Here is a 143122-nt window from a genome sequence, read left to right on the forward strand (position 1 = left end):
CGTAATTGCAAACTGGGTTTATTTATTTATAGAAAATGGAATGCCTCGTAAAAGAAACATTTTTCTTTTAATGAGGGGGGGAGAGGAGGGCAGGTTTGCATGTGCGCGCGGGGTGGGGTGGGGGGTCACATACAGAGAAATACACGTTACCCAAAAACCCGAATGGCTTTTGTTTCTTTCACATATCGAGCTATAGCAGTCAGTGGTACACTGGGTCACAGTCAGTGGTACACTGGGTGGGGGGGGGGAGTAGCAGTAGTGTGTGTGTGTTCCCCCCATCTGTTGCCATTTGTACAGTTAAAAAAAAACAACAACAACGCTGAAACATTCAATAGCGGCGGCTGAAGCGAGGGTCGCCAGGCCTGCTTCCTCTGTCTTGTCCCGAAAAGCCTTCTGCTTGCGACTCCCCGCTGGGTGATGCCTGGCCTGGCGGGCCGCTTGGCAAGAATCCTCCCCGCCTAAGGAAAGGGATCACAAACCAAAATAAAACAAAACAAAAAAGGGTTTGCATATTGCCTTGCGTCTCAGTTTGCCAGGACTCAAATCTGCAGCGGGGTCCTGAAGCTTTGGGGGTTGTGTGGCAAGGGGTCCATTTGAGCACCGGGTGCAGCAAAAGAGGCAAGGAAAACTCTTGCCCTCGTGAGCAAGGCTGGGTCAAACACTTAACAGCGTTAAGATGAATCTTCTGGATCAAGCCAATGGCCCATCTAGTCCAGCCTCCTGTTCTCGGAGGCTGACCAGATGCCCGTGGGAAACCCGCAAACAGGAATCGAGCCCTCTCTTCCCTGCTGCAGTTTCCCGCACATGGAAATCGGGTTTTTGACCTGCGCTTGTGCACAATATTTTTCTTTTCTTTAAAAAAAGGTGTGATAAGCCAAGGCGAATGTGAAATAGTTAAAACTGAACTTTTGAAAGAAAGAAAGAAAGAAAGAAAGAAAGAAAGAAAGAAAGAAAGAAAGAAAGAAAGAAACACACACACACACTGTGGAACTCGAAAGGAGCAACAGCAGCAATGGGGCTGTGGGGTTGTTTGGCCTTGCTGGAGGAGGAGGAGGAGGAGGAGGTTATGCAACAAGAATTGTCAACGAGATAATGCTCAGCCAGAACAGGAAATTAAATAGCAGTGGCATCTCTAGTGCCACCGGACCTCACAGGATGTGTGCGCAAGGCAGCAATTAGGTAAAGAAATGCAAAAAAAAAATAGTTCCTCTATTAGTGGAGCCGGGAGGTAGATTTGGAAAGAGTTGTTCTGAGGTCGGGGCGGGGAGGGGGGAGAGCAGTTGCATGCAACACAGAACAAGAAAAAAGACAAATGTGGTTGCTTTATTACTTATTTTAATGTTTTAAATTGTTTTTTTTTTAAAACTTGTTTTAACCAATCATTTTATTGATTTTTTTAAATAAAAAAAACTGATTTGAGGGTTTTTGTTTTACAATCAAGCTGTGTGTAAGTCTCTTGAGTCCCTGTCAGGGAAAAAGGCAGGGTATATATAAATATATAACAGTAATAACAACAACAACAACAACAATAATATTAGTTTTATGAAGTAAGTAATTCTGAAGGCAAGGCTGAAAGAGGCTTCTTACCCAGACATTCCGCCTCGATGAAAGATGTGGCCACGCCTCCCTCTGCCCCCACCTGGGAAAAAAAACCCCAAGAGGAAGTATAAGGGCAGAGCGCACTAAATACATCTGAGATGCTCTCAGCCTAGTTCATCATGTTTTTCTCCCTAGAACTACAGCAAAAAGGCACGAAAAAGGGGGGGGAGAGCTTTGGAAGCAGAGTGATTGTGAGCCTGCAAGGCTAAAGAGTCCTGGTGGTAGCCCTATCGAGTAGGGCAGTAAATGTTTCGATTTTACGGAGCAGGAACTGAGGCAGAGACAGCAGCTTGGCAAATTTCACAGGATTCCAAGTAACAACAAACATGCCCTGCTGCTCAGTGCCTCCCAACCTTTTGAAGCTCATGTGCCCCTTTAGCCAACATAAAAATCCCACGTCCCCCTTAAGCTCCTCTTAAGTATTTTATTTCGGTTTTCGAATGGATTGTAATTTTGTGACTTTTTATTTTTTATTACTTCTGCAGTACATGTTTTTGGAAACACTCTCCCCAATCTTCAGATATCCTCCCTGGTGGGAGAAACACTGCTCTAACGGATTTCTCTCTTCCACCCCTCCCTTGTCTATCTAACAGTACCCACCACGGGGCCTACTGAAGGACACAACCAACTTGGGTCCACTGATTTCTACGCGGCTACTTCTCAGTAGAGCTTAGCATCAGCATCCTGGGGGTGGGTGGGGGGAGGGAGGGGAGAACCCAGCAGCTAAACAGTAAGAGAGTTACCTCGCCACCGGTCATGATCCCGCCCCATCGCACCCCCATTGTTGCTCTGCCAGGAGCGATCTTCGAATTTTCTACCATGATCCCCCCAGTCACGCCCATCTCTGAAAAAAAAGAAGTGCGAGGTTTATTTTATTTTAAAGACAGCGTTTTTTTATCTTCCTGCAGAAGAAAATGCTTGAATCCCTTCAAAACACACACAAATATTTTGAATTCTCAACTTTGATAGTATTTTTTATTATTATTATTATTATTATTATTATTATTATTATTATTTATACCCCACCCATCTGGCTGGGTTTCCCCAGCCTCTCTGGACAGCTTCCAAAAGAATGTTAAAATACAGTAATCTATTAAACATTAAAAGCTGTATTTCCTGAAAGTTTCTCTCTCTCTCTCTGGGCCATGATAGAAAAATGGAAGCCTCTATGCTTGGGGTGCTTTTTTTTGGAAGTACTATAGCTGGCAGCAGTTGGAAACGGAATGGAGGGACTAGGCAGACCCTCACTCCATCAAGACAGAGGTGACTGGAGTCTGGTCTGTGGGTCCTCCTAGGCTGCCCACAAAAGGTCTCTCTGAGTATCCCATCCAAAATGAGAGGCCCTTTTGCAATTCCTGCTCAGTTCCTGTTTGCACTGGCTCGGACTCTCCTATATCAAACACACACATTGAAACATGCCCACATCTCACTGCATGCCAGGATTGGGTGCCCCTTCTCCCATCTGTTCCGAACAATGGAGAGAAGAAAACAGCTTCTCTATGTGAATTAGCTAGTGGCCGATGCAGGGGCCTCCATGCCCCCATTTAACAGGACAGCTGATGGGGCAAGGGCAGCGATTATTTCCCCCCCAGCCAGAACTCAGTTCTAGAGTAGTGGTTCCCAACCTTTTTTTGGTCATGCCTCACCTAAGCCTCTCTAAAATCCTGATGCACGCCCCCCCCCCCCCGAGTGACATATAATTCTTGTCGTTCAAAAAGTGAACTATTCATGTGGAGGAAACCCAAAAGGCCATTAACTGTTAATAACTGATTCTCAAATTGCCCCCCATAAAAATCTAAATTGCCTCCATGGGACGTATGCCCCACATTGGGAATCACGGGTCTAGACCCTTCCAAATCTGCAATTCTATGACTATTCTTCCCCACTGAAAACACACTCCTTTCTTCAACTGTGAGCCTCTTGGGAGACAGAACTATTAAGAAAAAAGTTAAGCTGCTCCATATATGCAAGAACACCAAGACTGAAGCACTGGTGTGGTGGCTGCTCCACCACCACCTGAGTACACTCACCGGGAATGTGGGGTTATCCCCCGTCCCTCGCTCAAGCGCCTGTCAGACCCATAGCTGCTCCAGCCATCCCGTGAGTGGCGATCTGGTCCCCCATGGCGGTCGTCTGTGTGATGCTGCAGGAGCAGAGACAGGAAATGATGTCATGCACTTGAAAAAAGCAAGCAGCATTTAGTCCTAAGTGGTTTTGCACTACCAGGCCCACAACCAGAGCATCTCACCTGTCCGTCTCGGTCTCCCATTATTCCTCGTGACCCTTCTCTCCTGGAAAGAACAATATAATCGACATCAGGCTCTTGCGCTAAACTGTTACCTGATATGCACAAAGGTTAAAGGAGCACCGGCAACCTGTTTCTCTTGGATAGAGGAAGAAATTCATGCTACGCTCGCTGAACTGCAACGTTTGCTTAAGGAGGGAATCCATATTTATCCTAGGGTGCAGAAACTGTAGCCCCCCCCTAAAAAAGCTGACTTGAACTCCTTTCAGCCCCAAAAGTCATGGTCAGGGATTATAAGAATTGTAGCCTAGCAACACCTGAAGAGTCCTCCTCCCAGATTTATATACTGCTTTTTAAATCCAACGCTGATTCCCAAAGCAGCTTACTGTTACAATACACAGAAAGCTGCAAGGAGGTGTGTAGATTCTGCAGCAGGTGGTGAAAAGGCTCTCCCCTCCAGGAGTTACATGTAGACTCGAGGGCTGACTGATATGGCATCTCAGTGTAGGTTTGTTAGAGCCACGCAGTCTGCAAAGTAGCAGGCCCCCACCCCCCTTCCCCACAGAGGGCATTTTGCTAGTGAACACTGGCTCATTTTGGAGGTGCCCAAATAAACCCCACACCTTTTAACTAGGATGCCCTAGGTAGGAATGACACTGTATTCTTCACCTCTCCCCCACCCCAGACAATCCTTCCCAGAAATTCCTGCCTGGGTAAGACACAATTCAGAAAACGAGCTGTGTAACCTGCTTAGGGAATTTTGGTTGCAGAAGGCAATAATATAAATTATTATAAATAAGCACCTCCCCCCCCAAGCAGGAGGCAAAGCTCATCACTCTGCTGGCTCACCTGTCCAGGGAATGGTCTTGGTACCGCCCACGATCCCTGTGATCAAAGTCATGGAACCGGTCCTGGCGACTGAAATCCGAGCGATGGCGGTCATCCAACGCCATTCGCTTTGCCTCTGGCCAATATGGATCGTCTCTCCTGCAGGGGGGAAGGAAGGAGGTAGAGGAAGAGGTCAAGACAAGGAGATTTCTAGCCACTCTGTTTTCTTGATATATCAACATGACAAAAGAAGATTGAAGGAAATAAAGACATCCCATGGACAATAAAATGGCTTTGATAAAGAACAGGGTTAGGGTATGTTTAGCCTGGAGTATATCACTCAAAAAGCTTAATTCACTTAACTGAATGCTTTAATTTGGGGACACCTAATGTGGCCCCCCTTAAGATGCTGTCTCAACTTCCATTAACCCCACCCAGCATGGCTGACATGCAGGGATGATGGGAGATGTAGTCCAACAGCACCTGGAGGTCACTGCACACTGGCTACTCCCTGCTTTAATCTAAATTAAGCCCCCAAGTATTCACCTCCCAACCCTTTGTTATTTGTTTAATCAGGCTATGCAATGGTTGTTACAATTTGATGATAGAAGACCCTGCCGTGGCAAAGAGACAGCTTCGCAGGGAAAAAAAGGTTTCCCTCGATGTCAGACCTTTGTTGGCATGAGATAGCAAAGATGAACCGATAGTCTGATCAGTTATAAGACTGTTTCCTAGGTTTCCCATTGGAGCAGTGCAAACTGCGTGGAATGTCCTGACTCGCTAGGATAGATGAAGAGACCGATACAGCTCTTCAAACCCCTGCAGACCCCTAGTATATGCATTGATAAGAAAGCCTACTTACGGTGTTTTGTTTTTTAAAAAAGCAACTCTAAAAAGAGCATGAAAGGATATAGCTTGCCGTGCTAAAGGCACCACGCTGAATCCAACTCTAAATGTTGTTGGGACGCCTCGACCCCCCCAGAAACTCCAGGTGGAGAGTCCTGGAGCCATGGATCCGGCGGGTCCCCCCAGGGGCGCCTCCCTTGCTCTCCGGTGAGCCCTAGTAAGGGCAGCCGTGACGGGAGAGGTTGAAGGCGTGGGGGCTGTGGATTTACCGCTAGCCTCGCAGCGGGAAGTAGCGGCGCCGGCAGGGGAGAGCGTCTAATTCTTTCGAGATCTGGCTAATTTGGGTTTTGTAAGTACTGACTTTGATAAAAGAACAAAAAAAGAAAATTGAGTTAAATCTGGAAGTTTTGGGAACTCTAAAAACAGAAGTCGGTTCCCTGAACGCAATTTTATAGACTTTGTAACAAGGAAATTTCTGAAGCTTTTAAGATACTATTGCCCTCTCTTTGAGATAACATTTGGACTGCATAAGCTTTACTGACTTTATGGACCGTGAGGATGCCTAAAAGGAAATGGACTAAGGACTTTAAAATAAAAGTTTTGGAACTTTTGTGTAAGTTAACAGAAGGAGTTAACCAGCTAAATCAGCTAACGGGGACAGTGGTTGCTGCGGACTTAGCTGTGCAGGAAAATGGATTTAAAACTTTTTGTGAAAGCTATGAGGACAAATACAATGAAGAGAAAATCCAAGGAAAAAAACGGTGGACTCAACCCGTCGGGGAAAGTTAGAAAAATCAGGAGGCTAAAAACAACAAGAAGAAAAAATGGGAAAACTGCAGGAAATAAGAGTGTTCGGCGGAAGACGGTACAGACTTCGGTTGTTGTAAAACTTTCAAGGACATATGAGATAAGAATGGAGTACAAGCCAGTTTCCCAGGACTGTGGAATTTTGGGATTTGAAAGGGTGGGGGTGGGTTGAAAAACTATGATTTTTATGGAAGTTCTCTCTTGATACTATGGTTAGACATATGGTTTGGTAATGGACAATGGTTAACGGTTTTAAAATGAATGGGGAGAGAAAGGGGGGGAAGTGCCTAATGTAAAATTAATCTTAATTATGTTGTTGCAATAGATTGGGGATTAGACAATGAAAGCTTAGAAATACAGTGAGTGCGGAGGATAATTAAAAATGAGGAATTAAATTTGTAAGTTGGAAAAATATTTGATAAGAAATACTGAAAATGTAAGGAGGAGAGGAAATAGTATGGGGATTAATTGGCAATAACTGTAAATTAGGTTTTATTTGGGAGTCAACGGGGGGGAATCGGGGAAGTCCTCGAGTATTAAGATGGTAGGTGTAATGTAAGTGATTAAATTGGCAAAGTATTATTGTTTACCCCAGTGAGAGGGGGGTTTATTTGGCATGCTCCTCTTGGTGAGAGAAAGGGGGCGTTAGAAAAATTTAATCATGTTACAAGAAATGGCTGCATTGGAAGGGAGCCTTGGCATGGAACTGAAGGGGATGATTGAAGAACAGGATGGAATGGTCTGGCGACTCTGGAAAAATGAAACGTCCTTCGGGGGTGGCAGACCCAGGACGAGGAGAATTGTTATATCTAACTCTCGAGGTGAGAGCCCGGGAGCGTCGGTGAAAAAATTGTGTCTACAAATAAAAGAGGAATGGTATGGTGAACCGGAGAAGCTGGAAGAAGAGGATTTGCGTACCCTGAAGCTCTATGCAAGGACTGTTTTGGTTTTTGTCTGGATCTGTGGACTTGTAAGGAAAAATGACACTTCGAGGAGCGGCTCTGGAGTAAGACGACTAAAGAAAATGGACAGAAGGGGGATAGGGTGAACTGTATTAACGGTAAAAAGAAAAAATGATAAACTATGGTAACCTGAAACCGGCGTGTCAAGATTTTAAGTTTTTGGACTAAGAAAAGAGATATTTAAATTTTTGTTATTAACAGCAGTTATAGAGAAAGAGGATATTTGCTGTGATTTATATTGAGAATAATGTATTAAGAACTAGAATTGTGTGTGGAATTAATATGAAGTCATAATATGATTAAATTTTTGTTAAGTTAGTTTTGTTAAATTTTTGCATGTTATAAAACAAGATTAGGTGTTAATTTTTTATATGATGTTATTAAAGTAATATTTGGTATTAGAAACGAAGGTGAAAGGCAGGGGAAGTCTGTGCCAAGATTCAATCAAGATCTTTTTTTGATGATATAAGAATAATAATTATTGGTGTATATGTATTTGTCTATTTTCAGTTAGGTGTTGGGTTAATGTGGGTGTTTTGTTTGTTGTAAAAATCAATAAATTCTTATTAAAAAAAAAGAAAAATTTAATCATGTGTTGTTATTTGGTTATAATCCGAAAAATTCTAATAAATATTATTTAAAAAAACAACAACTAAATGTTGTTGGGACTATGACAAGTTCCCCCACACCTCCCACTACAACCACAGGGATTTCCTGAAGTCCGCTGATGGGGGGAGAGACGAGTTTTACCTCCCGTCCAAGTCATACGGCCTCCTCAGGGCCACCCGCCTCTCCTGCTCGTAGCGCAGCTGGTCGTGCTGCCGGCGCAGCTCCTCCCTCTCGCGCTGGATGCGCTCCTGCTCCCGCCTCCTCTCGTGCTCAATGTGCATCCGCTCTCTTTCCAGGCGTTCCCTCTCCATCCGCTCCCTCTCCAGGCGCGAACGCTCAAACTCCAGCTTCTCCCGGGTGATCTCCAGCCTCTCGCGCTCCTCCTGCTCCCAGATGGAGTGCAAGCGCTGCTTCTGCCGGTCACGGCTCCTGGTTTAAAAGGAGGCAGGTGAAATTTTATGAAGGCCCCCCCCCCCACAGATGGAGGTCTTAGCACCCGTGTAAAGGTTTAAGGCCAAGAGGGGAAGTCTGTCGGAAGCGGGGCAGCTTCTGAGGGTGTGTCTTGTTTCCTCTCCTCTCTCCACAGGTAAAAACACCTTGGCTCACCAGCCCTTTGGCTCTTACCCTGTGGTTTGCAGCCTTCAAGCAGAGACCATCAGCCCAGTGAAGGCTGGGGGTTCTAGCAAAGGTGGAATCAGCAGAATGCTGACATTGGCAGGGTGAGGAGTTGGAAACGCAGGGGCCTAAGGCTGCTATTTATTTTGCATCACTCCTGTTAGCACTGAGCAGCCAGTTGACTGGGACTATCTAGAGCAGGGGCCGGCAAACTTTTTCAGCAGGGGGCTGGTCCATTGTCCCTCAAACCTTGTGGGGGGGGGGCGGAGTATATTTTTTTAAAAAAATGAACGAGTTCCTATGCCCCACAAATAACCCAGAGATGCATTTTAAATAAAAGCACACATTCTACTCATGTAAAAACACCAGGGAGGCCCCACAAATAACCCAGAGACGCATTTTAAATAAAAGCACACATTCTACTAAGAGCTCAGGCTTGAAAAGATACTCAGTCCACAGGCAGCATGGGATCACCTCCGTGGAACAGAAGCTCCCAGCATCGTGGGAACGAAGGTAACATTGGGGACATCAAGGCCAGAAGGCAAGGGTGTTGTTATTTATTGTATTACTGTGTTTGACAAAAGGTGGGTTTGATTTGTTTTACATCTGAATATAGTATAAGTTTGGTTAACAAAGCAATATTCTGATATTTTGATTACAGTATTCTGCTATTTTGTATTGGCGGAGCTGCTTTCTTTCTGCTGTTAGCTGCTTTGGGCTTCCTTTGGGAACAAAACAGCTGTACCTTTAAATGGATGCTTATTCAACTGCTCCATCTGTTTGTTCTTCTGTACTGCTGTGGTTTCAGCTGAACAGCTACATTATTTTGATGGAAGAAGAACAACCCACTTCGATTTATTTTTAACCACATATATATAGAAAAGGGGGGGGGGGGAGAGAAGAGTTCCTATGTGTCTTGTAGCAAACTGTTCCAAAATGAAAAAAAAAAAATAATAAAAAAAATCCTCCCAGTAGCACCTTAGAGACCAACTAAGTTTGTTCTTGGTATGAGCTTTCGTGTGCATGCACACTTCTTCAGATACACTGAAACAGAAGTCACCAGAGCCTTATATATAGTGAGAGAGTGGGGAGGGGTATTACTCAGTGGTGGGAGATGGGGGATTGGCTGATAGGTGTGGAAAACCTGTTGACGACTGTTAACGACTGCAATTGGTCTTACAGGAAAAGGCAATGGCTAAAGATAGCTTTGTCATGTATAATGAGATAAGAATCCAATGTCTTTGTTCAGACCAGGTCTCTCCATGGTTTTAAGTATGGTAATGAGTTGCAATTCAGCAACTTCTCTTTCCAGTCTATTTCTGAAATTCCTTTGTAGTAAGACAGCTACTTTGAGATCTTGTATAGAATGTCCTGGGAGATTGAAGTGTTCTCCTACTGGTAATACCAAACATCTTTCATTCTCTCTAGCCCCCACTGAAGATGATTTCCTACTACCTGTATGTTCATTTCACATGAAAGAGAACTCACATGAGTTTTGAGTCTTTATGGTCCGAGGAAGACATATTTTCTTAACCGAGAGCTTAACTGTACACCACCACAACAAAAAGCAGGCGTTGGACAAACAGCAGAAGTGATTTGAGCCCCTTTCCATCTTCAGGCAGAAGCAGCAACAAAAAATTTGCACAAACCAAGCTTGCACAAAGTTCTTAACATCAGACCAAATGATTTGCTTATTTCTCGATGCACAGATTATGTGATTCAATAGGCAGAGCACATAAAGGATCTATTTTCAAACCTGCTGGGATTGTGGCTTCCCAAGTTTCAGAAAATGAGAGGCTTTGACTATAACAAGAGTCTAATCGTTGACAGTCCAAGGAGAAGGGGTGTGTCTTCAATATCTGCCTAAATCTGTAAAGGTAAAGAGACTTACCATGCTGTTTCCTTCTTTCCAGCAAGTGGGAGTGCAGGTAGTAAAAGGATTAAATTCTGCTTCCATCAAAAAGCAGAGCCAGCAACTTTTACATCCCAAACCAGGAGTGAAACTTCTGTTTCAGGATGTGGAGGTGGGTGCAGGACTTTACAAAAGTCCTCACAAAACCATTAACAATTAAAGGACTCCCAGGTGACCCTTAAAAAAAAGGTGTTGTATGTGGCAAAAACAAAACCCCTCCACACTCACATGAACGCCTACATACCGTGTTTCTCATAAAATAAGACGTGCCTATAAAATAAGCCATGGCAGGATTTTGTATTGACTGAGCTGAACGATGGGTCTGCAAACAGAACTGCCACCACGAAATCAGCACAAACCCTTGTCAAACTAAAGATGGGCAGGGGGCATAGGAGCCAACACCTAGGAGCCGAGGTCCCTCCACCCCCTCAATAAAATATTTGAGGCTGAAGTTCATGGGCATTGCCATTCAATGGTGTGTGTTTGTTGCGTCTTGTGATCAATTGTGCAGGGCGGGATTAACCCCCCCCCCCAATATTTTATTCAAGTTGACACCTGGTGGGGGAAGAGAAAATAATGTTTCAAGCCGCTTCTTCAGAGCATCGTTTATTATTTAATTTATATGCCGCTTGATATATTTAAAACGTGGTGTGCAAAGAACTGAAGCTACAACAGACCACTTAAAAGTATTACAAAAATACAATTACATATAAAAATGTCACATTAATACAAAGTTACTAATATAGATAAGAATCCGAAGAACCACCAGGTTTTTCAAGCTCCAGAAGGAAGTCTTTTGTCTTCATGTCGAACTGCATGAAAGATTGTTGCCAGTGAGTGACCGAGTTACCTCTTCTTTCTTCCTGCTTGGTAAGTTCTCAAAGGCTGCAATCCTAGACTCACTTACTTGGGATTGATTTCAACAGTACTGTACTTTTGAGTAGACATGATTAGAATTGCACTGTAACAGTTCAGGGGTGGCGTTCCAAGGGTTTCCGAGCTGGGGTGGGGAAAATCTTTAAACTAAAATTGAGTTTCAGCTGGGGAATTAGTGGACAGCCGAAACATAAATAAAGGAGACCCTTCTCGCCAAGAAATGATTTATTATGTGTGTGGAAGTCCTCCTTGCTTCCTCAGGGCACTCTGGAATCGAACCAAATCGTGAGCCTGGTGCATGAGGTTTGCAGGCTTTGGACACAGTTGAGGGGGATTTTGAGACAGAAAGAGCCCTTTTGACGCAGTTCTAGACATTGGGGTCTGTAGATGGAGAAGAGCTGTTGCAAACCATGAACCTGAGACGCTGTAGACATGGGAGTGTAACCTTGGTGGTGCCTCTGGCTGAATATGATCTGATGAGAACCCGGAAGCTGATTTATACCAGGCCAGTCTATTTGCCCATCTGGTCCATTATCTGACAGTGGCTCTGCAAAGTCCCATCACCAAGCCTTTAATGAATTCTGCACTGTTCATTCTTCTTGTCCCCAGGATCCAGAGATTAACATGCAGCTTCTGGAGCACCAGCAAAGATGACATACCTTGACTTTGTGGAGGAGCAAACAGGCAAGGCTGCAGCACCTAGGATGCCTCCAAGGGAGCATCTTGCTCTGAGCTGAGCCCTTTTGGACTCTGCCTCCAGTCTACTCCCTTTCGGAGTACAGTCATACCTCAGGTTGAGCTCACTGTGGGTTGCGCGTTTTCAGGTTACGGACGCGCCAAACCCGGAAGTACTGGAACGGGTTACATTCGGGTTTCGGTACTTGCGCATGCGCAGAAGCGCTAATTCGCGCTTAAGCGCCAAACCACATAACGCGCGTGCGTAGACATAGTGCTGCGGGTTGCGAACGTGCCTCCCGCATGGATCATGTTCGCAACCCGAGGTTCCACTGTACTCAAAACGGCCAATTCTTTGCCTTTGGGCACTTCTCCTGCATTTCATTGCTCCCTGTCCTACCAGACTTGCAATGTTATCATGGGAGGCACTGCTTCTCCAGCCCAGGGAAGGCACCTGGTGAGGGATCTTGGCTCTGCTTCTTCAGGTCTTGCTCCTGAAGAGAGACAGTGTGGTGTAGTGGTTAAGAGCGGTAGTCTCGTAATCTGGTGAACCGGGTTCGCTTCCCCGCTCCTCCACATGCAGCTGCTGGGTGACCTTGGGCTAGTCACACTTCTCTGAAGTCTCTCAGCCTTACTCACCTCACAGAGTGTTTGTTGTGGGGGAGGAAGGGAAAGGAGAATGTAAGCCACTTTGAGACTCCTTCGGGTAGTGAATTAGCGGGATATCAAATCCAAACTCTTCTTCTCCTCAATCAGTGGGCCTGGCAGCTTCAGGTTTAGTAGTGCCCAGGCTATGAGCCAGAAACCTGGCCTGGCTCTTTTGCTAGTACAGGTGTCTCTCCAGTTACACGCGTTCGACTTGCGTGCAACTGTGTGCACATGCAGCGTTGGAAAATAATACATAGTGAAAAACAAATCCCATGAGCTTTTACGCTGACCTTTGAGACCTGTGGACAGTTGGGAGTTTGAGAAAGGGGGTTTGGAAGGAACAACTGTGGTGGAGTTTCGTGTTTTTTTGTTTTTGGATTTCCAGAGGTTTATAGGGTGCTTACAGGATTTTCAGACAGTGTTCTCCATTACACAAGTTTTCACGTATATACGCAGCACCCAAGAAGGTCATTTGCAGTACTGTAGTTTCCGACTCTGTGTCCTTGTCACTGCTGAATTCTGGAGTCATTTGCCCCTTACAACTGGAGGGAATGGTGCTGGAACTGTGCATTTGGAATTCCGGCTTCCCCAAGCCAACACGGATCAATTCCCTTTTCCTGGATTCTCGAGCGATATTTTAGAAACAAGGCACCTGGCTATCTTCTGGGAAATACTCTGGGGGGAATCGCTAGGACTGGGTGTCCCAAGAGTCAGGAGGGCCTCAGACATCTTGAGGAGAGGTGGGACCTGCATCTAAGACGCTGGTTGTTCTTAGTTCCAGAAAACTCTCTCCCTGAGCAATCTGTCACAGGGCTGCCATGGTGACACACTGCTGTCCTTTCTCCAGGCCTGTGGCCAAAAGGATCCAGATTTGGCAGAAAAGTGTCGGAATTCCCAAGGTTTATTCCTTTTCTCTGCTGTGAAGAGAGCTAGATGATCGTGAGCAGAACAGCAGAGATCATCAGGCTGTTGCTAGGTAGGAATGGATCTGTTGTCCGTGCCAACCAAGAGGCTCCGCCAGCATCAAGAGAAGTCTTTCTTTACCTATGCAGGAGCGAGACAGGAAACACACGCACAGGTTGCGGTCCAGGCTAGAGCTCAAGGGCAGAACCACCTTGTTCTACATTTGAAGGCAGAGTGGACACGATGTCAAGTATGTGAAGTTAACCGTTTTATTCCATGCTCTGAAGGTGGTGAGGAAACATCTACTGCTACGGAGGCCGCCTCTGGCTTTCTAGGCTCCTGCCACAGGCACCACCAGAGCCAAGGTTTAAAAATAAGATGCAGGCTACTTCAGACCTGGAGTAGGAAGAGTTAGGTGTTAACAGATGAGCCATTAGGGGTGAGGCTCAAGCAAGCAGAGGGCCTCTAGGAGAGCCAGTGTGGTGTAGTGGTTAAGAGCGGTGGACTCGTAATCTGGGGAACCGGGTACACGTCCCCGCTCCTCCACATGCAGCTGCTGGGTGACCTTGGGCTAGTCACACTTCTCTGAAGTCTCTCAGCCCCACTCACCTCACAGAGTGTTTGTTGTGGGGGAGGAAGGGAAAGGAGAATGTTAGCCGCTTGGAGACTCCTTCGGGTAGTGATAAAGCGGGATATCAAATCCAAACTCATCTTCTCTTCTTCAAATCTGTCTCCACGAGTAGCACTGCTTGCCTGCCTGCCCCGACTGCCAATCTAGCAGGCCAAAAAAAAGTGATGGATTGTGGCTGTGTGGTTCTGCAGGCAGAGTAGTTTGGGGTCTTGTCCCCTAGGTCCATCCATAGTAGTTCACCAGCAAAACTAGCTGCTGAACTGGGGTGTGTGCACGCCCTATTTGTTCACTATGTTAGCCTGTGAGGTGCTGACCCAAGTACAGAACTATATATCACACGCTTACCATTTCGGGGGAAATGAAGGATGAAGGGAAGGGTGGTGGTGGAGAAAATATGTTTGAGAAGCAAATTTTGTTTTGCCAAAACAGGATCTTACCGGTGTGGCTCTTCGCTCTGCCGTTTCTGGTCTCTGCCTTTGCTGAAGGGCCTCTCTCTGCTTTTTTCTCTACTCTCCGATTTGCGATCCTGGCTCTTGACACTCTAAATGAAAACACCCAAATTGTAAAAAAAAAAAAAAAGTTAACAGAAAAGTATGATTTTAGGGGAATTTCACTCTGGGGGGGAAAACAAACCCCAGTATGTTCCTTCAATTCGCAAACTGCCCAACCGAATCAGATATATGATGCCTTTACAGCTGCAAGAGAAGCTCTTCCCTGATCTGAATTCCTGATATCCATTTTTGAGAAAACCGGTAGCTGTGGCCCAAATCTGTTCTTGCTGAATTTCAGAATGCCGGTGAGATCATCAATTTCCTAAATGTCTAATTTACGGAAACATTTCCCAGCATTATAAGCACCCAAGTAGTCCTCTACTACGTGAGGTAGTGGGTACTGAGCAATACACAAAAAAGATTTAAAATTACTGCACAACCTTCACAAATGTGCCCTGTGCCGTCCTTTCTGTTTGTGGGCTTAATGAATGCGGGCCCAGTTGCTATGAGAAAATTATATACTCTTTAACAGTCTGAATCGGCTTCCAACAAGGGATCTTAGAGCACAAGGCAACTCAAATTGACCAAATCTGGTTCCAATTTACTTAAAGGGGCATAATTTAAAAAATAAGTGATTATTTCATGTTTCTATACAGAACACATTTCCAAAATCCAGGCCAAATATGACTTGCTATCTCTTCAACTATAAACAAAATATCCGTAACTTAAACAATTTTAAAAATTCCATTAAAACACAATAATACAGCTTCCCGTCCTGCAGCTGAGCAGTTTAAGGCAGTCCTCGCGCCTTCTGGCTAAGGTGTTGAGGAAGAAGCAACTGACACCCATTGCAGACATTGTGATATACCAGCATATCACAATATTTAGCTCCTGATGTTGTTGAAAAAAAGATATTGCCCAGCCCTAGGTTGGGTTAGATGCATCCCATTCTATTCTCTATCCAATGGGAGGGACAGCACTCTCCTGCGAAGAGCCACCTCCATCTTTATAGTACCTGGAAACGATATCTGGTGAAAGATCGCACTGCGGCCCCTGCAAGCTCAGCTAAGGGAGCATTAGTAGAAAAGGCCGCAGAGGTAGAGACAGCCTTGGTAGAACATGCTGTGATTTTAGGCAGCGCTGGTAAGCTAATGATAGCTTGTTTTTTTATATTGTAATTTTATGTTGTGAGCCACCCTGAGACCTACGGGTATAGGGCAGCATACAAATTTAATAAATAATTATTTACACGTTAGTCATAGAGCAGAAATTAACAGACACAACTAGCTCAAGTCCGTTAATCCAATGAGTCTATTCTGAGTAGAACTTAAGATACTACCGTAATTCTTTCAACCTGTCTCTTAAGGTTCTGCAAGGTAGTTGCAGGAGGCAACTGATAACTGGATGCCTTTCTCCCACTGGACAAAAAATTTAAACGACTGAAGCGAGGGAGTAAATGAAGGTGATTTCTAACAAGATTTGGGTGGCTTTCAATAAAGCAAGGAGAAAACCCAATCTAAACTTCTGCCCTTTCTATTGCCTGAGATTTACTAGGATGTACGTACTTCTAATCAGCTGAAGCTTAAAACTTTTTGAGCCAAGTTGAATGTTTCATTAAACCTTTATATAGTTACACATATCAAGAGAAATGCCCTGGTTCCACTTACCCTCTCTTTAGACCTAGTTGTCGTCTTCACACTGATAACTGGTTCGCCTTTGGATTTATCCATTATCACAGTCCTTTCTGTACCCTTGCTTCCTACATAAAAACAGGGGTGGGAATTAAGATACTCAACACGAAATCTGGTTTTGATGTTCCAACCCTGACAATAGCCAGCCATTTACATTCTTCCCCCTCCCCCAATGCGGCAGCATAGTAGATTTGCCTGATTTTGGTGTCTTGGACTGATCCACCGAACCTGATCTTGACTCCTCTTTCCCCTTCTCATCTTTTTCTTCTGCTTTTGCAGCATCTTCTTTCGGGTCAGCCTTCTCGCTCTTCTTCACACTGGCAGACCTGCAAAACCAGCGAGTTCAAAACGCAGGAAGGAAACGCAGGGCAACAATGCAATCCCTCTCCTGGCTGTGGCAATGCCTATGGCATACCTGTGAACACCTTTTAAATAACCCAGGGTGACTGTATCAGCAACAAAAAATACACAAACAGGACAATTTCAACGGTCAATTTTGAAGACAGAAAAACGACACCAAATCCTTGGGGTGTCTGCTGTTTGGGGGAGGGGTAGGAGCAGTAGGGGACGATGATCAAGGGAGGTTTGCAGGAAAGAAGACTAAGAGGGAAGGAAACCCAACAGGGCAATGAGGCTCAATTTGACACACGAGTCTGAGTCAGACTAATCTCTGGCCTGTGGGCCCAATTATGCTCCCCATTTGGCCAAGCCATGCCCACCTGCTGTCTCATATGCTGTCAGGTGTGCAAAGATGGAGCTGGGCCAAAAAGGTGTGTGTGTGTGTGCGCGCGTTTGTATGGCACTTTGAAGTCCCATGTCTCCAGCAAACCCAAACTATTAGCTTTTCACCAGAGCCTGCACAGAGCTGTAAACTGTGCTTTGAAGCCTTGACTGATTGTTGGGGCTTTGAAATGCCATGCATTACATGGAGTGAAAATGGGTCTCTTGAATTAGTTGATTGACAAGCGGCTAGTCCTGCCCACCTGCTAAACTTGGGCCATGTGTGTATGTGTAGGAAATATATACAGAGGCCGCACCCCTGTTTTTTGCTGTTCCTATCCAGAGTCTCCCAAAGAAACCTCAGGCTAAGTCTACAGATTCTTGAAATGGCAGTGTAGATTTCATCAATAAGATACACCCATGTATGAAGTTTCTTCTGGAAAGGCAAAAATTCAGAATATAAGGAAATATTGTATGTATAAATGGTCTTTCTTGATGGACAGAGCAAGCGCCAAGCTGTCTCTCTTCTTCCCAACGCAGTAAATATTTGGAGGAGAGGAGTCTGATGTGCCTTCCAAATGGCACAAGTCTTGGGAGGACTGTAAATGCAGTCCTTTCACACCAGGTACGTAGCTCCTGCACCTGCACTTTTAGGCAGGTTTTCCAGTTCTGCTTCCTCACACAGGAAGTTGTGTGTAACAGAAAAGATACTTAGGGGGGAAACAGTTTACACAGTAAAAAATAATAATAATATATGTTTTTAAAATAAAAGAAAAACAAGTCTAAAGCATATTACCTATCACTGGCTGAAGCTTCATTCTTCACCTCACTATCCTTTTTCTCCAAAAGCTTCTTTGTAGCAGGTTCATTTTTTGCCTGAAATTAAGTTTATTTGTTAGAAAAAGAAGTAACATTTGGGAAAACATCCCTTAGGTTATTTTTTTTGTTTTAAGCATGCAGGGAGAGAGAGAAAACCACCACTTACTCTTTCAACAGATATTATTTTCCCATGTAATTCTGTTTTGTGGCAACTGGAAATGCATTTTGTCACTTCTTCAGCTGTGGACATTGTCACAAAACCGTAACACCGGGCTCCTGGACTCCGAGCATTAGTCACCACTTTGGCACCAACCACCTTGAAGAAAGAAAGGACATATATTTAAAATAAACTTAGCCACAGCTTGAGTTTAGATTGTTAATTTGGGGTTCTCATCTGCTGTACGCCATAATCATCACAATTATAACAAACAAAGGCTTGACATATCTCGCTTTGCATGTCATGAGTCTATCTCATATATTAGTTTCACCTTTTAAGTGGAATTACTGAAAGAAATGAACCTGTCCACGATATTCTAATTTTTTTGAGTTTCACCTGTAGTAGCCAGAATCCCCTATGGTGCTGAATGAAGAGCTAGCACTAAAACCTCTGGGAAAGGGGTCTGGACTAGATAAATTTCGGGACACACGATACACCTCCGTTAAGTTTGTTTCTGATTAAGAAAACAATTATAGGCCACTGGCCACACGTTGGCTACCTGTGGCTAACCACCTTGGGACAAAAACTGTACTGTCAGAATCATCTAATAAAATTTATATTCATTGCTGGGCCTGTTCATATTGCGATGCTTCATGAAATGTAGTCTCTATTACTGCCGTTTCCTTTATACAGTACTTTTATCACGAATTCAATAAATAAAAACATCTTTTAAAAGTAGCCAGAAACTCCAAATGTCAGAAAACAAAAACAGGAAAATGGAAGAGAAATGTATTAAGAAGAGGAGTTTGGATTTGATACCCCGTTTTATCACTACCCAAAGGAGTCTCAAAGAGGCTAACATTCCCCTTTCCCTTCCTCCCCCATAACAAACACTCTGTGAGGTGAGTGGGGCTGAGAGACTTCAAAGAAGTGTGACTAGCCCAAAGTCACTCAGCAGCTGCATGTTGAGGAGCGGAGACGCGAACCCGGTTCACCAGATTATGAGTCTACCGCACTTAACCACTACACCACACTGGGGAAAGCACATAGCTGGTGGGAGCCCTGAACAAGGCCACTCTCGTTAAGGGTTAAGGATATTCTGCACCATTTTATTACAGGCCCTACTTGTCTCTCCACCACAAGGCTTCAACAATAATCAATGCAGCCTTACTTTTCCATATTTGCTGAAGAGGTTCTTCAAGTCTGTTGCTCGGGTGGTGGAAGCGAGGCCGCTCACCCAGAAGTTCCGACCAGTTGTGGTAGCACTGCGGCCTACGTGGAAACGGGAAGTGTTTATAGCATATACAGCATGACAAGGCAGCCCACCCCACCTCTGGAAGGGGAAATGCAACCCTAAGAAATCTAACCTGGAGAAAATGCACGTTAAGACCCCCAACATCATAAGTACATCCCCGCTTGTCAGATACTCACTGCAAACACTTGACAGCCTCATTTATACTCGCTAGTGGGTTTCTGGACATTTACAAAATGTGCCTGGGATTGCCGACACTCAAGCTATGTATGCCAACATTCGTTCACAGCAACGTGCAAACTCTTTGTTTGGTGGGAAGTACCACTAGGCCAATTCCACGTCCAGTTTCTCACTTTGTTATTGCTGGGGCCCACTGTTTTTGCAGGATTCCAAGCCACCTCACAGGAGCCTCTAGTTTCTTTTTGGATGGCTACAGCAGTGGGGGAAATCGCAGGTGGGGGGGAGTAGAGCTGCTAAGAGGAATTCTGGAGGAAGCCTAGAGTATAATTTCAAAAGCTTGGAGTCTCTGGATCTCTCTCTCTCTCACACTCTCACACACACCACACACTCAGCGTCCAAATCAGGCTCTTCCCCATGAGAGGCATAGCTACATTGTCACTCCAACTGGTGTAGCACTCTGGAGTCCAGCTGTCTCTTGATGCTCAACATGAGGAAGAAGTGGCTCGATTGATGTGGCCAAAAGTCATTTTGTACTTCGCCCCTAGAATGAGTTCCCAGATGAGTTCATTTCTTTCTTTCTAAAAGTTTTCATTTAAAGGATTTTCTTGTGTTTCAATTGTACACGTGTTGCCTCCATTTCAGAGTTTTCTCTACAGGTCAGTTACATTTGATGCGAGATGTTAATGTTGTATATAGTATAAGGTCGGGGGAGAAGAAAGGTGGGGGGGGGAGAGAAGTGGGAGGTGTGGTGGTAAACTTGTCTTCTTTTCCTTAGTGTATGTGTGAAGTTTTTTTGTCAGAGTCACTTGGGTTTCATTGGCAGTGAGAGAGGTCGTGGGGGGGGGAGGCTGGGATTGACTTCAGTTGACTGCAACTGAAAGGGAAGGGGTTGTTAAGTCAAGTTATCCATATCAATTCACATGCTTTTGGTGGATTTTTGTTGTTGGGCTGTGTGCATAATAAAGGAGACCCGCACCGGGTCAAAGGCATCTTCTTATCTGTCCCCGTGTCAGTTTCCGTCTGTTGGTTAGCTTTCCTAGTAAGGCTGTTTCCCATACGATTTGGTACCAGTGGTCCATGTTCACTCCTGACAGTTCTCTCCAGTGTCTGGCTATGATGCTCCTGGCTGCTGAGAGTAGGTGGGTTATAAGCTCTTTTATAGTGTGTGAGAGTTATTGTCTTGGAAAATATTCAACAGGGCCTGCAGATGTCACGAACTGAGTTGGGGCTTTTTGCATTCAAAGCAGGTGCTCTGTCACTGATCTTTGGCCCTTAACCTTCCTCTTTCAAGACAGGGAAAACAGCACCTAACTCTGTGAGTTATGGCCAGGGGCTCTGGGAATGGCTCCTTCTAGTCGAATGAATGAATGAATATACTTTATTCGGTCATAGACCAGCATAAAACAAGATATTTGCATTTATAAAAACAATGTAAAAAATATATGTTTAAATGGGTACTCATTACATGATGAGGGCATATTCAACATATCCAGCCCGACTTAAACCATGTCCTTAAAATCATTGATTAAACATAGATATAACTAATAAAATTTAGACTCGGGTTATCGGTTCTATGAGATAGGCTACTAAAATATAGATCCAACAATATTTTAGGCCACTATTTAAAGTTGATTTACATCACAGACCATCTTTCGACGTATATGTATCAAGGCTGCACAGAATCTGGCGACAGCGTAAGTGATTTCTGGGCTTTCATCCTGTAATAGCAATGAGATATTATGTTGTTCTGAAAGCCCAGGAGACTTATCTAAAATGGGTTGGATAAACCTTGCTCGGACGTCCGTATAATACTTGCAGTAGAAGAAGACATGTTCTAATGTTTTCTGCTGCCCCGCACCACAAGGGCATTTCCTTTCTTCATGGGGTATCTTCTCATAACGGCCTTCTTGCATTGCTGAAGGTAATGCCCGACATCGGGCCAAAGTGAATGCCCTTCGCTGCTTTGGAATTTCAAGATTAGCTACATATGGCATTTGGGTGGTCAAATATCGTCTATTTTCACTAATCAGAAATCTTGGGGAGCTGGCCAAGTCAGCTTGTCTTTGAGTGTCTACCACTTGCTGTTTAATAGGCTCCTTCTAGTCATATTAGTATTACGGGAAGGCAGCCAGGTAAATTAAGTTATTTCAGAGTGCAACAGTAGCTAGGACACGATGCATTTGGTCCCAAGGTTGCATTTCAGTTTCATGATGGCCTTTGGCGGCTGAAAATAAGTAATTATCTGTTACTGGGCGACCGGAAGAAGCTTGCGTCATCTTTCATTGCTGTTATAGTCATACTCAAGAGTGGATTCACAGAATTTTTGTAGCATTGGAAGGGACACAAAGGATAATCCAAGTCCAATGCAGGAATCACAGCTAAAGAATCCCTGTCAGATGGCCATCCAATCTCTGCTGGAAAACATCCAATAAAGGGGAGTTCTGTTCCACTGTCATGCAGCTATTAATGTTAGAAAGGTCTTCCCGATGTTTAGGGTCACAATCTTTTTCTTTCATACGAATCCATTGGTCCCAGTCCTATCGTCTGGAGCAGAAAACAAGCTTGCTCCATCTTCCGAGCGACAGCCCTCCAGATACCTGAAGATGGCTATTCTATCAACTCTCTATTTTTTCCCAGGCTAAACATATCCAGCTCCTTCAACTGTTCCTCATTAGGCTTGGTTTCCAGAACCTTGATCATTCTGGTAATCCTCCTCTGCAAACATCCCAGCTTGCCAATTTTCTATGTAAGGGGCTCCCAAAACTGGACACAGGACTCCAGGTGGGAGTCTAGCCAAGGCATATGACACTAGATTTCTGTTGATGCAGCCCAGAATTGCATTAACTTTTTTTTTTTTTGCTATTGCATGACTCACGTTAAGCATGTCAAGAAAGACGAAACCATGTCCGTTATTCTAGATCGATCAATCAAATAGCATCAAAGGAAGGCTGAGTTCTGCTTATGCACAGACACAAATATTTAAAAACATATACCTTTCTCCTCTTTGGAACCTGGCTTTTCATCTTTGATCTCCTCAGAACTAAAGGATAAAGAAGGAGAAAAAGAAAAGAAAAACTAATGAGGAAGGAAATTAAGGCAAATTTATAATATATTTATATATAGTACACTAGAACTCAATACCTACCAGAATTAGTTGTGAAAAAGAAAATAAGAAAAGCCAACAATGAAAAACATCTTGCTAAGATAGGTACAGGAAGTAAACCTTAAAAGACAAAACATCTTACAGACAATTAAAGGCAAAGATTTAAGAAAACAACCTCTGAAGGTTGTAAAAAAGAAATCAAACCTTTCTGGGGGGTTTTTTAATTGTTCATGGGGAAGGGAGAAAACAAAACCTAAAAGATGGCTTTTATAATAAGGTAACAGAATTTCAGTACGCTTGCAGGCCAATATGAAGAAAAACAGTGACCCTGATCTCTTACAGACCAACGAGATTTTTTTAAAAAAAGAAAAAGAGAGCATCTGGTCTAAAACGGAGAAAAAACAAACCTCGTGTTCTGATCACCACCCTCTTGGGCAGAGGACTCTTCCTCACAAATAGCCTTGGCTTCCATCTTCTCGGCATCTTGGCTAACCACCTGGAAACCTGCATCCTTCTCCGCAGTTTCCTCACTACTGGCTTCCAGAGTTTGGGCTGCATTGCTACTCTCAACACTTCCTTCTCCTTCTCCATCTCCTTCTCCTCCACCACACCTGCTCTCTACCGCTAAAGAGTCAGAGTCCAGGTTAGCTTCCTCTACTGTCTCTTCACTCGGCTCCCCTTTCGCTACCACTAAGTGCTTCGCTTCATCCTCCTCGCTCTTGGCCGCAGCCTGGCCTGACTGGCTGTCCGTATCTAAAAGCTCTTCGTCCGACTGAGCGACGGCAGTGGCAAGTGTGTCTTCCTCTTCCTGGGCTTCCTGTTTGACCGGCAACGAGATATTCTCTTCTTGTGCCTGCTCTGCTTCAGAAGCTTCTTCTTTAAGGGTCTCAGATTTACAAGTGTCACCCAAAATGTCGAGCATTTTCTCATTTTCTATGGATTTAACAGGAATAGAATGGCACAAGGTTTAATCACCAGGGAAACACAGCAAAGACAAATGCGGAACGGGCATGGCTGCCAGACTTAACACTGAGAGAACGGCTAAGGCTACACAGAGATTGGAAAACCCCTTGGGTATACCACATTCAAATGCCTAACGCTAACTAGACATGGTTTATTATAGCAAGATCATAAGTTACGAAGAAGAAAATGACCCTATTACTTTAATGAAAACCTTCTTGCTCGTTCTTGACAAGTCTTCAAGAGGTTTTGTTCTTCCCAAATTCCAAGAGGCTTAAATAGAAATGAATCAAAGAACACAAAATTCCATTTCAAATTCTGAATTGCTTTCTCTCTTTTTGTTTAAGGCAGGGCGGTCCAACATGTCAAATGGAACATCTTCTGATGGTGTGAACATGTGAGAGTCCAAGAAAGTAAACAGTATTATGGAATTTCCATGTAGAACCTCTTTGTCTTCCTTCTTCTGTTACGCCGTAACTCACTTAAAAACACTGTATTTCCCCTATGGTAACTTTTAAACTGCCTTCACTATTCTCCCTGATCAAACAATCATATATTACAATCTGTGCTAGAGGTAGAAATCTTTTGCTTTCATACGCGATGCTAACATTTCTTCTAGCGCATTTGTGAAGCTAAATAGAGATTATTACTATTTTTCTTTTTAAAAAAAGAACATTTCAGGTCTAGAGGAAGCAACTGCAAAACGACAGGTGTTACTTCTCAGAGCTAGCAATAAGGGTTACCGTAGGTTTAAAATCTTTATGAACTTTGGAATGACGTGGACTGTTCACTACTCAGCAATGTAAGATGTCTAGTTAGTTAAAAGTCCTGGGCCTTTTCTCCACCTCGTTTTAAAAATCAGCTAGAGGAAATTAATCGAAAGGTACCTGGCTCTGAATGTTGCTCTCCCAAGTCCTGAAAGAAGAAAAGGGTGTGTGTTAAATGGTGCAAAAAAAACAAAAACAAAAGCAGGCCTGAAGTAGTTCATACAGTAAGCCCGCAACCTATGGACATTTAACTTGTGCACACTCAGTATTATGCACTTGGCAAAAATATATATATTAAAATAAAGAGGATGAGGGAAAAAAGACTTCAGCAATCCCACCTGCCATTGCACCTAATGTGTTTTCACTACAAAAAATTTTCGCTTCAGGGCCAATCCCCAGAATGTTACCCCCGTATAAGTTGAGGGCTTCCTGTGCTGCATCAAAGCGCAATCGTATGCATTAATATGTACAGTGTTGTACCATAGAGACGGTTGAATCCAAGCAAGGCAATGACCTATTGCAGGGAAGTTGTAGCCCTCCAGGTGTTGTTGGACTTCCAACTACATTCATACCTTGGATCCTTAACACCTTGGTACTCGGACATTTTGGCAACCAAACGCCGCAAACCTGGAAGGGGGTGTTCCGGTTTGCGAACGTTCTTTGGAATTGAACGTCCGGCGGGGCTTGAAGCCGCGCTTTGGTTTCTGAACGTTTTGGAAGTCGAATGGTACGACTGTACCAACAGCCCCAGGCAGCAGAGGAATGATGGCTGAAAAGGACAAATCTTGGGGTCTGCTACTTAAAGCGTTTCCCAACTTCACTGGAGTCTAGCCCCGCGGATCTTCGGTCACAAAACAAGAGACTTCAGCCAAGCAAAGCAGCAGCCAAGCAGGCCTGATCATTTATTTGTTGCAACAAAGGTACAAGCCCAGCACAAAGGTTACATGAGTCTTTGAAGGTTTCCCCAGTTTCCCGCATTAATTTTTTCAGTGTCATAAAAACAGCCACAAAGTTAGACACCTCACTTTACAGAGTATAAACAGGACTGGCCCCAGGCCCAAGAAGCTTCCAACCTAAATTTTAGCTCTAGAAAAATAACAGAGGGAGGAGAGGGAGAGGCAAATAAAGGTAGAATGTGTAATTATTTCAGGCTTAGTCACACTAGGAGTTGGAAACTAGAGTGTGTGTCAAAGATTGTGGATAGGATTTAGACCCATAACTATTGTCCCCATACAGGAAGCAAATTCAATACAGTAATGTATTTCAGCCGTGAAATAAATTTATAATTTCCAAAGAGCCTAAGATCTCTGCAAAGCTGCTTATAATTGCTCAGAATCATAGAATTACAGCATAGAGTTGGAAGGGACCCGAGGGTCATTTAGTCCAACCCCCTGCAACGCAGGAATCCCAACTAAAGGATCCGTGGCAGATGGCCACCCAAGCTCTGCTTAAAAACCTCCAAGGAAGGAGAAGCCCCCATCTCTTCTGGGAGTCCGTTCCACTGTCTAACAGCTCTTACTGTCACAAAGTTCTGATATTTAGTCGGAACAACCCTTTAGATATTTGAAAATGGCTATCATATCTCAGTCTCCTCTTAAGGCTAAATATACCCAACTCCCTGAACTGTTCTGTTCCTCATCTTGGTCACCCTCCTCTGCACACGTTCTAGCTTGTCGATATCCTTAAATTGTGGTGCCCAGAACTGGACACAGGATTCTAGGTGTGGGCTGACGAAAGTAGAATGAAGCAGGACTATTACAGTCATACCTTGGGTTGCACTCGCGCCAAACCCGGAAGTACTGGAACGGGTTACTTCCGGGTTTCAGTGCTCACGCATGTGCAGAAGCGGTGCGGGTTGCGAACGTGCCTCCCGCACAGATCGCGTTCGCAACCCAAGCGTCCACTGTACTTAAAAGCTGTGTGGATGTTTCTAGGCCTTATGGATATGAATATACTATAACTTACACGAACTGTGTGGGGAAACTTCTGTTAAAAATCTCTGAATAAGATTTCCAGTAGTTAAGCAGCAATGGCTCTGAGTTCCTACTACATTTTTGCTCCTCTCTACAATTATCATAGACAGGAAAAAATAAAAGTATGTGATCTTTGCCGTGGCAAGTAAAATTATCCTTCTTGGCCATCAGCTTCCAGCTTTAAACAGGATAGAAAATAAAAACTCAATAAAAAATATAGAGGGCTCAATCCAACTAGGTTCTATTCAGCATAGATTCAAGTTAAGGTAAAGGGACCCCTGATCATTAGGTCCAGTCGTGTCTGACTCTGGGGTTGCAGCGCTCATCTCACATTAATGGCTGAGGGAGCCGGCATACAGCTTCCGGGTCATGTGGCCAGTATGACTAAGCCGCTTCTGTCAACCCAGAGCAGCGCACGGAAATGCCGTTTACCTTCCCGCCGGAGCAGTACCTATTTATCTACTTGCACTGCGTGCTTTCGAACTGCTAGGTGGGCAGGAGCAGGGACCGAGCAATGGGAGCTCACCCCGTCGCGCGGATTCGAACCGCCGACCTTCTGATCGGCAAGCCATAGGCTCTGTGGTTTAACCCACAGCGCCACCTGTGTCCCTAGATTCAAGTTAAGTCACATCCATTAATATTATTTGGCCAACTCCAACATGGCTTACACGAGATAACAAGTTTCTCTCAAATAATAATTTGGCTAATAGTAAATAATGTTGAATATAGGCAATGACCGCTTTATGCATGTCTGATGCACAATTGTGCAGTGCCGAAATGCTTTATGTGGGCCTCGCCAGTGCGTGGGGGTTCAGAATGTAACCCCCACGTAAAATGAGGATGGCTTGTATATTTTAGCTCTGCAGATAATCTCTAACCTGAATTGGTACCTCTGCCAGATTAATGGGGATAAGATACTTTTCTATATCAAGAAAAAGCCAATCTGATAGCTTTTAAAATATGAATGTTTACAATTTTACCTGTTAGGCACAAGCAATTTTCACCTTGTGAAAATAGTCTGCTCTAGTTTATCTAGTCACTATCAGTCACAAACATTTCATTATTGTTTGTTGGGTGAAGATAGGGAAGCAGAAAGCAACAATGAAGAAAGAAGCAAAGACCAACTTGCCAAGTTTGAAAGTTCCTATACCCTCATAGCTATTATCACAAATGGTCACAGCTGCTAGTCATGTGCCTTAATTTCAACAGGTCTATTCTGAATTGACAAATGTTGGATACAACACATTGCCATGATTTAAATCAGCCCCAGCTGTTTATGCACTGAGGTTACCATTCACACTAGGAAATGAGGAGCTCAGAAACCTTTTGATTTGGCTTGCATGGAAGCTAAATATTAGGTGAAGCCGACATCAAAACACAGCCTCTATTACAACAACTACAGCAAAGCAAGTTGCTAGCTCAGGGCTCCAGAATACGATCAAGCCGACAGGTATTGATCAAGAGACAGGTACGTTACCTTCACTGCAGTTAAGCCAGGTGAAGTAGCGTCAAGCAGATCATCAAGTTCTTCACCATTCTCCTAAGAGAAGAAAAAAAGGTACTCCTTACAGGCTAAAAATGCTTAGAACCACCAGCCCTTGAAGCGATGGTATAAGAAGTCACAAAAAGAGTTAACTGTTACCAGCCAGCCTTCCCTACTGTACCAAACCACAAAATGTTTGCAAACATTCCAATTTCTGAAGTGAATGTGTGGGTAACACAATGCTGCTACATAAGGACACAAAGTGAGGAAGAGAGACTACCTGTGATGGTTAAGAGGGCTGTAGGTGCTGTTTGAACAAACAAACAAACAAAAACACAAAACACTCCAAGGTAAGAATAGTGATTAGACTTGCGTGTGCAGGGCTGAATTTTCCACACACTTCACCAGCACAAATCTTGGGTTTGCACCACAAGAGGAGATGACACCAACCAATTACTGACCTCACTTTCCATTAGCTGTTCAGGAAGTTCTTTCATTTCCGCATCAATGTTATCTTTGTCAGAGTCGAGAAGGTTCTCAGAGCTATAATCATCTCCACCATCAACAGCACTGGTGTTATCTATTTCGGCTTCGTCTAAAATGCTAATATCCATCACATCCATGTCCTGGATGTTATCTGAACTTGCTTCAATATCCTCCTGTAAAGGGGGTGGGGGGTAAATAAAAAAGGAAACTGCAATGCCTGTAGCTTGAAAACAGAGCTTGTAAGGAAGGCTAAGTCACTTTTCTCCTTCCCCTTACCTGTCCATCTCTCGAGTTTTCCTCCAACCCGTTATCATCTCCACCTTCTTCCTCTGGCTTACGCCCTAAAAACCAGCAAACAGATTGGAGGCTCATCAGGTGGCATGCTTTACTTCCAACTCCTTTTAGGCCCCACTTGAAAAAACAACAACTGTACATGAAAGCAAAGTTGGAAGGTTTAAAAGCAGGGGTGGGCCCTTTAGAGATTGGATATGAAACCCAATGCAGCTCAATTTTGCCTTTATGATCCTACCAAATTTCAAACTGCAATGAGGTGAGAAGCTTGCCTACAGTTTCAGTTCTGGGAGGGGGGAAGTCTGCAAGTGATACCAAAAAGAAAGAAAGAAAATTTCACCCAAGTTATGTTTTCTTTGTTTCATATGTCAGGTATCTATCGTACATAATTTTTATTTAACTATTTATAGCACTGTTCGAGCAGACTTTACAAAACAACTTACATGAAATTGGTACCAACTCTGTCACTTGCTTGTAAGGAGAGTCAGTTTGTGCGATGAAATAGATTTCTGGTTCCCAGGACATTGCCTAGAGAACGGAGTAGCCCCCAAGAATATATATTTGGGAGTAGCACCCATGGTTTAAATCACAGAACAAAGGCTTTGAAATTCTCAGGCAAAATGATTGTGTAAAAGAAGACATGCTGGCCCATAAGAAAAATTCCAAAACCCACATTAGGACAAAACCTTTGTTAGACTAACGATATAGCATTTTATTCCTTACGCTTGCCAGTCACTGTATCTTACACAGGGCAACCCAAAGCGACTTACAACCAAAGTAACAATAACTCACACAGATACATTAAAAGCAATAGGAAAAAGAAATACATTAAAAACATCACATCCACTTCTAAAAGGTCACAGATACAGTGGTGCCCCGCTAGACGAATGCCTCGCTAGACGAAAAACTCGCTCGACGAACGGCATTTGTCTAGCGGAACCTGCCCCGCAAGACGAAAAAGTCAATGGGGCTGCTTCGCAAGACGAAAAATTTTCGTCTTTTTTTTCCGTTTAGCGGAGCGCGGCTGTCATTGCCGCTTCGCTAGACGAAAAAACCGCTAGACGAAAAAATTCGTAGAACGAATTATTTTCGTCTAGCGGGGCACCACTGTATGTAAAGGCCAAAGGCCTGCTTACAAAGTAAAAATTTTGCGTGGTGCCTAAATATATAATGAATAAATATATACATAATGATGGTGCCAGGGTTGTCTAGCTCCAACTCCCTGGGCTCCTCCTGCTCCTCCTCAGGAGCCAACCATCCCCCTCCATGACACCTTCATGGGATTCACAACAGCCAGCTTCCCTGGCCATTGACCATGCAGACTTAATGGGGCTGATGGGAGTTGGGGCACCAGTTACATCTGGAGGACCACAGGTCATGCCTCCCTGCTTTAGCTACAGATCAAAAGCCTCCCCCCCTCCCTAAAAGTAGCATCACATATTTTAAAACCCATTGCAGGCAACAAGTGCTGTCAGGACTGGAAAGAAAATGGAGCTGCTAAAGAACAAGGGGGAAGGAATCAGCATGATCAGGTTAACTGCAAGAAATGAAAAACGGGGGGGGGGGGGGTTGTTTTGTTTTTTAAGAACCAAAAGGGATTGAGAAAATCCCCATCCTAGCCCACTGAGTTTTGCGCATGCTCAATAGCCACTGTCATTTGGAGAGGAAAACTATAGTGTGGGGTGCAGGGAATGCACTGCTTGAGCTCCATCATATTTTGGAAGGCATGAATTACACCGTGAGCAGAATTCCCACTGGAGTGAAGACACATGCTCTGCTTATCATTACAAATTGTCTAATGTTTTCCAGGCACTGTGCAAAGTTATATATATATATATATATATATATATATATATATATATATATATATATATACACACACACACACACACACAGTGGTACCTCAGGTTACATACGCTTCAGGTTACATACGCTTCAAGTTACAGACTCCGCTAACCCAGAAACAATGCTTCAGGTTAAGAACTTTGCTTCAGGATAAGAACAGAAATCGTGCTCTAGTGACGCAGCGGCAGCGGGTGGTCCCATTAGCTAAAGTGGTGCTTCAGGTTAAGAACAGTTTCAGGTTAGGAACGAATTAAGTACGTAACCAGAGGTACCACTGTATACATATTTTTATTTATATATTTTATATATACATACACACATACATACACACACATGAAAGGCCCTGCCCTCAAGTCTTACAATCTAATAGACAGCGCATAAACGGAGAAGGATATGAGGTGAGGGAAGTGGAAGACATTTAAATCTAGGTGCCCAAACTTATACGCAAATAACTAACTAAATAAAATATTTGTATAACTGACCCAGAAAATCCAAACTAGCATGAAATCTGCACACGCTAACGAGCTGATCTAGAAAGAGAACAGCTGTTCACAAGATAAAGAAGCAAACTCAATCTGCAAGATGGCCAAGAGTGCAAGCACATCCATGCCATTCCATACCTTTCACTGTTCTTTTAGGAGTTCTCTTGCCAGGGCTCTCTGCCACCACAGCAATTTCATCAGGATTTCCCCCTTCTTCCTCAATGGCCTGTTAGGAAGAAAAGATTGTGTGCATTTCAGAAACAGCAAATGTCTTATTTTATATTACTTGCACATTTTGCAGGATTCACTGCAAGGAAGCTTTGCTTTGCAACGCCAAGTCTGCCCTGCATTCAAGAATGGTAGTATTCATTCTGTCTTCATGATGTACACCTTTCACTGCATCCCTAAATTTCACCACTCTTACCCAGGACAATTAACCACTTCCTACTCCCACAGCACCTTCTGTATTTTCCATTTTAACATGCATTTTTTCTTCCTCCTCCCATCATCTGGCCTTCCTTCCTCACAGACCATTCCTACTTGCCACCCCACTTCTCCCACTCCCTATTTCTCTCTTCTTGCCCCTGCCACAAACACATCCCCCCCTGTCTTCTTCCCTTTGAAACCACCCCTTAATCCCCTCCTCCCCCCCAAAAAAATCTTTTTTCTTCCTCCCTCTCTCCCTCTCCCCCCTGGAGCAACCCTAATCCCCCTTTCATTTCAGTTATTTCAGTATCATCCAATCCCAACTTCAGGCGCCTTCTTCCCATAGCAAATCCCCTCTTCATTACTTTCTCTTTCCTTGTAATTCCACAAACTTTATGATCTCATTCTCTCATCATCCACCCCCACAGCAACCCCATTTACCTCTGGGTCATCTAATATGTCTTTTAAAAGGAGCCTTCTCCACCCCAGTCAGTCCCATCACCAGCACCTTGCTCCCTTTAATTCTACCCAGTTCCATCCCAATTCCTTATCATCTCATTGATTTCACCATCACCCAACCTACTTCTCTCCCTGAACCCCCCCCCATTTCCCCTTTCTATCTTTTCATTCGACCATCAATCCCCTCCCCAGTTCTCTCCCATCCTTCTCATGACTGTATTGGGGGTATTGTTTTTGTTTGTTACTGTGGTGTGAACTTTTGTGTTTTTATACTGTAAGCTGCCTTGTAATCCTCAGCATAGGATCAGCATCACCTGTTCCCATCTGTAGGAGCCCCCGCCCAACAACTGACAAACCCCAACACCACCTCTTTCTCCCTCCTTTTAATTCCACCCCTCAATCCCATCTTCTCCCCCTGCAGAAACCAAAATTCTTTCTTATTCAATTTATTTCACTGTTACTCAATCCTTAACCCCACCTCCTTTCCTTTTATTCCACTCAATCCCTGCTGCCCTGAAAGAACCCCAATCAAGTATTTACTTCTGAATCATCCAATCACATATTTAGGAGTCTACTTCCCGCCCCGCCCCCGCTTGCAGGAAACCAAAGCCCAACATAACTTTCCTTCCCAAACCAACCCCATAACTCTCCCTCTTTTTATTCCACCTCTTGTTCCCACCATCCCACCCAAAACCCCAAATACTTCCTCATCTCATTTGCCATAATCCAATCCCACATTTAGGACCCCCCTCAAAAGTCCATCATCACCTTCATTCTACTTTAAGATTCCATTCCTGAATCCTATCCTGCCCCCTGCAGCAACCCCAAACCTGCCTTATTTACTTTAGGGTCATCTGGTTTTCTATAAAAAGTAGACTCCCTCCTGCACCCCCCAAAAAATCCCAACATCGTCGTCTCCTCCTTCCTCACCAAAATCCAAAACCTGTCATCATTATTATCATCGCCCCCTTCCCAGCAACTCCATCTCATTTACGTAACCATCATTTAATGCTGCATCAGGTTTAGAAACCTCCTTCTCCCCACACCCGGCTAGTAAATCTCATAATTTCCCCCACTTAATTCCACCCTCAACCCCCCTCTCAATGACCCTCAATCCATCATCTTATTTACTTCAGGGGTCACTATGGATGTGAAGGTCCAGAATAACAACAACACAGTATGAATATCATTAAATTTTTACTCCTCCCCAAGGAGCTCAGGGTGGCAAGCAAAATATATCATTAAAAAACATAAGCAAATAGGTGGGGGAGGGGGATAAACAGTCCCCCCCCATATCATTTGCTTAAGGGGCCCTGGTGATGTGAGCACCTGGAAAAACAATAATATTAAGTGTTTACAATTAATATTTACACCCCGCCAGGGAGCCCAGAGCGGCACATAAGGTACGTAACTGAAAAATAAAAACAAAGCAAATATCGGAGAGGGGGACACCCACAACCTCTCATTTGTTTAAGGGGAACTAGTGATTTTGGCACCTGGAAAAACCAATAATACAGTGTTAGTGTATATATTTAACATTTACAGGGAGGTTTTTTTAATGTCTGGGGTTTTTTCTGTGTTTTGGTATTTCGTTGGAAGTGGCCTGGAGTGGCTGGGGCAACCCATATCAGATGGGCGGCATATAATATTAATATTATGATTTATGGAGCCCAAGGCATCAAAAGATATACGGTTTTTTAAACTTAAAAACAAAAAACATAATTAACCCCACCCCCACAAAAAAACGTCTCTACGGACCCGAAGCAATGATGATGATGTGTGGGTGTAAAAACAAAAAAAAATGGGGGGGGGGTTGCTCTCCCAACCCCAATCACCTTATTTACTTCAGGGTCAAGGAAAACAAGTTCACATCTGTAGCCTTTCCCCCAAGGCGGAAAAAAACAACAGCTGCGCCATTAGAAAAACAAGAAGAATCACAGGGCGGGGAAAGAAAAAGGGAAAAATAAAATGAACCCCCCCCCCCACACACACCATTTTCCCCAGAAGCAAATGTGGGTGGTGGTGGTGGGGAGACACTGTAAAATGGGGGAGAAAGACAATGGATCCGTTTATTTAATTAAATTATTTAATTTTTTTTGTATTCATTGAATTTATATGCGGGTGGTGGTGGTGGGAGACACACAGGAAAATGGGGGGAGGGGGAGCAGCAAGAAACTGGATTTCCCCCCCCTCCCATGTTTCCGTTTATATTTTATTTATTTACTGAATTTATATACCGCCCTATATTCCTGAAGGTCTCGTCGGGGGCTTCCTCCCTCCCTCCCCGTTTTTCAGAAGCAAATGGGGGGGGCGGGTGGACACGCCGGGAAACCGCGGGGGTGGTGGTGGTTTGTGTCCCCCCCTTTCCCCTCAATGTTTTTTCGTCCCCCCCCCCAACCCGGCCTTCAAACCACCCTTTCAAACGAGGTGTTTATAAGGAGAGAAAAAAAGCCCCCCCCCCCCCGCCTCACAACTCACGCTGCGGAGGCGCTCGAGGAGGACGCTCTTATTGCCGCCGGTGTCCAAATTGCGGCGCTTCAGCTCGGCCCGCAGGTCGATCACCCGCAGGTCGCTCACACGACGCGTCGACCCGGGCGATGCTGCCCCCGCCGCTTTGGCCCCGCTGAGGGGGCACGAAGGAAGGAGGAGCGCCGCCGCCGCCGCGTCGTCTTCCCCCGCGGCCGAGGTGTCGCTCCCCTCAGCGGCTGCAGCTGCCATGGAGCCTTGAAGCTGTTTTTGCCGCCGCCGCCGCTTTTCCCCTCCTGAAAAAAAGCGAGCGCCGCGGGGTGGGAGATGCTGCCGCCGCCGCCGCGTCCCGTCAGACAAAATGGCGGGAAGGCCCGACGACGACACCGTAACAGGGGAGGGCGAGTGCGCACGCGCGGAGGACGCGCACGGACGTCGGTGGGGGGGGGAGCAGACGCCTGCGCTCGCTATAGAGCAGCGTGGGGTAAGGAGGTGGGCGGGGGGAAACACACCATAGATTCCGGCGGAAGGGAATCTGCTAGAGCGGCTGCTTCCGGTTTGTATGCCGCCGTAATCTGGTAGTCTCGGGGAGGTTCTGGACTGCAACTCCCATCAGCCCCCCCTGCGGCCATTGGCTTTGGGGCTGATGGGAGTTGTAGTCCAGAAGAAAACTAAGGCGGCGAGGGCACTAATGCGTGGTTTGTACAACTTAATTGATGGATTCCGTTTATATCCCACTTTTTTTTTTCTTCCAAGGAGGTCAAGGTGGAGCACCTGGTCCTACCTTCCCGTGCTCAACAAGGTGCACGGCTCTGAGCTGGCCCTTCAATGGGTTTATCAGTTGCATTCTTGGCATCCATCTTTGGGGGGGGGGGGTGAAGTCAAACCGTTGGAGAGTTACAGCGCCTGCTCGGAACGGGACGGGGGGGTGGGTACCTAAACGAAGTCTCCTCCCGAGGAAACCCACGAGGAGCGGAGCAATGCCCTCGAGGGAACCCTTCTGGACAGGGAACCCCTTCCCCCCGTCACAATGTCACATAAGCACCACACACGACCCCGAAGGAAACCCCCCCCCAAACCCCACGAATAAAGACTCTATTTTTCTCTATATTACATACACGGCACCGTCACTGGTAGTATTCTCTGAATGAACAGTTATATTTGCATGGAGGCGCGTCCTGGGCAATCAACGCAATGCAATTCCTCTGCAGGCAAACTCAGCTCCCCACTGCGAGAAAAATGGACTGGGTCTATCGAAACCTTGTTAACTCAATCAGGACTAGATACATTGTATCTATTTTGGCCCAGGTCATTTCCGAATAGAGCTGTCTAACGAAAAAAACAACAACCCTGTAATGTTTAAAAATTCATAGAAATTCAATGCTTTCACAGATTCTCTTCAATCCACCGCCATTTTACTTAACTGGCCAAGGATTTGGAAGCTACTTGGTCCCGGCCATAATCCCCCAAGCGGAAGGTCACGTACACACAGGAAGAGACCCCAGGGGACAATCGCTGGCCAAACTGCTTCCCTCCCGAGCCACCCAGGTGATAAGACTATGCAAACAGGGCTCTATTGTTCTCTCCCGATGAACACTCAGGAAGTCCCACTCGATGCTTATCTTACATTTGCATCTCACCACGAGGCATGACTTCTATGCCAGTGTTTTTCAACCTTTTTTGGGCAAAGGCACACTTGTTTCATGAAAAAAATCACGAGGCACACCACCATTAGAAAATGTTAAAAAAATTAACTCTGTGCCTATATTGACTATATATAAAGTAATTCTCTTGAATTTTTCAATTTTTCCCACGGCACACCAGGCAACATCTCGCGGCACACTAGTGTGCCGCGGAACAGTGGTTGAAAAACACTGTTCTATGCTAATCTTATACAACCCTCCCCTTTTCTGTCGTTTTGATGATGTAGCAATGATGCAGTGAAGGGTGGGAAGTCTAAAAAGTCCTTGTCACCCCTTCTTCGGGGTTCAATCAAAGCCATTTTGCTCCGGAATCCAGATGGTGGCTGGTCTCCTTCCTTTATTGTTGTTCAGTCGTTCAGTCGTGTCCGACTCTTCATGACCCCATGGACCAGAGCACGCCAGGCACGCCTATCCTTCACTGCCTCCCACAGTTTGGCCAAACTCATGTTAGTAGCTTCAAGAACACTGTCCAACCATCTCATCCTCTGTCGTCCCCTTCTCCTTGTGCCCTCCATCTTTCCCAACATCAGGGTCTTTTCCAGGGAGTCTTCTCTTCTCATGAGGTGGCCAAAGTACTGGAGCCTCAACTTCAGGATCTGTCCCTCTAGTGAGCACTCAGGGCTGATTTCTTTGAGAATGGATAGGTTTGATCTTCTTGCAGTCCATGGGACTCTCAAGAGTCTCCTCCAGTGCCATAATTCAAAAGCATCAATTCTTCGGCGATCAGCCTTCTTGATGGTCCAGCTCTCACTTCCGTACATTACTACTGGGAAAACCATAGCTTTAACTATACGGACCTTTGTCGGCAAGGTGATGTCTTTGCTTTTTAAGATGCTGTCTAGGTTTGTCATTGCTTTTCTCCCAAGAAGCAGGCGTCTTCTAATTTCGTGACTGCTGTCACCATCTGCAGTGATCATGGAACCCAAGAAAGTGAAATCTCTCACTGCCTCCATTTCTTCCCCTTCTGTTTCCCAGGAGGTGAATTCTATTTGCCTTCCTTTATTAGTCCGCAGGAACCCGCAGGCTCTGCCTGACGAGCCAGGTGGCTCGCACCTGGATTCTCCATAACAGTATGCAGGGCTGAGAGGCAGTGACTGGCCCCTAAGGTCACGTGGTGGTTCTCAACTTTCCTTAAACTTAGGTGGGGTGATTTTTGTTGTTTTTGTTAAATAGATAAAAAATACACGTAGGTGTTAAGGCGCATTGATCTTTTATTGCTAATTATTTGCAAAGGGTTCTAACCACTTTGAGCATTTCTTGTAAATGGCTTATAAACAATTAATTTTGCGACATAAATTGCTCTCTTAACTAAAAATTGCTTGCTAGGATGAACCACTGTGTCAACAGAACTTTCCACAATATATTTATTATACATTTAATGGCATTGCAACCAAGCAGAGCCTCAGAAATGAATGGACAGAACTAACATATGTAGGTCCTTTAACATAGGTCCTTTGAATTCAGTGCTCTGAGTGCAGTTGGATACAACTCTGTAAATTAATAATCAAATAAATGGATAAGGTTACCTTAGCTTAGATCCATCAGATTCATTGGGTCTGCCCATAATAACAGTTGCATACAATCTTTATGATTTTTTATTTCTGGATTCAGTAGAATGTTACATAGTATTTATTATTTATGTACTGATATTTTTAATTTTGGCTTGTATGCGACTAATAAATTTAATAACAGACCTACTGATTCCATTGGACTTGGCTAACTTCACAATCCTAGCAATGTCTACTCAGAAGTCAGTCCTTTTGAACTCAGTGGGGCTTACTCCTTAGTAAATGGGGCTAGGATTACAGCCTTACTTCTGTGTAGACATAGGGTTGGTCTGGGACACAGTCTCCTTTTCGTTTTTCCCCAGTCTCCTTTTCGTTTTGAGCATTGTCTAGGGTGGCCCCAAGACATTTTGGCACCCGAGGTGAGCCACAAAATGGTGCCATCTCCCACCCACTGCATCAGGGAAGAATGGGTGAGTGGAGGGTGGGAGGAGATCAGCAGCACATGCTATTTGTCCAAAGGCCGCAGTAGAAAAAGTTGCCTCCAAGGAGCACAACTGGTGCAGCCATTGCAGCAGTAGCACATAATATGCATTCTTTATAGGCCAGAATCAGCTGCCCTTCTATATCGTGTTGCCTAAGGCAGCCACCTCACCTTGCCTCATGGGTGGGCCGGCCCTAGTCATGTCTTCTAGAGTGTACACCTCAGAGCAGGAATTGTATTGCAAATGTTCATTGTAAACTCCTTGCAGCATCTCTTTTGGCAGGAGTAAAACACCTCCAAACAAATAGCTGATTACATTTATTATAGGTAGGTAGCCGTGTTGGTGTGCCATAGTCAAAACAAAATACAAAATAAATAAAAAATCCTTCCAGTAGCACCTTAGAGACCTTCAATCAGTTTATTTCACCTTTAAGCTCATAGCAAGACAAGACAAAAAATGCAGGAACAGCAATTACACTCACACAATTAAATTTAAAAGGGAATCGGCGACAATAAAATTAGTGGCAATAAAAGACTTAACAAATATACAAAATAATGTGCATGTTACTTCCAAGCAATTACCTTAGAGACCAACTAAGTTTGTTCTTGGTATCTGAAGAAGTGTGCATGCACACGAAAGCTCATACCAAGAACAAACTTTGTTCGTCTCTAAGGTGCTACTGGAAGGAATTTGGTTTATTTTTTATTTTGTCATAAAATTATATATCAATGGAAAGATAATTTAATGAAGAATGTAATACTGTAACTTTTATGAAGGATTATTTATTACAGCAGCAGTCATAAAGAAGAAACATGAAACACACAGAAAAAATGAGATATACAGGTTAAATTGCTGTGTTGGCACTATGTGATAAGTAAGTGGGTTTGGGGTTGCAGTTTGGGCACTCAATCTCTAAAAGGTTCGCCATCACTGGTCTAACCCCACCACAAGTATTTATCAGAAGAGTTCAGGCTAATTACATTTATTATATTACTTATTGTATTATTACATCTGGTTATGACATTAATACAGTATCTCACTTTTCCTATCAAGGTCGGGGAGGTCCTCTCTCCCTCCTTTAATTTATTACCACCACAGTAATGTAAGGGTAGGTTTGGTTGAGGGACTGTGCCCAAGTCAAGGTCATTCATGGAGCTTCATGGGATTTGAACCTTGGTTTGCCAGATCCTAAACTAACCCAGGGGTGGGGAGCCATTTTCAGCATGAGGACAGCATTCCCTCCTGAGGGGGCCACATGCCCATGTTGGGCGGGGCTGGAGGCGACAGTAGGCGGAGCAACAGGTGTTAATTTAACTTTCCTACAATAGGCTCGTTTCCACACCTTCCCTCTATATCCTCCATCCAGGTAAGCAACTCAAGAATGATTTTCGGAGTTTAAGAGCTTTTTAAAATTTTATTGCGAAGCAACCTGAAATCTTTTGAAGAGTGGTATGTGCATTTAATATTTAAAATAAGGTTAAATGATTGCAGCTAAGCAAAATACAAAAACCCAACACTGAAGAGAGGGCACTTTATTTATTTTGCGTTTTCATTTTGTATTTTTTATGTTGTGAACCAGGGCCAGTGAGGGATTTGGCCTGGGGAAGAGCCCCGAGGGCCACATAGACCCTAAGGACCGCATTTAATTCCCCATTTTTTGTGATAGCCAAGCCATATTACGAATGTAGTTTTCCTTGCATAAGTCTTGTAATGTGCAAAATAAACCACTGGTTTATCTGCTGGGGAAACGCCCTTTCAGGAGATTGACATGTGCTATTAACATTATAATCCCATAATGTTTTATATATATATATATAGCATATTTGGTTGTGGTTGTTGAACTGAGGCTGAGAGAAAAGTGATTTGCCCAACATGGGGCTTTTCCAGGACAAAATGCTACTGAGAATTCTGTCCCTTAATAATTCACACCCTTCACTTTTCTTATTACGCATGCGCGCAAAGCAGCAAGTTTCCTTCCTGCCTAGGGGTCGCTCAAGAAATGGCGCATGCGCCAGAGCGGATCGTGCACTCTGAGCATGCGTCTCAGCGGGCCCCGCCTGCTCTGCGCCTGCGCGTAGATCTGCGGCCGCCATTTTGTGCGTAGCGAGAGGAGGCGCGCGCCGCGCAAACTGCCACTTTAAAATTTTTATTTTGTTCCTGTATATTAAATATATTTTTTTTAAAAGAAAAGCAGCTTTTGTAAAAAAAAAAAAAGAGCCGAGGAGGCAATTTCCTTTCGATGGCGGCGGAGAACCTGGCCGGCGAAGCGGCGGTTCCCCTCAGCGGCGGCGGCGGCGGCGAGTCGGATGGCTCCTTCGGGGCGACGCGTCGGCTGAGCGACCTGCGGGTGATCGACTTGCGGGCCGAGCTGAAGCGGCGCAGCTTGGACAGCAGCGGCATCAAGAGCGTCCTCCTCGAGCGGCTCAGGAAGGTGAAGAAGCGTCGGGGGGGGGGGATTAAAAACGGGCCGGCGTGCAAGAGGTTAAATGCTTACTGCGCGTGCGCTTTCGGTGGCCTTTGCCCCTCCCCCTCCCTCTTGCGGATTTGTAGACTCAGAGTAGTTAGACGTTCTTTGGGAATGCGGTATTCCGAGTCCGCTTAGGTATCGATCGCTTGTTGTCTGTAAAAAATCGAGTGTTGGCACTAGGTGCCCCTGCCCCGAAGAGGCTGCAGTCTCCTGGTATCCGAAGCGCTGTCAAGTGGAAGATGACGACGACAACCACAATTAATAATTATAGTAATTTTATTATTTATACCCCGGCCATCTGGCTGGGTTTCCCCAGCCACTCTGGGCGGCTTACAACACATAAAAAGTTGTAAAATATTAGCAAGCTTTATAATAGCTATGATTACTATCCTGCTGCTGCTGTTCCTTCTTCAAAGTGGGAGGACCCGGACAGATGGGTTCAAACGAAAAGAAAGGAGGTTCTCTATTAATTTAATAAAATCTCACATGCTGCTTGGTCGCAAACAAACAAAACAACAACTTCAAAGCTGCTTCCAAAGAGGTAGAAGCATAAAAAACGGGAAAAATTCACAGCCATGCTTACACAAGTGTACAAAAAGTGAAAATACTGAGTCATATCAAAATGACCTCAACTAAACTAAACGTTTAGGAGGAACTTCCTGGCGATAAGAGCAGTTTGACAGTGGGACAAGGGGACCTTGAAAGATGGTGGGCTTTCTTGGAGGTTTTTGTCAGGGGTTCTTGAGCTGTGCTTCCTGCCTTCCAGGGGTGTTGCACTAGATCAGTGTTTTTCAACCACTGTTCCGGAAAAATTGAAAAATTACTTTATAGGCACAGAGTTAATTTTTTTTAACATTTTCTAATGGTGGTGTGCCTCCTGATTTTTTTCATGAAACAAGTGTGCCTTTGCCCAAAAAAGGTTGAAAAACACTGCACTAGATGAGTCTTTGGGGCCCTTTCCAACTCTTGAGTCTATGAATCTAAAGCTAAAATCTAAAAGAGAGTGTGTTTGGGGGTGTGTGTTTGTGGGTGAGGGGGGTGGAGACATGATTCTAGCTACATGCACTTTGGTCTAGTTAAAACAGAGACCAGAAAAGAAGTTCACAAATCCACAGTTGGACAATTGAGGCCCAGAAAAATCCTACGTGGTGGCAACAAAAGCAGGGCCTTTTTCCGTTTTGGCTTGTCATTGTAAGAACTGTGGGCTGTGCTCTCCACATCGTATCCATACCGTATCCTTGATTGCACCTGCCAGCTCTGCCCATGTTTCAAGCTTTATTTCTGCAGCCTTTGTGGTCTATGTAGGTTTTGAAACAGGACATAGTTATGGGTCACAACGGCAGCAGTATTGTGATGCGAACCTATGGTAAAAAAAGACAAATCCCTCCCTGCATGGTTTCACTAAAGCTCATGAAATGTTATATTTAATAGTGTGTGTGTTGTAGCAACGTATATATACATACATATTTGTGTGTATTTATACATATATAGAAGGAAAAGTGATAAAAACAGGAGTCAACGGGCAATGAAATGCAGAAAGTGTAGTATGTAGAGCTTAGTGCATATTTTCTGTACATTTATGTGTGTGTATAATGCAGAGGTACTGCCTGATAAGTGACAGTTCACACAACAGCAGTAATTTGTGACAGCTAATAATGATGATGATAATATTAGTAATTTTTTTATTTATACTCCGCCCATCTGGCTGGGTTTCCCCAGCTACTCTGGGTGGCTCCCAACAGAGGACTAAAAACAGAATAAAACTTCAAACATTAAATACTTCCCCAAACAAGGCTGCCTTCAGATGTCTTCTAAAAGTTGGATAGTTGTTTATTTTCTTGACATCTGACAGGAGGGCGTTCCACAGGGCAGGCGCCACTACCGAGAAGGCCCTCTGCTAGTTCCCTGTAATCTCACTTCTCGCAGGGAGGGATCTGCCAGAAGGCCATTGGAGCTGGACCTCAATGTCTGGGCTGAGCGATGGGGGTGGAGAGGCTCCTTCAGGTATACAGTCGTACCTCTAGATGCGAACGGGATCCGTTCCGGAGCCCCGTTTGCATCCTGAGCTGTCCGCAACCCGCAGCGCCGCTTCTGCGCATGCACGGGTCACGATTTGGCACGCATGTGCGTGATGTAACACGAGGTACGTCTGTACTGGGCCGAGGCCATTTAGGGTTTTAAAGGTCAGCACTTTGAATTGTGCTCGGAAATGTGCTGGGAGCCAATGTAGTTTTTCAGGAACGGTGTTATATGGACTCAGTGGCCACTCCCAGTCACCAGTCTGGTTGCCACATTCTGGATTAGTTGCAGTTTCCGGGTCACCTTCAAAGGTAGCCCCATGTAGAGCGCATTGCGGTAAACTAAGCAGGAGATAACTAGAGCATGCACCACTCTGGCGAGACAGTTCACAGGCAGGTAGGGTCTCAGCCTGGGTACTTGCACACATGCCATAGGTTCATCACCACTGGGTTAGACAGTAGACTCAAATCTGATGATTTCCATCCATAAGGAGAGCCAGTGTGTGTAGCGGTTAGAGTGTTGGACTAGGACCTGGGAGGCCAGGGTCAAAATCCCCGCTCAGCCATGAAGCTCACTGGGTGATTTTGGGCGAGTCACTGCCTCTTAGCCTAACCTGCCTTACAGGTCTGTTGTGGGGATTAAATTAAGGGGAGAACTATGTGTGCCACTTTGAGCTCACTGGAGGGAAGATGGAACATGAGTGCAATAAATAAATTAAAATCAATGAGAACATAGTTTGTCAACTGAGAATAATGCATCTGATGTCACTCACGGACTCTAGTCAACAAAAGCTGTGGTTAAAGTTAAGGTGCTGCCAAGGGTTGTTTGTTGGTGTGCTTCGGTTTCTCTCCCTGGGATAGAAGACCCCTAGATCCTTTTCACATGTACTATTGGCAAACCAAGTGTCCCCCACCTTATATTTGTGCACTTGGTTTTTCCTGCCTAAGTGTGTTTGTCCCTATTGAAATTCATTTTGTTAGTTTGGGCCCAGTACCCCAATCTATTAAGGTAATCTTGAATCTCTATCTTCAGTGCCATTAGCTACCCCTCCCAGTTTGGTGTCTTCTGCAGATTTGGTAAGCATTCCATCAATTCCTCCAAGGAAGCAGAGACCATGGTCCATGAACCTGCGCAGTCAGTGGTTTATTTCCAGTATATTCCTCTCTCTTCTAAGGGCCATGACGTTTAACAGGAAGCAGTGATGAAAAACCCTTCTCTGTAAGGGAAGCGGAATATGTTCTGCAGCAATTAAGAAATCTTGAGCTGGTAGAGGTGTAGTTACAAAGCCATGTTCAAAGAATCATCAAGGCTGGCAGGCTTCATAGAAGATCCTGTCCCGGAACCCTGATGCTGGAAAGGGAACTGGATCTCCTGGAGCTGGGAGGAGAGCTGTGACATTCTGAGCGAACCTGCTGCCATCCGATCATTCCCGTTTCAAAATCTTGCAGCATAGTTATTTTGTCCTGAGAAGGGCCGTGGGATTGTCCTGAAGAGTTGAGTTGTAAATGTTTAACCCTATGTTCTTTTAACAGGCTGTTGAGGAGGAGGGGGGAGACCCTGAAGAGATTGCAGTGGTGACAGAAATAACCACAAAGAAGGTGCCCAAGAGGAGCAGCAAAGGTATGCCGGGGAATAGGGAAGGAATCCTGCTTGCATGTGAATGGTTAACTTGCCTATAGCTGTGCCTCCCCCAAAATGCTGAGAAACAGCATTTGCTTAAGACAGTGTGTCTGGGCAAATCACAGAGTTGTGCTCAAGAATTCCTTTATCAAGCACTCTGTCACCCTCCCCTTCCCCTTTAGTCTGAAGCAGTATTGAAATATGTTTACTGCTTCATTTGCTGTATGTATTCAATTTATGACCTGCTTAATCTATACCTTCTAGGCAACTTACACCAAAACAAATAAAAATGCCATTTAGATATCGCCCTTTAGCCCAAAAGGCTGCTGATTTGAAGCAGACTGTTCATCATCCACCAGTGGGTCAGGACCCGCTGCTGTGTTGCGGCCTGATCTAGGTTGGGTGGCAGCAGTAGCACACTTTTCCATACATACGGCAAAGCATTTTAGCAACGGATCTCCAAATGGATGTCTGGGTTGTAGTGAAAAATGGCAAAGGGTACTCTGGTAGACATTGCATTGACCCATCTTGACAACATTGTGGGCCTTATTTATTTGTGAAATTTATACCCCACCTTTCCTCCAAGGAGCTCGAGATGGCATACATACTTTCCTAAATTTTTATAATCAAAACAAGCCTGGCTGAGAGTGAGTGATTGGCTGAAGGCTACCCGGTTTGCTTCGTTGCTGATTGGGAATTTAACCCCTGGTCTCCAAGGTCCCTATTCCAGCATTTACCTTTACCTAGTCCAGCGTTCTTTAATCATTACACTGCACTGGTTTTCTGCTTAGATCCAGAGTTTTTAGTGAGGACTAGGCCTTAGTTTTTGAATTATGGTGCTGGAGGAGACTCTTGAGAGTCCCATGGACTGCAAAAAAACTTCTCCTTCCTTAAAGAAATCTGCCCCGAGTGCTCACTGGAAGGACAGATCCTGAAGTTGAGGCTCCAGTACTTTGGCCACCTCATGAGAAGAGAAGACTCCCTGGAAAAGACCCTGATGTTGGGAAAGATGGAGGGCACAAGGAGAAGGGGACGACAGAGGATGAGATGGTTGGACAGTGTTCTCGAAGCGACTAGCATGAGTTTGGCCAAACTGCGAGAGGCAGTGAAAGATAGGTGTGCCTGGCGTGCTCTGGTCCATGGGGTCACGAAGAGGCGGACATGACTGAACGACTGAAGAAGAACAACAACAACAACAACAACAGGCCTTAGTTGTCCCTGATTCTATTTACTTTTTTCATTCGCATTGCAGAATGGGCCCTGAATAAAGATTATGTATGTATGTATGTATGTACATATGTATGTATGTGTTTTAATAACCCTTATCTTATTAGGGCGTAGACCAGAGGAAGAGGGCGCTGAAGACAATGGGCTTGAGGATGATTCTGGAGACGGGCAGGTACAACTAGCCTTGCAGCTGCACAGTAACAGTTCTGCTTTGGAGTCCTGATGGCAATTATATATATGGCCTTTTTCTCTTTTCGCAGGAGGATATTGAAGCAAGTTTGGATAACTTGCAGGATATTGACATGATGGATATTAATTTGTTAGATGAAGCTGAAATAGATAACGGCAGTGGTGTAGATGACTGTGCTGACAGTAGACTTGGCTCCTCCTCTCAGTCTGATAGTAAAGAAAATGCTGGTGCAGAAAGGAGAGAACTTCCAGAGCAGCTTTCAGGATGTCCTGTAGGTAACACGGAGGCCCTTCCACACATGTCAGACATTAAAGAAGAATCAAGAGAAATACCAGTAGCCATGGTATGCATCTCTTTTAAAAAAACATACATGCCGTCTGAATAATCGCCACAATTTCCATTTATTTTATTAAAGTGGAAATAATTTGGTTGGTTTTTTTTAAAATAAAAAAATTCCATTTGATTCTTGCCCCCCCCCTTGTGTTTGTCCAAAGCCATTGCAATTTTTACTGAAACCTGTAAGCTTTAAATGCATGCATCATAAACGTTGCAGTAGAAAGATTCCAGAAATAGTTTTTATTATTTTTTAAAAATGGTTAATTCCCCCCCCCCTTTTTCTTTTCACATGCATTTCCATTTGCTCATCTTCCTGTGTGTCTGGTGGCCTTTGCCGAATGCAGCCCAGCTCAAGTTTTGCTCGAAGCATAATGGTTCTGAGCAAGCCGCTTGTTGTCTTTAGAATCAGGACACTTGAATCTATGAAGAATTGATAGCCAGCTTAGCTCCTCTATACTTGTCGTTAACAAAAGGAATCAGGGGTTGTATCCTATGTCTGTTCTACTCCAGAGTAGATCCGGTGAAATGAATGCACATGGCCAGCTTAAATCTTGTTCGTTTTTTTGGGGTCTCCTGTTTGCTGAACTTAATTGGATGCAACCCCAGAAGCCCAACCTGTCATTCTGTTTAAGCTAGCTTGGGATCTAACCATTGTTAGAAACTGAGATATGAAAGCTAGGAGCTAAATGGCACCTTAAACCTAGGTTATGGGCGCAACAATGGAATGTCTAGGCACACTTTTTAATAACAAGAATAGAAAGCTGACAATGAATGAACTGCAGCTAAAATATTACATTCATTTTTCACATGGTCTAGTGCTTCCCCTGCCCACCCCCCTAATATTCTTAAGAGGGTCTCTTCTCCAGTCTTCAGAGAGTAGCTGGAAGTGGGGAGGCAGAAAAAGGTCCTCCTATCCTTCTTCTACTCTGCAGTTTTAATCTGAAATCTTAGGTGCAGTACTGCACCCAGAGCTCAGAAACTGCTCACGCTAATGAAATTCCCTGTTGCAAAATGCGCCTAGAAAAATGAGATTTTCAAACACTGGATCTAGTGCCAGGCCCGCCAACTTCAAAAGGAATTTGTGAGCTGATTCCAAAGCCAGGTGTTTAGAATTGGGGTGCCAGGGATGATTTCATGTGTAAATGGATTTGGGAGACGTGGACTTGAATGCTACCTCTGCAAGTGCTTACCTGTGCAAAGTAAACGTGCTAGAGAATCATTACTTTAGGGTGTATGTGTGTGCATGAAATATGTGATCCACAGTTAAGTTGTGGCAAAATGTGTGCACCTGCCCACACTCTGGAGCACTGGTTTTAAAACGAAAAGGCTTATTAGGGCTTACTCTTGCACTTCAGAGTCCAGCATGACCGCCTGGAGGCCAAGCTGAGCTTCTCTTCCCTCACCAGCCTCACCCTGGGTAGAATAGCATTGTCTCGTGTCCCTTGCTGTTTGGGTTAGCATTGCTAGTGGTTTAGACAAAACCTACCTGGGGTACATTTACGTCCTGCTTCTTTAATGCAACACCGTATAGTTTTAATGGTTTTTTTGTGGGTGGAGAGACCAGTGGTTTGCTTTCGTGCTAAGCAACATCCTCTGTGTACATAACAGGTGACTTAGAGAGGAGGTGAGAGGGAGGAATCTGAAGGCATGGTGTGCCCTGGAATATGGGAACCGAGTAAGCTGCCTCATACTGAGTCAGTCCTTTGACCCATCTAGCTCAGTATTGCCTGTACTAACTGGCAGCTGCTCCCTAGTGTTTCCTTGCTCGACTTGGAGATGCCTGGGATTGAACCTGGAACGCTCTACTGCTCAGCTATGGCCCTTCCCCATTAACCCCATTAAAACCATTAACCATTGCAGCAACATCACTCTCAAAGAATTTGCTGCCATTTTTCATCGTTTTTTTTTTAATTCCCCCAGTTTCGTTTACCACTGTTTTTAAAGAGGTAGAAAATATTATTTAACTACCAGCTGGTTTTTGGGGGGATGAGGTGGCAACTAAAGGGCAGCTGGAGGGGGTCTCCAATTCATTCTTGGTTTTCATTGAAGAAACTGTGGTGTTTCAGGAAATTTGACGCTGTTCTTCACTACTTATAGGTGGAAGGAGAAGAGTCCAGAAACACCCTCGATCTGGTTTCCTCTGATTTTACAGATGAGAAGGTAACTTTTTTCTTTCCTCTCTCTGTGTGACTAGATCGATAGATGTAGAATAGATATGTGGAAAGAAAGAGCCATACTTTCTGGTGGCGGCAAATAGGGTGGGATTCATTCAGCTAAAGAACCGTGGTTCATTGGGCTAAAAACAATAGCGGTAGCTCTTTGCCTTTGCTCCTCAGCTATCACTGTGGCGTTGAGATTATGGGCTGTACCCAAAGATTGCACGACTCAGAGTAGGCTCCTTGAAGCTGATGGGCAGGACTAACTTGGGTTACATTAACTTAGATGAATCTACATAGTTTCAGACAACCCAGAGATGGGACAAAGCATACAAATGGTTCGCGCTAGCTGCCGAGTCACCGTTGGGGAAGGTGTTATGCTGTTGTGGCAGCTTTTGCGTCGCGTTGACTTTTCATCTTGCCGTACAATGGAGTTTTGTAACTTTTGCTTGTTTCCACCCTTCCCCTGTTTATTATTTTAATAGGAGCTTGAAGAATTTCCCTTGGAATCAGGTACTGATACTTCAAAACAAAACAAAACAAAACAAAACAAAAACACCTTGCTCTCCCTGGCCCTTAACCTTCCACATAAGTTTTGCACACAAATTCCTTTAGTTACTCTTTTTAGGTTTTATTCCACTAGTATCTGTGGTTCACTTATTTGTAACTGGTGCACAATCCAGATCACACACACACACAAAAAGAGGGAGAAAAAGCCACAGAGATTGGAAATCTGGTCATATCACCAGATCTGCAACAGCATCCTATTATTAATATGGCCCAAGACCAGTCTTTCAAGAGAGCGGTTTGATTTTAAATCCCTTAATTGGGGAGCACACTGAGCCTAATGAGCAATTCCTGTGTGCAGAGCAGATCTTGTGATATTACCCAGTGCCTTGGTTCTGTAACTTTGGCTAGAGAAGTATACAGTAAAGGTAGGGACCCAAATCGCAAAGTGGATACTTGGAAGGACGAAAGATGGGTCGTTCATGGAAATTCCCATCACTCTTGCTTTTCTGGACTATGAATGTCTTCTCATTCCCACCTGAAGTTGTTCTTGGTGTTCACGTATGGACTGGTCTCCTTGAAAGAATTTCAGTAGAATAAATAAATAAAATCCGGAAGCTGAACTGTCTGAAAGAGAATCTGTGCAGTCTGTATAAGCATCATGGACTTTCGAAGCTCATTTCCGGGGAGAGAAAAAAAATGTGGAAAAAGGGAAAGCAGCACAACTGCGTGAAGACAAGTGAGGAGCAAGCTGGGAACGCTGCACATAAAGGTTTTTCTTCCTTCTCTCTTTTCAGGCGTTGCTCTGATAGCCATGTAAGACTAAAGTTAGCGTTAGGCATTTGAATGTGGTATACCCAAGGGGTTTTCCAATCTCTGTGTAGCCTTAGCCGTTCTCTCAGTGTTAAGTCTGGCAGCCATGCCCGTTCCGCATTTGTCTTTGCTGTGTTTCCCTGGTGATTAAACCTTGTGCCATTCTATTCCTGTTAAATCCATAGAAAATGAGAAAATGCTCGACATTTTGGGTGACACTTGTAAATCTGAGCCCCTTAAAGAAGAAGCTTCTGAAGCAGAGCAGGCACAGGAAGAGAATATCTCGTTGCCGGTCAAACAGGAAGCCCAGGAAGAGGAAGACGCACTTGCCACTGCCGTCGCTCAGTCGGACGAAGAGCTTTTAGATACGGACGGCCAGGCTGCAGCCAAGAGCGAGGAGGATGAAGCGAAGCACTTAGTGGTAGCGAAAGGGGAGCCGAGTGAAGAGACAGTAGAGGAAGCTAACCTGGACTCTGACTCTTTAGCAGTAGAGAGCAGGTGTGGTGGTGGAGGAGAAGGAGGAGAAGGAAGTGGTGAGAGTAGCAATGCAGCCCAAACTCTGGAAGCCAGTAGTGAGGAAACTGCGGAGAAGGACGCAGGTTTCCAGGTGGTTAGCCAAGATGCCGAGAAGATGGAAGACAAGGCTAATTGTGAGGAAGAGTCCTCTGCCCAAGAGGGTGGTGATCAGAACACGAGGTTTGTTTTTTCTCCGTTTTAGACCAGATGCTCTCTTTTTTTCTTCCCCGTTGGTCGTTTATGAATGCAAATGCGCTGTGAATTCCTCCAAAGGGACCCTGTTGCAAGGGCCTTAACCAGATGATAGCTTGTTCCAAATAAAAATCTTTTCCTTTTTTTTTTTTAAGTTGTCCTTGCGTACCTCTTTAGTAGAATGTGGTTCGCTACGTCCCCCCCTCCCCAGCCCATTTCTCATTAAGCATTTATTTTATTTCTGAGTTTTGCAAGTTGTGCTCTTGACCTTTGTCCACTATTTAAGCGGTAGCTCTGTTTCATCGCCTCTGACCCTCCTTGTTGAGTTCTTAAAGATACCCCTTAAAAGGGGTTAATTCCTTTCACATTATTTTTCTGGTAGGTATCTGATCCTAGCAGACACAGCCTTGCGTGCTCTTTTTTCTCACGGCCTCATTCTTGTTGAGTAAAGTTCTTTGTTTCCCCCCCTGTCTTTAGCTCTAATAAGGATGCAGAGGCTAAAAGCATTTCAAAGGATGAGAAAGGTAAGCTGTAACAATGATTCTTTGCTGTCGTCGTTCATAGTTATCCTCAAATCCTACTTGCAGGTAGCGACCAGAATCCAACTAAGCTCTGAATAGACTTGTTGAAATGAACGGATCTAAATGAGTAATGCCCATTAATTTCAGCAGGTCTGCTTCCAAGTGTGACCAAGTGGCATACCAAGTTTCTCTGAAAGAGTAATTTGGTTACTATTAAATGGTCTTGAATGTAATTTCTAACTTGAACAGGCGCTTCTACCAAATGGGTGGAAGATAATGGGACATTCCCCTGCTATATAAAGCTCACATATATACAGTAAAACAAAAGAGAGAAGAAGATTGTTTCTAAAATATAAATGCCTGCAAAGGTCTCCAATCCTTTTTGCATGTAGTGGGTAGTATCACTAAGCTATACATTGAAAGTTAGCCATATCCATGGGTCTTCTACGCCAGTGTTTTTCAACCTTTTTGGGCAAAGGCACACTTGTTTCATGAAAAAAATCATGAGGCACACCACCATTAGAAAATGTTAAAAAATTTAACTCTGTGCCTATATTGACTATATATAACGTAATTCTCTTGAATAGGAATCAAATAAACACAAAGAAAGTATTTTATAATTCTTGGACTTAAGAGCAGGGGTCCCCAAACTAAGACCCGGGGGCCGGATGTGGCCCAATCACCTTCTAAATGCTGCCCGCGGATGGTCCAGGAATCAGCGTGTTTTTACAGAATTGGAACCTGTCCTTTTATTTAAAATGCATCTCTGGGTTATTTGTGGGGCATAGGAATTTGTTCATATTTTTTTCAAAATATAGTCCAGCCCCAAGTAAGGTCTGAGGGACTCTAGTCTTGTACCTGACTGACTTTTTTGTGACAAAGACATGAGTGGAGAAGCTCCTGAGACATCCTGACATGATATAATTAACTGCCATGCCACACTTGAGAGCCCAGCCAATGTGGTGTTTCCCTTTTTTGTGATGATCTTGTGTACAATTCACGGCAGTGGTTGTCCACATACCTGTGCAATATCGTATATTCACAATTCACACCCATGTCAATCTCGCAATTCCTAAACTGCCACCTGTACACCATCTGCTTGCCTTGTGAATGGGCGTTATTTATCCAGCAGTAGGTGAACACGCTGAATCAGTTTATTACTTCTCTTACACATGCACCTATGTGCCAATGTTAACAGTTCAATAAAGACTAAGAAAAATCGACACAAAAACAAAAACCGAGCAAAAATACAATAGCAGCCAAAGATATCCGCACCCACAGGACCCAGCGCCACCTCCGCTGGAGGTGGGCGAATTCCCAGTGAACTCTACCATTCGAGCTGCGGCTCCAGGCCTTGGAGCCTGGTGTCCCTCTGACACTCTCTGTCCTGGGAGTGGCGGGGGGGCACGCCAAGTGGGAAACAGGGAAGTGCTGTTAGGGAAGCAATGGGGCCTCGCTTTGGCGCTGGGCTGCCTTTTCAGGGCGGGTCAGAAACGCAAACCAGCCGGCGAGAAGCGCCCCTCATTCCGCCCCAGGCCAAGCCCTTCCCGAAGGGAAGCCCCGCTAAGGCGGCCTCAGAAAGCGAGCCTGCTCCTTCCTCCTGCAGACTTGGGGACGACGGGGCTCCCTTCAGAAAACCGCCGCCGCCGCTCCAGCCTCCCTCTTGCCGCCTTCAAAGCTCTTCCCTCTTTTGATCACCAGAGCTGCCTCGTGCCCGCTACTTACCCGCCACGTCCCCTCAGGGCGCCAGCCGAGCAGCGCAGCCGAGCGAGGCGGTTGGGGGGGGAGGCAGCGGCTGCAGCGTGACCAACCCGCCCTCCTCACGCACGCGCACGCCACCAAGCGCCATCACCAGACACGCCTTCGCGCGCGTTGGTCCATTTCCCAGTCACTTGAAGGAAGGCAACAACAACGGCCGGGACATTTTTCCCACGGCACACCAGGCAACATCTCGCGGCACACTAGTGTGCCGCGGAACAGTGGTTGAAAAACACTGTTCTACGCATATGACATGAAATTAAGAGATTCCTTCCAGTAGCACCTTGGAGACCAGCTAGGTTTGTTCTTGGTATGAGCTTTCGTGTGCATGCACACTTCTTCAGATACATTTCGTGCATGCACACGAAAGCTCATACTGGAAGGGGTTAATTAGCTAACCTGTACATATTTAAGTATAAAAGAACTTTTTAAGCTTTGCCTTATGAAACCCCTCTGTAAAGCTGTGAACTTTGATCTGCATTGTACTTCTTTCTGGCAAGCTATGACTAAGAGTCTGGAGATAACACAGAGAGTAACTGTCCTTGCACAGAGAGGAACTGATTCAGAGATAGGATGGCCTCGCTAGAGTGTGCATGAACCAACTCAGGGCTAAATGTCCTTTTGCCTTATATGTACAACAGGAAATGTACAACAGGAAATGTTCCTTATATGGACAAGAGGAAGATTTCTGGGGTGGGAAGAGAGCCAAAGAACTGTCTATAAGAACTGTCTGAAAATTGACTAGTTTTGTACTTGCTTGGATGTCTGAACACCGCAGTACCTCTGCATGTAGAAAATAAATCTTTCTCTCTCTGAAGCCAGCAGCCTCAGGTGTCTTTTCTGCTCCCATGTTTTCTCACCGGGCGCAACCATGGGAACCCGTAGGGGCAAATAAGGCTCCAATACCAAGAACAAACTTAGTTGGTCTCTAAGGTGCTACTGGAAGGAATTTTTTATTTTGTTTTGTTTTGACTATGGCAGACCAACACGGCTACCTACCTGTAACTGAAATTAAGGGGTGTGGGTGGCTGGCTGGGTGTCATATTTGCCCAAACCAGCAGTGTGATTTAAGGCCCTGATATGAGCTTGATTTGGGCCCCAAGAAAAAAAAAGAGATTTTGAGAAAAGTGACCTCTGTGAACTTGATGAAAAACAATGGCATCCCCCCCCCCCGCCCAAAGATAAGGCATCTTTGGCATTGTCCTTAGTCATTCCTGTGATGCTTCATTATGCTCTGCATCTTTCTAGCCCTTCTTGTCTACTCCATAAATCTTCAGGTGATGCTTGTCCAATATTCTTAACTATAGTTGCTTCTGCCCAAACAAGCACTTTTAACATTTTCAGCCTCTGTGGAGAGAAACACATTAAAAACACCACACGGGTTTGAAAAAAAATAGGTTTTGGACTACAACTCCCATCAGCTGCATGGCCATATATTGGGGCTGATGGAAGTCATAGTTCAAGCACATCTGGGAAGGCTGCTGTGGGGTGATTTCCCCTTCTCTTCCTGCTTGATATAGCATTGCTGAAGTTAGATCAGAATCCCTCATGAGCTCTCAAATGGGCCAGAACCAAAGAAACCTTCCAAGTCTGTCTGCTTTTGCGATGCTGTCTTCCTTTCTTTTTGGATGAAGACATTTACCTTCTCCTCTCCCCCCTTCCAACTTAGGTCGGGCTGGTGGTAGTTCTGGCAGAAATCTGTGGGTTAGTGGTCTTTCCTCTTCCACCAGAGCTACAGATCTGAAGAACCTATTTAGCAAATATGGAAAGGTAAGCGTTTTCCAGAAACAAACAAGGCGGAAAGTATTAAGCTTGTCAGTCTTTTATTCAAGTTGTCCTTTTATACATGCCAGGGTGAGTGTCTTTTGTCCTCCCTCCCTTCCACTGCCGCTACCCTTCTTGGATTTAACCCATGGGTAGGCAAACTAAGGCCCGGGGGCCAGATCCAGCCCAATCACCTTCTAAATCCGGCCTGCAGATGGTCCGGGAATCAGCATGTTTTTCCATGAGTAGAATGTGTCCTTTTATTTAAAATGCATCTCTGGGTTATTTGTGGGGCCTGCTTGGTGTTTTTACATGAGTAGAATGTGTGCTTTTATTTAAAATGCATCTCTGGGTTATTTGTGGGGCATAGGAATTCATTCTCCCCCCCCCCCCAAAAAAAAATACAGTCCGGCCCCCCCACAAGCTATGAGGGCCAGTGGACCGGCCCCTTGCTGAAAAAGTTTGCTAACCCCTGATTTAACCCATATCACTAAAAACCAACCCAAATAAATAGCTCTGGAACATGAACAGGCTGGGTTTCCTTTAGGCTGGAAGCTGCAACTAGTTTTGAAGAAACCATTTTAAGCTGAAAACACTCATTTGCTTTGTAATGCGTTTTCATTCACCTTGCCTCTGCAAATGATCTATCTGTCAAGTGTACGTCAGCAGGAAACAAACACTGGCGCCAGTGAAGTTAACTCCTTATTCCAAGAAACCAAAACGGCACAGGCCTATCAGTGTATTATTCGTGCATCAATTATATTGATGATCACATTGGCTACATTACATTGATTTCCTGCAAAGGGGTGGGGCGAGACTTGCACTACACCCCTCCAGCACACCTGCACTCATTCATTCAAATGTAAATGTGAAGAAAATTGTAATTTGTCTCTTAATGACATCTGACTTAATCATGAAACTTTTTGCCAGAAATATTTGGTGCCGAATGGCACCCCAAACTATTTCTGCAGTACATTGTCTTCAGTGTTCAATCCAGTAATCATACAGTGGAACCTCAGTTCTTGAATGGACAATTCAGAACCCGAATGCCGAAAACCCAGAAGTAATTCCTTCTGTTTTTGAACGTGCCTCAGAAGTCAAACTGCTTCTGAGGCACGTTTCTCCATTTTTTCAATGGATTTTGCCGGCCGCCCTTTGATCTTCGGTTTTTGAACGTTTCAGTAGTCGAATGGTCTTCTGGAATGAATTACGTTCGAAAAACAAGGTTCCACTGTATGAGACATGTAGGAACCAACCCCCAAAACAGGGAGCACTGTTGACAGGCAAAAAAGGAGGGGGGGGGGGAAATTGGGAAACTCCAGGTGCTTGAAATTATGGTTTATTCCAGGCCCCAGCCCTATGGTAAGTTTAAGAGGAGTTAATCCAGTTGCTGACAGCCGGCAGAAACTTGCTTCTACTATTGCAGTATAGTGGTACCTCAGGTTACAAACACCTTGGGTTACAAACACTTCGGGTTACAAACTCTGCTAACCCGGAGGTAGTACCTCGGGTTAAGAACTTTACCTCAGGATGAGAACAGAAAGCGTGCGGTGGCGGCAGCCGGAGGCCCCATTAGCTAAAGTGGTACCTCAGGTTAAGAACGATTTCAGGTTAAGAACGGACCTCCTGAACGAATTAAGTTCGTAACCAGAGGTACCAGTGGTACTCGAACGGCTTGGCTCCCGAACACCGCAAACCTGGAAGTGAGTGTTCCGGGTTTGTGAACATTTTTCGGAAGCTGAATGTCCGACGCGGCTTCCCTTCGAGTGCGGGAAGCTCCTACAGCCAATCGGAAGCCGCGACTTGGTTTTCGAACCGTTTCGGGAGGTAGAATGGACTTCTGGAACGGGGTCCCCCCCTTTTCTTGGTAATTTCGCTTCCTCTGTTTCCTGCTTGGCAGGGGGTTGGACTGGATGGCCCTTGTGGTCTCTTCCAACTCCTATGATTCTATGATTCTATGACATTGCTGTGCCCCAGAGTTCCCAAGGTTCCTTTGCTCCCTGTCTCCCTGGCAGGTGGTGGGGGCAAAAGTGGTAACGAATGCCCGCAGTCCCGGTGCTCGCTGTTATGGCTTTGTCACCATGTCTTCATCCGAGGAAGCGACTAAATGCATCAACCATCTGCATCGAACAGAACTGCATGGGAAAATGATTTCCGTTGAAAAAGTGAGTTTTTTTGCTACCCACGAGAAATGTGACCGAAGCAGTCCACTCCTTCGTGGTAAACTTTACCCTGAAACATATGCAGAATGCTTGTTATTCACAAATTCAGTTATCTGAACATAAAGAATTATGCCCAAACCTCACAATTCCGATATCAGAACAGCCAGGGTTTCCCCACTTCCTTACTTGTTTGTGCTTTGTTAGTCACTGGCAGCTATTTTGGGGCAGAAATCATTTAGGGAGAGACGGAGACTGGACAAATCAGGGAGCAAGAGAGATCAGGCAGATCATTTTTCCTTTGTTTCTCGTCTGTTTGCTGCAGCCATTTCAGGAAGGAACCATGGAGGGAGGGGAAAGAAATTTTGCAAATCACAGATTAGAAATGTTCCCATAGAGAATAATGGAAATCACCAGCTCATTATGCGAATGCTTACCTTGTGAATGATTTTCTGGGAAAGCGGGAACCACCTTCGGCTTCAGGTGTGGGTGGGGACAAGCATTTGAAAACGTCTCCCTCCCCTATTTTGCAAGTGGTTCATCCCAGGAACAGCATCTTATTGTGTGATCCTACTGACTCGTGTACACGCATGCCCCCGGCCCTAAGCAAAATCCTCAATGTCATTTCCAGGCCAAAAATGAACCTGCCGGGAAAAAAGCATCATCAGACAAGAAAGAAACAGAAGCCAAGAAGGAGAAGGACAGGCGTCACTCAACAGACTCCAAATCGGAAAAGTAAAACGGGAGTTTTAATAATCCCCTGTGTGTCGGGCTTTGAAGCGGTTTCGTGACAAAAGCATGGATGAGCAGAGCAAATGGAGGCAGAAACGCTTCTGAATGCCAGTTGCTGGAAACCGCAGGAGGGGAGAGGGTTCTTTTGTTTGGGTCTGGCTAGCAGACTTCCCACAGGCATTTCGTTTGGCCACTCTGAGAATATGCGACTGGACTAGATGGGCCAGTGGCCTGATCCGGCAGGCTGTCCTTACAGATGAAACTCAAAAAATTAGAATATCGTGGAAAGGTTAATTTCTCCAGTAATTCAACTTAAAAGGTGAAACTAATATATGAGATGGACTCATGACATGCAAGGCGAGATATGTCAAGCCTTTATTTGCTATAATTGTGATGATTATGGCGTACAGCTGATGAGAACCCCAAATTAACAATTTCAACTTTGGGGTTTTCATCAGCTGTATGCCGTAATCATCACAATTATAACAAACAAAGGCTTGACATATCTCGCATTGCATGTCATGAGTCCATCTCATATATTAAACTCCAGTAGCTAATGAAAACAATTGCTTACATAAATGGACTTTCCCACGATATTCTAATTTTTCGAGTTTCACCTGTGTGTTCTCACACTCTGCATTATGTTTTTCCTACCTCCTTGCAAAGGGCTGCTGCTGGCCCAGCCCATCCACTGGGGAAAGCAGTTTGGCATTCCGCGGCCTGCTTGGGACACTGGGACTTCAGTCATGTTCGGAGTAGAACCCCATGAAATTAATAGCCATGGAGACGTGACTGCTGCTTCCAAGGGTGCTTCTGCACAAGGCTTCTTTAGGTGATGAGCAGGGATCAGATCCTGCTGCCTAGGCTGCACGATCCTGTTCCCTACCGAGACTAGGGCAAGCAGCCAGTGCAGAATTAAAACAGGGTCTTCCTGCCCATCTGGTGATGTCACTTGTGGCTTTGGGGAAATGGCCATGATTGGTTTGCGGTCCAGAGATTCTTCATCTCTGGACTGCAAACTTGCTTGATCTGGCTGCTACTGCTGGAAGCATTGGGCCAAGCTCAGCTCTAGTACTGAGAGAATGAAGGTTACTGCCACTCTTAAGCCAGAAATGTGGACCGCCTGTGTGTGTGTTCTCTCTCTCTCTCTCTGCTGCCCTCCAGTTTTGGGGGCAGTGGAGCTGTTCTGGGAGGAGTTGAAGGAAAAGAGGTCAGGGCTCTTGGTCGATGCAGCTGTGTTTTGTGCACACAGAGAAGCACATTGCCTCCTCCTTTTCCAGCCCAGGGTTCTGGATGTGTGCATGCAATGGTCAAGAATGGGAATCTCATCGCGCTAGAATCCTCAAACTGGCTTCTGTAGCTTTGACTTCTTACGAAGGAAATTCTCTGCTGTCCTTCAGAATCAGTTTCTAGGTCTGCTTATAAATAAAATGAAAAAGGAAAGGAAACAGAAAATACAATAAAACCAGCAAATAAAGGAAGCTTTTTAAATTTTATTTTAAAGGTGCTCAATTCTTGTTTTTTTTTTTTTTTTTTAAAAAAAGCTTTTTGCAGACCACAATTTGTTAACATTGATGGGATGTTCTGATCTGCGAGGACATCTTAGCTGCGCCTTTAGAATCCCATAGCTTTACAGCAAAGGTGTGTGTGTGTATTTTAAATTTTTGTGTGTTTACTATAATCTACTTGTAGGTCTCCTAGCCTTAAGAAAGAAGAAAAACTGGAGAAAAAGGATGACGCCAAAAAGTCAGACGAGAAAGGGGTGGGAGACGGGAAAGAGGGGACCGAAACGGAGGAGCAAAAAAAGGGATCCTCTGACCGTTCTCGATCGATTAAATCAGGTAACAAAAGCTGTGTGGGGTGGGGTGGCTTTTTTAGTGTGATTTATGGCCCTGCTGAGAGCTTGATTCATACATGTGAGGGGCGTGTGAGTGGGTTGGACATTTGTATCCGATATAGAAGGCCTCTGAATAATGTCACGCTACCCTTAGGAAAGGCGTGGGTGGGATTGTGTTGGCAGAGAGGCTCCCACTAACCAGTCTGAATCTTTTCGTCAAGGGGAAGCTGTTGTAGGAGGCTCAATCCTGGCAACTGAACAAAAACTCTCGGAAAAGGCTTGCTTAAAACCAGTCATTCCCAAATTGCTGTGCGCAGTGAGAGCTGCTGCTGTGCTGTGGGGAATAAATTAAAAGAATTTAAAAGCTCCCTCGAGCCCAAAACGACCCCAGGCAAGGCTGCTGGCTGCTTCTCTGCGTGATCTGCAACTCTGGTCTTGCCTGCTTCCATATGGCCTAAGTTGGGGTAGTGGGTGCTGATAACTCATGTGACTGCACTTGGTGTGGTGGGATCATTCAGTTGCTCCTGGTGCAGCAGAACGACCTGCCTCTGGAGGAGGCTGCCTTTCGTTCCTCTACCATGATGGGTTACTCGGGACACAGCAGTGACTCAGATAAATATACAGAACATAGACTCATTTGATGAAGACACACTTTTCAAGAAAAGCATTGAAGCATGCCTTCAGTCTTCATTCAGAGGGGGAAATGCACCTTTGCTTTGGAAAACGCTAGGCTTGTGTTCATTTGTGTGTCTCAGGGGGGTACCTTGGAAGTACATTTTGACCTATTCAGAGCAATTGCTTTTGTTTCCAGCCTCTATGATGTATCCTGTTTCATATGGATATGTCGTTCCCTTTGTTCAATTTGCTTTTGTGATGGCTTCCTCACTAGACACAAATAAACCTGTCTGATCTATCAAGGATAAGAACACGAAGGCATCTCTTAGCCTCTAATTTTACCTTGTTTGAGTTCTCTCTCCATCCCCCCCAGCCCCATTCTTCGGCAAACAGGAGCATTGGTAGTCTTTTGTCTTGTTAAGTGTCAAATAGTTAAAGCAAGGGATGGGGACCAGTGGCCCTCTATGTCAGGGTTCAGCAAACTTTTTCAGCAGGGGACTGGTCCACTGTCCCTCACACCGTGTGGGGGGGCCAGACTATATTTTGAAGGGGGGGGGGAAGAACTCCTATGCCCCACAAATAACCCAGATATGCATTTTAAAAAAAGGACACATTCTACTCATGTAAAAACATGCTGATTCCTGGATCGTCAGTGGGCCAGATTTAGAAGGCGATTGGGCTGGATCTGGCCCCGGGCCTTAGTTAGCCTACCCATGCTCTATGTGCTAGGGCAGGGATAGGCAACCTAAGGCCCGTGGGCCGGATCCGGCCCAATCACCTTCTCAATCCGTCCCGCGGATGGTCTGGGAATCTGTATGTTTTTACATGAGTAGAATGTGTCCTTTAAAAAAAAAATGCATCTCTGGGTTACTTGTGGGGCATAGGAATTCATTCATTTTTTTCTTCAAAATATAGTCCGGCCCACCAAATGGTCTGAGGGATGGTGGACCAGCCCACGGCTGAAAAAAGTTGCTGACCCCTGTGCTAGGGGAAGGGCTGCAGCTGAGTGGCAGAGCATCTGCTTTGCATAAAGAACTTCTCAGTTTCAGTTCCCTGATTCTCCAAGTAAGGCTTTGAAAGACACTCTCCCCCCCCCCACGCCTGAAACCCTGGAGAGCTGCTGAAAGTCAGTGTAGGCAGTATTGAGCTAGATGGCTCAATAGTCTGACTCAGTATATTACAAGCGTGACTCTTGACGTGTGCCGTTTTCAGCACCAGAAGGGGGTGGGACGGGGCAGGGCTGGCTTACGCATGTCCTGAAGTTCACGCTGCCTTAGAACGCAGCCCCTTTGTAAATGGGGAGTTGCCTGCCTATAAAGAGCGATGTCTAGTCTGATTTTTGCACTTGTTCCAGAGATCTGAAGTGCCTAACCCCATTGTTGCCTTGCAGAAAGCCGAGGAAGAGAGCGAACAGTAGTCATGGACAAGTCCAAAGGAGAGCCAGTTATTAGTGTGAAAACCGCAACCACATCAAAAGAGAGAGTAAGCCTTTGGTTTTAGCCTTTGGTGTCTTGAAAGTAAGACGGTGCAAAGGAAGGAAGGCCAGGGGAGGGGGGCCACACCCTTCTCTTTTGTAGTTCTAATAAATCGTCACGCCCAGCCATTCCTGGATGTGCAGAGAAGTCCTGTCGCCCTTTGTGTAATTGGAATAGTGTCATGGGAGTCGGAACGGTTTCAACTGAGCCTGTGCGGGCAGCGAGAGGAGGACCCAGAGATTTAAAAGTTTCAGGAGGCATCATTCTGCTTCTAAAGCAAGAGTGTGTGCAGCCTGTGGCCCTCGGCCTAATTTCACACGGGTGTCGGAAAGAGGAAAAGGTGGTGCCAGAAATAAAATTCTGTCTTCCCACTTTTGGCTGTGCTGCTGCCCTCCTGCCAGTGTACAGCCCTGACACGTTGCCCCGAGGAAATGTGGTCATTGACATACAAAACAGTACCTGGCCTGTGCTCTAAAGATCCTCGACTTACTTGAGCACCCCTGTTTTTCACATCTATGGTGTGCTATCCAATAGGGCTGGGCTTATGTTCTCAAATGTGATCTGTCTAGAAGTGCCCCTTGAGCCAGGGATGTGGGCCCTTCCTAACAAGATTACCCCAGCGCTGTGTTGGGAGGTGGAGGCGAAGGGGGTGGTGGCGGTAATCTCTCTCCTTGTCCTCCCGGCAGGAAAATGGACATCTCCCCGTTCTTTTGTGTCAGTCTTTCTAATCCTTGCCTTTCGCCCCACCCCACTTCCCGACTCCAGAGCACAAAAAGCCACGACCGCAAGTCGGAGAGCAAAGAGAAGCAGGACATTCTGTCTTTTGACAAAATCAAAGAGCAGCGCGAACGAGAGCGGCAGAGGCAACGGGAGAGAGAAATCCGAGAGTCCGAGAGGCGGAGGTAGGTTGGCATCGACACAGTTTCTGACCCGTGGACCTAAGGCGACCCTCCCTGCTTCTCTCTTTGGTTCACCCCCCTTCTCTTTTCATTGGCTGCACCCTGCGCCACCCCTGAGCGCTTTTACCTGACTGAAATGCATCCTGAAATTCTTATTCCTCTTCCTTGCCGGGACGGAGAGGTGCTGAGGTTTTGGCGGCGTGGAAACCTCTGGGTTTTGTGGGTGGGTGGAATGTGTCTTACAGTCCTAGTTGTTGCCACACCCACTTCTGGCGCCCAGGCCACGCCCACAACATCAGCCTGTGCCCCCCCCCCAGAAGCTTTCCCAAGAGGGAGGGTAGCTTTCGGCCTGAAAAGGGTGTCCCTGCTTCTGAGATAAACACCAGCAGGCATTTCCAGCCATCTTCAGCCTTAAAACAGGGACCTCTCATCTTCATTTGTTTTAAGTGCAAGTGTGCTTGCATCTCCAGACCTTTTATTTACATGCTGTCCACCAGCAAAGTCTTCTGGGTGGTAAGCCTTGGAATGGTGACACACCTTTAACAGGGTGTAGTAGTAGTAGTAGTAGTAGTAGTAATAATAATAATAATAATAATAATAATAATAATATACCGTACCGCCATATACCCGCAGGTCTCAGGGTGGTTCACAGAAAATATCACAATATATAAAATCAAAATAATAGCCCAATAACACCCGCCACTAAAAGAGCATAGGATGTCACTCAGATCAACCAAAGGCCTGGTTAAAAAGGAACGTTTTTGCCTGGTGCCTAAAGGTGTATAATGAACAAGATAACTTCCCCGAGGAGAGCATTCCACAGATGGGGAGCCACTGCAGAGAATGCCCCGTTCTCGTGTTGCCACCTTCCGGACCTTTTAAAGGCAGTGATAAAGGCAGCTATCGCTTGATAGCTGTGTGCTGATGCTTGATTCAAGTCTCTGGCTGGAGGAAGAAAGGAACTGATAGGCTTTCTACACTAATGGAGTGGAATCCAATACGGGCTAACTCTCATTTGTTTCACCCTTGTTTCTATGCATGGCACGAGCACCCCAGAGGGTTCGTTTTCTCTCTCCCCCCCCTCTCTCCCTCCCTCCCAGCTTTGAAATATTTCTGCCTTGGCGCAGCAGCCAGAGATCATTATCCAGTGATGACTTTGTGCTCCGTTGACATTATCTATTATGCAGTTGTCACTTGCCTCGGCATCTGTGCTATCTGCTTCAGTTTAATGGGGATTGTTCAGCTTCCAAGTGAAGCCTCCTGCATATTCCCCCCCCCCCACCTCTCCCATTGTTCCAAGTGGATATTTTAAAGGGCTCTTTATTATGTAAGAACCTGACACATTTTCCCTCTTAGACGGGTGCTCATAGGCTGGCTGGTGAAACTCTTTCTTCCTTTCCCGTTCCACTGATTAAACGTTGCCCGAGTACCTTTTTGTCTTTTCTGACACGTAATTATTATATTTCTCCTCTCTAGGAGCCACTTTTCTCCCCCCACCCCAACGCTCATATATTCACTTCTCTATAGGTCTCTGTCACTTCCCTTCCCTTCCCTGCTCCCTCCATTTTATTTTTTCCTCAATCAGTCTTGCAAGTTTCTAGAGGTGTGGAGGATCCTAGGTTTCCCCTTTTGCTTCTTCAGGGGCAAGGGCTTTTCCTGCTTTCCACATTCGAGGAATCCTCACTGTGGCAGCTCATATGCCGAAGGGTCTGCCTCGAATCTCCAATGTGCCAGTAGCCCTTTTTGGTGGGCAACCAGTTCAACAGTACAGGGAAGGGGAGGCAGCCAAACCTTTTGAGGCTTCCCACTCAGCCGCTGGACCCCCGTTTGTGCCTTAAAACAGGAATGGGGCTGTTTCAGAACCTACTTGATGCTTTTGTGACAACCCCAAGCCAGGAATAGAAGAGTAGCTCTGTCTGTGTGTTTGTGTAAAGGTAAAGGGAGCCCTGACCATTAGGTCCAGTCGCAGACGACTCTGGGGTTGCGGCGGTCATCTCGCTTTATTGGCTGAGGGAGCCAGCATACAGCTTCTGGGTCATGTGGCCAGCATGACTAAGCCGCTTCTGGAGAACCAGAGCAGCGCATGGAAACGCCGTTTTCCTTCCCGCCAGAGTGGTACCTATTTATCTACTTGCACTTTGACATGCTTTCGAACTGCTTTAAAGAGAGGTGTCTGTATTACTAACTGCACCCCATGTGCTGGGATGGAGGGGAAAGCACAACTCCACAGGCTGAGCATTTTAACCCAAAGCTTTCATCACTAGCCGACAGAACTGTTCAAAGATCTATCCAGGGGCAGTACTCATGCTTTGCACGTGTGAGGAACTTTCTGTTGCTTAAACTAGTCGAAAACCCTTCCTAATCTACTGCAAACATCCTAGCCATCTACGCAGCCTCCATGTCCTAGGACACAGCCAGCACACTCAGGTGACTTCATGCTGCTGGGGCTGGGGATGCAGAGTTCAGTAGCAGCCAAGCACACTGCCCTTACCGATCCTCTTGCTGAGGAAACTGGTCCGCCTCTGCAAGGATCCCTGGGGGTTACCCTATAACAGGCAGTTCTTACCCTTAAAAAAGCTGGGCGGCGGTGGCTGGGGGCTTATGCAGTATGGTTGAGAGGACACCATACATTATATGCTGTTCTATAAACTGTCGGAAACACTTAGGCATAAATATTTAGGGAAATCCATAGTAGTGGTTGCTACCCTAAGAATATGGATAAGATTAAATACCTTGTCTAGTTTGGGCAGGTCTGCGACATATAATGCAGCTAAGGTCAAGAGGGTGGCAGCACGAGATCTGGCCTTCTCTGTAGTGGCTCCCCGTCTGCGGAATTCTCTCCCCAGGGAAGTTCGCTTGGTGCCTTCATTAATACATTTTAGTCGCCAGGCAAAAACGTTCCTTTTTAACCTGGCCTTTGGTTGATCTGATTTACACCCTATGCCCTTTAAAAATGTGGTTTTTTGTGGGAGGAGGCTATTGGGTTGTTGTTTTTATTTTTATTATGTATTTTGTGATTTTATATCTTGATTTTATTCTGTGAACCACCCTGAGACCCCCGCGTATTGGGAGGTAAAGTGGTACCTCGGGTTAAGAACTTAATTCGTTCTGGAGGTCCGTTCTTAACCTGCAACTGTTCTTAACCTGAAGCACCACTTTATCTAACGGGGCCTCCCGCCGCCACCCGATTTCTGTTCTCATCCTGAAGCAAAGTTCTTAACCCGAGGTACTATTTCTGGGTTAGCGGAATCTGTAACCTGAAGCGTCTGTAACCTGAAGCATCTGTAACCTGAGGTACCACTGTATATGAATTTAATTAACAACAATAACAATAACAACAGTGGATTTGTAATCTGGGGAACCGGGTTTGCTTCCCCGCTCCTCCACATGCATCTGCTGGGTGACCTTGGGCTAGTCACGCTTCTTTGAAGTCTCTCAGCCCCACTCACCTCACAGAGTGTTGTTGTGGGGGAGGACGGGGAAGGAGATTGTTAGCCGCTTTGAGACTCCTTTGGGTAGTGATAAAGTGGGATATCAAATCCAAACTCCTTCTTCTTCTTCTTCTTCTTCTTCATTAATTAATTCTCAATGAAGACTGCTGCGCAACTTGCCTAAAGCCATGTAGCCTCCCTCGAGATCGAAGATTCTGTTGTTTTTTTACCTATGATTTATTCATTGTAGAGGTCCAGGTCTTTAACTTTGCGTCTGATTCTTGGGTGTACAGTGGTACCTCCGGTTGCGAACGGAATCTGTTCCGGAGGTCCAGCCGCATTCTGAGGAATTCGCAACTGGAAGACCGCTTCTGCACATGAGCGCGGCACAATTTAGCGCTTCTACGCATGCGCACAGAGCGTAGAGCGCTTCTGCGCATGCGTGCATGACGGAACCCAGAAAAATACTTGCAGTTTTGCTGCGTTTGCACCAGAGGGATACGTAAATGGAGGTACGACCGTACAGTTCATGTTTCTGCTTGAGCGCAACCTGTATTCTAACAACCGAACAGGGAGCGGGAACGCCGGGAGCGGGAGCAGCACATCCACGCCGTCCGGGAGCGAGACGAGAGGCAGAAGCTGCAATGGGAGCGGGAGCGGCTGCAGTTCCAGCGGCACCGTCTGGAGCGGGAGCGGATGGAGCGGGAGAGGCTGGAGCGGGAGCGGATGCACATCGAGCACGAGAGGAGGCGGGAGCAGGAGCGCATCCAGCGCGAGAGGGAGGAGCTGCGCCGCCAGCATGAGCAGCTGCGCTACGAGCAGGAGCGCCGCTCGGCTTTGAGGCGGCCGTACGACGCGGACGGGAGGTGAGGCGGCCGAGCTGCGCCTCGGGGAAATGTAGAGTTCGTGCTCCTTTCAAGCTTGAAAGGCCGCTTCCCTGCAGCAAATGGCGAATGCCCCGCTTTTTACCCAAATGCAGCAAAACGTGTCAATCATTTGAGTTGTCCCCTTAAATTGAGGCTTGGGGTTCCCTCCTGGTCATATGGGGGGCAGGGAGGGGGGCTGTTTGTGGTTGGGAAGCCCTGCAAGTACGGAGCCAGAATAGAAATCAATGACCCAATAAATAAAGATGTAAGGCTGAACTCCAAGCAGACTTGCTAAGATGTATAAGACTGAATCAGGTAAGTACTGGAGATGCAATGAGGGTATGTGGTGGACCGGTAAAAGGGAATTGGGAAATAATTTATAATGAATTGAAAAAAATGTTTAAAAGCACTTTCCAAAAAAAACAAAAACACAAAAAACAACAACACCCAGAGTCCTTTTCGTTGGGGATAATTCAGATGGAATTGCCCAGGTGTCAAAAAAGGTTATTTCTGTATGCAACAACTGCGGCCCATGTTCTGTTAGCCAAAAAAAGGAAAACGAGCAAAGTCCCAACCAAAGAAGATTGGCAACTTAAACTGTTGGAATATGTGCAGCTGGCGAACCTAACATATAGAATAAGAGAACAAGAAGAACATTTGTTTAAAGAAGATTGGAAAATGTTTATTGAATATATGGGGAATAATTGTGCACACTTGAAAACGTGGGCAGCATTAAGATAAATTCAACAGTGTAAATAAGTTTCGATGGAAGTAACAATGGAATACTGAATGGTTTAGTTTATATAAAATATGCAGGGAAATTTATGCTATGCAAAATGAACCATGGAAAGATAAGGGAAGTCATTGATATTTTAAGGATGTCCAAATGAATATTCTAAATTGCAAAACAGAAAATTTAATATAAATTATATTTTAAAAAATAAAAATAAAGACGTAAGACTGAAGCCAAGCCTCACGGCTGGTGCTAGTCTTGCTGCTCTCCAAGGGAGTCAGCCTGACTTAAGTAAAGCTCAGAGAACTCTTTGCCAGGCTGATTTTTATCGTACCTGACCCCTGCCACGTTCCTCCCAGGGAGATTGGCAGCAGAAAGAAAGTGCTGGGAAAGCCATTGCTAGTATAAAACTATTATCAGTTTGTGCTGGAGATGTGCCCAGTTGCTTACAGACACCTATGCACCCATCCTCTGTTTTAGGAGGAGAAGATTAAAAAACGCTCCAGGACTTGCATTTTACTGGATTTTTACTTTAAAAAATAAAAAATAAAAAAAATCTTATGTTAGCAGAGGTATCTTGTGTGATGGATTATGTCTTGAAAAGTGGGGTATTTTTTTATCCAGTTTTGGAATGATAAGGTGCAGGATGCAATTCATCCACATGTTGTATTAGAAACAGTGTGATGATAATATTTTTTTTATTTGCTTTTCTTGTTTTCTGCCGCTTTGTGTCTCTTAATAGGGTTCTGTTTCATATGGATTTTTTTTTAAAAAAATATCTAAATATTCTTAAATTCTACGCCACCCTTTAATTTCAGGTTTGCAGGATTGCTGAGTAGAAAATAAAATAAAATAAAAGTAATTTTAAAAAAATACCAGGGGGAAAAAGAGCACCAGTAAAAGCAGCCTAAAAAAAAAACAACAACAACCCAGAGCTGCCATTTCAAGAACTATGGGAGAAGCAGAAAGTCTTTTCCTGGTGCTGGAATGGTAACGACCATGGGCAGGCCAGCTTTTCTGGATGGGGGTGACGGAGCCAAAGAGTTGCTGAATCTGTTTCCCTTTGCAGGCGGGACGACTCTTATTGGCCTGAAGCAAAGCGGGTGGCCCTGGATGACGGGTACCACTCTGACTTCAGCCGACCAGATCGCTTCCATGGCTTTGACCACCGAGACCGCAGCCGCTACCAGGACCATTCGGTGGACAGGTAGCGAAGTCTTCCCTCCCCTGTCTTGCATTGTCAGAAACCCAAGGCCACGCCCCTGAGGGACCTGTCAGGTCGGGCTGGTGGCTCATCCAGACCAGCTCCCTGTTCTCACAGTGGCCGACCAGATGCCTATGTAATAATAATAATGATAATGATAATAATAATAATAATTTATACCCTGCCCATCTGGCTGGGTTTCCCCAGCCACTCTGGGCGGTTCCCAACAGGATATTGAAAACACGATAAAACATCAAACATTAAAAACTTCCCTAAACAGGACTGCCTTCAGGTGTCTTCTAAAAGTCAAAACAAAATAAAATTAAAAATTCCTTCCAGTAGCACCTTAGAGACCAACTAAGTTTGTTCTTGGTATGAGCTTTCGTGTGCATGCATACTTCTTCAGATACACGCAAAAGCAAGAACAAACTTAGTTGGTCTCTAAGGTGCTACTGGAAGGAATTTTTTTATTTTATTTTGTTTCGACTATGGCAGACCAACACGGCTACCTGCCTGTTTCTAAAAGTCAGATAGTGGTTCATTTCCTTGACATCTGGTGGGAGGGCGTTCCACAGGGCAGGCGCCACCACCGAGAAGGCCCTCTGCCTGGTTCCCTGTAACCTCGCTTCTTGCAGGCAAGGAAGCTTGTGGGAACCTGCAAGCAAGGCCTGGGCACAAGAGCGCCCTCTCCTCCTGTGGCTTCCAGCGTATTCAGAAGCGTTTACTGCCTCTGGCCATGGGAATAATTGCACTGTTCAGCGTGGTTCAAATGGGGAATGGAAACTTTTTGCGCTCTTATTCCACGCTCATAGGCAGCTCTTTAAGGAAGTGAGCATAGTTTAGTTGACAGAGCAGGAACTCCCCAGTTCCAGCCCCGGCAACTGCATGTAGGAGTGGGAGAGAGACCCTTGTCTGAAACCCTGGAGAGGCAGTGCCAGTCAGGGAAGACAGTGCTGAACTGGATGGGCTAAAGGTCTCTCTGTTTAAGGCCCTTTCCTGTCTTCCCATTTAAGCCAACCCTTCATTCAGAACTAGAGTCCTAGGCCCAATCCCTAGCATCAGCAGGTGATGGGAAAGTCCACTCTCGGCTCAAAATCCTGGAGAGCTGTTGCCAGTCAGAGCAAGCAGTACTGAGCCAGGCGGATGAAGTGTCTGACTTGGATAAAGAGGCTTCCTCTCCTCCTAGGCCACTTTGGGTTTTGGCCGTTTCACAGTTTTAGCTGTTTCACCCAAAAACGTAAAGGGCGAAGGTGACGTTTTGGCGTTTGAAGACAAATGTACCGTACTGGTATACTGACCTCGGAACCCAAAACGGTTCAGCGCCTTGCTTCGTCACCATGCACATAGCAGATAGCAGACCAGTTAAGAGTTGCCAAGTTGGTCTCTCCTGGCCATGACCTGTCAGAAGTTGAGAAGATGCCGGTGGTTATTGTAATTTCCTATTGATTAATCCCCAAGTAACAAGATGCACAGCAGCAGAATTTAGTAATACAGTGGTGCCTCGCAAGACGAAATTAATTTGTTCCGCAAGACTTTTCGTCTTGCGGAAATTTCGTCTTGCGAGGCACCGTTTCCCATAGGAACGCATTAAAATTTAATTAATGCGTTCCTATGGGGGGAAAACTCCGGGGGCCCCTCCCGACCAGCACCGGAGCCGCGCGGCGCCGTGTTTTAAGGCTGCAGCGAGCGAACAGCACGGCTCCGGTGCCAGCTTACAGTGGTACCTCGCCAGACGAATTCGTCTTGCGAAAAACAGCCATAGACGAATTTGTCTCGCAAGGCATTTGTCTTGCGGGGTACCACTGTATAGGGAACTGTCCTAGACTGAGTCAGACCATGGTCTATGCAGCTCAGTACTGTCTGCACTGAGTGGCAGCAGCTCTCCAGAGTTTCCCAGCCCACCTTGGGAATCGAACCAGGGCAACTGCATGCAAAGCAGTGGCTCTACCACTGGACTGCAGCCTGTCCCCTGCTTGTTTCCAAAGCTTACCCACCTATGTGTGTTAACACAGATTTTTTCTCTCTCTCTCTCTCTCTCTCTCTCTCTCTCTCTCTCTCTCTCTCTCTCTCTCTCCCCCCCCCCCCCGACCAGGAGAGAAAGTTCAAGAACTGTGCCAGATCGGGATGGACAGGTATGCCCATGCGAAGCAGTATTGTTGTCAAAAATGCTTTGACGTCCGAAAAGCTCGCACAATGGTTTATGGTCTTACGGTATGGGTTGGGAATTCGCAGGCTGTGAGCAGTAGGCTGAGGCAGTGCCACCAAGCAATTTAATTCAGGCAAAGGCTGCAGCAAGCGGGAGACACATAGCCACAGAAAGAGCTAACTGCCGCATCTCTGCATGATTCCTGCTCTGGCACTGCCTCACTCCATGCAACAGGGGTGTGTGTAATTCTCACACATTTGAGCATCGTTTCTGGGGTGGGATCCTTGGAAAGCAGATAACCCTTACAGAGTCTGAGAATGAATCCCGTCAGGAATTCACGTGAAGCGTAACTCCAGCCTCCACATTCTTGTTGACAGCCTCGGCTGTCGGAGATTTGGGGATCCTGGTCAAGAAAGGCGATTTGGATTCTTGGAAAGAAAAACAGATTACAAGTAAAACGAAGGGACTACCTGCTGCTATGTGAGAGCTTTTGCGTGTCTTGCTGCGTAGGGACAGATTAAGAAGAACTGTTCTCGAGTCATTTTGTCCAGGCACGGTCGCTTCCTGTTGGCTGCAACACATGCAAAATACCTGGAAAATCAGACTCAAAACATCAGCCCGATATCCATAAGAGAAGGCACTAACATTTTACTTGTGTCTCTTCAGCAATTCCCACTGCTGAAGAGGCAAGCCTTTTTAAACAAGAACCAAAAACGGCCCACACCTGAATAATGTAATGGTCTGTTCTCTTGGCAGTAGAGTGAACTGTTCGTAGCAGAGAGAGAGAGAGAGAGAGAGCGCAAACCTCTGGCTTCATGTGTTCTTGAAGAACAACATTTATTTTAAATATCGTATTTTCCGGCGTATAAGACGACTGGGCGTATAAGACGACTCCCAACTTTTCCAGTTAAAATATAGAGTTTGAGATATACTCGACCACAGATTCTCCACCCGGCGTAAAAGACGACTCACGACTTTTGAGAAGATTTTCCTGGATTAAAAAGTAGTCTTATACGCCAGAATATACAGTAACTTTCCCCTCTGTTTTTCCAGCTAAAAAAATTGCTGAGGCCAGTTTGCAGCCACAATATGAAAAAGCAGCAATAATTAAAAGCAGTAAGAACACGACATTACAAATAAGCTGGAAGTGTAGCAGGCCAGACAAGAGTGGCAGATGGTTTGTCTCAATTTGCACATGAGAAGCATAGCCAGGTTGACTATTGCTCACACCTTGCATGAGCCAGGGTCTAAGATCCCTTTATCCAGATCGCTGCCACAAAATTCTCGTTGGCTGCTTCAGCACCACGGACTCCCTTTTCATGTCCTCCTCCGTTGCTTGATTACTGTAGCGCCATCTCGGGTTTGCGGAAGAGCCGTCACGGGCAAGGCAGAGAAAGGAGGATTAAAGCTGAAAGGCCAATAGGGAAAGCTCCTGGGTGCTGTAGGAAGGTCCACTGCAGCCTTCCCAATACGTACAAGAAAACCCTTCTGGTGCATCTCTGTCCTTGTAGTCAGGTGTAATGCCTTGCGCTGGGAACCTTTACTCCAACTGTGTGGGCTTGCCTTTTCAGCACTATGACGTGCGGCATGGAGGTCCTGACCGCCACTCGCGGGACAGCTGGGGAAGTTACGGGTCGGAGAGGAGGCTCAGCAAAGGGCGAGGGCTGCCTCCGCCATCATCCCGGTGAGTGTCCGTAAAGCAGAGCTGTCGCACTCCGGTGCCGTGTTAGAAACTCGGATGTAGAAGCCGGGTGCCAGTTGGCGCCTTAAGCCTAGGTTGCAGTCACCACAACAGAACGTCTGTTCGCCAGGGGATTGGACTGGGGGTCCCTTCCAATGCTACACTTCTGCGATTCTATTGCCTCAGCTGCGTTGCTTGCTGTTACAACAATTCACTGGTCCCAGGAGGAGAAACGCACACAATGGAAATGATATTAACTGTGGACTAAACAGTGCTTTGTGAGTTCTGTTTTGGGTGCCCGTGGAAAGGCTGCAGCACAGTCTAATATATCTTATCTTTACTCTCCCTTTCACTTAATTTTTCTTGATGCAATGATGGAGGTCTGTGTGTGAGTCAGCCAGGCTTGACGGAGCTGTCAGTCGCCAACCCGCTGCCCAGAAATCTCCACGTAGTTGGGGCTGCAGTTGGACGCCCGCACTAGTAGTAAAATGCGCTTGGCACCTGGGGGATTTTGAACACTCTGCTAGTGTGCTGGGAAGTGGTGTGTGAATTCCCGTGTGCTTGGGCAGCACAGAACATGCAGTCTTGGTTTTCTAGCCCTCAGTAAGCCAGAAAATCCAAGCAGTGTTTGGATGGTAGAGAGCTGGGGTCTAATGGCACAGGAGTTCTATTCCTAGCCAGCAGCAGTTTTGACAAGTCATTGGAGGAAGGCACACTGGCTCCCCTTTTATTTTATCCCCAGTGCCTGCTACCCAGAGGTAGACCTCTGAATGTGGAGGCCATATTTTGCCACCTTGTTTAAAATTGGATTTCACTAAACCGTATTAAATCTTAAGACTGGCCTCTGCCCACTCCCTAAGATCACTAGTGGAGGTCTTCTTACGTTCTGTCGTAAGGGAGCTGGACTTCCTCTGTGAGGTCACCCCCCCCCCCCGAGGTGACCTAAGTACACTGTCGAGACAAGTCATATTTACGAGGAAACGTCACTAGCTTCCTTCCATGCTTGCTAATGGCATTCTTCTCTCTCTTGGGTGGGCGGCTCCCTCATCCAGAGATGGGCGCGACTGGGGAGACCACAGCCGCAAACTTGAAGGGCACCAAGAGCGTTCCTGGCAGGGCAGCGTGCAGGAAGGGACCATCGGCCAGGAGCATGAAAGGTGGCAAGGTAAAAAAAAGATGAAAACAAACTTTGCAGGGCGCTCCCCTCTCTACCTTCGAAATGTTTTGTTTCCAGTAAGCACAGTTCAGTGGTGCATTTCAGAAGCAAGGGGCAAGGGTGGCACAGTCGGGGGAGCGAAGTGTTCCCCACTTGCTGAGGTTCAGCATGTCCGATTCAGGCCTGTAATTGAAAAAAAGTTAATTGTAACAAGCCCCATTTGTAGGCGCGCCGCTAATGGCTCCCAAGAGCCTAGGGCTGGAGTTGGGTGGTGACGTGTGTGGAGCAAAAACTTAAAACACGCTGCAGAGTTCCCAAAAAATAGACCAGAGGCAGTTGTACTTCATCCAGCAGAGTTTTACTACTACTGAAGGCAAATGAGCATAATGCTCACAAATCCAATACATTCAGGATTGGCACAGTCCATAAGAAACTCAGTTGCAGCAGACTTATCTTAAACTTAACTTACAGCTTATAATAAGACTAAACCTTAACACTATATACAGAACAGAACACCGCACCAGAACAAAGAGACAGAAAGAGGAAATGAGAAACCCAGGCTCCTCATGCCCTGACTATTATAGTCAGCATGACCTTGACAGAAAGGATGACAGAGCCAGTTTAAACCAGCTGTACTCTGCTTCCCAGAAGGAATAACCCAGACAAGAACTTCCTGCCTGTTTCTTTCGCATAGAAAGAAACCACCTAGAACACTCCTGAAATAAGCAGAATAGGAAATATCTCTACACATCAGATCAGTACTTTCTGTACTAAGAAATGCAAACTGACAGTTGGATGACCTCCTTTCTGAATGCATGGAGGAGGCCCCAGGTTTAAAGGTCAGACAGCTGGCGATGACAGACTCCCTGAGAGAGACCCTGGAGGGAGAGCTGCTGGCCATCAGAGTCAGGCCATGCTAGGCTAAATGGACAAATAAGATGCACCTGAACATAAGATGCACCTAGTTTTTAGAGGAGGAAAGGGGAAAAGCCCTGTTTTTTTGAGGATCAGCTGAAAGTGGTGCCGCTTTTTTTGCAAAGAGGAAAAGCCCCGTTTTTATGGGGTCCAACTCACAGTTCTGCAGCTTCTAGTCCTATAGCCATTTCTACAGTTTCCAGACAGATAATCTAATCAGCCAGACACATGTTGCTGGGTAAACAAACAGCCTCCTTCTGCATTCAACAATGGAGGCCTGGGCAAGGGAGTGGGGCTGGAAAGGGAGCCTTATCTCTCTCCCCGATCACTTGCTGAACAGCTGTTCAGCGGCTTCCTTTCAACACCCCCTTCTCTCTTTCTAAAAAAAAAAAAAAAAGAGCACGATCTGCTTTTGGCCCCTAGGCAATTTGGCTCCAGGGACCATGCATTCCCTCCATAAGACGCACAGACATTTCCCTTTACTTTTTAGGAGGAAAAAAGTACGTCTTATGGAGCGAAAAATACAGTAATCAACATAGGGCAGCTTCCTACATTCTCTTGGAGATGAGAAGAGACTGACCACGGGTGCCATAAGAGGCCTTTGTGAGCCAAGCCAAGCACCTTGAACTCTGTGCAGAAGTCGGCTGGAGAGCCGGTGTGCAGAGCTTGGAATACCAGAGCATCATCCTGGTTAGACTAGGGAAGATTAGGCTTTGAATCCTTCCTCAGCCATAAAGCAGACTGAGTGATCTTGGGCCTGTCACACAGTTTCATAGCATAACCTAAGCATGAGAACCACGAATGCCACCTTGAGCTCCTTGGGGGTATACAAAAGCACAAATAAACGAAACATGGCAAAACAATCCTAACCATGCCTACCCAGAAGCAAGTCCTACTGAATTCAGGGGGGCTCTCTGCTAGGTAAGGGTGGTTGGGATTGCAAGCATTTGTTTAAAAAATTAAGCAATACAACAATTCCTTAGTGACTTGTTCACTCCCGCCTCCCTGCCCCATTCTTTTCATTTCTTAGCTGGTGAGAGGAGTGCCCCTGCTCAGTCAGCGCCTGGCCATGTGATAAACAGAGGAGGAATGTCGGGGTAAGAGTTAATTAAAAAGGGTTTTGCTGCTCCCCGCCCTGCAAAAACCCCACATTACTTCCGTCAAGAAAGTTTGAAGGGGCTTTGGATTGTGGTAGAAATATTTTAAGTGACAGTTGTTCTCTTTGTTAGGTAATAGGTTTGTGTGCACACGCAAAAGGCTTTGGGGTGCGTGACAATGACCCAGTGGCCTCTTAGCAGAAATAATGTATGGATTAGGAAATTTGGATGCCATGATTTTAAAAGGTAAAGAACCCCAGACAGTTAAGTCCCATCACGAACGACTCTGGGGTTGCGGCGCTCATCTCGCTTTACAGGCCGAGGGAGCCGGCGTTTGTCCACAGACAGTTTTTCCGGGTCATGTGGCCAGCATGACTAAGCCGCTTCTGGCAAACCAGAGCAGCGCACGGAAATGCCGTTTAGCTTCCCGCTGGAGTGGTACCTATTTATCTACTTGCACTTTGATGTGCTTTTGAACTGCTAGGTTGGCAGGAGCTGGGACCGAGCAACAGGAGCTCACCCCGTCATGGGGTTTCGAACCGCCGACCTTCCGATCGGCAAGCCCAATAGGCTCAGTGGTTTAGACCACAGCTCCACCCGCGTCCCATCCATGATTTTAAAGACTGTCCTTTAAGCAGTGGAAGGGGAATTCTTGGGTTGTTTTTATTTTCATTATCTAGTCTGTGTTTTTTTATATTGGAATTTTATGTTGTGAACCGACCTGAGATCTGCGGGTATTGGGCGGTATACAAATTTAATGAAGAAATAAAATTACTTAAGGAGGGTGCAGGGTGTTGTATTGAGCCCCCGAGCAGGAAGTCAACTTTCTGCTTCTTGTCCTCAGGCGTGGAGGGTTCGTGCAGGGTGGAGCCCCAGCTCCAGTGGCACAGGGAACCAGTCTGCCAAGCAGTTTTGCCAGCCCGGATAGAACAACCCGCCCCAGCGACCCTCGATTCACCCGGCGCTATTGAGGACTTTTTGCTTCTTTGCCACGATGCGGCAACTGCATTGAATTTTGTTTCCTGGTCATCGCCTTGAACTTTTGCCAACTGAAACGAAACCACAGCACCCTCTCATAAAGCTTGCGTCTGACGTGAACTCAAGTGTGTGTTGTTGCCTCCCACCCACCCCCCCAACCACTCAGTTGTTTCGGAGGAAACATTCCATTTTCCATGAACAATAAATCTGTATTGCACTTGTGTTGGTGAAGTCTCTAACTCGGATTGGCTGAGTCGCTGCGATAGCTCAGAAGGTTCAGAGAGCTTTGGGAGTTTCTTCCCAGTCCAGCTTCTGTGAGGGCAGGGAAAGTAGTCAGTATGGTTGGGATTCAAACCTTGCATGGCATGGCTGTGGGGACTAGGGAGAAGTCTGGGAAGAGTGAAGGAGATATCAAAGGCAGAAGGAAGCTTGAGAATTGGAGTGTTGAACGCAGGACCCTGAAGAAACTTTACAGCCATTAAGATCAGGAGAAGTTATATCCCCTGTAGGAATTGCAGGAAACACAGGGTGGTGGTTGCTAGCCTTGCAGAATGTCAAGTCTTGGTGTGGTATGATGCCTATGTGAGGAAGAGAGGATGGGGAAAATGAACTTGTGAGAATATTCTTGGTTTTAACATCACCTTTTCCCTTTCGGATACCAGATGTAACGTCCTATCTGTGAAAGCTCCAGGCCTCTGAAGCCTCTTCTGTGAGTAGAGATGTAAAATTTCCGGAAATTTTGAAGCTTGGGAAAAAACCCGGGTTTTTTCCGGGGTGAAACGGAAATTTTTGGAAAAATTTAAAAAATATAAAAAATATATGCTACATTAGCACTGCTTTTTTCTTTTCCAGATTGAAAGTCATTCTGTTACTTTAGAAACATAAAATATAACTATGGACAATTTTAATGGGCATAAAATTATCACAACTACCCTGTTTCTCCTAAAATAAGGCATAGCCATAAAATAAGCCATAGCAGGATTTCTATGCATTTGAGAAATATAAGCCGTTCCCCAAAAATAAGCCATACCCCGAAAATAAGCCATAGTGACGTGGTACCTCCCATTAAAACAGCCTGGAGAGGCGTGGCTATGCAGCGTACCAATGCAACACGGTTAAAATAAGACATCCCCTGAAAATAAGCCATACTGTGTTTTGTTGAGTGAAAAAATATATAAGACGGTGTCTTATTTTAGGAGAAACACGGTAGCATATCAAAAATATAGTGTAGCCAAACAATTATTACAAACAGAATTTACTTTTAAAATAATACTTATTTGTATTTGTAACAAATGGAGCAACAATCTCCTGAACAGTTTACTTGTTTATGTGGAACAACAACAACAACAACAACAACAAACCTCTACAAAACAATTTTTTTAAAATCCAGAAGTAACAATTATTCATATTTCCTTCCCACAGTATTTAAAAAAAACATTCTTATAAAAAGAACTGAAGAAGGAAGTGGGACTAAATTTCAATGGATGGGCATGAAATTTAATCAGAAACATTTTCTGAGCTGTAATGATCAGTATCAGTTTAAGTCTCTGCTTCTGCATCTACTCTGTTGTGTCTGTCATCATCACAGGTTATTATGAAGGTTTGCTCGGATTGAAACAATCTTTTCAATTTTTCCGGGGTTTTTTCTGGGCCTTCGCATCTCTATCTGTGAGATGGTGCTAATTTTATTTATATCTGCTTGTGGAACCCGGGTGGGGAAAACACCAAGCCAGCCCAGACCACTGTTTGGATTTGTTTTGCAAGCCTGTGTCCTGCTTGCCCTGCCTGTACGCTAGCTTTGGAAGCTGCTAAAGCAAAATCTAAAATTCTCTGGGGAGGAAGAAAAAAAATGAAGCCAGCAACAACAGAAATCTTAATCCTCAGGGAATGTGGAAGAGGTTTAAGCAGTGCTCTAAAGTTGAAGTCTCTCTTTAAAGAAAGTTTAGCAGGTGGTCCTTTTCTGGAAAAGGAACGAAAGACGCATCCCAAATATTCTGTTCTTTGCAAAAGGGTTTGCCTAGTGCTGCGCAAGACAGAACTGTGGTTTGACTAATTTAGGGTGTATTTGCTGGTAGTTTGTTGGCAATTTTGGTTGCACAAGTGCCTCTTTGGGTGCTCTGCTTGCCAGTAAAGCCTACGTGAGTGGGGAAGAATGCACAGAGCTCCCCACTGCGTGCCCCATTGCTGCCACCCTGGTTGCCTGGTCAGAGGGTGAAAGTCTGACGTATGGAACTGCCCGGTAGAGCCTCAATGCATTGTTTGGAACCCTGGATTATTTGTGCCACCCTGAATTAGGGGAGGCTCCCTGCTTCCATCCACCGTTCTGCAGGAGGTTGAGGAGCAGGGCTTTGTGGATTTTGTCCCACTCACTTGTTCGAGTGTACACAATGGCTTTCTGAGTTCCCTTCCGTTGAGTCTGATCTAGCTTGGTCAAGGGAACCAATCCCCAGCTTAGTGAAGCCATCACAAGGGCGAGGGTATTGACAGCACGTCCCCTGGGCAGCTAGCAAGCCATACCCTCCGGGCCTTTTCCACTCTGGTATCTTGGCTTGTCCTCTCCCCCCCCCCCCCACCCCGGCCCCATTTGCAAACCTGCCAGTAGGGATTCACCTGCTTTACAAAATCTCGGTAAGACTCCTTGTCTCCACTAAGCGCTTAATAACACACATAGAAAAGTAGAATTGTCTGTGCTGTCGGATTACTTCTTAACTTGGTTACGACTTAACCTGTACGAGATTAAAAACAAACCCCCCCAAATCCTAAACCTCTTTATGCTCCAATTCTCCACGTTAAGCAGAAGCGAAAGGTGGATCCGCTTGGAGGAAACAGGCGGTCAAAAATGCACAGCGGCCGCTCTTGCGAAAAACCGCCTTGTGTCATCTCTGCAGAGGTGTGTGAAATGTGCAAAAGAAGGGCTTTTTTGGGGGTATGTGTTGATTGTTGCAATTGTTCGGTTCTGTTTTTGACGGTTGAAAGCGCCACAAGGTTGAGCTTCTCATTTGCAGGGTGCTAACCCCCCCGCTGCCCGCTTCTGATGCTGCACATTGTGCATGCCTGTGCCAATTCATGCGCATGGATGCTCGGGCCTGCCGGCCATGCACAGCTTGCTACTTGGGATGCAGCTAGTGTGATGTTTATTTTTGAACTGCTGAGGGCAGCTTGTGGGCGGAGAACCTGTGGGGCTCATTCCTCAAGTGGAGACGCAGCAGCAGAGAGGGTGAGAGCGAGGCAGAGGGGTGGCACAAAGAGAGATGGGGTGGCGCGGGGTGGGGGTGGGGGGAGAGACAGAGGTGGCTGCAGACCACCCATCATTACCTGGGGCTCCTGATAGACTCACACTTTGTGGGCCAGCTGCCATTCATAGGGTGACGTTTCCTTAGCCTTGCAACTAAGGGCAGCTTAATTGGAAAGACTTGATCACAGAAGGAAGGCCCATTTCTGGGTTCTTTAGTGGATTGGCTGCATCAAGAGGAGTGGTGGGAGGCAGCAGCCAGGGAACCCCCAATGGAACCCCCAGAGGGAGAAGGTTTGGAGCCCAGGGTGGTGGGGCACAGATGGGGGAGTGGGGGTGCTGGATGCTGAAGGAGCAGCAGGGTTTAGTGAGCAGGAAGAGCCGATGACAGGGAGCAGTTTAGCAGAGGCTGCAGAAGAATCCAGGGAGTCTCCCTCTCCTGCGGTGACAAACTCTCCCCGCCCCCCCAGTCTCCAAGAATGAGAAGAGCGGAGACCAGAGGTGCTCATACACAGTTTGAGGCCGCTTGGGAAACATCTGGGAGAGGAGGAGCCTTAGAAAAGGTGAAAGGCAGGGACCTTGAGTCCTGGCAGCTGCCCCATAGGGACATGACCTACTGGGAAGCATTGTTGAGTCGTATGCCTGTTTCCTTGAATAAAGAGTTAGCTTCACCGACAACCGGCTCTGCTTCTTCGTGCTGACCTGTGTCTGACTTCACCCCCGACTCCTGCTGCTGGTGGGATTGACAGTAGTCCTGAACATCATGGAGAGAGTGCCAGGTTCGGGAAGGTGGCAGAGGTGCGTTGGGAATAGCGTGCTGTGAATAGCCATCCCAAAAGCCCCCTTTGTTACTAGAACGAGTTGATGAAGCAAGAGGAAGCGGAGAAGGGCAAGCCATTGGGATGGGCAGGGGTCCTTGGTGGAAGACTTTGGTCAGCGATGGTGGGGAGGGCAGTCATCTGCAACCATTAGGATCTTGGCAAGAGCCCACCTAGTCCAGTATTGTATTTTCCCTGTGGAAAGCGTCCAAGCAGGAGCTGAGCACGCCAGCGACCTCCCTGCTGTGACTCCCAACTACCGGTCTTCATAAGTATTCTGTTTATGAACATAATGACTAGCAGCCATCCGTAGCTTTATCCTCTTCCAGATTCGTTGAAGGAGATGGGATCTCTCGGGTCACCTGGGCCCATGCACAAAACGCAAAACAGTTGCCCTGCCACAGAGTTGTGGATGCTGCTCATCTAGACAGAGGAAGTTGCCTAATGCAGAAAAGTAAAGGACCCCTGTTGTCTTTGTCCATGGAGTTTTCTTGGCAGGGATACTGGAGTGGCTTGCCAGTTCCTTCTCCAGGTGGATCACATTTAGTCTAAACTCTCCGCTATGACCTGTCCATCTTGGGTGGCCCTGCATGGCATAGCTCATAGCTTCCCTGAGTCACTCAAGCCCCTTCGCCACGACAAGGCAGTGATCCATGAAGGAAAGGGAGGCAGTGAAAGATAGGCGTGCCTGGCGTGCTCTGGTCCATGGGGTCACGAAGAGTCGGACACGACTGAACGACTGAACAACAACAAAGGACCCCTAGACAGTTAAAGGTAAAGGGGCCCCTGACCATTAGGTCCAGTCATGTCCGACTCTGGGGTTGCGGCGCTCATCTCGCTCTATAGGCAAAGGGAGCCGGCGTTTGTCCGCAGACAGCTTCCGGGTCATGTGGCCAGCATGACAAAGCCGCTTCTGGCGAACCAGAGCAGCGCACAGAAACGCCATTTACCTTCCCGCCGGAGCGGTCCCTATTTATCTACTTGCACTTTGACGTGCTTTCGAACTGCTAGGTGGGCAGGAGCTGGGACCAAGCAATGGGAGCTCACCCCGTCATTGCGGGGATTCGAACCGCCGACCTTCTGATCGGCAAGCCCTAGGCTCTGTGGTTTAGGTCCAGTCAAAGGCAACTATGGGGATGTGGCACCAACACCGTGATGGAAACCAGAACGCATGGAAACGCTGTTTACCTTCCCGTCGCAGCGGTACCTATTTATCTACTTGCACTGGCGTGCTTTCGAACTGCTAGGTTGGCAGGAGCTGGGACAGAGCAACGGGAGCTCACTCCGTCGCGGGGATTCGAACCGCCGACCTTCCGATCGGCCAGCCCTAGGCTCTGTGGTTTAACCCACAGCGCCACCCACGTCCCTTAGCAAGTCTACTCAGAGTTAAATATGGCCACCACATTCTTCACCAGCCAGAAGGGTCCACTCCCACAGAATGATCTGAACTAGGCTTCGAGGGTTCCTTTAATCTTGCATTTGCTCTGCCCCCAACTTACGTCCCCCCCCCTGCTGCATCCCTTGCAACAGCCACCCTGTTTCCATTTGCAAAATAATTAGTGGGGTGAGGGAAGCTTGAGATCGGGTGATCTCATCGTCTCCTGAGATTCCCCCCCACCCTCTCCGACTATTTCCAGACCCACCGGCAGATGTCAGTGTGGATTAACAAATTGCTTCTGGACTTGCATATATCTTATCTTTTATTGCAAGGAGTATTGCAATCTAATTTTTCCTATCCCTCCCCCCCCCCACACCCACCCTTTGCACAAATGAATTAAGCGGCTAAGCTGCTCCATCTAACTGCAAGAATAGCAGTCATTCAAGGAAGCTCCCCAAAGCGGTCAGAACGAGCGATGTAAGCTTCTTAATTCATTCTCTGTTGCAGTCAAGGTAAAATACGCCGTCCTAATCTTCTACTTACTCCCCCCCCCTTTCTTTTTTTATTTTATAGCACTTCACTTAAAGCACCTTGATCATATTAGCTTGGCCATCTTACGCTGCGGAGTTAGACCAATGTACCGTATTTAACTTATACGCAGAATTCATCATGCAAAAGGCTGGGCTGGATGAATCCCAAACCGGAATTAAGATTGCCGGAAGAAATATCAACAACCTCAGATACGCTGATGATACAACCTTGATGGCAGAAAGTGAGGAGGAATTAAAGAACCTTTTAATGAGGGTGAAAGAGGAGAGTGCAAAATATGGTCTGAAGCTCAATATCAAAAAAACTAAGATCATGGCCACTGGTCCCATCACCTCCTGGCAAATAGAAGGGGAAGAAATGGAGGCAGTGAGAGATTTTACTTTCTTGGGTTCCATGATCACTGCAGATGGTGACAGCAGTCATGAAATTAGAAGACGCCTGTTTCTTGGGAGAAAAGCAATGACAAACCTAGACAGCATCTTAAAAAGCAGAGACATCACCTTGCCAACAAAGGTCCGTATAGTTAAAGCTATGGTTTTCCCAGTAGTAACGTACGGAAGTGAGAGCTGGACCATCAAGAAGGCTGATCGCCGAAGAATGGATGCTTTTGAATTCTGGTACTGGAGGAGACTCTTGAGAGTCCCATGGACTGCAAGAAGATCAAACCTATCCATTCTGAAGGAAATCGGCCCTGAGTGCTCACTGGAAGGACAGATCCTGAAGTTGAGGCTCCAGTACTTTGGCCACCTCATGAGAAGAGAAGACTCCCTGGAAAAGACCCTGATGTTGGGAAAGATGGAGGGCACAAGGAGAAGGGGACGACAGAGGACGAGATGGTTTGACAGTGTTCTCAAAGCGACTGGCATGAGTTTGGCCAAACAGCGGGAGGCAGTGGAGGATAGGGGTCCCTGGCGTGCTCTGGTCCATGGGGTCACGAAGAGTCGGACACGACTGAACGACTGAACAACAACAACAATGGTTTGGTTAGGAAAGTACACTGAAGTGCAGAGTGTTTGAGGATGGGTACATTTGCAGGGAAACCAAAATGCTTGTTCACAAAGCTATTGTACTACCAACCTTACTGTATGCTTGTGAAACGTGGACCACTTATAAACGCCATCTCCAACTCCTCAACAGATTCCATCAAGGGTGTCTCTGAAATTTTTTACACATTACTTGGGAAGACAGGCAAACTAATGCCAGTGTCCTGGAAGAAGCAAAGTTCACCAGTGTTGAAGCAATGATTCTCCAACATCAACTTCGTTGGACTGGTCATGTTGTGCGGATGCCTGATTATCGTTTTCCAAAGCAGCTACTCTATTCCGAACTTAAAAATGGAAAGCGTAATGCCGGTGGCCAACAAAAGAGGTTTAAAGACTGTGGTGTAGTGGTTAAGAGCGGTAGACTCCGTAATCTGGTGAACCGGGTTCGCGTCCCCACTCCTCCGCATGCAGCTGCTGGGTGACCTTGGGCTAGTCACACTTCTCTGAAGTCTCTCAGCCCCACTCACCCCACAGAGTGTTTGTTGTGGGGGAGGAAGGGAAAGGAGAATGTGAGCCTCTTTGAGACTCCTTAAGGGGAGTGAAAGGCGGGATATCAAATCCAAACTCTTCTCTTCTTCTTCTTCTTCTTCTTCTTCTTCTTCTTCTTCTTCTTCTTCTTCTTCTTCTTCTTCTTCTTCTTCTTTGGGGCTGGGCAATTTCTAAAGTCTTTAAAAGTTCTTGCACACGTTGCAGACCCTTATATATAGTGAGAGAGTGAGGAGGGTTATTACTCAGAAGGGGGGTGGGAATGGGCGATTGGCTGATAGGTGTGGAAAAACATGTTGACATCTGTTAACGACTGCAATTGGTCTTACAGGAAAAGGCAAGGGGTGAGATGGCTAAAGATAGCTTTGTCATGTATAATGAGATAAGAATCCAATGTCTTTGTTCAGACCAGGTCTCTCCATGGTTTTAAGTTTGGTAACGAGTTGCAATTCAGCAACTTCTCTTTCCAGTCTATTTCTGAAATTCATTTGTAGTAAGACAGCTACTTTGAGATCTTGTATAGAATGTCCGAGGAGATTGAAGTGTTCTCCTACTGGTTTCTCTGTCTTGTGATTCCTGATGTCAGATTTATGTCCATTTATCCTTTGGTGTAGGGTTTGGCCTGTTTGTCCGATATAGGAGAGCTGAAGGGCACTGTTGGCATTTGATGGCATACACAATGTTAGAAGATGAGCAATTAAATTAAATTAAATTAAATTAAGATGAGATATGGATGAGCCCTTAGCTTTCTTTTCCTTCCCTTCGCCTCAGTTTCCCTTCCGACATCTGCCTTCTGTAAAATACCCCTGTCCGAAGGAGCTGCTGCCAGCCCGTGTCGACAGTCCTGACCCCGGAGGAGGAGGCCCTGCTATTTTAGGTGGCTCCAGTTTTTAGTGATATATGTGCTGTATTTGATACCATGGGTTTCTTACCGTCAGCTACCTTGGAGGGCCTTCTGGGGCTAAGAAATGTGGGAGGCAGATCTAGGGAAAAATAAAAACAGGCCCCAACAACACTCTGTCGGTGTTGACAACTGTTGACTATTTTTAAACAGCAGCTTTAAACTCAGTTTTGCACTCGCTGACAACTGTTTTAATTGGATTTTTTTTTTGGGCATTATTATCATTATTTTTACATTTGCCTCGTGAACCTGTTTGGAAAGGTTGTTGATAGATGCGGTAAATGAATTTAAACGAAAGCAGGCTCTGCTTGACAAGGCCCCATCCTAAGGGGGTGGGAGATTGCCGGGTTTTTATTCCTGGCTCAGTCTGCCTGGGTTTTAGGGCTTCCTGAATTAAGGGGGTGGGGCCTGGGAGGCAAGGGGTGGAGCCTCACACCTGCCAATCATTGCCAGTCACCTGCCAGTTGCTTTTGCCAGTGCAGTTGGAAATCATCCCACATGGGGAAAAGCTACAGAGCCTTGCAAACTTGGCTTTTGGTGTGTGTGTGTGTGTGTGTGTGTGTGTGTGTGTCGCTTGGGTGTGTGTATGTGTGGAAATGGCCTCCCCATCCAAATCAGGCCCGCTAGTGATCCTAATCAGACCCACAGGGCAGAGGTGCCCCTTACTGTGAGGTGGGGCCCTTTGGATCAGTTTCCATCGCGGATGATTTGACCGGGGAGGGTTCCCTCTCGAAGACAGAAACCTGTTTTTTGGGTCCAGTTGTGTCTGACTCTGGGGTTGCGGCGCTCATCTCGCTTTACTGGCCGAGGGAGCCGGCGTACAGCTTCCGGGTCATGTGGCCAGCATGACTAAGCCGCTTCTGGCGAACCAGAGCAGCGCACGGAAATGCCGTTTACCTTCCCGCCAATGCGGTACCTATTTATCTACAGTGGTAGATCCGGATCGCGCTACGTAACACGGGCATGCTTAACACGAACGCCCCCCCCAAAACCCTGAAAGTAGCGTGATTTGAGCGCTTCTTCGGATGCGCAGAAGCGTTCTGCGCATCCGGGGTTCGCGCACGTTCCGGAAACGCTTCTGGGTTGCGGGCGTTCTTAACTCGAACGTCCGGAACCCGGGGTGTGTGCAACCCGGGCTATGACTGTACTTGCACTTTGACATGCTTTCGAACTGCAGTGGGATTTGCTGCCAAGGAGTGTGGTGGAGTCTCCTTCTTTGGAGGTCTTGAAGCGGAGGCTTGACAGCCACCTGTCAGGAATGCTTTGATGGTGTTTCCTGCTTGGCAGGGGGTTGGACTGGATGGCCCTTGGGGTCTCTTCCAACTCTATGATTCTATGCTAGGTTGGCAGGAGCAGGGACCGAGCAACGGGAGCTCACCCCGTCACTGCGGGGATTCGAACCGCCGACCTTCCCATTGGCAAGCCCTAGGCTCTGTGGTTTAGACCACAGCGCCACCCGTTGGGGGGGGGAAACGGTGCTAGATAGATATATAGATAGATAGATTTATTTATTGTCATTGTATACACAGTATACACAACAACGAAAATCAAACACCCAAAGACCGGATTTACCATACACATTTGCACATATCTCCAACACTCTCATCCTTATTAAAACAGAATCTATTAAAACATAACATAATCCAGAGTATAACATAACCTATTAAAAGCATAGCATAACCTAAAAGCCTATCTCATTCCTTACTACTCACTGCTTACTATTTCTTACTACTGACCCTGAGATCATTATTAAGTGCAATCAAAGCTCTTGGATAGAAACTATTCAGAAGGCGTGTGGTTCGAGTTTTCACACGGTGCTCTAATTCCCAGGTTGGCAACCTGCGTCCCAGGGGCCACATCCGGCCCACGATCCCTTTCCCCGCAAACCCCTTTCCCCCTGGGATGTGCCCCCCTCCCAAGGCAAAGCGGACCATGCCCCCCCCCACACCCCCTAAACCCACCCACTCCAACAGCATGAGGTCTGAAACGCAGACACGCCACTGTCCCTGGGCCCACTGACTTACTCTCATTTTCCTCATTCCAGGGCTAAAGCTTAAGCGATGTGAAAACAGCAGGTTCTTCTCTCCAAACCCTGATCAGGTCCAGAGTTCATTATCAGACATATGTTGTTTGTTATCTAAGCTGTGCTCAATGATTAAGACTTTCATTTTTCCCTCTCTCTCTCTCTCTCCTTTTTCCTTCCTCCCCCCACTCAACCCCCATTGTTAGTGCTTCTTTCTTTAAAGCAATCTGGCGTGCAACCCCATCTCTTTCCTCGCTCCCCCCCCCAAAAAAAACCACCCCACAATCCTTGGCTCTTTCGCAAACCCCGCAGCTGCTACCAAGCGTGACAGAAGGGCCGTCTTTGCACATTCGCGGACCTCTGGCGGCTGTTTCGTTTTGAGAAACATCAGGGAGCGATGGTGGAGCCATAGCAGCAAGAGAACAAAAAAAAACCCCATAGAATCGTGGGATCGTAGAGTTGGAAAAGGGACCCCAGGGGGTCATCTAGCCCAGCCCCCCTGCAATGCAGGAATCTCTGCTCAAGCGTCCAAGACAGATGGCCACCCAAACCTCTGCTTAAAAACCTCCAAGGAAGGAGAGGCCACCATCTCCCGAGGGAGACCGTTCCACTGTGAGCAGCTCTTACCGTCAGGAAATTACCCCTGACGTTTAGCCAGAATCTTCTTTCTTCTAACTGGAAGCCATGGGTTCGAGTCCTACCCTCCAGAGCAGGAGAAGAACAAGCAATCTCCATCTCCCTTGTGACAGCCCTTTGAATATTTGAAGATGGCCATTGTATCTCCCCCCCCCCAGTCTTCTCTTCTCCAGGCTAAACACACACAACTCCCTCCTAAAGCTTGGTTTCCAGACCCTAGATCATCTTTAAATTTCATGATCTGCAATGCTGTCGTTGCTGTTTTTGCACCCATTGCTGCGGCTCATCTCAGGACAGGAAACTGCCTTTATGCTGGGTCAGCCTATCTAGCTCAGTGTTGTCTACTCTGAACGGCAGCAACTCTCCAGCATTTTAGACGGCACTCTCTCTCTCTCCCAGTCCTACCTTGGGATGTCTGGGATCAAACTGGGGGTTTCGTGGGTGCAAAGCAGATGCTCTAACCCTGAGAATAATGGTTTGATTTAAATAGGAATGCAAGAAACCACCTGCTTGCATAGCTTAATTACCTTCCTACTGTTAAAAGAAAAACGGCTCGCTTTCCCATATGGGGTATTCCAGAGCCCGTATAGATTCCTTAAGTGCAGAGGCGTAGGAAGGTCAGGTGGTACCCGGTGCGGAAAATTTCTTGTCACCCCCCCCCTTGCAAAAATGGTTTTACGTTATTTCATATTTTCTTACAAAGGAATAATAACAAGTAATAATAATAAAAAAACTTTTATTTATATCCCGCCCTCCCTGGCCGAAGTCGGGCTCAGGGTGGCTAACATCAGGTACATAACATTGGTAACAAAATCAAACAATCATTAAGTTACCTCCTGAAAACATCTCAAAATCGAATTAAAGTCTAATTAGAAGGCTTTCCACAGGGTTAGGGTTGGGAACAGTAAGTGCTCCACGGAACTGAAATTTCAGCCTTCGCGACGTAGGAAAACAGCCGAGTGAACAGCTATTTTGGTGGAGGAGGGTCAAGATATTAACCGATATGCATGAAATTTCATATATAGCTATATAATCCCTAGTATAGTAAGATAAGACCTTTGGAGCAGGCATTTTAAAAAAAGTAAATTATGAAGCACCCTAGTAGGGCAGTAATTGTTCCTTGATAATTTGTCACCCCCTCCATTATGGAACCTGGGGCGGACCGCCCCCTACGGCCCCCCTTGCTACACCCCTGCTTAAGTGGGTTCCCTATAGGTAGCAGAAAACAAAGCAGCTCGTAAGCCTGATCTTTATTAAACTGCTGCAACAGGGTCCCCCACTCACCCCACACAGGAGGGAGGAGAACCCTGAACAATGGTGCACAAGCCCTTATATAGACTTTTGAAATTGCCCACCCTGTAGCCCAAGACCACCCCCCAAAACCATCATACATACATCACAGAAGAAGGAGGCAGAAATCCTGTCTGCTAGGATACCTGATAATGGTCACTGATTGCATTACCTGGGCAGCGTGGCCATTCTTTTGTGATGGTTAATACTTTTAGTTTCTGAGTCTGGGTCACAGGCTCACCCTGTTCATACACAAATACACCCTTAAGACAGGATTTGCAAGCAAAAAGACAATGGGGAGGCTTTCCCCATTTTTCTCCCTTGCTCCAGAGGAATATTTGAGTTCAATTCAGACACATGGTTCATATATTTAGATATGTGTGCATTTATGAATATTCATTCTATATTTGAGACCTTAAAATTCTTATAAGACTACTCCGACTGTCAGCGGCTCTCCACGGAAGCTGGAGCAAGCTTGTTTCCTGCTGCTCCAACGGGTAGGCCCTGAGTCAACAGATCCAAATGACAAGAAATGAGATTCCCACTGAACCTTGGGAAGAACTTCCTGACGGTCTAAGAGCCATTTGGCAAGCGGAACAGGCGACTTCAGAAGGTGGCGGTCCTCTCCTTCGCCGGAGTCCGGCTGGTCAGGGATTCTTGAGCTCTGCGATCCCTCCAATTGCCGAGGGTTGGGCTAGATGACCCCCCGGGGTCCCTCCCAACTCCACAAGTCTAGGATTCCACTTTAGCGTTGCTTCCGCCCTGCTGGCTGACGTGTGGTTCAGGGAGGGCTCCCGCCCGCTCCACCTCCCCCTCCTTGCCCTTTCCAGGACTTGGAGATGAAGAACGAGAAAAAATGTCGGGGTATCGAGACGGCACCTTTATGAATATTGATGCGGTGTGTCCCGTCCCCCCGTCCCCCCCGGAGATATTGGTGTGTTATCTCTTGCCGGCTGCCTCCTTTTTAAATTGCTTTCCTTGTTTTCCTAATGTATGCTCCCCCTGCGATGCTCAGACCCGTCTCTTGTTTGTCTTCCTGATGGGGAAAAAGCATTAAGTCAATATGGTTGGATTTGATTTGTAAATAATGCCCAGGCGAGGTGTGTGTGCAAGCAGGTGGGGAGAGAGAGAGGTTCAGCTGCACTAATGTTAGGCTCGTCCTTCCAATTCCGAAGCAGGCTGGGGGCTCACAGTGTGTGTGTGTGTGTGTGTGTGTGTGTGTGTGTGAGAGAGAGAGAGAGAGAGAGAGAGAGAGAGAAAGAAAGAAATGGAACACCCACGTCTAGGGACAGTCTATCTCAGAGTGCTGTGGGAATGTTTAGGAGTGTGGATGAGTATATATTATTATATATATATCATCCCAGCTTGTGTGAGCAAGCTCCCACTGTTTCATTCCCTTTTAAAAACACAGCAGAAAACGGTTGCATAGGCTTGCTAAAGCTTCTATAAGAAATATATATTCCTGGTATATTCCCCTTCTTCCCTCTTAAAAGTAAAGACACAATACAGTACTGATTATAAGATATAAAAGAGTTTACTTACAGTCATCCATGAGATACAGTACAGGCTCAAAGAGGCAGATAAGCTTAGATAAATCTATTTACATGTGGTGAAGCTGATATCATAGGGGAACAGGCTTCACCTCTGCTTCTCTCAGCTGCAAGCTGAGAGAGAGCATCCTGCTAGTTCAAAAGATGAGGCAAAAAAATGGGGGTCTTCTTTGGGATCTTGTTCCCAGGTAAGACCACACCTACTTCTGGTTCCTGTAACTCAGTCCAGGTAAACAGGAAGTTAAGCCTGGAGGACTGAGTTACCTTCATGTCCACTCTAGCAGTGTTGGGTTTGGCTGCTCTGTGTTTACATCTCACAAGTGCTACATGCATTGGCAAAGAACTGGCCTGTATCCCTGGCCATTGGTCCTCCTGGCTGGGGCTGATGGGAGCCAGAGACCAACAACCTATGAAAGGATGCTGGGGAAAACTTTGGAAAAGCAACCTGAAATTTACAGCATGTTATCCTTTGAAGGGGAACTACTTGAAAATGATTTACAGGTGGTATTCAACTCCCTAGCAGGCTCGCTAAGATGTATAAGACTGAATCAGATAAGTGCTGGAGGCGGTGGGAACGTTCTTTCAACGTGTGGCGGAACATGTAAAAGGGGGAAAGAGTATTGGGAAATGATATATAATGAATTGAAAAAAATGTTTAAAAGTACTTTTTTCCCCAAAACAAACAAACAAACCAGACTGACATTCCCAGGTGTCAAAAAAAGGTTATTCATGTATGCCACTACTGCTGCTCGTGTTTTGTTACCCCCTCAAAATGGAAAATGAGCAAAGTCCCAACAAAAGAGGAACGGCAAATTAAGTTGACGGAATATGCATCGCTCGTTTTCCATTTTTGGCCAACAAAACATGGGCATCAGTTAAATAACCTTTTCTGACACCTGGGAATTTCAGTCTGAATTATCCCCAACAGAAAGGACTCTGGTTTATTGTGGAAAGTAATTATAAACAGTTTTCCCCCCCCCTCAATTCATTATAAATCATTCCCCAATACTCTTTTACCCTTTTACACGTCCACCAAATATGAAAGAAAACGACTATTTAAGGCGTCCAGCTCATGTTAATATCCACCTTCTTCACTTTCTGTTAAACCATATTTCTTTTTAGTATTGCTGTCTCATTCGCTTCTTCCTCCCATGAAAAGTCCAAGAGGGAATCCCAATTTTGTTTATTATTATTAATGAGCGCAGTTACCTCCGTTAATTCCCATCGCCACCCACCGCTCAGCATCATTGAATGCCCACAAGTTATGAGATAGGGAGAAATAAAATTCCGTTATCAGTTTTTGCTGCCCCCATATTTGAGATCTCGCTGTTGGGGCTCCGGATTTCTCCACCAGAAAAATGACCCTATCATAGAATCATAGAATCATAGAATCCTAGAGTTGGAAGAGACCCCAAGGGCCATCCAGTCCAACCCCCTGCCAAGCAGGAAACACCATCAAAGCATTCCTGACAGATGGCTGTCAAGCCTCCGCTTAAAGACCTCCAAAGAAGGAGACTCCACCACGCTCCTTGGCAGCAAATCTCACTGTCGAACAGCTCTCACTGTCAGGAGGTTCTTCCTAATGTTTAGGTGGAATCTTCTTTCTTGTAGTTTGAATCCATTGCCCCGTGTCCGCTTCTCTGAAGCAGCAGAAAACAACCTTTCTCCCTCCTCTATATGACATCCATTGATATATTTGAACATGGCTATCATGTCACCCCTTAACCTTCTCTTCTCCAGGCTAAACATACCCAGCTCCCTAAGCCGTTCCTCATAGGCATCGTTTCCAGGCCTTGGACCATTTTGGTTGCCCTCCTCTGGACACCTTCCAGCTTGTGAGTATCCTTCTTGAACTGTAGGAAGGAGCCCTCTCCCTTTGCGGCCCCAGCCTTCCCTCCATTTTCCCATTGAGAAATAGCTGTTGGCAACCCTGCCCCCCCCCCAGTGAGTAATTGAGGGATTCCTGGGGATTTCCCCCGAACACCGTTTTTTTTAAGATCCAGGAGGCCCCTGCCATGTCCTCCCAGTTAACCTGCAAAGAGGCATCAGAACTTCCTGACATAATTGCTTTGGACAGGTAATAAAAAGTCCTTAGGCAAAACGAAGGCAGTTAATATACCGACCGAGTTGAGCCCCCCCCTCCTTCGCCTACCCTCTTGCTTTTTAATAATGGTTTAATGAAAAATTCAAAATTAATTGGAACTGGCGTTCGGAGATCGCACGGGGCTGGGGGAGCCTTAATATTTCAAGCCTGCGCTTGGCTATGGTGAATCACAGGGTCGCAGAATTGGAAGGGAACCCCGAGGGTCATCTAGTCCAACCCCCTCCCATGCAGGAAATCTCAGCACGCGGTCTCCCATCCAATTTGAAACAGCACTGGACCCTGCTTAGCTTTGCAAATGCGCCAGCGGTCTTATTGCTGTGCCGCCTGGAAGACAAGTAAGGTGGCGGAGCGTTTAGGAGTTCGGAGGACCTGTTAAGCGTTCTGAGTGCATTGAAACAGCTTCGTGGCAGAAATCCAACAGGTGCTGTTTCCTCCAGCATGCGTTCATTTGCCATGCTTTAGTTATTCATTTATTGCATTAATGCCTCCCTCCTTTTCTCCGAGGAGCTCAAGGCGGTAAGTTGTTCTTTTTCTCCTCATTCATAGAATCATAGAATCAAAGAGTTGGAAGAGACCCCAAGGGCCATCCAGTCCAACCCCCTGCCAAGCAGGAAACACCATCAAAGCATTCCTGACAGATGGCTGTCAAGCCTCCGCTTCAAGACCTCCAAAGAAGGAGACTCCACCACACTCCTTGGCAGCAAATCCCACTGTCCAACAGCTCTTACTGTCAGGAAGTTCTTCCTAATGTTTAGGTGGAATCTTCTTTCTTGTCCTTTGAATCCATTGCTCCGTGTCCGCTTCTCTGGAGCAGCAGAAAACAACCTTTCACCCTCCTCTATATGACATCCTTTGATATATTTGAACATGGCTATCATATCACCCCTTAACCTTCTCTTCTCCAGGCTAAACATACCCAGCTCCCTAAGCCGTTCCTCCTAAGGCATCGTTTCCAGGCCTTGGACCATTTTGGTTGCCCTCCTCTGGACACGTTCCAGCTTGTCAGTATCCTTCTTGAACTGTGGTGCCCAGAACTGGACACAGTATTCCAGGTGAGGTCTGACCAGAGTGGAATACAGTGGTACCATTACTTCCCTTGATCTAGACGCTATACTCCTATTGATGCAGCCCAGAATTGCATTGGCTTTTTTAGCTGCTGCATCACACTGTTGACTCATGTCAAGTTTATGGTCTACCAAGACTCCTAGATCCTTTTCACATGTACTGCTCTCAAGCCAGGTGTCACCCATCCTGTATTTGTGCCTTTCATTTTTTTGCCCAAGTGTAGTACTTTACATTTCTCCCTGTTAAAATTCATCTTGTTTGCTCTGGCCCAGTTCTCTTATCTGCTATGGTGATTTTGAAGTGTGATCCTGTCCTCTGGGGTATTAGCCACCCCTCCCAATTTGGTGTCATCTGCAAACCTGATCAGGATGCCCTCAAGCCCATCATCCAAGTCATTGATAAAGATTTTGAATAAGACTGGGCCCAAGACAGAACCCTGTGGCACCCCACTAGTCACTTCTCTCCAGGATGAAGAGGAGCCATTAATGAGCACCCTTTGGGTTCGGTCAGTCAGCCAGTTACAAATCCACTGAATGGTAGCATTCTTTTTTTCAAAGTAATTTTTATTTTTTTATTAACTATAACTACTACAAAGAATATAAAAAATAAATTCACATACATTGTTTTGTTTGGCATATATTGCCGTGACTTCCCTCATACCTTTCAAATGGCTTTCAGATCTCTATCTTAATTATATACTTCTTAGTCTATCATTGCTTACAATATCATATGCAAATTAATCACTATAAAAAATTGTAATTGCAATAATATTTCTACCATTATCTGCAAAGCTTCTTGAAGTCCTATAAACGTATTCAATTGAGAATTATTGTCTCTCAAATAGCTCGTAAATTTAAACCTGTCTTTCATGAATTTCTGGTCCCGCTGTTCTCGGATTCTTCCCGTCATTTTGTCCAGTTCTGCATATTCCATTAATTTCACTGTCCATTCTTCCTTTGTCGGTATTTCTTCTTGCTTCCATTTTTGTGCCAACAAACTGAATGGTAGCATTCAGTACCCAGAACAATGCTGCAGAGTAGTTTAAGCTGAGAGTGAGTGACTGGCCCCTAGTGAGCTTCATGCCTGAGTGGAGGATTTGAACCCAGCTCTCGAGGTCCTAGTCTGACACTCTGACCACCACTGGCTTTATCTCTTGCTTTTCTTCCAAGGCGCTGCCTGAGGCGGTCGTCTCAACTTGCCTCATGGGTGGGCCCATCCCTAGCCGTTGGCCTGATCCTGCAGGCTGGCCTTATGTTCTTAGTCTCCACCAGGCCTACAAAGAGCTACCTGAAGGCACTTTGCCCAGAACACTCACAAACCTGCAGCCAGCTTCGCATTTCGCCTCTCTCCTTCTGTTTCCCTGTTGTCTGTCTCAATTTGTAAGCTCCTTGGGTGCAGAGCCCTGCCTACATTTCCCGTCTACGTTGGCGGCACAATGTAAAACAAATCGGTGACAAAAATATGCGCCACTGTGGAGATGCCCTTCGGAGATGCTTTTGGAAACCGGGGTTTCTTACCTGAAGGGAAAACGGCAACGTCTTTTAACAGTTCCTCCGTGTTTGTTGCGTATTTCGGAAGCGCAGCCAAACCAAAACAAGCCCTCGCAGCGTAAAACAAGGGCGCCCTTTCTTTCACAGCCTTGCCGCTGAAGAACAGCTGAGAATGTTCAGAAATCTATCTTTGTATTGTTGTAGTTTTTGCAGGAAGTCTGTTTATCCCAAAGGTTTCACCCTTGATGAGGAGAACAGATTATTTCGCCTACTGTGTTTGGTGTTTGTGAAATATTACGGGGATTGCGTTTGCCTCCCAATTTTTGCCACTTTCGACTACAGATCCTCTGCGTTGTTATCCAGCTAAGTTTTCCTCAGAGTAAAACCCATAGAGTAAGCTAGTCCAATTCATTTCAACGAGGTCAGCTCTAAATACAGTGTGATGCAGTGGTTAGAGTGTCAGTCTAGGAACTTGAGAGGGACTTGGGTTCAAATCTCCTTTTGGTCATGAAGCTCAGTGGGTGACCTTGGAGTCAGTCATTGACTCTCAGCTTAGCCCGCCTCACGGGGTTGTTGTGAGAATAACGGGAGAACCATGGGACTTCAGGATGGGGAGAAAAAACCCTGTGACTCTCATCAGTTGGGGATGATGGGAGCCGGAGTCCTGCAACATCCCAAACTCATTAAATTCAAAATACAGTGGTACCTCGCAAGACGAAATTAATTCGTTCCGCAAGACTTTTCGTCTTGCGGAAATTTCGTCTTGCGAGGCACCGTTTCCCATAGGAACGCATTAAAATTTAATTAATGCGTTCCTATGGGAAAAAAGTCAGGGAGCGCCGGTCGGAAGGGGCGCCGGCCGGCACCGGAGCCGCGCGGCGCCGCATTTTAAGGCTGCAGCGAGCGAACTGTTCGCCCGCTGCAGCTTTAAAATGCGCCGTAGCTAAAAAGGCTTACCTTTTGGCTCCGGTGGGGGGGGGTTTCCGAGTCGCGTCCGCCATTTTGGATCGACTCAGACATGCGCAGTCGATCCAAAATGGCGGGCGCGACGCGGAAAACACCCCCCCCCCACACACCGGAGCCAAAAGGTAAGCCTTTTTAGCTGCGGCGCGACGCCGCGTTTTAAAGCTGCAGCGCTCGCTGGAGCCTTAAAACGCAGTGCCGTGCCGGTCGGGAGGGCTTACCTTTTGGCTCCGGTGTGTGTGGGGGTGTTTTCCGTGTCGCGCCCGCCATTTTGGATCGACTGCGCATGTCTGAGTCGATCCAAAATGGCGGACGCGGCGCGGAAAACACCCCCCCCCCACACACCGGAGCCAAAAGGTAAGCCTTTTTAGCTATGGCGCGATGCCGCGTTTTAAAGCTGCAGCGCTCGCTGCAGCCTTAAAACGCGGCTCCGGCGGCTCACAGTGGTACCTCGCCAGACGAATTCGTCTTGCGAAAAACAGCCATAGACGAATTCGTCTCGCGAGTCAACTAAAAACTCGCAAAACCCTTTCGGTTTGCGAGTTTTTCGTTGTGCGAGGCATTCGTCTTGCGGGGTACCACTGTAGATGAAAGGAGATTCTGATTCAACATCAGGAAGAACTTTCTGAGGGCAAGAGCTGTTCGACAGTTGAACGGACTCCATTGGAAGGTGGCGAACCCTCCTTCACTGGTTGGACAGCCATCTGTCAGCGATATTTTAGAGCCAGTGTGGTGTAGTGGTTAAGAGCGGTAGACTCGTAATCTGGTGAACCGGGTTCGCTTCCCTGCTCCTCCACATGCAGCTGCTGGATGACCTTGGGCTAGTCACACTTCTCTGAAGTCTCTCAGCCCCACTCACCTCACAGAGTGTTTATTGTTGGGGAGGAAGGGAAAGGAGAATGTTAGCCGCTTTGAGACTCCTTCGGGTAGTGATAAAGCGGGATATCAAATCCAAACTCCTCCTCCTCCTCCTCCTCCTCCTCCTCCTCCTCCTCCTTCTTCTTGAGGAGGGTGAAAGGTTGTTTTCTGCTGCTCCAGAGAAGCGGACACGGGGCAATGGATTCAAACTACAAGAAAGAAGATTCCACCTAAACATTAGGAAGAACTTCCTGACAGTAAGAGCTGTTGGACAGTGGGATTTGCTGCCAAGGAGTGTGGTGGAGTCTCCTTCTTTGGAGGTCTTTAAGCGGAGGCTTGACAGCCATCTGTCAGGAATGCTTTGATGGTGTTTCCTGCTTGGCAGGGGGTTGGACTGGATGGCCCTTGTGGTCTCTTCCAACTCTAGGATTCTATGATTCTTCGACTCCTGCGTTGCAGGGGGTTGGACTAGATGACCCCTGGAACCCTTCCAGCTCTACTGTTCTATGATTGTATGAAATAAATGATTATGGTGACAGGCTCTGCATTCCTGATGCACGCCAAGCCCCTGAGCTCTGCCTGGTAGCTCAGTCAGCAGAGCAGAGTTTTCCAAGCTGTGCGTCGCGACACCTTAGTGTGTCGGCTGCAGTGTGGCAGGTGTGTCACGCGATATGTGTCCTTATCTCTTACTAGCACATTGGAGGTTAGTTTAACCTCCAATGTGCTAGTAAAACTGAGTTAGGTAAAGGTAAAAGTACCCCTGACCGTTAAGTCCAGTCATGGACGACTCTGGGGTTGCGGCGCTCATCTCACTTTATTGGCCAAGGGAGCTGGTGTACAGCTTCTGGGTCATGTGGCCAGCATGACTAAGCTGCTTCTGGCGGAATCAAAGCAGCGCACGGAAACCCCGTTTACCTTCCCGCCAGAGTGGTACCTATTTGTCTACTTGCACTTTGATGTGCTTTCATACTGCTAGGTTGGCAGGAGCTGGGACCGAGCAACAGGAGCTCACCCCGTCGCGGGGATTCGAACCGCCGACCTTCCGATCGGCAAGCCCTAGGCTCAGTGGTCTAGACCGAGTTACCTTGTCGCAAAATGATGCATGTCTAAAAAAGAAGTGCATCACCAACATGATAAGTTGGGAAAGCTCTGCAGCAGAGGAGAGACTCTTAATCTCAGGGTTGTGGGTTCAAGCCCCAAGGTTGGGGGAAATATCTTTGCTTTTGGTGGACTTGTAAAAGGGTAAAAGAGGATTGGGAAGTAAGTCATAATGAATTGGAAAAAATGTTGAAAAGTACTTTTAACTCCCCCAACCACCCCTCCCAAAAAAACCCCAGAGTCCTTTCTGTTGGGGATAATTCAGGTTGAAATTCCCAGGTGTCAGAAAAGGTTATTTACCGGTATGTATGCAGCAACTGGGGGCCGTGTTTTGCTAGCCCCCCAAAATGGAAAATGAGCGAGGTCCCAATCAAAGAAGAATGGCGGCTTGCTGACTTAACATATAGAATAAGAGAACAAGAAGAACATATGTTTAGAGAAGATTGGAAAACGTTTATCGAATACATGGGAAATAACTGTGTACAGCTGAAAACGCTGGCAGTGTTAAAATAAATTCAGCAGTGTAAATAAGTTATGATGGATGCAATAATGGAATACTGAACGGTATAGTTTCTGTAAAATATGCAGGGCTTTATGTTACGCGGAACGAACCATGGAAAGAGAAGGAGGGAAGTCATCGATATTTTACGGTTGTTTAAATGAATATTCTGAAATGTAAAACAGAAAATTTTTAAATAAAAATTATATAAAATAAAGCATGAAAAGAGTTTGGAAAGCTCTGCGGTAGAGCAGAGACTCTTAATCTCCGGGTCGTGGGTTCAACCCCCGAGTTGGGTGAAAAATCTTTGCTTTTCAGGGGGAGTGGACTGGATAGCCCTTGTGGTCCCTTCCCGTTCTACAAGGCTGCGATTCTACGAAATAAGTGGCGATGACAGGCCTTCCCATATTGTTTTTTTTTATTTTTTTAAATATATTTTTTGTTGTTTATTAAGGATTTTCTTGATTTACAGCAGTAATGCAATGTCTCTCTTGTATTTTTCCATATAACATTTTTACAAATTGGTTGTTGTTGTTGAGACATTATTAGGGAGAGAAGGGGGAAAGAGGTGGGTGGGATGGGGTGGGGTAGGGTGACGATGTTTCTGTTTTACTTAATATGTGTGGGGTTTGGTGTCAGCGTTGTCTGCGCAGGTTCTCTGTTGCTCGCTTGTGCTCCTTTAGTGGTGAGAGAGGTCGGGGTTGTCGTGAGGCGTGATTGTTCTTTTGCGGTTGGCTGTGGTGTTCTTTGGTCTGCTGTGTGAGTGGGGTGGGTGGGTATTTTTGGTCATAACCCACCTACTCTCAGCAGCCAGAAACATCATTGTGATTCGAGGACCCTCCTCCCGCATGTCAGGAATAAAACACAACGACACATAGATTTTAGGTTAAATGGAGATTAAAAGGCCACAACTTTATTGGTTACAGCATGTGAGTGGTATTGGCTTAGGCATTGGGTTGAACAGACTATAGTTGACTCCCCCCGCAGAGCATGGAGTCACTCAAGGGTTAACCGCCCATAAGGCGGAGCCCGTTGATGCAAGATACAACTGGAAGCTCCACCCCCTGAAGTCACCGAAGGTCGTGCCATGGCCCCTAGCCACCAACAGGGCATTGGACAGGATCCACGACCTCCGGATTCCTTTACGGAATACCCAAATTTTAGGAGGGTTAGGCGATGGCCCGAACCTTGCCCTCCGACACCACACTAAACCCAATGCCTAACCGCCAATCTAACAAAGTTGTGACGGTTTGCTACGAGGTAGGCGAAAAACCAATGAGGCCGTGCTAATTTGCCACATTGGACAAAAACTCCTACCAGGCCCCTTGAGAATACAAGGCGACCAACCGAAGTCCATAGCAATGTCCTAACCATAAACAACCTAAGGGAGGGTGGGCGGGTGATCCGGCGCAGGAACGAAGCGGAATGGCGGATGGGGGCCGCCGCGGCTGCTAAGGTACAGCCAAAACCCCGCCCCCAAGCCAGCCCTATTGGCTGACTGCTAGGGGCGGGGCGCGGCGGCGGGGCAGGTAAGGCTGGGGGCTAAACGCCCCCGCGCAGATGCAGGAGCCGGCTCCCGTTCACAACCCCTCCCCTCGCTGAGGAGGAGAGGCTTAACCAGACACTGGAAAGACCTGTCGGGAATAAGCATGGACCAATGGTACCAAGTAGTAATGTACGGAAGTGAGAGCTGGACCATCAAGAAGGCCGATCGCCGAAGAATTGATGCTTTTGAATTATGGTGCTGGAGGAGACTCTTGAGAGTCCCATGGACTGCAAGAAGATCAAACCTATCCATTCTCAAGGAAATCGGCCCTGAGTGCTCACTGGAAGGACAGATCCTGGAAGTTGAGGCTCCAGTACTTTGGCCACCTCATGAGAAGAGAAGACTCCCTGGAAAAGACCCTGATGTTGGGAAAGATGGAGGGCACAAGGAGAAGGGGACGACAAAGGATGAGATGGTTGGGACAGTATTCTCGAAGCTACTAACATGAGTTTGGCCAAACTGCGGGAGGCAGTGAAGGATAGGCGTGCCTGGCGTGCTCTGGTCCATGGGGTCACGAAGAGTCGGACACGACTGAACGACTGAACAACAACAACAACAAAAATGGTACCAAGTAGTATGGGAAACAGCCCTTTTAGAAAAACTACGTAACCAGTAAGCTAAAACTGACAAGGGGACAAACGGAAGAAGACACTTTCACCCAGGTATGGCCCCCCTTCATCACACACACACAGCCCAACAAGACAATGACAAAAATCTACCAACAGCATATAAATCAATATGGCCTTCCCATATCGTGACGCACGCCAAGCCCCTGAGCTCTGCTGCCTCTGCCCTCCTCGGAGAGGGAGACAGGGCGAGATCTTCCCTGGAATGCGAAACATGCCACTTGACGGCTCGGGGCCGGGACCGGTTTGTCAAGCCTGGCAGGCTTTTGCGTTCCCTTTTCCGAAACCCTCCCCGAGAGTTCCTGGCCTCCCTTGCTCTCGGCTTCATGCTTTTGCTGGCCTCTCTCTCGCTCGCTCGCGGAGCCGGAGGGGATGGAGACCCTACGGAGGAGCCTCTCGCGGTGGAAGAAGTACCACATCAAGGTGCACCTCGCCGACGAGGACCTCCTGCTGCCTCTGACGGTGAGGCCCACCGACACCATGATGGACCTGAGGGCGCACCTGGTGAGGGAAGGGGTGACCTCTTGGAAGAAGACCTTCTTCTACAACGCCCGGGTGATCGAGGAGCACGAGACGGTCAAGGAGGCCAAGATCCAGAACGGCTCCGTCCTCCTGCTCATCAGCGGCAAGAGGTGAGTTGCCCTGGGCATCGCTCTCCAGGCAAGCTTAGCCAGATGCTTAGGAAGTCCGTGCAAGTTCTGATTTGTTTTTTTTTTTTTTTTAAAAGGAATTTATTGGTATTTAAGCAACATACAAAGAAAAGAACGCATACAAAATACAAGCTACAAAATAGAAAACAAAAGACTAATACAGTACATAAAAACACACCTAAAACAACAACAGCAACAAAACATACCTTACATTCAAACACCTATTTAACTATTTTAATCTTATTTATAATCTTACTTGGGGGACTTCCTCACGCCCTCTCTTCCGCGTTCATTTCAAATATGCTGTAGTAACTTTGTAACCCCTTTAACTCTTCTTTTACAATTAATCTTAATCCTCATCTATTATCTTATTACTATAATCTTATTCTTAACAGAAATACAAAAAATAGAAAAATCACAATTCTGTCTTCTTATATTCTATTTTAAACTAACATTTTAATGCTATCGCCTATTATATCCACTGATTTCAATTTCAAATTTCTAACTTTTCACGTCTTTTCAAATAGTCTTTAAATTTCTTCCAGTCTTCTTCCACCTTCTCCTCCCCTCTGGTCTCGGAGTTTCGCGGTCAGTTCTGCGAGTTCCATATAATCAATCAACTTCATTTGCCATTCTTCGACTGTTGGTAGCTCTTCAGTTTTCCATTTCTTAGCCATTAAAATCCTAGCAGCAGTTTTGATTTGTTTGGGGAGCCGTAGAGTTGGAAGGTACCCCCGAAGGTCATCCAGGCTGACCCCCGGCAATGCAAGGAAATCGCAGCTGCTGTCTCTTGGGCGGCGAGAGCAGCCGAGTTCAGTGGGGGAGCACCTGCTTTTAGGGAGATGGAGGTTCTTCCCGGTCTCAGCCCCCGAGTAAGACAGAGGGATCCCTGCCCATGGCAAACCGAGCTGATGGACTATGCCTACATGGCGAAGCCGACTGGGAAACTCAGAAACCAAGAGGACAAGAACTTTATAAAAGAAGGGGAATAATTTATAAGTTATTTAGGAGGCCGCTGTAAGCGGATGGAAACAAAAGCAGGGTTTTGATTTCACTTGCAGTGTAAAAATTAACATGGATAATATGGTTTGATATAAAAATTGGAGAATGGGTGAATATACAGTAAAGGGAAAGGGACCCCTGACCATTAGGTCCAGTCATAGAATCATAGAATCACAGAGTTGGAAAAGACCACAAGGGCCATCCAGTCCAACGCCCTGCCAAGCAGGAAACACCACTCTGGGGTTGCGGCGCTCATCTCGCTTTACTGGCCGAGGGAGCCGGCGTACAGCTTCCGGGTCATGTGGCCAGCAGGACTAAGCCGCTTCTGGCGAACCAGAGCAGCGCACGGAAACGCCGTTTACCTTCCCACCGGAGCGGTACCTATTTATCTACTTGCACTTTGATGGGCTTTCGAACTGCTAGGTGGGCAGGAGCAGGGACCGAGCAACGGGAGCTCACCCCGTCATTGCGGGGATTCGAACCGCCGACCTTCCGATCGGCAAGCCCTAGGCTCTGTGGTTTAACCCACAGTGCCACCCGTGTCCCGAATATGCAGTAGTAGATGTTTAAAACGGGACTCCATGGAGGGGATAGGGGAAGTCCCGAGATTTGGAGAATCTCTTTATATAGTTTTTTTTAAAAAATAAAAATTCTGTGTTTATTTGTCCTTAGTATTTGTAAAACCAATAAAAATGATTTCATTTTTAAAAAGAAACAAAGGGATCCCTGCCCAAAATGCTGGAGAGCTGCTGCCAGTCAGTGTAGCTAAGTGGAGCAAACCTTTGTATAAGGCAGTTTCCTATGCGCTCGTTTCAATTGGCCCTTTGGTTCAAATCGATGAGGACTAGAATCTTGCTTTGCATGGAGAGGAAGGAGCCCAGTTCAGCCATGGAGCGCCTCATTTGCATGCAGGAAATCCCAGCTTCTAGCCCCAGCTTCAAGCCTCTGCCAGTCAGTGCAGGCATTGCTGAGCCCTGCGTAAGGCAGCTTCCTACGTTCCTACAACTCTGGGAAAACTGCAGAAATGTTGATCGAAGTCGTTTCAAAAACACAGCAAAAAGCCTGCTCTTTAGCCAGCCGTTTTCGCATGCCGCCTCATTGTCTGGTTTTGGGGGAGAGCAAAGAGCATTATTTACAGACTTACCATAGAATCCAGGGCCCCCCAAGGGTCTTCTAGTCCAACCCCCTGCAAGGCTGGAATCGCAGCGAAAGAATCCCCAACCTCTGCTTCCAAACCCCCAGTGGAGGAGAGTCTACCCCGTATATGCCTTTATGCAGAGCCATCCCCTTGGTGTTGTCTCCTCTGTGGCTAAATAAATAAGGAGCAGAAGCCCTCTTTGCTCAAGTTTGTACAAAGCCACTTTTGAGGGTCAAAGCAGGCTGGGGACAGAGGGCAAAGGCAGAACAGGATCTGACCCAGTGAATGGAGGGTTGTTGGAGGTGGTGGAATTCAAAATTCAAGCTGTGCTATTTTTGCATGTGCCTGTCATTGTTCCGGATATGCAAAGACTATCTAGAAAATGTTACAGGTAGGTAGCCATGTTGGTCTGCCATAGTCAAAACAAAATGAAATAAAAAAATCCTTCCAGGAGCACCTTAGAGACCAACTAAGTTTGTTCTTGGTATGAGCTTTCGTGTGCATGCACACTGAAAGAAGAAGTGTGCATGCACACGAAAGCTCATACCAAGAACAAACTTAGTTGGTCTCTAAGGTGCTCCTGGAAGGAATTTTTTATATTTTTTATTTTGTTTTATCTAGAAAATAATAATGATAACAACAACAACAACAACAACAACAACAACAACAACAACAACAACAACATTCATACCCCACCCATCTGGCTGGGTTTCCCCAGCCAACAGAACACTAAAAACAGAATCTGACGAATCTGAATCTGAATCTGATGTGGTATCTGAAGAAGTGTGCATGCACACGAAAGCTCATACCAAGAACAAACTCAGTTGGTCTCTAAGATGCTACTGGAAAGAATTTTCTGTTTTGTTTCGACTATGGCAGACCAACACGGCTACCCACCTGTAACTAAAAACAGAATAAAACTTCAAACATGGAAACCTTCCCTAAACAGGGCTGCCTTCAGATGTCTTCTAAAAGTCAGATAGTTGTTTATTTCCTTGACATCTGATGGGAGGGCGTTCCACGGGGCGGGCGCCACTACCCCAGTGATATTCCACATCACTCAGTCGGTAGTGCATGAGACCCTTACCGTCGTGGGTTCGAGTCCCATGTTGGGCAAAAGATTCTGGCCTTGCAGGGGGTTGGGCTAGATGACCCTTGTGGTCCCTTCCAACTCTTAGGGTTCTATGATCACGGGGCTGCAGGACGCCTGCGACTTTCCACATGTTGGAGGACTACAGCTCCCATCAACCCCAGCTGTCAGGGATGATGGGAATTGACATTCAACAAGAATCTGGAGGCCCGTAGGTTCTCCATCCCTGCTGTGTACACTGGCCGTGTGTTGCATTCGGATGTGGGGGGGGGGATATTGTACGACTTTCCCCATCCGTCTTGTTTTCTAATGTTCATTTCACGCTGCAGTTGCTGCGGAATTTTGGCCGATATACTCTTTGCTCCCGCTTAAAGCCGGCTGCAACAGACTTTGCAGGAGCACGCTAAACTTCCATTATATTTTGCTAGATTTCCAGAAGTGGCTCAAGTATAACAGGGAACCGAATAACAGGGGGGGGGGGAGAGAGAGAGAGACAGAGAGAGAGAGAGAGAGAGAGAGAGAGAGAGAGAGAGAGAGAGAGCGCTAAGCATGCGCAACGATGCATTAGTTTTCTGGGAGCATTGGGGAAATGTAGGAGGAAAAGGAATATTCTGCCTTGTGGATGCAGCCGCAGTTGCAAGTCTTGGGCACATAGAGAACCTTGTCTCGCACCATGTCCTTGAGGATGCGAAATTGCTGTGAGCTTAACCAGGAGCAGGCTCCGTTTATTGTCTTCGTAATGCACATATAATACCTCCCAATAACGCAATCGCACCACATGATGCGAGGATGATGATAGCTTCTCTCTAGTTAATAAATGAAGGGTGCCTTTGAATGTGCCAGTGCCACTAAACCTGGAGTCCTGGAGGTATCCTTGGAAACCAGAACGGATCACTATGCTTAGATCTGGACAAAAAACTTCCAGCTCTCTGCTCAAAATCTTAGAATAGCCACACTAACAGTGGCTAACAGAGAGCCCTGCTTGGAGTAGACCCATCGGGATGACTGGGCACCGCTGGTTTAGATCCATTCCTTTCAATGGGTAGACCTTGCCTGGGTAGAAACTGGTTGGATAAATCCACATTTACCTGCGCAGTCCTAACCACGTCTTCTCAGGAGTAGATCCTGTTGAGTTCAATGGACTTTGCTCCCAGGTAAATGGGATTCGGCAGAGGCGTAGGAAGGTCAGGTGGTACCCGGTGTGGAAAATTTCTTGTCACCCCCCCATTGAATCCCCCCCCCTGCAAAAATGGTTTTACGTTATTTCATATTTTCTTACAAAGAAATAATAACAAGTAATAGTAATAAAAAAACTTTTATTTATATCCCGCCCTCCCCGGCCGAAGTCAGGCTCAGGGTGGCTAACATCAGGTACATAACATTGGTATAAAATCAAACAATAATTAAATGGCCTCCTAAAAACATCTCAAAATCAGATTAAAGTCTGATTAGATGGCTTTCCACAGGGTTAGGGTTGGGAACAGTAAGTGCTCCACTGAACTGAAATTTCAGCCTTCACGACATAGGGAAACAGCTATTTTGGTGGAGGAGGGTCAAGATATTAACCGTTATGCATGAAATTTCACATATAGCTATATAATCCCTAGTATAGTAAGATAAGACCTTTGGAGCAGGGATTAAAAAAATAAGTTTTTTTAATGAACCGCCCTAGTAGGGCAGTAATTGTTCCTTGATAATTTGTGACCCCCTCCATTATGGAACATGGGGCGGCCCGCCCCCGACGCCCCCCCCCTTGCTACGCCCCTGGGATTTGGGCTGCCTTCATGTGGCAGTTTATTCCATTTCCCCAGCGTTTTCCTAACTCTTGATTCCTGCCTTACAGTCGAACTTTCGTACAATGTAGGACTCACTTCTGGGGAAACGAATGGAATATAGCCCACGATTCGCACTCATTTCCGTGTTACTTGATCCCAGAAAAAATTAAACCACAACTGCGTGCAGCACCTTCAACCTGGAAAATTTCAGGGGCGAAGCGGTGAAATGTGGGGCGATATACTGGCCTGTGGTTCTTTCCCGCTGTTTCTGTGGGAGAATCGTGGGGGGAAGGAAGCACGCAAGGGCGAAGAGGTTGGGAGAGTGGCCACACAGTCCGATGGCATTCCTGTTGTGTCATGCCGCGTAGATGAAATTTAGCTCGGCATGCTGGCATATCGGCCCCAAAAGCCACAGCAGCACAACGCGAAGGGCCAACGTTATAATCAGGAAAACTGCAATTTTTATGACGCGAACCACCCAGAGATCTACGGGTATAGGGCGGTATACAAATTTAATAAACAATAATGATAATAAAAAGGACAAACAGGCCAAACCCTATGCCAAAGGATAAATGGACATAAATCTGATATCAGGAATCACAAGACAGAGAAACCAGTAGGAGAACACTTCAATCTCCCAGAACATTCTATAAAAGATCTCAAAGTAGCTGTCTTAATACAAAGAAATTTCAGAAATAGTCTGGAAAGAGAAGTGGCTGAATTGCAACTAATCACCAAACTTAAAACCATGGAGAAACCTGGTCTGAACAAAGACATTGGATTCTTATCTCATTATACATAACAAAGCTATCTTTAGCCATCTCACCCCTTGCCTTTCCCTGCAAGACTAATTGCAGCCATTAAGAGTCGTCAACAGGTTTTCCACACCTATCAGCTGATCACCCATTCCCACCACCCTTCTGAGCAATACCCCTCCCCACTCCCTCACTATATTTAAGGATCTGGTGACTTCTGTTTCAGTGTATCTGAAGAAGTGTGCATGCACACAAAAGCTCATACCAAGAACAAACACAGTTGGTCTCTAAGGTGCTACTGAAAAGAATTTTCTATTTTGTTTCGAATAAAAAGGATGCGCACCCACATTGTAAACCTAACTCTGCTTACCTTCGGAGTAAGCTCCACCGAAAATTGTCACCAGGTCTTATTTCTGAGTAGATGCGGTTAGGATTGCAGTGTAAACTGTGACTTGACAGGGGGAATTGTGCCATGTGTTGTGTATGTACTCTTAAGCTATTGTCCGCTGCCACTGGCCATGTTGCCCGAGCCTGGTAGGATTTGGAAGCTGGCAGCATCTGGAGGGCAACTGGTGCCCCATTCTTGGGCCAGGCGGTACTACAGAGGTAGCCGGACCACGGTTTGCCGTGTTGTAAGGCAGCTTCCTGTGTTTCTGTTTAAATTGGCCCCTGATCCAGAACCCAGAGGACTAGAATCTCTCTTTATATTTTCAGGGGAAAGGCCGTAGATGAATGGTAGAACATCTGCCTTGTACTCAGAAGGCCCCAGGTTCAACCCCTGGCATCTCCAGGTAAGCCAGTTGGTTAGAGTGTGCTGCAGATTAATGCCAAGGTTGCAGGTTCGATACCCGCTTGGGACAGCTGCGTATTCCTGCATTGCAGCGGGTTTGGGCTATCAGGCGTGGCCACACTTGGCCCTCCAGCTGTTTTGGGACTACAACTCCCATCATCCCTAGCTAACAGGACCAGTGGTCAGGGATGATGGGAATTGTAGTCCCAAAACAGCTGGAGGGCCAAGTTTGGTCATGCCTGGGCTAGATGATCCTTCCAGCTCTACAATTCTAAGATTCTGTGATTCCTGGGTGAGAGGGACCAGTGGTTTGGCTAAGGGTATAAGGCAGCTTCTTATATTCCCACCCATTTACGGGCCTTACCCTTGTTGTCCTTCAGAGTTTAGCTCCTTCCAGGTCTTGAGAAGTTACATGTCTAACCTGGTGGGCGGATTCTGCCTCTCGTGTGCATGCCGGTTCATAGGTGTGCATGAGTGGCACACAGAAGGAAAACCGCCAAGCGCATTTGCAAAGCTAAGCAGGGCCCAGCATGGATTGAAATGGGGGTGGTCGTGGAAGGGGAGGACTGCGTGTTGAGATTCCAGCATTGCAGGGGGTTGGACTAGATGACCCGCGGGGGTCCCTTTCCAACTCAACAATTCTACGGTTCTATGGAATACCCGTTGCTGGAAACCACAGGAAGGGAGAGCATTCTTGCCTGCATTTGGCTGGCCACTATGGGAGGAGGACTGGAATCATAGAATTCTAGAGTTGGAAGGGACCCCATGGGTCATCTAGTCCAACCCCCTGCAATGCAGGAATCTCAACACGTGGTTCCCCCATCCCATGTAGTCCAACCCCTTTGGGCTCTTCTAAGAGCAGCGTAAGAAGGAATTCCGTTGGATCAGACCAAAGGCCCGTTCCAATCCGCCTCCTCGTTTCTACAGCGGCCAACCAGATCCATCGGCAAACACTGCCAGCAAAGTTATTTGTGTGCATAGTTTTAATCCTATCAATGTTTCACGGTATTGCAAGGGTTGGTTTTCCTATGTTTTCATAAAATCACAGAATTGTAGCGTCGGAAGGAACCTTTTGCCCGATGTGGGTCTCGAACCCACGACCCTGAGATTAAGAGTCTTGTGCTCTGCCTATCTGGAAGTTCCACTGTGTCCCATCAGGGAAAAAGACAGGGTATAAATAGTCCTATCTACTACCACTACTACTAGGTAAAGGTAAAGGGACCCCTGACCATTAGGTCCAGTTGCGGACGACTCTGGGGTTGCGGCGCTCATCTTGCTTTATTGGCCGAGGGAGCTGGCGTACAGCTTCCGGGTCACGTGGCCAGCATGACTAAGCTGCTTCTGGCGAACCAGAGCAGCACACGGAAATGCCGTTTACCTTCCCGCCGGAGTGGTACCTATTTATCTACTTGCACTGGCATGCTCTGCTTTTGAACTGCCAGGTTGCCAGGAGCAGGGACCCCCGTTGCGGGGATTCGAACCGCCGACCTTCTGATCAGCAACCCCTAGGCTCTGTGTTTTAACCCACAGCGCCACCCGCATCCCCACTGCTACTACTACTACTACTTAGAACGATATATTAATATAATACATAATATATCATAATAATAATCTTTGCTCAGTCCCCTCCGTGGATCTTTGAGTGTGATCACTGGGCAGGTGTCTGGATAAACAGTAATTATGGTTGCTGGTCGTGTGCTACACCTCTCCTGAGTCAGGACTCAGAAACGTTGTGTAGAGAAGCAAAGCCAGTTTTTCCAGGGTGACCTGTTTCCCCTTTGTGCCTTTGGTGGATCTTGTCACTGCTAATCTTCCTTTTTTGAGAAAGAGCAAGACTAAGAGCAAGACCAGTAGTGATGTACGGAAGTGAGAGCTGGACCATCAAGAAGGCTGATCGCCAAAGAATTGATGCTTTTGAATTATGGTGCTGGAGGAGACTCTTGAGAGTCCCATGGACTGCAAGAAGATCAAACCTATCCATCCTTAAAGAAATCAGCCCTGAGTGCTCACTGGAAGGACAGATCCTGAAGTTGAGGCTCCAGTACTTTGGCCACCTCATGAGAAGAGAAGACTCCCTGGAAAAAACCCTGATGTTGGGAAAGATGGAGGGCACAAGGAGAAGGGGACGACAGAGGATGAGATGGTTGGACAGTGTTCTCGAAGCTACTAACATGAGTTTGGCCAAACTGTGAGAGGCAGTGGAGGATAGGCGTGCCTGGCGTGCCCTGGTCCATGGGGTCACGAAGAGTCAGACACGACTGAACGACTGATCAACAACAACAACAAGACCAAGAGCAAGACCAACAGGATCCGCTTTGGCGACAGCTTATTTGCTTTTGCTGCAAATATATCCATGTCCTCCTTTTCCTCCAACTGGCTCAAAGTGGCCTGCACTGTTCTCTGTTGTACTACCAACCTTGCTGTATGCTTGTGAAACATGGACCACTTATAAACGCCATCTCAAACTCCTTGGAAGATTCCATCACTGGTGTCTCCCAAAAAATTTACACATCACTTGGGAAGACAGACAAACTAATGCCAGTGTCCTGGAAGAAGCAAAGATCACCAGCGTTGAAGCAATGATTCTTCAACATCAACTTCGTTGGACTGGTCATGTTGTGCGGATTCCTGATTATCGTCTGCCAAAGCAACTACTCTATTCCGAACTTAAAAATGGGAAGCGTAATGCTGGCGGCCGACAAAAGAGGTTTAAAGACTCTCTCAAGGCAGATCTTTAAAAATGCAGTATAAACACTGACAACTGGGAAACGCTGGCCTGTGAACGCTCCTGTTGGAGAACAGCCTTGACCAAAGGTGTCATGGGCTTTGAAGACACTCGAACTCAGGACGCAAGGGAGAAACGTGCTAGGAGGAAGGCATGCTTGGCAAACCCTCACCATGACCAACTCCCGCCCGGAAACCTATGTCTCCACTGTGGAAGGATGTATGGATCCAGAATTGGCCTTCACGGTCACTTACGGACTCACTGTTAAGACCGTGTTCATGGAAGACAATCTCACTCGGCTACAAGGGATTGCCAAAGAAGAGGAAAAAGAAGCACTGTTCTCCCTCTCCTCATTTCACAGAATCATATAATTGTTGAGTTGGAAGGGACCCCAGGGGTCATCTAGTCCAACCCCCTGCAATGCAGGAACATAGCTGTCAACCTTTCCTGTTTTTTTGCGGGAAATTACCTTATTATAGCAGTGGGGAACAGCAGGGAGGGTTGACAGCTATGTGCAGGAATCCTGCCCACAGCTGCTCCGGGGTGGGTTCGAACCTCCAACCTTCTGATCCTAACCACCGCCTCTGTCCAAGTTGACTGGATGCAGCCCAGAGAAGCACTGAAGGTGTTGGGGAAAGAAGGAGGCTGGAGAGGAGCAGGCAGTGGCAAGCGTCCCTTGTCTCCTGCGCTTAGTGGTCCTCTCCTTGGGGTCCCGTATCTGCCACTCCTCCTGGTTGCCCCCAGCCTGCCGCCCGAGGCAACTGCCACACTGTGCCCCGTGAGCGGGCCGGCCCTGTCTGGTACCACCAACTTGACCGGACGCCGCCAGCTAACCAGCTGCCGGTGGCCCCTGGCGAGCAGTCAGTTGAGCTGCTGCATTTGGCACCAGTGGCACCTCCTGGTTTGACCTTGTTGAGGCGGCAGTCCTGCATGCCCCACATTTGAGAAAGACCCCCTACACACACAAAAGAGGCGTGTTAATTCCAGATGCCGTGATGCTTCCCTTTGCAGAGTCGGTGACCTGTATGTCACGGCCATGCATATTGATGGCAACAACCGGGGCACGGGACTCTGTCCTGGTGGTTTTCCACCCAACACAAGAGAAAACAGCGTAAAGGCCCCGTTTATCTTCCTGCCCCCCTTTTTCTAATGCGCCGGCAGATAATTGGCAGTGTTTGGGAGAAGGAGCCAGACTCTTCTCCATGTAGGTATCCTGGTGGTTGATAATGTTGGCCATAAAAATTCACTTAAGACACGGCCTCGCAGATTTGGGGGTGGTAGGGATGCTTATTGCCCTGGCCAATATGCGAAATTTATTTATCTGTGTGCTTTCTGAGCAAACAGCTTGGTGTGTGTGTGTGTGTGTGTGTGTGTGTGTGTGTGTGTGTTTTGCTAGCAGAAAGAGGTCACCTCGTTGCGATCCCAGAAGGGGCAGCGGAGCAAACTCTGCTTTTTAATCAGGAGGGTTGACTTCCCCCCCCTGCAAGAAAATGTCAGGATTATAACTAGCGTTTGCACAAGACCTTTGCTGGAGAGGTTGTCGGTTGTGATCCTTGCGACGACCCTGCGGGGTGGGTCAGTTGCGATTGTTATCTGCTTGCGGTACCTGTTGGGGGGTCACTGCAACCCCCGCAGCTCCCGGGAAACAAATTTAGGGGTTTGCAACACAAGACACCATGTGCATTTAAAATGTACAACTGTCTGCAGAGCTTTCACAATTACCCAAGAAATTGAATGGAACCTGCCAAACGATGAACTTGCCTGTACATCTTTCCATGGCTCCCGTGACCCCGATAACATTTTGCATAACGGATGTTTCACTGAGGTGCCGTGTGGTCAGTGCCACTTAGGTCCAGGGCTACCTTAGGAGGCACTTTATATCCCAGCTTGATCGCTGAGATCACCCATACGAGTGTTGCCAGTTGTCCCCCCGAGTTGGCGAAATTCTCTAGCTTTTTTTTTTTTTTAATGCAACCAGATGAAAAATTAGAAAATAATTGTTGCATGTGAGGGTACATCAACGAATACAAAACACATCCAGTCTCCTTTGGCATTAGCATACTACAGTGCCCATGATGCAGTGGGCCTTCCCTTGCATTGCACTGCATCATGGGTACCACAGAACCACGGGACTGGCTTTGAAGCTGCTGGAGAGGGGGCTGACTTTGGACGTTCCGCCCAAGTGCAACTGCCAAAGGCCATCCTCTCTGCCCAGGATCCGACTCTTTGATAATGGCAAAGTTAAGAAGCGCATCATTTGGGGTGGAATGTTGTGTATTCCCCCCCCAAAAAAAAGAGGACGTAGGGCCACACATGACTTGCATGAAATGTACAAACGGTGATTTGATACTTCCAGATCATAGAATCATAGAGTTGGAAGAAACCACCAGGGCCATCCAGTCCAACCCCCTGCCAAGCAGGAAACACCATCAAAGCATTCCTGACAGATGGATGTCAAGCCTCCGCTTAAAGACCTCCAAAGAAGGAGACTCCACCACACTCCTTGGCAGCAACTTTGGAAACACACACACTAATTCAAATGGAAATGGAAGACGTCTTTCCCTAGCTGGGAAGATGTTGATGGGGTGCCTAGGTTTTCCCTGGCCTCCGGCAACCTCTCAGCCTCTCCTGGGCTATCCATGTGAGCCAGTGTGGTGTAGTGGTTAAGAGCGGTAGACTCGTAATCTGGGGAACCGGGTTCGTGCCTCTGCTCCTCCACATGCAGCTGCTGGGTGACCTTGGGCTAGTCACACTTCTCTGAAGTCTCTCAGCCCCACTCGCCTCACAGAGGGTTTGTTGTGGGGGAGGAAGGGAAAGGAGAATGTGAGCCGCTTTGAGACTCCTTCGGGTAGTGAAAAGCGGGATATCAAATCCAAACTCCTCCTCCTCCTCCTCCTCTTCTTCTTCTTCTTCTTCTTCTTCTTCTTCTTCTTCTTCTTCTTCTTCTTCTACCTTCAAATGGGAACCAGATCAGACGGCCTTTCAAGGAGAAGATGACTGTCAGTTGCAAATGTGCACCACTTTGGAAGGGCGATGCATGTCTGTATTGTGCAGCTAGCAATCCCCTGACAGTAAGCCTCACCCCGCCATGACTGAAGGGTTGAGCAACCAACTTGGCCAACCGGCAGGGTGGGATGGCCAGCTCCGCAAGGACTACCGCCGGCCATGGCTAGCCCAGGCATAGGCAAACTCGGCCCTCCAGATGTTTTGGGACTGCAACTCCCATCATCCCTGACCACTGGGATGATGGGAGTTGTAGTCCCAAAACATCTGGAGGGCCGAGTTTGCCTATGCCTGGGCTAGACCTCCAGGTCTGCCCTGAAGCCTCCAGGTTTTCTTGGCCCCCTCCAGGACGCAGGTCAGAGGGCCTGACTTTTCAGGTGGGTGAAGGAGCTTCCCGTGGTAATAGTAAATACCTGAAGGCAGCCCTGTTTAGGGAAGTTTTAAATCTGTGACATTTTAATGTATTTTAATATTTGTTGGAAGCCGCCCAGAGTGGCTTGGGGGACCTAGCCAGATGGGCGGGGTACAAATAAAATAATAATAATAATAATAATAATAATAATAATAATAATAATAATAATAATAAGCAACAATGACTGTTGATGCAGCTTGCAAGCTTCAGCCTGGGAGAAGCGGTCTGCAAATTCTCACGTAGACACTCGAGGGGGGGGGGCTTCTTCCTTCTCCTGCTCCCCTCTCCTAATTGATCTCCATCTCCAGGGCTTGCCTCTATGCCATCCCATGGCAGAGATGGCCCGTGAGCTTGCATGCCCTCCAACATTTCGCTGATGAAAATAGGGACATCCTGTTCCATCCCCTCTGACATTTCTCCAATGAAAATAGGGATGTCCTATTGAGGAGAAGCTGGAGGAGACTCTTGAGAGTCCCATGGACTGCAGAAAGATCAAACCTATCCATCCTTAAAGAAATCAGCCCTGAGTGCTCACTGGAAGGACAGATCCTGAAGTTGAGGCTCCAATACTTTGGCCACCTCATGAGAAGAGAAGACTCCCTGGAAAAGAGCCTGATGTTGGGAAAGATGGAGGGCACAAGGAGAAGGGGACGACAGAGGACGAGATGGTTGGACAGTGTTCTCAAAGCAACTAGCATGAGTTTGACCAAACTGCAGGAGGCAGTGGAGGATAGGGGTGCCTGGCGTGCTCTGGTCCATGGGGTCACGAAGAGTCGGACACGACTGAACGACTGAACAACAACAACAACAATTGAGGAGATGCAGGGCAGTCTGGGATCAAACCAGAAACCTAGATGGCTTCTGTTATTCCCGGACTGTCGCTGGAAAGTAGGACATTTGGAGAGTCTCAGCTTGCCCCTGGTGATATGACCGTGGCAGCCCTAGGAGACGGAGGTTAATTGGGTCTCTCTCATCTACCTTGAGATTCAAGCTGCCATCTGTAGGTATTCAGGCAAACCTGGAGAATTCAGTTCAGATCTGGAGGCCTGATAATCCACGTAGAGTTTACGGTTTTGCAAGCCACCCTGGGAATGCTGTTTAGTCGTGGAAGGGCCCGGCACTACATTTTTTGAAAGAACTATAGCTAAATAATATGCAGAGCCGGCCCACCCATGAGGCAAGGTGAGGTGACCACCTTCTGTGGCGGGATCCACAGGGGCAGCAGATTTGCCACCTCCTCGGCAACGCCCCCTGCCATGCTCCTTCTAGGCCAATAGAACATTGTTCCCGATGTAGATTTTCACTCACCCCTTCTTCGATGGTGGCGGGTGGAGGGGGGGCAGCATTTTGTGGTTCGGCTCAGGCGCCAAAATGTCTTGGGCTGGCCCTGATAACGTGGTGTAGAAACTCACGCAGGTCTTGCCATGCCTCACGTGGCCCAGTGGACTACATTCCACACCTCGCCCTTCCTTCCCTCCCTCGCTCCCTGTCGTTAGAATGTTTGTGAACATTCTGTGACATCACAGCATGTCAGTCAATAGCTGGGGCGGAGAGGGATTCACCCACGGGGCAGCTGCTAGGTATTTATTTATTTATAATCTTTCATCCAAAGCAATAGTATGGAGGTTCTTCACAGCTGGGGAATCATACCTGTGCCGATTTACTTAAATTTTTAAATTCCGTTATTCTTGTTATTTTCTTCACTGGGGAGATAAATATGAGGCGGTGGCAATTTCTCTCTATTGGGACGGGCCTGATCTGATCCCCCTCCCCTCTTGGAAGTTTTTTTTTTTTTGATTGACGTTTGCATGCAGCCTGACAATCTCTCCCTTTCTTTAAAAAAACAACAACACAGGTGATGTTTGCTTTGGGAGCCTGAGGAACTGCCGGGCATGGCGCCATCATTCGGAAGGACAGTGTTGTTGTTTTTGAAATCTCTCACGTGAGCAAATAACAGCAGCTAGCAGATATCCAAAGGTAAGCCGTGGGAAGAGACCACAAGCAGGTACACCTTCCCAAACCCAGACAGAAAGCTTTCCCGAGCTCCTGATAGGCCTCGGAAGTGGCACTTCCACCCTCCCTCCTGCTGGCATTCCTGATGTTTTCCCATTTCATCCCTGCAATTTTGCTAATCACCAGCATCCTGTGAGCAACACCTTCCTCCTGAGCTGTTGGAATGCTCTTAAGCATCCCTCCGGACCAACAGATGTTTCTTCCAGAGCTATTTGAGTGTCCGTAAACATTCTGTGACACCATAGTTGGCAACATAGCTAGGGATGCGGATGCTGACCCAAGACAGGATGTTATTGTTATTTTAACTCCTCGAGCTCTTCTTTCTAAATGATGGACATCTACACACCTGCTTGGCCACGCCGGGGAAGTCAGGATGCCGGGCTGGTTGCCTCACACATTTTTAACCCCGTATGGCTAACTAGTTCGAATCGAAACAAAATAAAAAATTCTTTCCAGTAGCACCTTAGAGACCAACTGAGTTTGTTCTTGGTATGAGCTTTCGTGTGCATGCACACTTCTTCAGATACAAGCTCATACCAAGAACAAACTCAGTTGGTCTCTAAGGTGCTACTGGAAAGAATTTTTTATTTTGTTTCGACTATGGCAGACCAACACGGCTACCCACCTGTAACTAGTTCGAATCGGACATGCTGGATCAAACCAATGGCCCAGCTAGTTCGGCATTCCTTTCTCACAGTGGACAGATAGAGCTTAGGGCATGGGTATGCAAACTGAGGCCCAGGGGCCAAATCTGGCCCAATGGCCTTCTCAGTCCGGCCTGCGGACAGTCCAGGAATCTCTGGGTTATTTGTGGGGCCTGCCTGGTGTTTTTACACGAGTGGAATGTGTCCTTTTATTTAAAATGCATCTCTGGGTTATTTGTGGGGCCTGCCTGGTGTTTTTACATGAGTAGAATGTGTGCTTTTATTTAAAATGCATCTCTGGGTTATTTGTGGGGCATAGGAATTCGTTCATTATTTTTTCCCAAAATATAGTCCGCCCCCCCACAAGGTCTGAGGGACAGTGGACCGACCCCCTGCTGAAAAAGTTTGCTGACCCCTGGCTTAGGGATCCTGATAGACTGCCTCTGGACTGGAGGTTCCATAATAATGTAAGCAATGGCTAGTAGCCATTGGCAGGGGCCGGGGATTGGGCCAGATGACCTCTGTGGTCCCTTCCAGATCTGCAGTTCTATGATTCTGCGACAAACCTCTCTTCCTCCTTCCTCGAATTGGTCCAATTCTCTTTGGGAGCCACTTAAGTTGGCCGCCGTCCTTGCCTCCTGCGGGAGGGAGTTCTGGGAGGGGTGGTCTTGTAGTAAAGGTTAAAGCTTACTGGGAGATGATATATAACGAATTGAAAAGGATGTTTAAAATAACGTTTGTAAAACAAAACAAAACAAAACCCAGAAGGTTTTCTTTTGGGAATTACAGGGACAGAACTACCTAAAATGTATAGAAACTTATTCATGTACAGCAGGCATGTCCAACAGGTAGATCGTGATCTACCAGCAGATCACTGGATGTCTGCAGTAGATCACTGGTAGATCATTGGCTCCCCCCCAAAGAAGCTGAACAACTGTGGCTCCCTTTAAAAAAGCTCAACATTTTACCTCCTCCCTGAAAAAACTCAACAACTTTGACCCAACCCCCCACAAAATGGACCTTCTTCCTTCCAAAAAAAGCTCAACAACTTTGACCTAACCCCCCCCCAAAAAAAGGGGGTAGATCACTGCCAGTTTTTAACTCTGTGAGTAGATCGCAGTCTCTTGGGAGTTGGCCACCCCTGATGTACAGTAATACCTCCGTGAACCTTGTCTAGCGTCCAATCCGGCGAACGTCCGCGGCAAACCCGGAAGTACCGGAATGGGTCACTTCCGGGTTTGCCGCTCGCGCATGCGCAGAAATGCTAAATTGCACTTCGCGCATGTGCAGAAGTGCAAACCGCTCTGCGTGCACGCACAGAAGCGGTGCTTTGCACTGCGTCCTTTTCGGTTAGCGGCCGGGGCTCCGGGACGGATCCCGGCCGCAAAACAAGGTACGGCTGTGTGCGAGTACAGCGGAAAGAATGTTACTCGCCCCGAAATGCAAAGAAGCAGAAGACCCAGCAAAGGAAGAATAGATACAAAAACTTATGGAATATGCAGAAATGGCGAAACTTAACCAGAAGAATAAGAAATCAGTATAACAAACTTTTTTTGTAAAAGAATGGAAATGGTTTATTGAATATTTGCAAAGAAATTGTAAACGGATAAGAACACCGGCAGGGTTATTGTAATAACCCGCAGTTTGATAAGAGTATATATTTAAAGTAGAGGAATAAACGAGCAAATTAAGTTAATTTGGATATGCGGAAGATATTAAAAATAAATTTAAGGGACCGTAGAAAGAAAGGGGGAAAGGAAGTCAAGTTTTGAAATGTTAAAATGGTTGCAAAATTAGCGAAACGTCTAAACTTGATAGGCATAAACATTTAGTTTTTTTTTGATAAAAAAAAAAGAGGAGAGGGAATCCTGCAGTTTTGACCAGGCCAGGCTTGTCCAAAGTCTGTTTTGGGGGCCTAATATCTGGCAGGTTTTATCCGGTCCCTGTGTTTATTTATTGGGGTCAAATCCTGAAAAAAGCTCAACAACTCTGGTCGGCCCCCACGCATGTTCACTTCATCAAATCTGGCCCTCTTTGAAAAAAAGTTTGGGCACCCCTGGACTAGGTGCTGTTTTGAAGACGCCCTGTGTTTTTATCAGCCCTAAATCTTCCCCTCTGTGTTCCCTGTCGCTCCTTGCTAAATTGCAGGTCTCCAAGCGAGGAGGAGGAGGGGAAGAAAGACGGATCCGGAGAAACACGACGTCGGAGGCGTCGGCAGAACCAGAAAGCGGCGCTTCGGATCCGTGACGTTCGAGTTGGTGACCTGAGAAAGAGAGAGAGAGAGAGAGAGTTTCTGCCTCTCAGCTTCCACATGGTGCTGGGCGATACTTGAGGCAGGTTGAGGCACGGCAGCCCAGCCCAGCTGTCTGCCGGAAAATCGGGATTTCAAGAGGCGAGAGGGGCGGGGTGGCAGCGGCGGAGGCGGCAGAGGGTTTCAGTCACCCACGCCGGGAGAGCAGAGGTCAACTTCCTTGCGGGGAGGCTGTGCTGCTCAGTGGTTATAGCACACACACAGAGTCTAGATTCCTGCATTGCAGGGGGGGGGTGTTGGACCCAGATGACCCTCAGGGTCCCTCCCAACTCTACGATTTGATACCCGGCTGGGGAAACCTTTCTGCTTGTTGCCAGTCGGTCCTGGAGCCCAGTGGTGGGCGGGGTCAGATGGAAAAGGGGGGCGGAGCAACGCTTCCATTGCATAGTAAGGTTAGTTTCTACGCCCACACTCCGACCAGGTGAGTGAGAGGCATGGTCAGATTTCAGGTACGCACCCTGCCTGGCCAGGCAAAAACACGCAAGGAGGGTGTGTGGAGCAAGGAGTATGGCCTGGGGAATGTTCTGAGGGCCAGGCGGGGAGGTCCAGAGGTCCACATGTATTATTATCATTTATTAAATTTTCCATACCACCCAGGGATACAGAGCAAGGAGCTCTCTTGACTGTGGCCATCCTCCCACAGTTAGGACTGGTGAAGGCTGAGGAGATGTGCAAGGGCCGCACGGAGGAGCCCGGAGGGCCACATTTTTTCTCCCCTCAGTAGGCAATACTGAGCAAAGTTGGCCAATGCGCTGGCAGGGAATTCGGCAAAGTCTTACGAGGTCCATGCCGATGAATGAACACTCTGCCCTTGGGGGGGGGGGAAGTGGGTCGGTCCCACCGGGTCTATCAAAACTGGGGGGGGGGGCAACTTGATCCTTCGAGGGGGCATTCCTAGCAGAGGTCTTCAGACACAGGCAGGTCGCCAGGCCACCCTGGGCGGGGAGGGGAGGGGCAGCCAAGCTGTTGCTGCCATCTTGAATTCCATCTTAGGGCTGGCCAGACAGAAGGACTTGTCTGGACTTGGCTGCGTTCCTCTGACGAGAGGCTCGTTTTATCGGTTTCCGGAAGCGCTTCACCGCGGCAGGGTAACGGCACGAGCCATTTCGTTTAATAATAATAATAATAATAAAATAATAAGACACATATTTGTGGCCAGTCACAGGTTTGTGACTTTACTCCTGCCGCACTGCAGCGCCGGTTTCTGTTTCGCAGCAACGCTGAGATGGCATTGGGCGCCTTGCTCTGTGGGTTGCCATTGTTTAGGATCCAGACCACAAGCGCTGCTAGCGCTAAAACAGTCAGTCTCTGGGCCAGCTGGTGTATGACACAGCCCTGCCTGGACCAGTGACCTCACTCTGCATAAAGCACCTTCCTATGTTCCTGCGGGACGCGGGTGGCGCTGTGGGTTAAACCACAGAGCCTAGGGCTTGCCGATCAGAAGGTCGGCGGTTCGAATCCCTGCAATGACGGGGTGAGCTCCCGTTGCTTGGTCCCAGCTCTTGCCCACCTAGCAGTTTGAAAGCACACCAGTGCAAGTAGATAAATAGGTACCGCTCCGGCGGGAAGGTAAACGCCGTTTCCGTGCGCTGCTGTGGTTCGCCAGAAGCGGCTTTGTCATGCTGGCCACATGACCCGGAAGCTGTCTGCGGACAAACGCCGGCTCCCTAGGCCTATAGAGCGAGATGAGTGCGCAACCCCAGAGTCGGACACAACTGGACCTGATGGTCAGGGGTCCCTTTACCTTTATGTTCCTGTGTCTCAAAGGGGGAGCGTTCGCTCAGAGAAAGAGGAGGCCCCAGGTTCAGTCCCTGGCTTCTCCGCTTTAAAAGGGTAACCCAAGCAGACTAGATGCAAAAAGAGCTTTATAAGCTCTCTGGCTTGCTTGGGGCAGACCGAGTCTTCTCTGGAAGGGTGGGTTGTGTGTGTGTGTGTGTCTGTTTCTCCCTCCCACCCACACCTGCCTGGCATGGCGGGGTGGGGGTGGGGGTGGCAGGCATTGGGCACGCACAATTTCCGTACGAGATGCAACCGTGTTGTGCTGCTTGGGACAAGGGGAGAAGGGGAAGGGAAGAAAGTGGGTGCAAATCCGGAACCGGGTAGCGCTCCACACGCTGCAACGTTTCGTTGCAGATCCCGTTTGTGCAATCGTTTATTAGCTTTTATATGGTGTTTATTGTTGTTGTTATTATTAATATGGACTGTTTTAAGCCCCTCATGTCTATCATCTCAGGAATATCCAGAGCAGTATTAAAATTGTTCCCAAACTGAAATTTTGTAATAAGATGTGTTTGGGGTGAAGCTGGCTGTTCCCAATTGTTTTGAAGCCCACTTTTAAACGTATTAATGTATTTATTGTATTTATTTATGCTATATGTTTCCTGGGCCCTTTTTTCTAGCCCAGTGGCCTTCGTATATATATTAAACACACACACACAAATACAGAATGCAAGTGTCCAAGCTGAGAACAATGTGGCTTTCCTGTTTTGTTGTTGGTCTGTCACTGTGTATATATATGAGAGATGGTATCTATCCTTCCTTCTAGCGGCGAATATTAACGGTTTGTTAAATTAAACGGGGTGGTTTTTCTGCGTTGTTTATTTTTGCGTTACATTTCCTTCAATATCTCAAAAATGAATTGAGCCCTGGAAATATATCGGAGGTATTTACTTGAATGCAATTGGGTTTATTTTATCGTGTGACTATATCATCCCGCGCCTGTCTCTACACAGAAGTAAATCTCACTGCATTCAGTGCCTAACAGAGGAGGATAAACTTTGACCACCTGATATTGTTGGACTACAGCTCCCATGATTCCTGACCCAATGAGCATGGCTGAGGGGGGAGACGATTTCATTTGGGCTGGGTGTTCATCAGTATGCGGATGATACCCAGCTCTACCTCTCTTTTTAAATCAGAACCAGTGAAGGTGGTGAAGGTCCTGTGGGAGTGCCTGGAGGCGGTTGGAGGATGGATGGCGGCTAACAGGTTGAATCCTGACAAGACAGAAGTACTGTTTTTGGGAGACGAGGGGGCGAGCAGGTGTGGGGGACTCCCTGGTCCTGGATGGGGTAACTGTGCCCCCGATGGACCAGGTGCGCAGCCAGTGGGTCATTTTGGACTCACAGCTGTCCATGGAGGCGCAGGTTAATTCTGTGTCCAGGGCAGCTGTCTACCAGCTCCATCTGGTACGCAGGCTGAGACCCTACCTGCCCGCAGACTGTCTCGCCAGAGTGGTGCATGCTCTGGTTATCTCTCGCTTGGATTACTGCAATGCGCTCTACGTGGGGCTACCTTTGAAGGTGACCCAGAAACTGCAATTAATCCAGAATGTGGCTTCTAGACTGGTGACTGGGAGTGGCCACCGAGACCATATAACACCAGCCCTAAAAGACCTACATTGGCTCCCAGGACATTTCCAAGCACAATTCAAAGTGTTGCTGCTGACCTTGAAAGCCCTAAACGGCCTCGGTCCTGTATACCTGAAGGAGCGTCTCCACCCCCATCGCTCAGCCCAAACACTGAGGTCCTGCTACGAGGGCCTTCTGGCGGTTCCCTCCCTGCGAGGAGTGAGGTTACAGGGAACCAGGCAGAGGGCCTTCTCGGTGGTGGCGCCCGCCCTGTGGAACACCCTCCCGTCAGATGTCAAGGAAATAAGCAACTATCTGACTTTTAGAAGACATCTGAAGGCAGCCCTGTTTAGGGAAGTTTTAAATGTTGGATGTTTTGTTCTGTTTTTAATATTCTGTTGGGAGCTGCCCAGAGTGGCTGGGAAAACGCAGCCATATGGGCAGGGTATAAATAATAAATTTTATCATCTTCATCATCATCATCAGGCTACATAATTGTGACTGCACATCAGCCACATTGCTCTTCAGCTTAAAAGGTCTCCCAGTTTTCAACTGCCAGTGTTCTCAGTAATTAACTAAATAATTGGGTGCTGTGGTTTTGGACAGCCAACATCTCCAGGGGACCAGCGCTGTGCTGTCACAAATGCAGGATAACTTGGGGGACGTACCTGCACGCTCCCCTCCCCTCTCCCAGTTATCCTTCATGAGCTTGGATAGCTCAGTCAGTAGAGCATGGGTCATGGGTTCGAGCCCCACGTTGAGCAAGAGATTCCTGCATTGCAGGGGGTTGGACTGGATGACCCTCAGGGCCCCTTCCAACTCTAAAGTTCTATGAGTCTATCTCCAGGGCCTGAGACGTCACCGGGGGCTGGTCCCAGGTTTGGGCTCTGAAAACTCTGGGTCTGGGGTGCTCCTGACCTGGCAATCCTGCATCCCAGCTGGGGAGAAAACACACACAAGGAAGGCTTCACCTACCGACTCTCCTCCTTGTTCTCCTAGCTTTAAAGATCTTTCATTTGTCTCCGTCCCTCCTCCTCTCTCTCGCTCCCTGAGACGCAGATACCAACAAGGTGTAATATGTTTTCAAATTGCATCGCAAAAGACTGCAATAATCCCGGCTGAAGATAAATTAGAAAAAAGCAGCTTGATCTTTTTTTTTTCATATTTTTAATAAAAAAAAGTAAATACATGCCACTCAGCACGTATATCACAGAATTGTAGAGTTGGAAGGAACCCCAGGGGTCATCTAGACCAACCCCCTGTGATGCAGAAATCTTTTGCCCAACGTGGGGCTCGAACGCATGACCCCGAGAGCCCCGTCCTCTGCTGACCGAGTTATTCCTTTGGTCTAGTGCCCAGGGGCAACATTAGAAGGGAGAGTGACTCATCTCGGTGCTAGAGCCCCTGCTTGGCAAGCAGAAGGCCCGGGTTCAATTCCTGGGGAACTCCAGGTAGGACTGAGAAGGACCCAGCCAATCCCGACAGCACTGAGCTGGATGCACCACTGGCCCTGCACCTCTGTTTCAACCAGCCCTGGCTCCCGGTTGGGTCAGGTTTAAGGTCCTGGTTTTGACCTTTAAAGCCCTATGCAGCCAGGACCCTCGTACCTACGGGACAGCCTCTCCTGGTATGCCCCGCAGAGGACCTTAAGGTCCACAAATAACAACACTTTGGAGGTCCCGAGCCTCAAGGAGGTTAGATTGGTTTCAACTAGGGCCAGGGCCTTTTCAGCACTGGCCCCGACGTGGTGGAACGCTCTGTCACAAGAGACTAGGACCTTGTGGGATTTGACATCTTTCTGCAGGGCCTGCAAGACGGAGCTGTTCCGCCTGGCCTTCGGCTTGGACTCACTCTGACCCCTTATATGGGATTTGGTATATAAATTATCCCTTGGCTATTTTGCTGGCCTATGTAAGACCATCATCGATCGCTGGCTCGGGTGAATATCTGATGTTTCCTTCCTTTATGGTCTTGATTTATGGGATACTACTAAAATGAGGCTGCATTTAAAGCTGCATTTAAAACCGCATTTTAATTAACTGTTTATTTGTTTGTTTGTTTGTTTTCCTATTACGTTTTATTGTAATTAATATTTGGTGTTAGCCGCCCTGAGGATGGGGTATAAATAAAAAATTATTATTATTTATTATTTAGTCAGGACGATGAGGACTAGAAGCTTGCTTTATTGGTGGGCTGGAGTGGTGCCAGGCGTGGAGGAAGCCTCCTTGCTACCCGGGGCGGCGAACGGAGGCACCCCCTGGGGGCGGGGCGTCCTGACGTTGTGTCGTGATGTCACAACGCAACGTCAGGACAGAGTGAGCATGCGCCAAATCCGCCATCCCAAGTGTCACCCCCCTCCCCTGGAACCCGGGTCACCCCGTCCCCTTCGCCCCGCCCTCGCTACGCCACTGAATGGTGCAGCACCTGCTTTGCTTGCAGAGTCCCAGGCTCATTCGCGGCATCGCCAGGCAGGTCTTGGAACACCCCCTGCCTGAAACCTTGCACCCAGAACCGACCCACAGATGAGGCAGGGTGAAGCAGCTGCTTCGGGCGGCAGAAACTCAAGAGATGCCTTCCCGCCTGCCGACCGCTTCTGACACCTCTGGAAAAGCGCAACTCGGGCACCAAGTTTGGGCAAGAGGAGGGTGCCCTTGCAGAACCTCAGCCCCCCCTCCCCAGTTGTGGGGATGGCAATGGGGGCATCTTGGGCCACCCCTGGCCACCCCACCCTCCCCAAGGACTTGGGGCATAGACACGATCCTCAGCAGAAGTCGGTGCATCCTAGCGAGGAGATGCGTTTGTTTCTTCAGCCAAATTCGAGATGTTCTCCCACCCGCTGCCACCGTTGCTCTGCCGATAATTAGCAAAAGACTGTTTTTATTTTAAGGAGGCAGGGGCAGAGCAAACAAGATGGAACCCGGGGAGGAGGAGGGGATTGTGGGAGGACGCGGGCGCACTTTCTTAAACACAAAGAGAGGAGATAATTAGCAGGGCTGGGAAGAATAATAATAGCAGGAGGGGACACTTGAAGGTGAACATGCGAGCAAAGGCTGGCTCCGTCGCAGGAAGGGAGGATTCGCCACGCGCTTCGTTTCTGGGGTCGAGAATTACGGGCGGCATCCAATGCCAGCTCTCCTCAAAGGAGGCCCACCGAAACAGGATACTGACAAGCTGGAAGGTGTCCAGAGGAGGGCAATGAAAATGGCCCAAGGCCTGGAAACATTGCCTTATGAGGAACGGCTTAGGGAGCTGGGTATGTTTAGCCTGGAGAGGAGAAGGTTAAGGGGTGATATGATAGCCATGTTCAAATATATAAAAGGATGTCATATAGAGGAGGGAGAAAGGTTGTTTTCTGCTGCTCCAGAGAAGCGGACACGGGGCAATGGATTCAAACTACAAGAAAGAAGATTCCACCTAAACATTAGGAAGAACTTCCTGACAGTAAGAGCTGTTGGACAGTGAACAGCCCCTTTAGCAAACTACCATTCCCGGGCCTCTTTGCACCAGCTCCACCCTTCTCATCGCAGACCCACTGACATGAACGAAAGTGTGTTTGCTGTGTCCCACCTAGAATCATAGAATCATAGAGTTTGAAGAGACCACAAGGACCATCCAGTCCAACCCCCTGCCAAGCAGGAAACACCATCAAAGCATTCCTGACAGATGGCTGTCAAGCCTCCGCTTAAAGACCTCCAAAGAAGGAGACTCCACCACACTCCTTGGCAGCAAATCCCACTGTCCAACAGCTCTCACTGTCAGGAAGTTCTTTGCAATGTTTAGGTGGAATCTACTTTCTTGTAGTTTGAATCCATTGCTCCGTGTCCGCTTCTCTGGAGCAGCGGTAAACAACCTTTCTCCCTCCTCTATATGACACCCTTTGATATATTTGAACATGGCTATCATATCACCCCTTAACCTTCTCTTCTCCAGGCTAAACATACCCAGCTCCCTAAGCCGTTCCTCCTAAGGCTTCGTTTCCAGGCCTTTGACCATTTTGGTTGCCCTCCTCTGGACACGTTCCAGCTTGTCCGTATCCTTCTTGAACTGTGGTGCCCAGAACTGGACACAGTATTCCAGGTGAGGTCTGACCAGAGCGGAATACAGTGGTACTATTACTTCCCTTGATCTAGATGCTATACTCCTATTGATGCAGTCCTGGCCTCTGGAGCATCTGAAAACAAGCTCGCTCTGTCATTTGTGGGGCAGCCCTTCAAAGGGTTGATGAGGGGGCTCCCACGGATCTGGAACCGGGCCTGGAACCAAATTGGGGTGTGTGTGCGCGTGCCCGCGCACAATGCAGTTCATCGCTCCCGCTTCTGACGGCGAAGCTGTAGAGCTGTCAGTTTGGTAATCTCCAGTCCCATGACACATCAACGCATCTCAGTCAATTGATCCCACACTGAAAGCAAACAGAACTGTGGGTGTGTATGTAAAAACACAGTCATATATATAAAAAAATTCTGTGACTCAAGGGTGCGGAGGTTTCGAACAGCAAGTGGTTTGCTCACACATGGATTAATCTAAACACCACCCCCATTCATTTGCGATATAAACAGCTGGTGTTTTTGGAACCTCCTTTTTAAAAAGCTGCTAACTAGGTTGAGATGCCTTTTTCTAGATGGACTTTCCCCCTCGTGATCTGAAGCGTTTTGCTCGGAATGCCATGATCAGAAATAGTAGCAGGAGCGGCAGAACTACTAATAGCAAAATGGCGATCAGCATTGCCAACAGACCCTGCAGAGACTCATCAGGCTGGCTTGTAGGACGTTCAGAAACCGAGGGACCCGAATTTGATTCAGTTCACATTTAAAGGCAACACTGACCCGGTTCACACTTTCTGGAACTGAACTGAACTGAAACGCTGTCACCCCGAAAAATCTGCACTGCTCTGAATTTTTTCAGTGCAGACCTCCACCCAAATAATGTGTAAAAGGTAAAGGGACCCCTGACCATTAGGTCCAGTTGCGGATGACTCTGGGGTTGCGGCGCTCATCTTGCTTTAGTGGCCGAGGGAGCCGGCGTACAGCTTCCGGGTCATGTGGCCAGCATGACTAAGCCGCTTCTGGCGAACAAGAGCAGCGCACAGAAACGCCGTTTACCTTCCCGCCGGAGTGGTACCTATTTATCTACTTGCACTTTGATGTGCTTTCGAACTGCTAGGTGGGCAGGAGCAGGGACTGAACAACCGGAGCTCACCCCGTCATTGCGGGGATTCAAACCGCCGACCTTCTGATCGGCAAGCCCTAGGCTCTGTGGTTTAGACCACAGCGCCACGCGTGTCCCTAAATAATGTGTACTAATATGCATATAACCACATATATTAGTAACAATGACACGTGTATTTATATATCTGGTCTCAGATTCCTGACTCTCTGCTGTCCTCAAATCTACCGGTAGTTGGGTTTGGGGCTTTGCCAAGTAACACCATCCTCTGATGAGAACTTCTCTGGCTTAGGTGAGACAGGGTGGTCCCATGCAGTTTAGGACCCACTGCCAGCTTGGGCCCCTCCCAATCCCAGGATGTGGCCCCCGGCAGGTTCTACCAGAGAGAATATGGCCCTTGGTGGACAGAAGCTCATTCACCCAAAAACTGCCAATACCCAGGAAATTATGCAAACATCCGGAGGCAGAGAGATGAAGAAGAAGAAGAAGAAGAAGAAGAAGAAGAAGAAAAGTTTGGATTTGATATCCCGCTTTTCACTACCCGAAGGAGTCTCAAAGCGGCTAACATTCTCCTTTCCCTTCCTCCCCCACAACAAACACTTTGTGAGGTGAGTGGCGCTGAGAGACTTCAGAGAAGTGTGACTGGCCCAAGGTCACCCAGCAGCTGCATGTGGAGGAGCGGGGAAGCGAACCCGGTTCCCCAGATTACAAGTCTACCGCTCTTAACCACACTGGCTCTCCAGTTTTGGAAATGCAACAGAGTAGGTTTTGCAGAAGTAAATTCCCAACAGGAGTCTCCCCCTTTTTTTTACAGAGGTACCACTGAAACTGTTCTCTGTAATTCTATTACTGTCTGGTATGGCACAGCCTCTAAGCTGGAAAAGAAGAGGCTGCAACGAGCAGTAAGAATGGCAGAGAGGGTAATTGGTGTTAGTTTGCCTCCAACAGACACACTTTATGCTCCTCGAGCCAGGAAGAGAGCAGAGAGAATCGTCGCAGACCCTTTGCATCCTGGTCATTACCTGTTTACTTCCATCCGGACGCCATTACAGGACTCTATACACAAAAACGTCTAGGCACAGGAATAGTTCCCCCCCCCTTGTGCCATCAAACTGTTGAATTTGTAGTTGTGTGCGGAAGGGAGGTCAGTTGGCGTTATGGGGTTCCTTTGTTGTGCTGTTGTAGCGTGAAGGGGAACAGTGTGTGTATGAGGTACGTTTTCTTTACGTTGCAATGCAGTCGAAGCAAAATTCCAAGTATGATTGATACTTGGCCAATAAATTATTCCTTATTCCTCCTTATTATTCCTTTCGCTCCTCAGATATTTCAGCACCAGCTTGCTTTCAAAGAGGAGAGATTACGTCTCTTCCCGTCGCTGCCGCCACCCCCCCCCCAAATTTATTTATGTATTTTTGGCTACGTTACACCTGATTCGGGTGATCCTTCTCCCCCCCTTTTCGCCTTTTGCTTTCAGCATCTCAGGAACAGTTTCTGGAGCTGCTTGGCTTGGCAAAGAGGGAAATTGGAGGGTCTCTCCGTCTCTCTCCATAGAAGCCCCCCGGGAAATGTTCCCTGCGTTCCTCCGAAGCGAAAGCCTTGGCCTCTAATTTGGTGGTAATAGCAGTCTGTGAGCAGCTTTCTTCAATCTGTAACTCTCCGCCTTCTCCTCTCCCCCCCCCTCCGAACCTTCACCTCTTGTGCTGACCTCATTTGCCCCTCTCCGCAGCCAGCAGCAACCCAGGTGGGGGAGGAGGAAGGGGTGGGGGGTGGGAAATAAGAGTTAAATGTGCCTCGAAACACATTTAGAACCAGCAGTCAAATACCATCTTGCGCCGAGAGAAGCCTGTGCCTCCGTTTCCAAAGGCCTGCCTGAGCAACTTGCCGTTGTTGTAACTGTGATAAAGCCAGGGATAAGAAAAGAACCTGGGTGGCGCTGTGGTCTAAACCACAGAGCCTAGGGCTTGCCGATCAGAAGGTCGGCGGTTCGAATCCCCGCGATGGGGTGAGCTCCCGTTCAGGGGCGTACCCAGGATCAAAACTAAGGGGTGTGTGTGTGTGCAAGCCATGGTCGTTCAGGTTCAAAAACAAATACAGCTTCAAAAAACAGAAAAAACCTTCCCCAACCCAAACAAAAAGCCCCAAATGGCTGAAAAACTCAGTTCCCCAGGATCCTCAGTCCTCGCAAAGGAACTACTCACCATGCAAGGGAACTCAGTTTGCCAAGCTCCCTTGCAATGATGATGAATCCCGGCAACGATGAATTCGCCCCCTGACACTGCCCCAAGTCTCAGCCTGCATTCCCATTTGAACAAGCAGGGTGCAGGCTAGGATCCGATCTCTGATAGGCACGCCAGCTCTTTGTCGGCATGAGGGAGGGGGAAACAGCCGGCACAACACACACACACACACACACACACACACACACAGAGTGGCCAACTGTGCCTCGGCAAGAGGGCAAGAGCTCAATTGTTATTGAGATTTTGGGAGGGGGAGAAAGACCAGTCTTGAGCTTTTTTTCCCTTTTAGGCTGCCAATAACCATTTAATTTTTTTTTTGCTTCTAGGTGGGGCAACTGCCCCCCCTGCCCCCCTGGGTACGCCCATGCTCCCATTGCTCGGTCCCAGCTCCTGCCCACCTAGCAGTTCGTAAGCACGTCAAAGTGCAAGTAGATAAATAGGTACCACTCCGGCAGGAAGGTAAACGGCATTTCCTTGCGCTTCTCTGGTTCACCAGAAGCGGCTTAGCCATGCTGGCCACTTGACCCGGAAGCTGTACACTGGCTCCCTCGGCTAGTAACGCGAGATGAGCGCCGCAACCCCAGAGTCTTCTGCGACTGGACCTAACGGTCAGGGGTCCCTTTACCTTTTTAAGAAAAGGAAACTGTGCTCTGAGGAACGCTAAGTAATCGCTCGGCCTCTGTTTTTGTTATTTTTGTTTAATGAATTAAACGCATTGCCTCACATGCCTTGTTCTTGGCCAGGTAAATGCTGCTAGTTTCAGCAGCAGCAGCAGCAGGAATAAAGGAGGATTGCAATCTCCCCGAAAGGTATGGGAGAATGTGACGCTAATGACCGATATCAAGATGAAGGTGTGCCAGGCTTGTGCATTGTTGTGCACGCTGCTTTGTGAAAGTGAGTTGTGGGCAAGTTACATCTGTCAGGTGTGATGCCTCAATGCCTTCTCTATGCGTTGTGTCTGGAAGATTTGGGACATCACATGGCAGGCCAGAGTCTCCCCCCCGCCCCCTGCCCCATAAACAAACTTTATTATATCGATATGGGTTTTTATGTATAATTTACTTTTAGTGTATGTTCTAGTGTAAATCCCTCTGAGTTGTCTCAGGTTTTAAAATTTGTATGGATGATTGTGTTCTGACTGACGGTCGAATAAATTGTTATTGATTGATTAATTGAAAATTCTTTCCAGTAGCACCTTAGAGACCAACTGAGTTTGTTCTTGGTATGAGCTTTCGTGTGCATGCACACTTCTTCAGATACACTGAAACAGAAGTCACCAGATCCTTAAATATAGTGAGGGAGTGGGGAGGGGTATTACTCAGTTGGTCTCTAAGGTGCTACTGGAAAGAATTTTTGATTTTGTTTTGACTATGGCAGACCAACACGGCTACCCACCTGTAACTTTATTAATTGATTCAACTTCAACTGTTTAATGTGGTCTGATAGCTCCGGGGTAGCTCAGTCAGCAGAGTATGGGACTCTTTCATCTCATGGTTTGTGGGTTCGAGCCCTGTGTTGGGCAAAAGATTCCTGCATTGCCGGGGGTTGGGCTAGATGACCCTCGGTGGACCCCTTCCGAATCTGTCTCCTTATAAATGACACTTTAGCCACACAGGCCAGCCCCTTCTCTGCACCCGCAACAAACTACAGCTCCCAGAATTATTTGCAGGAAGCCAGGACCATATATAAAGCTGTATCGTAAGTGTTGAATGTGTAGAGGTGGCCTCAGAGTTACTGTGTTTTGGAACGGAGAACCTGATGTCAAGTGAGTGGCGTGGCTGAATGGAGATTTGAACCCAGCTCTCTGCAGCCTGTCGACAAGACCAGGCTTGGTCTCTTTTCTGGGCTCTCCCGAAGGACGGACAGAACAATCTGTTTGCCTCTCCGCCGTCCCCTTCCATGAAAAACCTGGAAATTCTTCCAGTGAGAATTTCACACTCCCAGCTGTAATGATGTATTGTAAACATGCCCCATTAATTATTGACTCGCTCGCGGCGCTGATCCTTGAATCTTGACAGATAAAGAGTTTTTAGTGTTTTTTCCTCAACGTTCCTTTACGGTTTACGAGATGCCTCCGAGGCAGAGTGGCGGGTGGAGAGAGAGAGAAAGGCGATGCGATTATGGGATGCTTTGTTGTTCCTCGCTGTTCTTGAGGAGACGGTTCTCCATCCACGTCTCATTTGACTCTGGCTTATTAAAAGTAAATTATCAAAGCCAAACGGCTGCCTATAGCCAAACAGACGAAGTAGGGGAAGGAAAGGAGGAGGAAGTGAAAGAGGAATTCTGAACCAATCCTTGGCGGGCCTGACTTTTCAACATGAGGCAGCTGTCTGTGTTTGGGGATGGAAGTCATAGAACCATAGGTAAAAGGTAAAGGGACCCTTTACTACCTTGATGGCAGAAAGTGAGGAGGAATTAAAGAACCTTTTAATGAGGGTGAAAGAGGAAAGCGCAAAATATGGTCTGAAGCTCAACATCAAAAAAACTAAGATCATGGCCACTGGTCCCATCACCTCCTGGCAAATAGAAGGGGAAGAAATGGAGGCAGTGAGAGATTTCGCTTTCTTGGGTTCCATGATCACTGCAGATGGTGACAGCAGTCACGAAATTAGAAGACGCCTGCTTCTTGGGAGAAAAGCAATGACAAACCTAGACAGCATCTTAAAAAGCAAAGACACCACCTTGCCAACAAAGGTCCGTATAGTTAAAGCTATGGTTTTCCCAGTAGTAATGTACGGAAGTGAGAGCTGGACCATCAAGAAGGCTGATCGCCGAAGAATTGATGCTTCTGAATTCTGGTGCTGGAGGAGACTCTTGAGAGTCCCATGGACTGCAAGATGATCAAACTGATCCATTCTCAAAGAAATCAGCCCTGAGTGCTCACTGGAAGGACAGATCCTGAAGTTGAGGCTCCAGTACTTTGGCTACCTCATGAGAAGTGAAGACTCCCTGGAAAAGACCCTGATGTTGGGAAAGATGGAGGGCACAAGGAGAAGGGGACGACAGAGGATGAGATGGTTGGACAGTGTTCTCGAAGCTACTAACATGAGTTTGGCCAAACTGTGAGAGGCAGTGAAGGACAGGCGTGCCTGGCGTGCTCTGGTCCATGGGGTCACGAAGAGTCGGGCGCGACTGAATGACTGAACAACAACAATAACAAAGGGACCCCTGACCGCTAGGTCCAGTCGCGGATAACTCTGGGGTTGCGCTGCTCATCTCGCTTTACTTGGAGGGGTAAACTTTAAAATAGGGAACCTACATCAAAACGTAGCATTCAACAATTATTAGAGTAATATAAAATAATATCAACATATAAAAGTTACAACGTTACATGTACTCAGGAGACTGTCCCATAAGGGGAAAAAAACAGTTCCTTTGTCCTCTCTTGGTTGGAAGCCAAGGCAGCATCCTAGCCATGTCGCTTCTTTGAGAGCGTCGTCCAAAAAAGAGAGAAAGATGGTGACCAGCCTGTGTTTTTTTTTTTTTACCTGCCCAGGTGAGGCCACACAAATCTCCAGTTACACAGAGGAATTCTATCCCAGCCCAGGAGAAACATCATGTTCCGACTGGCTGGCCTAGAGTTCCCCTTCCATGTCCACTCTAGCAATGTTGTGTTTGACTGCTCCCGTGTTTCACATCCCACAAATTTGAGGTAGATGGGCCAGTCACCCACTTGCCCCAAAGGGCTGCCCTCCACTGCTTCTGTTCCGGGAGCATTACGAATCCTTTTATTATTATTTTTTAAGGCCTGCTCATCTTGATATCTTTATGGAAGGCGAAGGAGGGGCAGAGTGACAAATCGACCCCGCTTCTCTATATAAAAAAAATCCTTCTCTTTTGATGATTTTCATAAAAGCTTTTATAGTTTTTCTTGATCCCGGACTGTCCAAACTGCTCGCTGCACCCGGAGTGCCGAAATAAAACATTTTTACTGGATTGAGGGAGGGCGGTGATTGGTATTTTTTTTTCAAAGAGAGAGAGAGAGAGAGAGAGGAGGAGGAGGAGGAATTAACATGGGCAGAAGCAAACAGTTCACCGTTTTGCAAGTCCAGCATGCTTGTAAAGAAATAATGGGAAAGAATTTGGAAGTATTTCCCCCAAAAAATAAATCAACAACCCATGGTGGGTTTATAAGCTTGATTCATGTATTCCCTGATCCGGAAGCCTTTATAAAGGGATCGCAAACATGACGCGGGTGGCGCTGTGGGTTAAACCACAGCGCCTAGGGCTTGCTGATCAGAAGGTGGGCGGTTCGAATCCCCGCAATGACGGGGTGAGCTCCCGTTGCTCGGTCCCAGCTCCTGCCCACCTAGCAGTTCGAAAGCACGTCAAAGTGCAAGTAGATAAATAGGTACCGCTCTGGCAGGAAGGTAAACGGTGTTTCCGTGCGCTGCTCTGGTTCGCCAGAAGTGGCTTAGTCATGCTGGCCACATGACCCAGAAAAACTGTCAGCAGAGAAACGCCGGCTCCCTCGGCCTGCAAAGCGAGATGAGCGCCGCAACCCCAGAGTCGTCCGTGACTGGACCTAACGGTCAGGGGTCCCTTTCCCTTTACTTAAACATGACACAACATAAGCCGCATTACATACTTAGTTGTACAGGACCTGAATCAGCAGGTCTCAGCGCATTAAGAGCTTGGTCTGGATCGTACCAAGGGCCCGTCTTCTGCTTCTGGGCTGCGGCCAAGCAGATGTCCCGTGGGAACCCGGAAGTGTTGCCTGGAAGGCGATGCTGCTTGTCTGTAGCACATAATAATTGAGGGTAGGCAGCCCCTGTTCCTGGAGGATTGCTTTAGCTATCCTGATACCTGCTATAGGGCATACCTACTCTAGAACATCCTGCCCACCTAGCAGTTCGAAAGCACGTCAAAGTGCAAGTAGATAAATAGGTACCGCTCCGGCGGGAAGGTAAACGGCGTTTCTGTGCGCTGCTCTGGTTCGCCAGAAGCAGATTTGTCATGCTGGCCACATGACCCGGAAGCTGTACGCCGGCTCCCTCGGCCAGTAAAGCAAGATGAGTGCCGCAACCCCAGAGTCATCCGCGACTGGACCTAACGGTCGGGATTCCTTTACCTTTACTCTAAAAAATAGGAAGAGCTCCGGCCTCCTGCCTCTGGAAAACCCACAAGCAGGGAAAAAGCAGCCTTCTCCCCTCACTGCTAGTATTCGGGGGTAAACTGCCCCTAGTCCTGGAGGTTCTATTTAGCTATTGTGCAAAACACAAGGAGAGCCCTGCCTGATGAAAACCATCTCCTCTGACTGCCCATAATGACCCACTTCCCGGTTCGGGGGGGGGGGGGTCGGGGACCCAGTTAGCGCCCGAGCTAAAATTTCAGGAGCCAACAAGAAACAAGGACCTTGGACAGATCCGAGGGAAGCCTAGTGGGCGGAGCATCTTTCTCATGAAGCAAATAGCATCCTCCTCACCTGAATGCCCTTCCTCATGTGCAAGATGTCACGACTAAGGCTGGCTGAATCCATTAATCTGGGTTTCTCCTGCTTTCTATTTCCCCGCAAACTTAAGTTTATCTGGCCACATTTCCTCATCGGACTGCAAATTCTTCTTTTTCTTTTTCAAAGTCATCATCAAAAAGCGGTCTGGATTTCACTGCAATTTCTCTTAAAACACACATTTCCCCTAAGTTACACTTTTTTTTTTTTTTTTGCAAACAATTCTCCTTAATATAATGCATTTTTAAATGTTTTTTTTATGTTGTGTGTGTTTTTGTTAGATAAACAACTACCTGACATTCAGAAAATACCTGAAGGCAGCCCTGTTTAGGGAAGCTTTTAATCTGTGATGTAGACTGAACCCTTAAATAAGAAATTAGAAATTTAAAGATGAAAAAATGAAATATAAATAGAAATTATAACTGTACGCTATATAAATACAATTCTACAAAATACAATGAGGATAATTGGAGGTACGAGAAGGTGTGGGTGTAAATGTGGATGGTAGTTATGTATGCAAATATTTAAATCTGAAGAAGTTGATATATGTGATGTATATGTTTATTTTGTGTGCTTTTGTGTGCTTTTAAACAATAAAGAGAGAATTTGAAAAAAAAGGATAAACAACTACCTGACATTCAGAAAATACCTGAAGGCAGCCCTGTTTAGGGAAGTTTTTAATCTGTGATATTTTAATGTATTTTGATATTTGTTGGAATCCGCCCAGAGTGGCTTGGGGGACCTAGCCAGATGGGCGGGGTACAAATAAATTATTATTATTATTATTATTATTATTATTATTATTATTATTATTATTAGTGGGGTTGTTGTTTTTTGCTAAGCCACGGAATATATGCACATATATTCCGCCTAACAGATGTCTTTCGTTGTTGGAAAACTGTGTTTGCAAAAATTCAGCGGCGCACAAATCTCGAAGGAGAGCTGCTGCTTCGGATTGCAGTTTTGTCACGTGCAGATTGCAAAGAAAATCCCTCTCCCTTGCCTTCTCCAGTTGCCATTTGCAGTGGCATAGATCTAGTGTGTGTGTGTGTGTAACATTTTCCATTTCTGCTTTCGCTTACAGCCTCCCCCCCCCCTCCTGATGGCCTGGCTTGACCCCTGTCTCTGTCAGTTCTGGTGGGTTGGCGGAAAACGCTCCCTGCCCTGCTCGACTCATCCATCGCAGAGATAATCGGTGGGAAGAGTTTCCACTTGGAAACGTTCTTAAAAGCCCCGAGACACCTTGAGCTGGTACGGAAGCGCCGGCTGGTGAAGAATGTGGCGGCCATATTTAACTCCGAGTAGGCTTGCTAAGGGACGTGGGTGGCACTGTGGGTTAAACCACAGAGCCTAGGGCTTGCCGATCAGAAGGTCGGTGGTTTGAATCCCTGCCACGGGGTGAGCTCCTGTTGCTCGGTCCCTGCTCCTGCCCACCTAGCAGTTCGAAAGCACGTCAAAGTGCAAGTAGATAAATAGGTACCGCTCCGGCGGGAAGGTAAACGGTGTTTCCGTGCGCTGCTCTGGTTCGCCAGAAGCAGCTTAGTCATGCTGGCCACGTGACCCGGAAGCTGGACGCCGGCTCCCTCGGCCAGTAACGCGAGATGAGCGCCGCAACCCCAGAGTCGGACACGACTGGACCTAATGGTCAGGGGTCCCTTTACTTTTACCTAGGCTTGCTAAAATGTATAAGGCTGAATCAGATAAGTGCTGGAGATGCAAAGAGGCAGATGGAACGTTCTTTCATATGTGGTGGACTTGTAAAAGGGTAAAAGAATATTGGGAAATAATTCATAATGAATTGAAAAAAATGTTTAAAAGTACTTAAAAAAACAACAACCAGAGTCCTTTTTGTTGGGGATAATTCAGATGGAAATTCCCAGGTGTCAAAAAAGGTTATTTATGTATGCCACTACTGCGGTCAGTGTTTTGTTAGCCCCCAAATGGAAAACAAGCGAAGGCCCAATTAAAGAAGAATGGTGACTTAAGCAGATGGAACATGCGCACCTTGCAGATTTAACATATAGAATTTGTATAACAAGAAGAACATATGTTTAGAGAAGATTGGAAAATGTTCACTGAATATACAACCTTTCTCCCTCCTCTACATGACATCCTTCTAAGTCCATGATTGGACAGAGGCGAATGGATGGAGGCAGGAACCAGTAAAAAGAGAAGCAAATAAGATTTTTATTCTCCTTTTGCCTTTGGTAGGAGGCGAGGACCCAGAGCAAAGGTGTGCAATAACTTTTAAAGACTTTAGAAATTGCTCAGCCCCAAAGAAGAAGAAGAAGAAGAAGAAGAAGAAGAAGAAGAAGAGGAGGAGGAGGAGGAGTTTGGATTTGATATCCCGCTTTATCACTACCCGAAGGAGTCTCAAAGCGGCCAACATTCTCCTTTCCCTTCCTCCCCGACAACAAACACTCTGTGAGGTGAGTGGGGCTGAGAGACTTCAAAGAAGTGTGACTAGCCCAAGGTCACCCAGCAGCTGCATGTGGAGGAGCGGAGACGCGAACCTGGTTCACCAGATTATGAGTCTACCTCTCTTAACCACTACACCACACTGGCTCTCTTAGCCCTTACCAAAGGACCACCCAAAAGCATCATACGCTTGTCACAGAAAGAGGCCGCCTACAAAAGAAATTGGTAGGCTTATGTGCCTGTCTGACAGGATACCTGATAATGGTCACTGATTGCATTACCTGGCCAGTCTGGGCCATTCTTTAGAGATGGTAAAGGGCAGGTGGTGGTTGTAATCCAAAACATCTGGAGGGCACCAGCTTGGGGAAGGCTGGTCAACAAATTAGTGCCGTGCCCAGGGGTGGGGTGGGGGGGCGCCGGTTGGATCCTTGCACCACGGCGCCAGATAAGCTGAAGATGGCCCTGGATTCACTGTTAAAACTGTGTTCGTGGAAGACAACCTTACTCGGCTACAAGGGATCACCAAAGAAGAAGAAGACAGCAACCGGCTTCCCCCCAACCTCTTTCTTAGGAAAACCCGGACAATTTAATAAAAAGAGATGTTCTCATCTCTCACTCATCACCTTGCCTGTGCAGATTAAGAATTGTCCATTAGACTCATCGATGAAGAAAATGAACTGTTATCCCTTACTGTAAATTAATATAATAATTATTATTATGTGTTGTTATTATTCATTAGAGTCACCAATGGAGGGGGGAAATTGCTATCATTATTAATAATTAATAATTGCCAATTAGACCCGGTAATTAAAAAAAACAACTGTTATCCGTCACTATAAATTACTACAATAGTAATTTATTAGTAGCAGTAGTAGTAGTATTCATTGGACTAACCAATGAAGAAAATAAACTGTGATCATTATAAATTAACAGGATAGTTGCCAATTAGACTCCCCAATGAAGAAAATAAACTGTTCTCCATCACTGTAAATTAAAACAACTTACTACTACTACTATCATTGGGCACACCAATGAAGACAGCAAATGTCTGGACACTAAGGTCCAGCTCCGAGGGCCTTCTGGCGGTTCCCTCCCTGCGAGAAGTGAGGTTACATGGAACCAGGCAGAGGGCCTTGTCGGTGGTGGCGCCCTCCCATCAGATGTCAAGGAAATAAACAACTATCTGACTTTTAGAAGACACCAGAAGGCAGGCCTGTTTAGGGAAGCTTTTAATGTTTGATGTTACGTTTTTATATGTGTGTTGGAAGCCGCCAAGAGTGGTTGGGGCAACCCGGTCAAAAGGGTGGGGTTCAAAAAACAAACAAACAAACAGCTGCTGCTGCTGTCATTAAAAAGGAGAGTTTGGGGAGACTGGAATCAGCTCATTCCTATATCCGTCAGGTGAAGCCAGCCCTCTCCCTCCCTCCCTGCCTGCCCTCCCGAATCTTCCTCCCTCATCATCCAAGGTAAGAAGACAAGGTAGCATCCAGATGGCATGCATCCCCCCTCCAACCTAAAACTCGGCTCTGCACAGCCGATTAAATTCCTCTTGTTGTAATTAAGGCAGACACAATTAGCTGTCAGGGAGGGCACTCATCTGTTTTATGTTGCAATCTCCTCAACGGGGCCCGGCCGTTCGAAGAGATTGTCAGTTTCCGAAAAGGATTTCATTACTTACCCTGGTCTCCGTGTCAGGCGGTGAAATATGAAAAGAGAGAGAGAGAGAGAGAGAGTTTGGAGTCGGAGAACCAGCAGCGGTTGCAAGCACCCAGCCGGCTGAGGGGGGGGGGGCGGGGAATTCTCACTGAATGCACCTCGGCGGTATTATGAAAGTAATGTACTCTGAAAATGAATGCATTTTGGAACATTTCGGGAGAAAAGTAATTTGTCTGCTAAGTAATAACTGCATGTCCATGAATTTAGTGATTTCTCCTGACTGGTTATGCCTTTGCCTTGTGTGTTTGTGTGTGTGTGTGTGTGAGAGAGAGAGAGATTGTTTGGAGTCGGTATTCACTCCGCACTGTCTCGATGTACTTTGGCAAAAATTGATGGAGGGCTTTCTTTTGTCCCCCTGTTGATTCCGCAGCAAAATTTAATAATTATCTGACTGAAAGGCAATCTCTGTTCTTAAAGATCCCAGCTTGACTGGGAATGGTTGGAACAGGCAAAGTTGGGGGCAAATAAACAAATAATATGAGGAACGGCTTATGAGGAACGGCTTAGGGAGCTGGGCATGTTTAGCCTGGAGAAGAGAAGGTTAAGGGGTGATATGATAGCCATGTTCAAATATATCAAAGGATGTCCTATAGAGGAGGGAGAAAGGTTGTTTTCTGCTGCTCCAGAGAAGCGGACACGGGGCAATGGATTCAAACTACAAGAAAGAAGATTCCACCTAAACATTTGGAAGAACTTCCTGACAGTGAGAGCTGTTGGACAGTGGGATTTGCTGCCAAGGAGTGTGGTGGAGTCTCCTTCTTTGGAGGTCTTTAAGCCATCTGTCAGGAATGCTTTGATGGTGTTTCCTGCTTGGCAGGGGGTTGGGCTGGATGGCCCTTGGGGTCTCTTCCAACTCTTTGATTCTATGATTCTAGACGACTCGGAGTCCTTTGGGGAACAGGACTGCAAAATCCAGCCCCATTTTTTTTCTAATACACCTCCCAACACAGTTCAAGTTTCAAGGCCCCCAGATCGCAGGTCTGCCGCTAGGTGTCTCCTGGCTGCCTGTAGGAACTGACTGAGGTTGCCACTGCCCAAGGCTGACTGAGTGTGCTTCGTCCACCTTCCACAATGAAGGTCGTATATCCCGCCTGTTTTCTTCCTTTCAGAGACACACGCACGGGGGAAACTGCCGGCGGTGCAATCCTTTTGAACTGTAATTCTCCACTCAGGCCTAGAAAGCTGTAAATCCTAAGGCAGGAACAAAAGCCTTTGGGGAAATAAGCAAACAGCCGCTTTTTTCCTCCCCCTGCCTTATTAGAGGGACGAAATACGGCGCAGTCCTGTCAGGATCCCTGGATTGGGTCCTGTGCGTTCACACCCAGATTGCGGCACAGCCTAGCAGGTGCAGGCAGGAGTTTGGCCCCAAAGCTTCAATGAAATAAAATAAAACAGAACGTGAAATATACTTGGAGTCCAGTGTGACTTTCATGCTCTTTATTCAGCTCATAGTAGTGAGGAATGCAGTTTCCCCAAAACATTTGCTTTATATACTCTATTTACACAATGGGCCCCACGTGATTGGCTAATTCCGGGATACTCCTGTGTGCCAATCGGGTTGCGGATTCACTTCCACCTGGAGCTGGATTGGGTGGCTCCTGCGGACCAATCAAACTGCTGCAATCTCAATCCTATTGTTCTGGGACCAATCAGACTGCTGCAATCTCAATCCTATTGTTCTAGGACCAATCAGACTGGTGCATTTTGGATCCTATTCAACTCAGTACATAACAGAACCCTTAATGTTCTTTCTTAAAATTTTCCGTCCCCCGCCCCACCCGCAACAAACACGAACATTTAAACCAGGCAGCTAAAGGACTGAGAGGTGATGTGATTGTTGTTGTTTTGTCATTTAATCGTGTCCGACTCTTCGTGACCCCATGGACCAGAGCACACCAGGCACTCCTGTCTTCCACTGCCTCCCGCAGTTTGGTCAGACTCATGTTGGTAGCTTCGAGAACACTGTCCAACCATCTCGTCCTCTGTCGTCCCCTTCTCCTTGTGCCCTCCATCTTTCCCAACATCAGGGTCCTTTCCAGGGAGTCTTCTCTTTTCATGAGGTGGCCAAACTACTGGAGCCTCAGCTTCAGGATCAGTCCTTCCAGTGAGCACTCAGGGCTGATTTCCTTCAGAATGGATTGGTTTGATCTTCTTGCAGTCCATGGGACTCTCAAGAGTCTCCTCCAGCACCATAATTCAAAAACATGAATTCTTCAGCGATCAGCCTTCTTTATGGTCCAGCTCTCACTTCCATACATCACTACTGGGAAAACCATAGCTTTAACTATACGGACCTTATATCTAAGACTTTACAGTTCCTATAACAACAGCATAGATCTGTCACTAAGGTTTCTTCGGGTGACAGACGAAATGATAAATGGAGCTACAGTTCTTCTTTCAATTGACTTTTGAAAAAGAATGTAAATATTTTATTTTATTTTAAGCTTTGAAAAACCAGGCATTTCCACCCACGCCGGGTGGGGAGCTTCTTTAGCATAAAGGGAATCTGGTCCAGTATCCTGTTCTCACAGTGGCCAACCAGATGCCCAAATGGGAAACCGGCAAGCAGGATTCGAACACAAGAGCAGCTCTCCCCTCCTGCGGTTTCCAGCAACTGGGATTCAAAAGCATTTCCTTCTTTGGAGCGTGGAGTCAAAGCATCGCCGTCGTCGATAGTTGCCCATTGATTGCTTTCTCCTCCAATAATTTGCCCAATCCTCTTTTAAATCCTTCGGCCGCCCCTGCCTCCTGATTGACAAGAAAAGAAAGTCCTTAAAAAGGACTTACGAAGAAGTCTGCATGCACACGAAAGCTTATACCAAGAACAAAATTAGTTGGTCGCGGGTGGCGCTGTGTGTTAAACCACAGCGCCTAGGGCTTGCTGATCAGAAGGTCGGCGGTTCGAATCCCCGTGAAGGGGTAAAGGGACCCCTGACCATTAGGTCCAATTGCGGACAATTCTGAGGTTGCGGCTCTCATCTCGCTTTACTGGCCGAGGGAGCCAGCGTACAGCTTCCGGGTCATGTGGCCAGCATGACTAAGCCGCTTCTGGCGAACCAGAGCAGCGCACGGAAACGCCGTTTACCTTCCCGCCGGAGCGGTACCTATTTATCTACTTGCACTTTTGACGTGCTTTCGAACTGCTAGGTTGGCAGGAGCTGGGACCAAGCAACGGGAGCTCAACCCGTCATTGCGGGGATTCGAACCGCCGACCTTCCGATCGGCAAGCCCTAGGCTCAGTGGTTTAGACCACAGCGCCACCCGCGTCCCTTGCAAGCTGTAGGCACAGTCTTTTTTCATATATTATTATTATTATTATTATTATTATTATTATTATTATTATTATTATTAACTGTAGTGAGCCAGCAGGAAATCACCAAGCAAGCCAGAGAAAACTCTTTATTAGCAAATCAGGATCTGCACAGGAGTGTCAGGCCTAATGAGCATAGAAACTCAGGTCTTGCCCCCAATAATGCCAAGACTGAAGGTCCCAGTCTCCCCACAGTCGCCCATGACTCCTCCTCTCCAGGTTCCCCCCCCCCCCAAGCAACTGGAGACAGTGCCTGTAGGTGAGCAATAACTCACATGGTTCCTGCGAAGTTAACTCTTCGTTCAAAGAAACCAACAGCTCAGGAGGCCAGGCCTATCAAGCAAAGCGACTCTTCCTGACAGATTTTTTTTTTTTAACAGAATTTATTGACATTTTCGTAAAATAACACAAACCCAACCCCACACCTACAAATACCAACACAAATACAAATACACATAATATCAGGATTCTTCTTCTTATCTATATACCTTACAAAAAAAAAATTCTAGTTCTGAATCTTGACGTTTGACTTCCCCCGCCTATACACCTTCGGTTTTAAATCAATATACTATTTCCTTAACAACTTTTCTCTATAAAAAATTTAACTTTACTTAAAAAGAAAAAACACAATTGTCTTAGTCTTTGCATTATAACCTAAATCTTAACCAAGTATTCTTATAGCTAAACTTATTTCTTCTATCCTTTATCATGCTGCTTTTAACTTAAAATTCAATATCTCCTTACTTATTTAAAATAAACTTGTAATTAACAGACTTCACACTCCGATTTCGGATACCGTGGCAGACCATTCAGATTATACATTTAATGCTTAACCCACTCCCCCTCTGTCCATTGTCTTTTTCTGTCTTTCACCAGAACCGGATCTCCAATTATCTTCTTCTGGATGTCCACGGATCCAGGCTGCATTCCCAACAAACCTTGCATCGAGCTTCAGGATATTCATCCCCTCCATTCTGGGTTTCTCCGTTTCTTTGTGCCATACTACTTCTTCTTGTAGAAATCTTAGTTCTATGTCCCTTGCCCCCGAGCTGCCACCTCGGAGTCTGGATATTGTAAATCTTCCCGTTCCAGGGCTGCCACCCCCA

At 46.7% G+C, this 143122-nt stretch overlaps 2 protein-coding genes across 4 annotated transcripts; one reads left to right on the forward strand and one right to left on the reverse strand.

Moving 5' to 3' along the window:
• Positions 1-264: 264 nt before the first annotated feature.
• LOC117039392 (scaffold attachment factor B1-like) lies at positions 265-34474 on the reverse strand. The gene is made up of 21 exons (XM_033136482.1): positions 34220-34474; positions 30995-31082; positions 28515-28579; positions 28214-28411; positions 27747-27809; positions 24417-24444; positions 22977-23502; positions 22460-22506; positions 19206-19306; positions 18044-18193; positions 17855-17934; positions 16534-16664; positions 16315-16406; positions 14594-14697; positions 8038-8325; positions 4694-4831; positions 3848-3890; positions 3630-3742; positions 2343-2443; positions 1588-1639; positions 265-458 (listed from the first exon to the last, which is right to left on the reverse strand). Exons 1-21 carry the CDS (start codon positions 34457-34459, stop codon positions 329-331), a joined length of 2778 nt encoding a protein of 925 aa, XP_032992373.1. The 5' UTR covers positions 34460-34474; the 3' UTR covers positions 265-328.
• Positions 34475-40098: 5624 nt separating this feature from the next.
• On the forward strand, positions 40099-76132 carry LOC117039395 (scaffold attachment factor B1-like). 3 transcript variants are annotated; one of them, XM_033136490.1, is made up of 21 exons: positions 40099-40331; positions 43919-44006; positions 45341-45405; positions 45494-45694; positions 47857-47919; positions 48401-48428; positions 49421-49931; positions 50421-50467; positions 53892-53992; positions 56002-56151; positions 56777-56880; positions 58570-58718; positions 60720-60811; positions 61570-61706; positions 65707-66000; positions 67803-67940; positions 70030-70069; positions 71655-71767; positions 72817-72929; positions 74866-74932; positions 75777-76132. In XM_033136490.1, exons 1-21 carry the CDS (start codon positions 40140-40142, stop codon positions 75901-75903), a joined length of 2820 nt encoding a protein of 939 aa, XP_032992381.1. In that variant the 5' UTR covers positions 40099-40139; the 3' UTR covers positions 75904-76132. The 3 variants fall into 3 exon arrangements, with proteins under 3 accessions (XP_032992381.1, XP_032992379.1, XP_032992380.1); XM_033136488.1 differs by lacking the exons at positions 71655-71767; positions 72817-72929; positions 74866-74932; positions 75777-76132 and having other exon boundaries at positions 40101-40331; positions 45494-45766; positions 70030-70779; XM_033136489.1 differs by lacking the exons at positions 45494-45694; positions 71655-71767; positions 72817-72929; positions 74866-74932; positions 75777-76132 and having other exon boundaries at positions 40102-40331; positions 70030-70779.
• The last annotated feature ends 66990 nt before the right edge of the window (positions 76133-143122 follow it).

Source organism: Lacerta agilis, chromosome 18 (genome assembly GCF_009819535.1).
Source record: "Lacerta agilis isolate rLacAgi1 chromosome 18, rLacAgi1.pri, whole genome shotgun sequence".
In the NCBI taxonomy this organism is placed as follows: domain Eukaryota; kingdom Metazoa; phylum Chordata; class Lepidosauria; order Squamata; family Lacertidae; genus Lacerta; species Lacerta agilis.

Bases quoted from the DNA above. Each gene is read 5' to 3' on its own strand.
- LOC117039392 (XM_033136482.1), bottom strand. From the start codon at position 34,459: ATGGCAGCTGCAGCCGCTGAGGGGAGCGACACCTCGGCCGCGGGGGAA. The intron at 3,891-4,693 runs GTGAGCCAGCAG...TGTTCTTTCCAG, and splicing joins CAAGACCATTCCCTGGACAG to GAGAGAAGGGTCACGAGGAA. The intron at 459-1,587 runs GTAAGAAGCCTC...CCCTTTCCTTAG, and splicing joins CATCGAGGCGGAATGTCTGG to GCGGGGAGGATTCTTGCCAA.
- LOC117039395 (XM_033136490.1), top strand. From the start codon at position 40,140: ATGGCGGCGGAGAACCTGGCCGGCGAAGCGGCGGTTCCCCTCAGCGGC. The intron at 49,932-50,420 runs GTTTGTTTTTTC...CCCTGTCTTTAG, and splicing joins GGTGGTGATCAGAACACGAG to CTCTAATAAGGATGCAGAGG. The intron at 72,930-74,865 runs GTAAAAAAAAGA...TTCATTTCTTAG, and splicing joins GGAGCATGAAAGGTGGCAAG to CTGGTGAGAGGAGTGCCCCT.